Raw genomic sequence first — 144,179 nt, 5'->3', positions numbered from 1 at the left:
GGGTTTATTTGTCCAGAGACATGCTGAACTGACTGCAGCATGTCTCTGTAGAAGTAAACCAGAGGAAGAGGTCCTTGTTTCTAAGTTTAGTGGTGAATTTAGTAATACTGAGTGAAGTAGAAGAAGACACTCAGCTGTTTGACTCTGGTCGATGTTTAGACTTTGTTTAACTCGACCCCTGAGCATCCTGATGTGATGTTTTAGAAAGACACTAGGTATAACAAATTTTGTTAAATACCTTACGCGCAGAGGCGGATCTAGAGGGGTGGCAAAAAGGTCTTGCCCCCCCAGCTGACACCCCACTGATGTGATGTAATGTCTCATCTGCTCTAGAAGCTACTTGGGTGCTTACAGAGGCTCATTCTCAGTACTTTTTCGACAGGACACAACAACTTTATAGCTAAATAAGGGCCAGGTGCCAGCTCCTGTGGCCTTTCTTCCTTTCTTTATGTTGTTTACAAAAGTATAAACTTTGCTTGAATTAGAAACCCCCTACGTACATTGAGGACAATGCCACTATTTGTATATAATTTTGGGAGGCTCAGCATAAATGGAAAAGTTCCCCGCTTGTGCACCCCCGCTATAAACATTCAACATTATAAAATGTGTTGCCACTGCAGATATTATCGCTGACCCTGCTTGCCACCATATGATTTTTTCTAGATCCGCCCCTGCTTACGTGTTTTGACGTATTGGGAATTTTCCTTCTGACTCCTCAGAGGCATCTCCAGACGTGCATGATAACTCTCTTACCAGCTGTTCTTCCCAGCCGTGGCCACACTGACCGTTTTATCAATGCTTCTGTCAGTGTGACCAAATAACAAAATGTGTCTTTCTAAAAGAACATTTTAAACAATCGTGATACGTTTCAGATCGTGACAAAAGTATGTTGTCTCAGCCCTAGTAAATACACTCTCTCCCCTTCCATCATGTAACCCTCCTTTACTATCTCTACCGCAGCAGTAATCCATCAGCCTCCTCAGCTTATCAAAGTGAAACGATCACCATCAGCAAGGAGCAGTCTCCACTCCTTGGGCCCGCTCTATTTAAGTGATCTGTTGCCACTTTATTCCCCGTCAAGAGCCTTGAGGTCAGCTGACCAGGTCCTTAGAGGCGGCTAAAAACGAGAGGTGATAGAGCCTCGACTATGGAACAATCTTCCTTTGTCTGTCAGGTCTCAGTCTGTGGAACAGTTCAAGTCCAGACTGAAAACACACCTCCTCTCCCTGGCCTTCAATACGATTATTGTTTACTTGTATTTTATTTATATGTCATATGTTGCTACTGTGAAGCACTTTGGTTGCAGTTGTTTTAAATGTGCCATACAAATAAAGTTGAATTGAATTGAATGTCTGTGCACATATTACACCGACAAGTAACTTTTCTGCAACAAAAAGAAACAAGAAACACAACAAACAACTGAATCATTTAGTTTCTTTATTAAACAAAGAGTTTAGAAACATAAAACCTTAACTTTATATACACTTTTGATTTACAAACCATTTACAACAGTACATTGAAAAGAAAAGGCCACATGAAACATAGTCACCACCATTGACTGTGTGCATAATACAGTATATATATACATATACCTGGCATATGCCAACATCGAGAAAAATCAAGACTTGAGGTTTTGCAAACAGAGCTCGTGTGACTCTGCCGTGAAGTTATTACAGGTGAACAAACAGCGTAACAGGTGGACACACGCACAGACCCAAAACACAACACATGTAATCATTATTTCAGCTTTTTTTTAACATCCATTTAAAAGGTGCATGTTGAAAAAGATAGACACATCTTCAATGTACGGAAAATAAGCTTTTCACACTAACCCATGACCAGGAAAACATTCAGTCATTTTAGTTTGCCTGGAGGAGCTATTTTTCCCTCGACATAAGAGTAACCATGTAGCTATGACATGTTGAATACTTGACTTCTCTGTATTGCAATATTCAGATATCACTTGGGTCGGTTCATACTGAGTCACTCAACAGTGTCAAGGGTTTTTATTACACTCAAATCTCTTTCTCCATCAGCAGGAAGACATGCTTGTAGTACATTCAATATACATTTACATTACGCCATCTCTCTGTATGGGTGCAGTTACATGACTATAACTACATATTACTCATATTGTACTGTTTCTTATACTTTATTTTAAATAAAAGCTTTGATAAAGGCACTATGAACGTATAACATACATTATGAATGACCACATTTACAACAGCTGCTCTCACTCTAAATGTGCTGTATTATTGCTGGTAATGGAAAAGCATGCGTTGCTGGTTTTGACGTATATTATCTCTTATCTTATTTACACTCATCAATTTGAATAATTACTAAGCCTTGTAACAATGCTGGAAATCATGTAGAGTTTCTGTTTCTTCATGGAAATGTGTTTTACTGTGAACTTCACACCAAGTCCACACAAGATTAGAGCTGGGAACCGTTAAACAACACCACTGTGGTATCGGAAAAAAGTGTAGGCACTACTGGTATCTGAGAGGAAAAAAGGGCACTGAAAACAAGCTCCAACAAACTATATTTGTCTTTTGTTGCCTGTTGGGTCCAGGGACAGCACTAAACAAAGTTACTTGGTTGTTTCAGCTCAAATAAGTGAGACAAATTCAGAAGAAATTGTCCTTTATGAAATAAATTAACAATGTGGTTCTAGATGACAAATCTATGTATATCTAAGTAAAGGTATTGAAAAAGTGCTAAAGTACTGGCATGAAAACATGTAACGGTATCCAGCCCTGTATATGACTGGAGTTGCTGGGCCTCAGACTCACTTCATTTTGAAGTCACTGGTTTGTCAATGGGTTCTTTATGATAAAAGATGCTCTTTAAATGCCAGGGTTTTGGTGTGAAGCATTTTAGGGCCACCGCCTCAGAGCATCTTAGTAAGCATTGACGTCATCTCTTGTCCGATATAATTGTTTAGTCATGTTTAGACGTTTGCACAGCGCACATGCCGGAACAGCAGTATTTCTGCTCCATATAACTTTCAATCTGAACATCACCGTCACTCCTTAATCCAGAAACACAAAGCTTTGAATGATGCATCTACGTGTGTACTCACATGCACCAAGTTCCCAATCAGAAATGAATATTTTATCAAAACAAATGGAGGTCAAGCAAGAGGAAAGAATTGCATACTTTGCAGAGAGAGGAACCATTCCCACTATTGCTTTTTATAAACACATAAGACAATTAAACACCTTGCAGTTAAGAGTATTTCAAGTGGCAGTGAATCAGTAGCGCTGCACTCAGCTGTGTGAAATATTGTTATATAGACACAGCACAGAAACCATGTGAAGAAATATCGCTGTTGTAAGAGACTGGAATAATGTGATGTGATTAATGACTTTACTGAATACACAAGATGTAAAATGTATATGTACTCAACAATATGAAAATGAATGTGCATTTTTCACATGCTGCAAGTCGCATAACTTTCACATTTGAGCCGTCTGAAATCACCAAATTGCAATAAATCTGTTGTGTACAATATTTCTCTCATATAATTCAGTATTACTGATGAGAGTGTGTTTTTGGCTTTGAAATATTGAAACTGACGTGTAAGCAAAAACACAGTTTAGAGTTTTAGCTGATATTGTTTTCATTTAAAGCCACACTGCGTAGCATTTCACACAATAAACAGAAGAAAATACTATAATCTCTTCTCACTCTGACTCGAACCGTCGCAGCGTCTGAACTTCATTTGTCTCCATGGAGTTTTTACTGCTTTGCTTTAGAAAAATGAATGAATACATTAAAATGATTGGATGAAGTCCTCTCCTATGTGTTACTCTGATATCTCATTGCTATGGTGTTGTCTCTGAGCATCAGGAGCCTATTGTTTGTTTGTGTTTACTGCAGTTTATTGCCTGGAATGTCCCGCAATGTGGCTTTAAACATGAATAGAGCGTTTCCTCTTTGTGTCTCTGCCTGACAGTTGGAGGAGCAGACTGGAACATGCAAAGCTATGACTGTGATCGTGATGAAGCTTCATTAGAGCCTCACTTGGTGTTGATGATGCTGCGCACAATGAGGTAGATGTCATCACAGGAAATACAGCATTTTGATCCAAAACTAAACATGACAACACGAACAAGAATAAAATTAAGATTGTAAATGTGCCATGACGTTAATTCCATGGCTAATGCTTTTCTTCTGTCTTTTCTAACTTGTTTTTTCCTTCTGATCATGAAGACACACACATCTTTTCTGATATGTTTAAGACTTACAACAAAAGCCACTTAGCGCTCTTCGATAATACCGTTTTTTTTGTATGTGCAGAGACAATGACAGTATGGACGAAGAGTTCATTTGTAAAAACAGGTAAGTGTCAATGAATACATATGTTTGTAATGTTGGCTTTGCATAGCAGGGCGTGATATTAACTCTGTGCTCACTGGGCGAGGTTTTCACAACAGTGGTTCTAAACTGGTAGGTCGGGGCTCAAAAGTGGGACGTGGAGTCATTTTCAGTGGGTCACAAGCCTTTCCCACAATAGCCGTCGACTGAAAAGTATCGAATGCACCTGAGTCTGCCCAAATGCCTGTTATTGGAATTTTTTAATGTGGTTTCCGTTTTTCAGGCTAATGACTTCCCAAAAATAACGTATACAATATTTGACTTTATATATAACACATTCATTCTGTTTCGGGTTGCGGCTTGTTATTCTGTGGTGATGGTCGGTCCCGACAGCATAACAGTTAAGAACCGCTGTTTTACAATGACTAGTGAAAGACTTTATGTAGCTTATGGGTTGTGTTGAAATATGAGGACCAAAACCAAAGAAAACAATCCAAATTTTAGTTGTTTTGACTAGTTAAGATTTAGTTGGGCATTTGTCCTAGATTATTTCACTTGTTCTGAGATGTTTCTGACTCGTTTCGATACATTTCGTCCTTATTTCGGGTAATTTTCTTTGCCAATGGGGTAAGAAAATCGGTCTTATCTCATTGGCAATTTTACTTTCTTATTTCAAGCGAGATTTACCCTAGAACTGGTCTGAAATGTCCTCAAACGAGCAAAGTAAACTTGGTCCCATCAGGAAAAGTGTCTAAATGAGTGAAAACCGCTCAAAACAAGATACATTTCCTCAATTCAAGTCATTTAAGACAATGCTTGATATTCACTTTTTGCAGCGCAGCTCTTTTGGCTTCACAGACTTGTCCATTATTTGCCTCATTGAACGTTCTATCCTGATCTCTCTCCCCCTAAACCGATGAATAGTGAAGCCTGTACCAATATAATGGCATGGTATGACCCCACAAATTCGTATCTGTTGTAAAATCTCAAAGGGTTTGGATTTTTCACAATAAGCAAAGTTCCGATGACTAACGCTAACGGACATGGGAATAATCCATCGAACAAACTATATTATACTATATTATATAAGAAGATTCATTGTTGGACTGTTTGAATACGTTACAGGATCGAATGCCACTTCTCCTTTTGATTCACTTGAGGGAAAAGTTCACAAAATGGCGTCCTATCAGGCAGAGAACAGGCGTACCATATTTACAACTGTTTTTAAGTATACGTGTCTGAATTGGATGCCGAGGCTAAGAAAATGTACTACTGTTTGGCGAGTTGGATTGTGCTCTGGTCAAATCTATTTTAGTGCAATAAAAAGAACAACTACAGTGCCATTACAATAACAAATGACAACCGAAAAGTATCTGTTTGTGCAGCAGAACTCTAACAAGCATGCAGACACGTTTCGGTGCAGCCATGATCACAACACACGGGACAAATACAGAATTACTTCGACTGTCATTGCAGTGAAAGTGAACGATAAGGCTCCAAAAACAAGGATTCAAGTAAGTAAGTGTACCTCCAACTGATTTCATTGTGTCCAGATCAAGACGGGGTTGACAGATGAAATGTCAGCGAGGGAGGTGGTCGCTTTTGGTACAAGGTGATGCTGGAATGAGGGGATCGCTCACTGTACTCCTTCTGAAAAACAGAAGGGGAAACAAAACAGAAAAAAAAAAACACTTGGTTAATATTTTACATGAAGATCAGCCATTCCGTGTTTTTTTTCTTTTGAGTGAACAAAAAACAAACAAAAAAACAAACACTGACGGAGCGTAATAAGGTGCTGTGAGTGAGCTGTGATATGTGCCAGAGAGAGAAGCAGCGTAACCAGCTGTGTGCTCACTGTTATTTGTAAGATAATTCACTGATGCTGTATATAATTGGGCAAGCCTCGTTTCACCCCAGCCTAATCTGCTGCAAGGTATCAGCTGGACTCTTCGGGGTCTGCAGCACAGTTTGTTGCAGATAAAAATGGAAAAAGGGGCTTTATACGAAAGCAATTTGTTCACCGCTTTCGCATGTTTCCTCCCCATAGTCAGACCACTTTTCTTGCCATGTGAGAGTCACCTTTAATCGACATCATTTTAACTGAATTAAAGTTCAAAAAGTTCAAATGAATAAAAAGTCACTAGTCCTTAGAAGTCAGAAAAGTGTCATGAAACAGCAGCAAATACAGCTCAGGTTAGGGCTTTTGTAAAGAAAATGAGATGTCAAGACACCCAGTATCTGAGTCAACACGATCAGTAAAGTACTTCTATTGCTGCCTGCTGAACATGGATATGGGGATAAACAGCCATCGTCACTTATATACTACATTTACATTAAACTGTGGCCCAGAGGTGGACACAGGACAACAGTTCATGTCTTTCTAGCTCCATTGTTTGTAATTATGGAAGTTGATATTGTCAATCAGTCAAATACGCAGTTGCTATGGAAACAGCTCAGTAATCATTGCAGCTCGAGCCCATGGTGTGTGCACTGTTGTTGTAATGCTGCTGCTGTAGCAACCTGCAGCTGTTGTCACTGAGAGTTTAGAGTTGCACCGCTCAAGGTCTCATGACTGTAACCAATCAAGTGCAAGTGACATAAGTGCAAAAAAAAAAAAAAAAATCATTAATTAGGTACAGTGCTCTTTGACCTGGCTAGAATAACAATACCAAAACAGTACCTCACTAGACACAATATGTAAGCCAATGTAATAGGATGTCATCAGGTATAAAACATGTGCCACAGCAATGTGTGAATCACTACACACTATGTGACTGCTGTCTTCAAAACAAAAGATAGAGAGTAAGTTTAGTTTCCTTTTTTCAGATTCAGTTCACTGTGCATGAACATATGTTCAGGAGCCTGACTTAAGAGAAGAATGAAATATTGACCTCCAAAGAATCAGACGCATTTCAGAACAAGTTCACCTTCAGAATTTCAGCCTTTATGATTTGCTAATTAGTTTCGTATTGCACTGGCTTGCAACACCAATAATTCTTTGTGCAAAGGGTTTCTATAAAAACATATTGTTGAATTTTTTAGGCCCTAAAGCTGAGTGGAAAAAGCAGTTATGGGGGGTCACCAAGGGGTCAGACATGGAGTAACACTGTGGGCCACTCGAGGCCTCATGCAGGACACATTCCCTCAGTGATGACACATAGACTAACAATAGCTGTAAGAGAGCATCAACCAGCTGAGCGTGTTTACCTTCTCTGCATATATTCAGAGGACAACACGTTGGACAAGACTCACAGGCGACTGCTGAGGAAATTGACCATAACAGTCCACTGGGAACACTCATTCACTTTGCACAATGCCCCATGTGGCTGTCATGTCAACTGCTCAGATGAAAGATGATGACATGCAACCTCAGCAGACAATATGGATGTGTAGCAAGTTGTTTATCTTTGATGTTTGTTCAGACTTTTTTATGTCTTTAGAGGTGATTTGTTTTCAGGCATTGATCATCTTTAACTTATTATTATTTTATTTTATCTTAGTCCATATAGGCATATAGGCCCATGCAGTTTATAGATTATAGTCCATATCGGCTTAATCCATGCATGCATGTTGTTACATAATTTAAAAGATATGAAAGACACACATATTTATTTATATCTAAACAGGATTTATGTTCTCAGTCGTATCAGAGTTATAAATGTGTCTATTTAATAGGGTTTAAGACTCATAAATGTTTGACCATAAATTGTACATTAGCCTGTTATTAAAGAATACTAGTTGGCCATATTTGTTATGGATTTGTGATTAAAAGCGAATTCACAAATCCATGACAAATACGAAGGAGCATGAATTCAGATAATTACACTTGGAACATTTCGTGTGTTTGACAAATACAGGCGTGTATCCAATGACCTCTAAACACTGTCTGCCACCTGCTCAGAGCATTTAGTGCCATCTAGTGACAAAAGGATAAACTGCATCCGCAGTACAGTCAGTTGACAGCAGGCAGGAGATGTAAAAACAAATGTTTCATTCGGATAGGGACGATTTTTCTCATAATTTCGATGACTTATTATGCTTGTAGGATGACTTTTGAACAGAACGTAAAATGTCTATTTTGTCTCAGCTGAAATTGAAACGTACCTCTTGGTGTTCAGTCGGTGAGTGTTGAAGGTCGTCTGAAGTGCCAGATGTTGCTAAACCACTGCTGATTGATTCCGAAGAGACTCCAAGCAGTAGGCTAATCCAGAGGTTTTTCCTCGCGTCCAGAATGTCAACGAGAACTATTTATTCCCATCAGTTTCATAACAGTGTCATTATTATTATTCCACGGCCCAAACCCCAAAGCAAAGTGTTGGGGGGAAAGGGGGGTCTTCAAATCAGTTCAGGGTATTTGAGCTCTGTTTAAAATAAAATATAGCTGTAGGCTATGTAAGTGGTGACACATGGTTAAGGTGTTTGCTCTTGTTATGGGCACATTTGCCCATACATTTACACATGCTTGTCTGCAAAGACTTGTGGCCAGTGTGAATGTACCAAATGCAAGTGCGATTTTATAAAGACAACCTTTACCTAGAGCACTGCTGAACTGTCAGATCATTTTAGCTGTTTAATATGTCGATGTTTGATTGACGAGGTCAAATTGAAAATGCATTACTGTTTACTAATAAACTAAACATGCTGGTAAGAATAACATTGTTGGCTGAACCCCAGTGTCATTCGGGTCAGCGTGACTAATCAGAGATGACCATGAACGACAGCCTATAGACCTAATATCATTGGATCATAATAACTAAACCAGCCTCAGTATAAAGACAAATTGTGAATTCAAACAACATGGAGGCTTCCACATTCACAACATGGAGGTTTTCTAGTCTCTAGTTCTTCCTGCGCCCTTTCGCAGATAGACAATACAGAAAAGTCTGGAATGTTGCTATAGAAACTGCTTATAAAAAAGCTGCAGTGTATTTTACCAGCCTCACGATGGAGCTATTGTCACAGACATCATTAAATGAGCTGCTACATGAGGCAGAGGAGGCTTTCAGAGGCGCTAATAAAAACAACAATAAACAAATAAATGTGCCTAATTATACATTAGCACGTGTTGTCAAAGTGTTCCGCGGTGAGTGGCAAAATTGTTTCTTTTTTGAGTGGCACTATTGAATTAAGGAAGTTGTTATTACTTGATTTTGCCACTCACTTTGCCACTGTTTGGAATGATTACGGTTCTATTTCGAATCCAAAGAACGCACGTGCATAGCCTCTATTCCCAGAGTCTCTGTGCTGCAGTTCAACTGCACACTGCCCCACTGCTGAGGTCCAGCCAACCAGCATGGAAAATTCATTCAGCACTATTACAGTTACCATGTCTGTGCCATGACATTTGGCTTGAGTTGAGTCTGTGTGACTAGGTGCAAACTCTGAAATGCATAGCCTAAATCAGAATAAACAGAGATCTCTATGATAAAGTGCTGTAGTGAAACGAAACAGCCTATGCTATTCAGTGCTGTGTTGAATGGAAGACACTGCTGTGTCATTTGAATGGTTCTTTTCGAGGCCAGAATGCACAATGCTCAGTTTCAACTTAAACCAGAGCTGCTATGAGCAGGATTGCCATTCGGATATGCGCGCGCGCGCAGAAGCAACAACACATTGCGCACGAGTCAGACGTCTGTGAGTTTCCCCGTGTACGCTTTGTGAGGACTGCAATTAGTGTATTTGATGGAGTCCACCTCATCGCTGTCCAAGTAGTCGGACTTGGTCAAAGACGGTTTACTGTCGCTCTTTCTGAACTCCCCAAACGGTAGCTGTTGCTGACCACATGTGACGTGTGTGTATTGGAACTGCTCCTCGTGCTCTGTCTCACGGTGATAGAAATAGTTGAAGTTGGACACGATGACAGGCACCGGAAGTGCAATAGTGAGCACACCAGCGATGGCGCACAAAGACCCCACAATCTTACCCCCGATTGTTACCGGACACATATCACCATAGCCCACTGTTGTCATGGAAACTACAGCCCACCAGAATGCGTCCGGGATACTCGAGAAGCCTGAGTCCGGGTCATCTGTCTCTGCAAAGTACACGGCACTAGAGAAGAGGATGACTCCAATGAAAAGAAAAAAGATAAGAAGTCCCAGCTCCCTCATACTGGCCTGAAGTGTCTTTCCCAAAATCTGGAGTCCCTTGGAGTGTCTGGAAAGTTTGAAGATCCGGAAGACGCGAACAAGACGGATGACCCTGAGGATGGCCAGGGACATGGCCTGCTGCCCATTGCCCTGGTGCTCCGCGAGTTCGAGTCCCAGGGTGATGAAGTATGGCATGATGGCCACTATATCAATAGTGTTCATGATGTTCTTGAAGAATGCGGGTTTGCTGGGACAGGCCAGGAATCGGACCAGCAACTCAAATGAGAACCAGATGATACAAAGAGTCTCTACAATAAAGAATGGGTCTGTGAATGGATTGGGTTTTTTTGCGCGCGTCGTTCCATTCACCTGGAGATGTTCTTCAAGCGTTCTCGACTCTTCTCTGAACTCAGGCAACGTTTCCAAGCAGAATATGACAATGGAGATGAGGATGACCAAGACAGACACGATTGCAATACCCCTGGCTGGTCCAGAGCTTTCAGGGTACTCAAACAAAAGCCAGACTTGGCGCTGGAATTCATTGTCTGGCAGCGGACGCTCTTCTTCTTTAATAAAACCTTCATCGTCCTTAAAATTCTCAATCACGTCGTCTCCAAGCTCGTAGAATTTAATCTCCTCCATAAATATATCCACGGGTACGTTGACAGGTCTGCGTAGTCTACCGCCCGACTGGTAATAGTACAGAATTGCATCAAAGCTTGGCCGATTCCTGTCAAAGAAGTATTCGTTCCTAAGCGGGTCAAAAAAGCGCATCCTCTTGCGCGGGTCACCAAGCAGTGTGGACGGGAACTGGGCAAGTGTCTTAAGCTGCGTCTCGAAGCGCAGCCCGGAGATGTTGATGACCACGCGCTCACAGCACTCCTGGTTCTCTGTGCGCTCTGGGTCGTAGACATCCTGGGCAGACAGAGCAGCCAGTGCCACGGTCTCATCCAGGTTCTCTGCAGGCACCACTGTCATGTTTTACCCCGGGCGCGCACTTCGGTCCCCTCTGTCTTTGCTCTTCCTCGTGGATGTGTGCGTCACGTCTGCGGGTGAATTGGTTCGGCTGGCATGTTTACTGCCCCCTCCACACACACCTTTCTCAGTTTACCGCTCAGGCTTGGACTATGACTGGGCTGTCACATTCAGTGCATTTTAAGCAGGCTTTGCCCTCCCCAAGCTGACGTGTGTTCACGCTGTCTCACTGAGGACAATAAAACGCACATGCACGAACTAATGCACGGGTGATTCTCAATCTATTTGGTAAGAATAAAAATGTACACAAATTCAAGAGGGCGGTGTGTTAGGGGAGCATAATAGTGGCGCGTAAAACCTGTTGTCTCCATTGCGCACGAGTCATAGCAACAACATTTGTTGAAACTGTGGCACAGACTAAATAAAACAGCACACATTTTACGGTTAATCTGGAAACAAAAACATTATAGTAACTCCACCCAGTCTCTTTCTGCACAGGCACAAAAAAGATAAATAGACGGTGTCCAATGTCACGTTGCAGACATTTCAAGGAGAATCGGCGCTGACGTCTCCATAACGCAGCAGCTCTGACCGCAGCACGCAACATCTCCACAAGTTGGACACGCCGTGTTTTTGAAACACGGCTGCCTGCAGCTGGAGTGGATTTTACCCTGCTCCTGAAAAGCACCTAGAAAGTCTGTTTTAATGTGCGTTTGAAACGCGCAACTAGTGCAAAATCGGATGAATGGAAAGTAGGTTTCTGGGCATCACTTCAAGTCGACTTGCCTAAAATAGTTGGATTTCTCCCAAAGCAGAAGTTATTTTCCCATAAAATGACCGGAGGGAGCTTCAAGGCCAAAAGAGGGAAACAGACTAAAAAGGGGAAAGATTTCATTGAGGTTTAAAGAGGTCACATTTCCAACAGACAAAATTCAAAATAAGTACATTAAAATTACAATGGAACATTATAGTGTCTGGAAACTGCTTGTCCTGCAACCATGACGTAAAATTGGCCATTGTTTCATTCATAAAAAATGCATCCTTGTGACAACAACACATGTGCCACACAACAAAGTATCTCTGAAGACAAATGTCCCATGTTTTTAGGGTGCTGATAGTCTTTTGTAGAAGGCTTCATGAAGCATATTTGGCCCATTGGATCATATATGACTCATGCTAAACACTAAGGTCTTGAAAGCCTCAACTGCCTAACATCACCTAATGTCCTGTTTGCTCTGATGGCATTGTTCAAATGTCACATTGGCCTCTGGTGCATTCTTTGGCAACGCTCCACATGAGCCTGAATATTGTTTAATTTCTGAATTGTGAAAGAGTGTTACTTTAATTTTCAGTATATTGTATGTTGTTAATATGATTATCATTTGATGAGCACATAGGAGACACATGCACATCACCAGCAATCAGTTGCTTTGCATCTATTGCAATTTGTCCCACATTCAACACTCATTCATAATGTACACAGACAAGACGTGCAAATAGTCTTGCCAAATGAAGCACAGCAGAGCGGTTGGACGTTCAATTCCAGTCCGAGCTGGAAATGAACCTCCAACTTTTGTATTAGGGATGAACACTCAGCCACTGTCGCTCCAACAGCATTCCCGCTAGCACCAACCAGCCAGGACTAACTCTGCTTAGCTTCCGAGATCAGATGAAACTGACCCGTTCTCTAGGAAAAAATGAAACTGCAGTGAGTAGCCTAACAGGTATTTTGTAGGGGGAATATTTTTTGTTTTGGTTTTTGCAGTAATTTTTTTTTCACCTATTCAAAAATAAACATTAATAAACTTTTATGCAAATAAAAAAAAATTAACTGCACATGGCCAACCCTGTGTGACTAATTTAGTATTGGCCTGGGAGTGTGCAGAGAGGAGGAGGTAGTTCTTCCAAAGCAAACAACGATTGCCTGAAAAAGTGCGCTCTTATTTTTAGAGGGTGACTGTGTTTTGACGTAATGGGTCAGTGTAATGAGAATAGCACCATCCATCACTGGGCCAATGCTGTCCAAATACTCTGGGAACGCTGGACTAGAAAACATCTCATTCTGCAGAGCTCTCTCTCTCTCTCTGAAAACTTGTGCAGACACAAACAGGAATTCCCATACTCCGTTTATAAGGAAACCCAGGGGGATAAACAAATACATTTTAGTAATACATTTTTTATTTTTTTTATGACATTGCACTTTCCATTTCAAGGAAATCTAAAAGTGCTTTGAAGACAAATACTTACTTTGAATAGTAGTAATTAATTTGAATAGTGCACACATTTTGAGCTCAAGCATATGAACGTCTATCCACATAATTCTATTGTGTATTCTGTCATTGCATAAAATATTTAAATTGTATTTGTATTGCATTGTAACATGAGCAAAAAGGCATAATATTGGGAAATGTATTAGAAAATATAAATATATATCAAGGGTAAGAGCAGTCCTATGCTGGGACACTCAAGAGTTCTACTGAGTGATGTGGCACCGCCTGTCACTCACAGGTCAGTGTGGGGACAGAGGCAAATAGAGCCGTCACATCGTACAAAACCATAGTTTCATCAGTTTCAAGCTGGAGGTGTTTGATCTTCTCCACAAACTCCACATGGTGTTCTGTATTACCAACTAAAGGGGATAAGATAGTCTTGAGGTGTTTCGCCAGATTATAGGTGATGGAGTCTATGCTGTCTAATGGGTCTAAGGGACACTTCCTTGTGTATTTTTGGTATCCCATTAATTTATGGAATGGCCTCTCTCAGGGAAAGCTTGAAATAGAGGTTCTTGTCAATTACTTCTTCCTTTTCTAGCTTGTGAAGGTAATCTATGATTTTCTTCTTGTAACCCTTTTCAGTCGCTCATCAGTGTTAGCATCCCCGAGCAAGAGACTGACCTTGTCCTCGTAGTTAGCTGTGTTAAGGACCACTGTGCATCTGCTGGCAGGATGTGGATGCTCTCATCCTTTTTCAAAGTTGCCCCAGGTACCATAGGTTCGGGGATTGCCGCCGTGACAGGCACCAGAGACCTTACAGCCACAGAGGGGCAGACGTTCCCAACAGACCCTCATGACATGAGTGAGAGGGCGAGTGAGCGCTGCTGTGGGTTCGGTATCTTTGCCAGTCAAGTGCTCTTCGAGGATCCGTACGCCAAAAAGCTACGTCTGAAGACAAAAAAGGAGGTCCGAGGCACAACCGACTTATAAGTAAAAATCCTTTATTTTCGAGGGACACCAACGTGTTTCGACCGATTAGGTCTTCATCAGGGCAGACAGTGTGGACCCTCATGACATGTTTGGGCCTGCCAGGTCTGACTCCCCTGGACTCCCCCCGGATCCAACTCACCACCAGGTGGTGATCGGTTGACAGCTCAGCCCCTCTCTTCACCGAGTGTCCGAGACACAGCCAGGTGTCCGATGACACAAGTACAAAGTCAATCATTAACCTCTGGCCGAGGGTGTCTTGGAGCCATGTGCACTTATGGACACCCTTGTGCTCGAACATGGTGTTCGTTATGGACAAACTGTAACTAGCACAGAAGTCCAATAACAGAACACCACTCGGGTTGAGATCGGGGAGGCCGTTCTTCCCAATCACCCCGTCCAGGTCTCACTGTCGTTTGCCCATGTGGGCATTTAAGTCCCTCAGTAGATCGATGGAGTCCCCAGTCGGAGCACCATCTATAGTAGGCCGGCTCAGCCGGGGCATGCGAGCCCCAACTCCAGGCCTGGCTCCAGGTTGGGGCTCCGGTAGCACCATAACGGGCGACGTCACAGACCTTGATTGATAAATGTCCATAACAGTCTTCTGAACTGCTCTTCGTCTGCTATAAAACTGGTATTTTTCCTACTTGAAAATTGCAACTTACGACCTCAGAGCATTTCAGCTGAATAAACTCGTATGTAAACTAACAGTTAGCTAGTAAGATCAGAATGTTACATGAATGTTTCTCATGGACGTATTATTTAAGAAACCGTCACATCACTAATGCTGTGATTTTGTCAAAGTTTTATCATTAGCCGCACTCCTCCACTGGGGGCCGCCATTAATGTCTTCATCTCGCATCTGAACTCGGAGCTGTCTGGACGAGTTTAAAAGCCATAATTACCAGTTTGAGCGGCGTGCCAGGGCATTATTCAAGTGGAAGGTCCGAAATTTAGCAGCAGTTGCCTGGAACACATCATAAATATTCAAACAAGCTAAACAAAATCATAGGACTTTTATCATACACCTCATACAGGACGTTTTGCTCCAAAAACACAGATGAAATACTTGTGTGTGTCAGACACTGTGGGATGTGCCCTACATTTGTAGAGCATGTCGTGTGTTCATTATGAGCTCAGGGTGCTCATATCCCACTTCTATTACACACTAATTATATTCTGCATCTCATTTGAGAAAAGAGTTTGAAATGTCATGTTATTTTTTCAGACTACTAGAAACACACAAAACTCTGTGCTTTGTTCACGTGTGTGCACAAAAACAAAGCCCACACTTTTTACATGCTTTGTTGTCAATTACTTTTATAACTATGGTATTTAACAAAGGGGTAGTGTATTTTTATTTTATTTTTTTGCCTGAAAGTATATTAAAACGCAACGTGCTACGACCCCTGCAGTGGCGCTCATGGCCTCTAGGGGCAAGAGTTACTTAGTTCTGCTTTAAACAAGCCTCCTTGGTGCATACTGAGCTCTCTAACGCTGTTGTTGCATAAAAGTACCTCATCATGTAAAGAGGTTGGAGGCCCCTGGCTTCAATATGTATTTAATACAAGTGTAATGTATGTGCCCAGAAACAGAAGTGTAATTGGTCAAAACATATGATGCGATTAATTGCGATTAATTCATGATTAATGGACTGATAATTTTTTCGATTAATCGTGAGTTAAAGATTTAACTTTGACAGCCCTAAATACTTCATATGTTTACATTCTTCCTCACAGATAACCATTTCATACCCCTTTCCTGTCTTTTTAAGCTAGTGACTTGATCTTTTGTGGTGATGTGCATCGTGGCATTTAAAGTCTGTGGTGTTGAGCTTATCCGCTGCGCTGTTGTGACAGAGGGGAGTCTCAGTATAGGAGCTGGGCCCATCTGTGTGTATGCTAAGACACTGTGAGTGAACCATGTAATCTGGTGATGTGGGCACCAAGAGCCGACTCATCTTCAGCACGCCCCTGTCCTCTGCTTCTCTAGTCACTTTCGCTCAGCCAGTCACCTTGACGCATGCAACGCATCAGTGCAAAAGCAACAAACAAACAGATAAACGTTGACGTCCTGTGATACATCTCGTTCGTGACTCATTTCTTTTGCTGCCTGTGCTCGTCGAGGGGCAATAAATTGTACCGTTTTGTGCTGTTACCTTGATGGAGCCTTCGAGAAGCAAAAGGTTTGTCTTTTTGAATATCAATTGTGAAACCACAAACAAAATGGATCAACAACAAATTATCTATGGATATTCAATCAGTCTGAATTCTGCATTTCAAATTCAAATCAAGCCAGTCCTACTTTCTGTTCAAAAGTGTTTGGGACTCTGCTTGCAGGCAGCCAATCATTCCTCTGATAAGTTTTAAAGACCCAACCACAGATGCAAATTTGCAATGTCTCACTCAAAAGCAGAGAACTCTCAAATCTTCTTTCACCTGTATTTAAGTTTAGTGTTTCACTTGTTGGTTTTGCTGGAGATGGTGCTGTTTCTGAGTCTTCTGTGTGACGTGAATAGAAGCTGTGAACACATAACATTACAACTTGACTTTCCGGGCATTCTGTATTAGGTTTATATTTGGAAATCTCAAATGGAAGACAGAGTGATGTTGCTACATCTTCTATGGATATGGATTATATTAATATTGTGACAACAATAACTGAATTATACAATGGGAACCAGATGCTTACACATTATAAAGACACTTTTGCATTTTTTTTTTTCTCTTTTTTTTACGAAAACCAATAGTTTACATACATTTCATATATTTATTTCTTATATTTCTCACAATAGTTGGCAGGAGTTTTGGTTTATTCCTCCAAACAGAACTGGTGTAACTGAGACGCATTTGTAGCCACCTTGTGAACACATGCTTTTTCAGCTCTGCCCATACATTTTAACTGGATTGAGACCCAGACTTTTAATGACCACTTAAAAACACTGGCTTTGTCATCCTTGCCCACTTTGTGACCAGTTTGGCAGTTTACTTTGGGACCTGTCCATTTGGAAGACCCATCTGCGCCCAAGCTTTAACTTCCTGGCTGATCTTGAGATGTTGCTCCGATATTTCCACAAATAGATGTCGTCTATTTTGTGAAGTGCACCAGTCCCTCCCGCAGCAAAATAGCCCCACAGCATGATGCTGCCACCCCCGTATTTCACAGTTGGGATGGTGTTCTCAGGCTTTTTCTTCCAAACGGGACAAAGGTCACAATGAATGTCTCAAAAAATGTAAGTCTTTGAATACTCCAAACTGGCTTTTTGATGTTTCTTATGGAGTGAGGGCTTCTTCCTGGCAGAGTTCCCTCTCAGCTCAATCATGTCAGTACAGTATTTGTTGCAGCACAGTGGCGCAGTGGTTAGCGCTCGTGCTTCGAAGGTCCCGGGTTCGATTCCCACCTGGATGGGGCCTTTCTGTGTGGGGTTTGCATGTTCTCCCTGTGTCTGTGTAGGTTAGTGGTAAAAACATGTGCAATAGGTGAATCCTCCAGCCAGGTGTTTCTGACCACCAGCCTGGCTCCACATCATGGAGATGGGTCCCCGAGCGCCAGCCCATGCTGGCAGCTCACTGCTCCTACAGGTCGCCCAGCGACAATGAGGATGGGTCAAATGCAGGGACCTCATTTCTCTACAGAGATGAATACAGTATAACTTACTTATGACAAACTCTTACCAGTTTCAGCATCTTCATCAGGTCTTTAGCATTTGTTCTTGTTGATATTCACATTTCAGACCACAGCACGTTCATCTCTGGGACACAGATCCCAGCTTCTTTCTGATCTGTATGATGACCGGACATTTCCATCATTGTTTTAATTAATGTACCTGCACCTTCAAGTGTCTTGAAAATGCACCCAAGGATGAACCAGACTTGTGCTTCCAAGGTCATGACATCGTCATCTGGGCTTTCCCAAATTGTTTAAAGCTAGAGTAGCTTAGTGTATGTTAACTTGTGACTTTGTAAAAAGTAATCGGTGGAATTCTATCTCTCATTTTTCTGGCATTTAACAAATAGAAATAATCTAATAATAAATATCTAATTGACCTAAAAAAGTAAACGTTAATTCTGGACAGTCAGAAAAAAATACAAATGTGTCTTTTTATAAAGTGTGTGTAAACATCTGGTTCCCGCTGTATTTCACAGCCCTAGTTTGAATGATTTTTCCCTGAAAGTGCTGTGATTATTTTTGCACATTTGATGAACACTTGAGCTTAGATTAATTGCTCAGAAGAGAATGGTTGCAAGTGATTCTTATCAGAAATGTTCCACTTAGGGAAATTGGTTTGCAGTGATTTTATCTTAACTGACCGTCATTAATAAAAGACACTGTCAAGTGTCGGTCCAAAGTGTACACATATGGCTCCAACTGCTCCTGTCGGCCAACTGGACAGAGCAGAGCTAGAGCTGCACAGATGCGTGTGTGGTCAGCAAGACTGCGTCATACTGAAGACAGCTGGACAGCTCTGTGCCAACTCTCTGCTGCTATAAGCAGGACCACGATCAAGATTAATTTCAAACACTTAACACCACAGCAAAACAAAACAAAGAGTGTCACTGTACACGACACAACAACCGTTACTTCTCTGTATATCCCAGGTCAAGATTTTAAATGTTTACTTCAGTTTATAATTTTAGTTTTAGATCTTGTTTCGATCTTCAATCCAAAATCGATTGTTCATTTAATACAATATGTTTTTATAAAAATGTAGTTTTCATAGGTAACTCATAAAAAAACAAAAAAACAATACCTCCATTTTGTGTTTAACATGTTGATTTAGCATTATATTCAAGCAAAGAGACTAAAGCTGTGAACTGTGTAACCCATGGAAAAACCTGTGTGTTAATTTGCCTCTCACTCCTCTTTCCCTTTTCGGAAACACTTTATTTTACACTACCCTTGATACTTTGTGCCTGCCAAATGTAGTACAATGTAATGTGAAGTGAAACCATCTGTAATAACTTGTACCTATGGTTTACATACTCAATGGATTAATGTGTATTAGCACTTTGGTGGTACATAATGTAATAAGACACAAGACTCTAACCCTAACCTTAAGCCCTCACCCTAAGCGTCTTGACTTGGGTATTAGGTCCATTTTCTCTGAGGCTCCTTTTTTCAATCCAGTAGTTGATATTATTTGGACAGATGTGGCTGCTCTCCTGTTGACGTGGAGTGGTTGCAGCGCTGCAATTTGATGATACACATTTGCAGGGACTTATCTAAAGTTGTCCTTGTTGGGCACAAAATTGGCATGATTTTATCTGGTAGAGAGACAAGCGCTGCAGGACACCACAAAGTCAGTGCGAATGAAAGCACATATGAAGCCCTGTGGAAGCATTATATACATGGAGGTTACCCTGCACCCATAAACAGACAGCACTGGGCACATCAATGTGTTTCCCTGGCGTTGCTCCAGACACGTAGCTCTCTGCAGGAGGGTGTCTGGAAGCCGCGGGTCTATTGGTCTGCACCTGGATCGTCACCATCACCATCCTCTCCAAAGGGGACAAATCTAAAGCAAAATGAATTCAGCAGTCCACCTTCCCTCGGGGCAAGATAGGGAAACCTACCTTCAGTGTCAGGCGGCCGGTATCCATGGCAACCCAGAATTGTCCTCGCCTCTCAGCAGCGAGGCTCAGAGCGGAGATTGACCTGTCACATTTCATTTAATAGGCTATGGGACACATTCATGCCAAAATCGGAGACCAACAGGGCATTGATCAGCCTCTGAGACTTTAAATACAAAGACATGATATTGACCTGACTTTGGTGATAAGGTGATGAATGTGTGCATCAAAACTACACAGATTTTGGGGATTCCTAGCGCATTCCATAACAATAAACCCAATAGAGATTTGAAAAGTAAGATACTGGGATTGTCTGTCACATTTGGACACGGTGTATTGGGATTCCCTTTGCCAATAGATGTTGCCACTGTTCTGTGGTACCACGCTTCCCCACTCTTGGGTTTTGGAGCAACAACCTGGGATCATGGGTTCTTCCAGACTCTGAAGAGTTTCCCAAACCGAGTTACTGATGGTTCTGATTCTAACCAACAAATTCAAACTGACTTAAATCTAGCCGGTGTCCCCCACGTACACCTTCACTGTCGAGTCCAACATCAAACCACTGATTCCAATCCTCACCCCTAACCTTAGCTCTAACCCTAACACTGAGACGTAGTAACCTGTGATGGTCCTGAGCTACGCAGCTTGGGGACATACATATTGTATCTCTTGAGTCTGGAGGTTCCACCTTTCCCACAATGTTCCCAGAGAAGAATGGCCCTGGGATCAAACGTATTTGCCAGGGAACATAGAACCCCTTGGAAGGCTAGCAGCTCAGGTTTAGTCACTGTCTGAAGTCCTGTTTATTTGTCTGGGCTTCGTTTTTACAAAATCTTATCAGAAAAACTGATTTGGAAATATGACAAGTGAGCTGATGCGTCGATTTGTGTAAGTACGTCAACTTACATAGCGCTTTTCTACCTTCATCAGGCCCAAAGCGCTTTACAGGAAAGGAACCACTCACCCATTCACACTCTCATTTATACACCAGTGTACACAGACACTATCACAGATGAACCCAATGGGCAAACACCATCTGAGGAGCCGTCCACAGCAGGAGCAGTGCATTGGCTACAGCAACAGCGCACTGATACAGGGTGCCCGGAGGAGGTGTAGGAGAGACACACAACCTCCATCCAGAAGCTCATCACAAGCTCAGCCAAGTGTAGTTAGCGTCTGACTTTCAGCCCCACGCCTTTTAATGTTCGAAAAACACATAAAGAAACAGGAGACAGAGCCTTGAATGGATCACAGGTACAACAAAAATCGTAGTTTACTCTATAAAGGAGCCCAAGAGGGAATGCATTACACATAATCATAGAAATATGCCACATGATGCACCAGCAAAGAATGTTCATTGTCATTACCTGAAAATAACACATCAACGGAAAATGTTTAACAGTATTGTGTCCAAAATCTGTATACGTTTGGTAAGTGGTGACGTCACAGCTCTAGGCTCCTTCCAGGTTCTTCAATACCACAATCAATATTTCTGAAACTCAACGGGGAGATACAAAACATACTTATTTATTAGGCCCATTTGCCAAAAATGCTGTACCTACTGCTATAAAAGCAATATTTAACAAAATCACTGCATCCGGGTTAGTGGAGAGAAATGCTAACAGCGAAGCAGCTACACTAACCCTGGAAGTAGCGACTTTAGTAAATATTACTTTTTTAGCCATAAGTGCGGTATTTTTGGCTAATGAGTCTGAGAAATAAGTAGGTTCAGAAACTCTCCATTGAATTTCAGAAATATTTATTGTATTTTTTTGAGTTTTTAATTTTTTATTTTTTTTTGCGAGGACCCGGAAGCATAAGTCGTGACGTCACACTTAACAAACGTATTGGTTTATTATTATGGAATGTGCCAGGTGATAGCAGTGAAAACTCTATTTAAATGTGGGGCTTTTCCCATGATGCAACACTATAAAAAGCTGAAAAATGTAGTATAACGAAAATATGAATTTGAAACTCATGTCTAGATCATAGTGAGCTCCTCTGAGCAAATTTATCAGCAACATCTGACCATTCATTTGGGAACAGCAAATCAGAAGAACACATACTGCTCTGAGCTGCACATCAAGGGAAAGGAGGACATTATTATTCAGGTGATGACTCCTCAAGGTGACCTTCTAGGTATGCTAATGTAACAGATGACACATTTATTTTACAATAGAAAAAAAACTGTACTATTATATTACATCTAAAAATACCATGTTAGTATAATCGTATAATCCACCAAGAATGAAGCATGTTACATAGTACATACATAGTTTCAATTGTTACCTGAGGGTTTGCTGTTTTGTGCAGCCTCTCTACGAGTTTGTAGAATTACCCACAGAGAGATGACGCCAATCAAGCTCTTCAATGGAAGTAATTATCCTGAGATACCAGGATGATAAACGACGTGGAAAAGTATGTTCTGGAGAACAATAGCAGCACTATAAAATGTTAATCTTTCATATTGTTACTGACAAATTGAGTTTATTTTAATAATGTAAAAAAAACATAAAAACAATGAATGAGTTAAGTAAGGACCTCAATTTTGTAATGTCAGGTGAAGAACACTTTTTAACCATTTTCAACCTTTTCTGAGATTTCTTTTTGTCTGTCCAGAAATGTACTCACATGTCCAGAGTGACATTAATCACAAGAGGTCACCCACCGCTGGCTGCCGTTATTACCACTGTATTGTGTGCTCATCATCTACGGATCACATTAAGGGTCAGAAGTAAGTGGCCTCTGACCAGGTAGTTTCAGAATCAATGAACACTTAAGCAGCTGCACTCGGGGTGAAGTCAAGGGTGAGAGGTCTGTAATGAATTTGATGGAATCTTTATATTACTATCAGATTTTAAAAGATGAAAACAAATTGTAGGAGTAAGGGAAGGGGAAGGGAACGTAAAATGGTATATATGCCCAATTTGGCATTGTTGGCAGGATAAAACAAAATGCAGAGGTTTGAGTGAGTTCAAATAAAATGGACAGATCATCTTTTCAAAATACTGCTTTAAAATCTGGCACATTATTTGTTGATCAGTGAAATTCACAATTTATTTTCAAGCATAAAACTTCTCTATATATTTACATGTTCAAGAGGTAAACCTTTGCCCAGACAGTGATGAGGACCAGAGGAGGGATCACATGTGTCGCACTCAGTATAGAGCTGCTTCAAAAACTGCAGATTTTCCTGAACGCTACTGACGCAATGACTTTCTCACACACTTGCGATATTGCACACAGTGTTTATAAGGCTGTAACATAACAGCATTTGGGGGTAAAAAGTGAAGGGGGTTGAATACTTCAGCATCGCTCAACTTGGCCACAAAAATAGTCTTTTCATGCAAAGTGGAAATAGCAAAAATTAAATGTAAAAGAGGGCCATAACAGTGCAGGATGGAGATAAAGCCATGTCAACATATAAGGCTCATGCTGTTCATACCCCTACAGCTGATTCATGGGTGAGCCTGGGGTGTTCCTCCTCTGAAAATAGGACACCAAATCTGCTGGACATGACAAAAACATCACATGGTCATACTGTGCTGCTCCCGCATATTAAACACACAAGGTCTATCCAAAAACATTAAGTCTTTTGGAGTGACCACTTCAACGTTCTGTTTTTTATTTAGCATTTTCAAAGTTCATTTATTTCCATAGCAATTTTTAACTTTTGCAAAATATTATCATTTGACGTGAGCCTTTAGTGACATTTACCAGTGACAAGGAGAGCTGATGCACTCAATTGGCTCTGGAAATAGGAATACGAGAGACTTGGTGTTATTTCTTCCCTCCCTTTATGCACCAGCGGTTTCTGTTGCAGGTAATTAGGTCCTCGACAAGGACAAGTGCACCGGCAGCACTTCCTTCCACTCCCTGTCATGGCACACCTTGCTACATTATGGTAAAAGGCTCCACACATGAGCAGCAGTGTCTCCTTAGGGCAGCCTCACATAAAGGCCTCTGGTTGTCGTTTTTTTTTTTTTTTTTTTAATCTTTCACATACGTCACATCCTGCTCTTCCACCAGGTCAAGGGGAGGTATGTCAGCTGACAGTCACACAGCGGTTGAGCAGGAAGGTTCCCGGTTCAGTCCCCGCCCGGGCCGGATGGAGCATTTTTGTGTTTCGGAGTTTGCATGTTCTCCCCGTAGGTGTCCTCTCGGTGCTCTGGTTTCCCCTACCACTATAACATGTACAATAGACTGGAATGAATGAGAGTGTGTATGGCATGAATGAATAATGGCTACAGTATTAGAGGATTTGTTACTACGGTCTCATTTTGATCAACAAAGAGGATAGATTATTTCTCAGTCCACCAACTATTTCCACATAGTTTTCCCTTTTCTGAAGACATTTACATCTGACCTAACTATCAAAGGTGCAGTTTGTGGCATTAACTCTTTGCCTGACAGCCCTTTTCTTAGAATCAACCCCATGGACTCCCAAGAAATAAAGATCTAAGTCTTTAATTTCATTTTTGTTGAAATATTTCATTGGTTTATCAGTTTCTTTTAAATTGGAACATAAACAACTGTACTTTTCAATAGCAAACCGTCCTTTTCTGACAAAAAGTGGAGAAAAACACACTCAGACAGTTCTCTTATATACATTTCATAACGTTTTGAAGTTTATTCATTAGTTTATTTGGTCAGGACGATGCATGTTAAGGGTCTCATGCACTCTCAAACACACTCTCATTGGCCTATGGTACATGTTTTTAATGTTTTTAGTGGTATGGGAAACCGGAGTACCAGGACCTTTGCAGACATGGGGGGAATAGGCAAACTCCACCTGCACACAGAAAGACTTCCTAGCTTTGAAGCATGAGCGCTAACAGCTACATCACCGTGCCACCGGTTGCAACCTCCCACTTCATAAATTTAACTGTGAAATGCATTTAACAACTGTAAACATATCTGAAAATGTTTTTTATTGCTGCATAAATCTGCATATTTCTCATTTTATTTTTTATTTTACATTGTGATTTCAGGCATTTCTCTGCCCAATTTTGCTGACTTTTCGTTGGTTTCATTTTCCCATGTGTAATGGGGCACACAGATAGGCATAATGTTAATAGACCCTCACTCCTCCCTGTTTGCCATAATAGCTACGTTCGAGGGGGAAATCATGGCGGATTTACAGACTCCTCCTACCCAGCTCTGACGGAGCATGTTCCTAAAAACGGCATAAGGGCAGGATCTTCACTGTAGACTTGGCCCTCGCGGGGCACGTAGTTCGATCGTAACCGCGCCCACACTGTTAGCTCTAATGCTAACGGCCTGTCAATCAAGTCTGGCCCTCATTAGTATACGAGATTTCTACATTTTTTCTTGCGAAAACCAGCCTAACCCAGCGTTATCAAAGGAGCAATATCTCGCTGTAGAAAGTTTTTAAAAATTAGAAACCAGGCTTTACAATTGTTTAAAATGTGTGGAAAGTGCAATGCTAACTAATAGAAAACTAGCTTGTTTTGCCACCCAGATATGGAGGTACTGCTGCAATGGCAGACAATGTCGGCCCCTGGCGTCATGGTCTTTAAGCAGTGCAACCAGCGGCCATTGGGCGCACATCGCTGACAGTCGTCTTCTGGTTCTTAGTGCTCCACCTCCTCATCTCAAAAGCCATTTCAAGGTATGTTATTAAAAAGTCTAAGTCTACCGTCATGGCAGGCAGTGGTTGGCGTTTTTATGATGGTCATTTTCGTCAGTGGCAGCCAAAGAGTTGAGATGGAGAGAGAGCCTCTGTGGTTCTCTCTGAGGTGCTGATACATACCTTTTGTGATACCTCTTTGTGCAGCTCATTGTGCTCTTCATTGCAGAAGTGAAATGCACTACATTGCTCCAGCTCAGGATTGTACCCCTTTATCATATTTATACAGATGATCTTTACCTGTAAAAAGCAGAAATACTGTTTCAGCAACACATCATCAGTAAAAATAAGCTGTCTCACCACAGTCTGCGTCTGCCTTTTCAGACGCTCGTCACTGTCTGTTAAGTACAAGGAGAGAAAGAAGACGCTCTTCTCTTTTGGACACATCATCAGCGTGCAATGGGCAGCGTGATGGGGACAGGTGCAGCATATAGTCAATCCACTAAGTTTAGAGTCCAGAGCCACCCCACTTTGTGCCAAAGCATTCCGGACGTGCCTCTCGATGTGGGGAAAACAATGCTCAATCAGATGACACACGCTAAAAAGTATCCAGCTGTTACAAAGCCGATGGCCCCGTCAGACTGAGACACGCAGCACCACCACCCACAAACAAGAAATAAAGAAAAATACACATACTGCCCTTGATACAGGGAGAACAAGAACTTTGGGATGTACGTCATTCTCTGTTTACATTATAATAGGCTGAAAAATTGACCCTGATCATTATGCTGCCTTTATGTGGTGTCAAAATGATGGTAAATACTCAATAGTCAGGGGGAGAACTCAAAAAACGTGCTTAAAAACGGACCTACAGGTATTTCTTTCAGATTTTTGGCAACTTACCTACTTTTACTAATTCAAGGGCGCTGATTTCAAAAATCGATGTTGCCAAGGCCAATTCTAGTTTACCTTATATGGTCAAATCGGTCACCAAAGATGACCTGAATGAACGATTGGCCATATATGGTAAACTAGTTAGTTTTGTGTTTTGAAATATATAATAATAATAATATATTTCTACTAGGATAATGAGGAGGATTGTTTTGCATTTAGTCAATCTGAATGAGTATGTCGATAACGTTACTGTGTCTGCTAGATACGGACGTCTTGATACTCCTTTTGGTGTATAGCACAAGAATCACCACAATGTGGTTGTGGGCTGGTACTGCCTTAGCCTAAGTTCATCCCCTTGGAAGATGTTTTGACGCATCTTCCCCAAACATCTCTGGTTATTCCAAGAAGATGGCGTGGAAAGTGTTCATTAAAAGCTATGACTTGCTTGAGTCTGTTGAGGAAGAAGTGCTTGAGGCCTCCAAAATCATTTCTGGTGATCATTTCATCTGCCGATTGTATGACACGACAGAGGAATCCCTGGACGTTGTTCACGAGGAGCTCTTTGGTAAAGTTAGCAGCCCCGAACGACTTCCCCCAATGAGTGACGTATTTAAACACCAACTGTTTAGGTCACATTACCAGGCCATGGTGTGGCGCCAGGCGCACTTCACCGTTCACTGGTTTACCAAAACCAGAGGAGGATTGAAAGAGCGGCAGTTGATCCTGAACCTAAAGCATGTTTAGAGATGGTGTCTTGTCAATGCACTACCGGAGGCACAACCCTTGGCTGCAAATGTAGAAAATCAATGATGGTACGCACGGGGCTGTGAGGATGTAAGAAAACCGGCGACGAGAACAGTTGTATCAATGTGAAATAAGAAGGCATCACTATGAACAGAAGTGTCAAGAAATGATGGAATCTGAAACATCAGATCAACTATAGGACATATCTTTGCATCTCCCATATACTTGTCTTCACCTAATTTAAATCACAATATGCTGTTCATGAATGTTCACAAACCTAACAGCAGCACTAGAGACATGATTTATTTACAGAGTAAATATGAATGATAATAATGATAATAACTAAACAGTGGGAGCAGAATGGCATGGAATTTTGTATGAAAAAGGAAATGTGAGTGTAACATTGGCCTTTTATTAAACTAACTACTTACCATATATGGGAAATGACACCGTCTTTGATGACCAACTTAACCATGTTAAAGCAACAACTGGGCTTGGGACCATTGATTTTTTAAATCAACACCCTGGAATTAGTAAAAGCAAAGATATGAACAAAATGCCTGTAGGTGTCACATTTTTCCCCCTGACTATCAAGTAGAAAATTGCACATGTACCACTCCGTCAGTCTGTCTGTTTGCACTCTCATACACGCTGATGTGTAAAAGAAACCAAGGCGGCCTTTTCGTGCCCTGAGTCGACCTGTGGAGACGCACAGAAGGAGCGCAAATACCAGTGCAAATACCCACACAGTTAAACTAGCCAATGCCTCACAGAAACACGAGCAACACCTGATTATATAGCAGAAGAAACCAATTCCATCATAAATCAGGGCTTTAGTATACAGTCTATACAGTCATTCCAGAAATAGCTCGGAGCTGCCACCTTAACATGGTGGAGAGGTTCGAGCGCCTGAATATTGCTGGGAGCTCTGTTGTCGGGGGCTTCCTGCGCCTGGTAGGGTCTCCCATGACAAACAGGTCCTATAGTTGACGAGTCAGACAAAGTGCGGGTCAGAAGCCCCTTATGAGAGACCAACAGGCCGGTATGTAATGGCCGGCTAACTCTTCTTTTGCAGCAATAACTGCTTTGCTGTAGTTGCAGATTAGACGCTCACTACGATCAGGATAAATCTTAACCATGTTAAAGCACTGAACTACAAAACTGCTGTAGTTCAGTGAGATTCAGGCGGTGTACTTACTTTTTCCACGCTCTCCTGTGAATGTTTACTAATAATGTCATAGCCAATGAAAATATGATCAAATGTAAATGTTTGGGTTGTACTAGTTTAAGTAGACACTGTTTAATCATTCCTGTGATTTTGATGAAGATCAGACCACATTTACAGTAGTGACCAATTTAGGCAGAAATGTGAGAAATTCCAAATGGTGTACTTACTTTTTCTTTTGACTCTAAATTTGATAAATAGTGGATTTTATGAATTTCTATATCTCCATCCATCCATCCATTTTCGTCCGCTTTATCCGGGGCCGGGTCGCGGGGGCAGCAGTCTCAGCAGAGATGCCCAGACTCCCGATCCACGCACACCTCCCCTAGCTGTTCTGGGGGGACCCCGAGGCGACACCAGGCCAGCTCGGAGACATAGTCCCATCCTGGGCCTTCCATGAGGCTTACTTCCAATAGGACATGCCTGGCGACCAGGAGGCATCCGGAACAGATGCCCTAGCCACCTCAGCTGGCTCCTTTCGACGTGAAGGAGCAGCAACTCTACTTCGAGCTCCTCCCGGGTAACTGAGCTCCTCACCCGATCTCAAAGGGTGCGCAAAGCCACCCTGCGAAGGAAACTAATTTCAGCCGCTTGTATTCACGATCTTGTCCTTTCGGTCATTACCCAAATCTCATGACCATAGGTGAGGGTGGGAACGTAGATCGATCGGTAAATCGAGAGCTTTGCCCCCGACTCAGCTCCCTCTTCACCACGACAGACCGAAACAGCGACCGCATCACTGCTGACACCACGCCGATCCGTCTATCGATCTCCCGCTCCATCCGTCCCTCCCTCGTGAACAAGACCCCGAGATATCTCTGCACCCGACCCCTACGGATCCCTCTGTGGGTGGTGGGTCCACAGGAGGGCGGGCCCATGTCGTCCCTTCGGGCTGTGCCCGGCCGGGCCACGTGGGCAGAGGCCCGACCACCAGGTGCTCGCATTCGAGCCCCAACCCCAGGCCTGGCTCCAGGGTGGGGCCCCTGTTGCGCCATACCAGGCGACGTCATGGTCCTTGCTGTTGTACTGTTCATAGAAATGATAGCTATTTTCTCTTTTGTATAATTCATATGTGACTTCCATTTCACCCTTTTGGGACTGTAATATTAATAATTCCCCTTGACATACTTTCTTGTTTTAAGAAATTACAAGAGATATCACGGTGTGCTTTGGCTTCTATTTGCAAATCTGCACTTTCTTAACTTTTTTATCCGACATTACAAGATTGAATTTAATGCTTGAATAAACAATAACCTGCGGTTAAATGCAACATTTTGTTTTTATCTCATGATTGTTTCAGGGATTGCATGTTTTTAGCGCCGTCTCGTGTCATCTCAGGGCGACGGTCCTAGTGCCCTATAAATGATTGTTTTCATTATGTTGTTAAAAGTACATGTTGATTATGTGCAATGACAAGATTACTTCTTTATTTAATCTCTTCTAAATTTCAGGATCCTTATCGAGAATCGTTGTCACTAAGTCTGTTGATCAACCCGATCAATAGACTTAGTGATAAGGATTCTCGATAAGGATCCTATGGTTTTTAGTGCAAAGGAAGCTCCAATGACACGCCGACACCAGGATACAAGTGCGGATGTCAGATTAATCATTATAGTTTGCCAGACACAGCTGTCACTGTTCATACAAATATTATCTAACCGTTTTCTTTTACTGAGTTACCCAATGTAAATGTATCCGTTAACAATATTAACATAGTCATATTAGGGAGTACAGTGTCAGAGGGAACAAAAACGAGTTCCTGATTTTTGAGACAAGAAAGAGATCTGGAAATAGTTTTAATAAATGCAGGACAAAAGCAATAAAATAGATGGACACATAATGTTAATAATATTTCTGTCTTTCAGTGACACTGTTTAAACAAAGTCAATACAACAATACAGTCACACTTGAAAATGAACTAGATCTTCCTCTTATATAATACTGTATAACATTAAGATCGATCGATTCAAGCTAAATAGATATTAATAAATAATAATAAATAATGTTTCCTTTCAAGGAGAAAATGTCAGGTAAAGGGCCTTTCAGGAGTTTGGAGAACAAGTTTCACTGTTATTCCTGGTCACAGGATTGATCTTGCGTCCCACTCATTGTAACCATATTGTGACAACAGTCTTTAGCATCAGATGTGATGTGTCAAGACGGCACTAAACGCTAAAGCGCTCTGACGGGGAAACGCTTGCTGAGCGACACGCGCTCACAAGCGGAGGGGATGAGCAGGTGCCAGTGGCTCGTGTCGGGAGGCAGAGAACTTGGCACATGCAGCGCTTTTGTGGGTCACAGTTATTTTTATCCCATAGAGCCTAAAAGTTCCACACTGATGACAACTGACACACGCCACAAAGAGCTTTTAAGGAACACACATCGATTCAGGCGTAAATCACATTGTCAGCTGATTGCTCAAGTGTCATATACTCTTGTGAACTTTTAACCCAAAGGACACAGGACTTTTCAGGACAGCAAAGTCCGGCAGCTTTTATCATTTAATCTCACACTAATATTAAAGCAAACTCATGATAAAAAGTTCATTATTGTTTGGTCTAGGTACTGCAGAAAAAAGAACTGAGAGTGTCAACTATTTAAATTTGAGCATAAGCTTTCACCATGTGATCACTTAAATGTTATTACTATGATGTTATTGTAGGTGAACTAAACTTCTAGTGTTTTCACTAGTGGGTGTTTTCATCAAGCGTCTATATTTAGTGTTACAGTGTTGATATGTCCCTTATGTAATTACTGTAATCAGCATTTGCTAAGTTTGGCCTTTTTTAATTGCTAGGTGGAGGTCTGGAGTAAATAAAGCTGAGCCACAAGGAAACCAACACAACACGCTGATTGAGAGCTGAGTGCAGGTTTATGAGTAAATCCACATTCTTTAGGGGAACAGTTTTGTGTCTGTTTTGTCAATTTATTTATTTTTAGTCAATTAAATCAATTTGCACCAAGGGTCTTGGAGAAAACATTGGAGGATTCTCTTCTGTGACGCTGTTCAGTCTGCCCCATGGCAGCTGTGGCTGCTCACAGAGCCACAAGCTTGGTATGTATGAAACTTTGCTCTAATGTGACAACATTTTGACATCTGATAAAGCACATTATGCAACATGGGGTCCTTTAAAAATAGCTCTTCACATCTATCTTGGAAAGTAAACTATATTTTACTGTGATTATCCCTTTTCTTATAGATGGCCCCTTGTGTATTTGGAGGTAGAGACACAGAGGGCTGTACTGTACTGTGTGAGCTGACAGGTGCACTGTGTACATTGGACTTCTGCCTGAGACGTGCTGCCAACTGCATCCACAGCCTCCCTTTGGCAACCGCACCACACCTCCTTCAGACCAGTGGAAAAAACAGGGCACAGTGGACACAAACACCCATCCACCGAGGAGGAAGAAATGCCCACTGTTCGACTGTAAACAAAATGCACTCAGACACAGCCTGAAGGTTTGTGCCGCAGTATTCAGCCCTAAATGTTTGAAAACAAACTGAGCACCTGAAGAGTGCGTTTGACATTAACCGGGTCATAATTCGGTCACAATTCGATAATTCAGCTTTGCTGGTGTAAAAATAGAAAATGTCTTTCAGCCCCCACACTCAAGGATTTACAGTTTTTGTTGCCAATCTGTGGCAAGAGCCTCTCGGACAACCACCAATCACTCACAAGCAACACTGGCACAGGCATGGTGGAGTGTCTTGCCCAAAGGCATAACGGCAGTACGACCTGGAACTGGATTTGAATTGTCAACATTTCTGTTTTAAGACAACTTTCTTAACCACTCGAGCCACTGCAGGGCCCAGTTCCTCAAGTTATGCATGTTTCCAATCCCTGTTTGCAATCCAAATGTTACAAGCAAAAAAAAAACACTTCATAGCAGTGTGTGTTCACCAGGGGCTTGTGGCATGCAGGTAAAAGGGAAAAGTGCAATTATGTGAGAATGTTTAGTTTTATCAAGAATATTGCGTGAGATACTATTATACTGCATGTTGTGGTAAATACTCATGATACTCAGTTATTATTTTTACAAAATACTTGATGTATTATCATGCAGTATTTTAACCATCATACTGTACTTTGTGTATTGGGATTCACCTCCAGCGTGTCTGAGCTGTTTAGCTGTATAATGTTGTGGAGAGGAGCCATCTGTCCCGGGCGGGGGGACAAGGATGACCAGGGGCAGGAGGAGGCAGCTCAGTGAGGGGCCTGGCTCAGTCCATAGACCTCTGCGTCTGCACAAGGACCTGAGCCCTTCATCGCAGTAGACCTGGTCCCATCGTCTGCTGGAGGTCACTTCGAGGTGTTCATCATCACTGGGCTTTTGTCGGCAGGGTTCATTTTAATTCCACTCCTGTTATTGTCTCCTTTAAAAGCTTGAGGTTATTCAGCGTGTTCATTAAATTCGCTCTAATCACTTGAACAGTCGTTTTCAGCCTTGGTTTGACTAAGACTGATCGCCTCCATGGATTTTCCATCAAGCAGATTTTTTTTTTTTCTAATTTCTATAGACCTTAGACTTTGTATATATTCTATTAAGAAATGAGAAGCAGCCCTCAATGCCTTGTCTCAGCCTAGAGGTCATCAAGCATTCAATATATTCATCATCATGTAATTTGTGTCAAAGTTTGAGATAAATTAGTACATCAAAGATTAACATATTAGGTTACAGTGGGTTACAAATATAGTTCTCCTAAGGTCATTTAGTTTAATCTTCAGTATATTAAGTAAGTGTCTCATAAGAGCAGCAAAAGCACTATTGTTTAGTTCAAGTTCCTGCACCCATAAAGAAAAGCAGGTCTGATGGTGTGAAATTGGGTGTCAGTGATCCATTAGCGGGGCAGCGAGGGGAGAATTCCCTGGTCACTTTGATAAATGACATGCCGTTGACCTATAGGACCTGGTGTGTCTGCAGTCCTTCACAGAGGAACATGCGTCGCCCCTCCTCACCGGAATGTCCCATCCATTACTACAGGGGCCCGTCAATCAACAGCATATTGTGTAAAATGATTGGAGCAGTTTGTTATTGAGACTCTACTGACATTATTGATGTTTAAGTGTCATGGGTCAATATCTTTACACTGGGTTCACATGATCAGTGTTAACCTAGAAATTACGTGAAGAGACAATAATTCAAATGTTTTTCCAGACATAGATATTTTGTGTGTGTAGAAATGAAGACAATAAAGACAATATCATCAGACTACTGTTTTTATTTATGTAATATGGACATAGCATAATGTTATTCTAAATTTTGTGTCCAACCGTGTCCTATATGTATTAAAAATCTGCAAGCATAAGGGTGTACCACTCTGTGAGCGGAGAGTACAGCCCCTGCAGCTCGCGGATACTGGCTGCACAGTCCAGCTTTGATGTCCCTCTTGGAAACACAGCTTATTAGTAAAGAGTGCCAGGGAGAACGCAAGGGCAGGAAGGAGCGTTCTCAGAGTCAGCAAAAAAATGTGCTTCTGGAATCCATGCAATTGTTTTTATCGCTAGTTTATCAAAGCTGTTTAACGCACTTTTTTTTATCTATTTATGTGGTGAGATCATTCAAGGATGCATTTGGGCCATTAACGGGCAGAGGTCCAAATTCTTAACCCACTCAAAAATCATTTTCTTCACAGCCCACGTATATATGTAGCATCCACATTCAACTCCTTTCTAATAAAAGGTCTTTTGAAGGAATAGTTTTCTTTTTTGTAAAGAATTTTGCTTTTGTCATTTGTACTGTCTTACAAGAGACTGATGACAGATATGTTACTTTAGTGCAGACGAATGATAACTGAACAATATCATTTTAAAGGGCCTCTATTACGCAAAATCAACTTTTTGAATCTTGCTACAATGTTCATCAAAAACATCCCCAAAGGCGACCCAGGCGGCCGCCTAGGGTGCCATCAGCTGGAGGGGGCGCCGAAATGCGCTTTCATTTTTGAACCCCATTTATAACATCGCCGTTTTTTGGACATAACTTTGGAACAGAAGATGCAGTCATGCGGTCTTTTGTGTTGAAAACTGCAGATTTCAGTCTTTCAAACGAGCCCTCTCTGGTCCTTCTACGCCTATGTGAAGCCGTGTAACATCGCGATTAAAATTCATTCATTTATTCGGTTGTGTGTGTAGCCAACATCAACTCCTTAAGCTCAGTGTGAAGTACGATATATTTATGTAAACTTCTCTTTTAACAAGTCTAATTTTGGTTGTACTGATAGCAACCGTACCATTGATTTTTTCCCAATTACAATTGTTTACTCAACCCCGTGAACTGCTACCTTAACTTGGTGGGGTTGTTTGAGTGCCCGAATGATCCGAGGAGCTATGTTGTCTGGGGCAGGTCCGAGGTGACGGGTCCGACGAAGAGCAGTTCAGAAGACTCTTATGGACGTACAACATACAAGGACCGAGACGTCGCCCGGCATGGCGCAGCCGGGGCCCCACCCTGGAGCCAGACCTGGGGTTGGGGCCCGAACGCGAGCGTCTGGTGGCCGGGCCTCTGCCCACGGGGCCCGGCCGGGCACAGCCCGAAGGGACGACGTGGGCCCAGCCTCCTGTGGTGAACGAGAGGGTCACGTCCCTACGCCTTCAGGTTGGGGACAGGTCTCTCACCGTTGTCTCGGCCTACGGGCCCAACATCGGTGCAGAGTACCCGGCCTTCTTGGAGTCCCTGGGAGGGGCACTAGATGGTGCTCCGACTGGGGACTCCATTGTTCTACTGGGGGACTTCAACGCCCATGTGGGTGACGACAGTGAGACCTGGATGGGAGTGATTGGGAGGAACGGCCTCCCCGATCTGAACCCGAGTGGTGTTCTGTTATTGGACTTCTGTGCTAGTCGCAGTTTGTCCATAACGAACACCATGTTCGAGCACAAGGGTGTCCATAAGTGCACATGGCATCTGATCTCCGGCTGTCAACCGATCACCACCTGGTGGTGAGCTGGATCCGCTGGCAGGGGAGGAAGCCGGTCAGACCTGGCAGGCCCAAGCGTGTTGTGAGGGTCTGTTGGGAATGCCTGGCGGATCCCTCTGTCGGTGGGGTCTTCAACTCCCACCTCCGGAAGAGCTTCACCCAGATTCCGAGGGAGGCTGGGGAAATGGAGTCCGAGTGGACCCTGTTCTCCTCCTCCATTGTCGATGCGGCTGCTCGTAGTTGTGGCCGTAAGGTCTCTGGTGCCTGTCGCGGCGGCAATACCCGAACCCGGTGGCGCCCGGAAGTAAGGGATGCCGTCAAGCTGAAGAAGGAGTCCTACCTGGCCTTGTTGGCTTGTGGGACTCCGGAGGCAGCTGAGAGGTACCGGCAGGCTAAGCGTGCTGCAGCTTGTGCGGTCATAGAGGCAAAAACTCGGGTCTGGGAGGAGTTCGGAGAAGCCATGGAGGAGGACTATCGGTCGGCCTCGAGGAGATTCTGGCAAACCATCCGGCGCCTCAGGAGGGGGAAGCAGTGCTTCACCAGCACGGTTTACAGTGCGGGTGGGGGGCTGCTGACCTCGACTGGGGATGTTGTCGGGCGGTGGAAGGAGGACTTCGAGGATCTCCTCAATCTTACCGTCACGTCTTCCAATGAGGAAGCAGAGGCTGGGGACTCGGGGGTGGGCTCACCCATCACCCAGGCTGAAGTCACCGAGGTGGTGAGAAAGCTCCTCGGTGGCAAGGCTCCGGGTGTGGATGAGATTCGTCCTGAGTACCTTAAGTCTCTGGATGTTGTAGGACTGTCTTGGCTGACACGTCTCTGCAACATCGCGTGGCGGTCGGGGACAGTGCCCCTGGATTGGCAGACCGGGGTGGTGGTGGGTGTGTTCCAATTACAGAGGGATCACCCTCCTTAGCCTCCCCGGTAAGGTCTACTCCGGGGTGCTGGAGAGGAGGATCCGGCCGATGGTCGAACCTTGGATCCAGGAGGAACAATGCAGTTTTCGTCCTGGTCGTGGCACACTGGACCAGCTCTATACCCTCCGTCGGGTGCTTGAGGGTTCATGGGAGTTCGCCCAACCAGTCCACATGTGTTTTGTGGATCTGGAGAAGGCGTTCGACCGCGTCCCTCGTGGTGCCCTGTGGGGGGTGCTCCGGGAGTATGGGGTCCGGGGCCCTCTGCTAAGGGCTGTCCGTTCCCTGTATGACCGCAGCAGGAGCTTGGTTCGCATTGCCGGCAGTAAGTCAGACCTGTTCCCGGTGCGTGTTGGTCTCCGCCAGGGCTGTCCTTTGTCACCGGTTCTGTTCATTACTTTTATGGACAGAATTTCTAGGCGCAGCCAGGGGCCGGAGGGTGTCCGGTTTGGGAGCCTCAGGATCTCATCTCTGCTGTTTGCAGATGATGTTGTTCTGATGGCTTCAACAAACCGGGACCTTCAGCGCGCTCTGGGGCGGTTTGCAGCCGAGTGTGTAGCGGCCGGGATGAGGATCAGCACCTCCAAATCTGAGGCCATGGTTCTCCACCGGAAAAAGGTGGCTTCCCCTCTTCAGGTCGGTGGGGAGTCCTTACCTCAAGTGGAGGAGTTCAAGTATCTCGGGGTCTTGTTCATGAGTGAGGGACGGATGGAGCGTGAGATCGACAGACGGATCGGTGCGGTGTCAGCAGTGATGCGGTCGCTGTATCGGTCTGTCGTGGTGAAGAGGGAGCTGAGTCGGGGGGCAAAGCTCTTGATTTACCGATCGATCTACGTTCCCACCCTCACCTATGGTCTTGAGATTTGGGTAATGACCGAAAGGACAAGATCGCGAATACAAGCGGCCGAAATGAGTTTCCTTCGCAGGGTGGCTGGGCGCACCCTCCGAGATCGGGTGAGGAGCTCAGTTACCCGGGAGGAGCTCGGAGTAGAGTCGCTGCTCCTTCACGTCGAAAGGAGCCAGCTGAGGTGGCTCGGGCATCTGTTCCTGATGCCTCCTGGTCGCCTCCCGCGGGAAGTGTTCCAGGCATGTCCTAGTGGGACAAGGCCTCGTGGAAGGTCCAGGACACGCTGGTGGGACTATGTTTCCGAGCTGGCCTGGTGTCGCCTCGGGGTCCCCCCAGAACAGCTGGAGGAGGTGTGTGTGGATCGGGAAGTCTGGGCATCTCTGCTGAGACTGCTGCCCCCGCGACCCGGCCCTGGATAAAGCGGAAGAAAATGGATGGATGGATGGACAATTGTTTACATTTTTTGTTTTGATTCACAAGAAAGCAGAGTGATAGTTTCTCTTTGGGTTGCCAGATCCTATGGCTAAAACCAGCATGGGACCAAGTGAGACCAGTGAGAAAATACTAAAATGTTGCCAAAAACCCTTTCATTTATCTAAACTAAACGTATACTCATAATTGATCTATCATCAGAGTTGGATTAATGGATTAATTACTTTGGAATCGCCCGTCACCTTTGCTCCTCTGGATGCATCACCTGTTCACAGCAGCGCCTCTGACCAACAAGATATCGACACAAGATGCAGATAATCCTCAAAATAAAAAGATGAGCCACAGCCACTCACTCTCATGGGCAGGTTGAATCACTGGGATTTGGCGCAGGTCAAACACCAAGCAATTCAAATGGTTGATTGTCGACGGAGCGCAGGCTGCAGGGAGGTGATAAGCAGTGATGGAAGCCGTCTCGTTTTTTTCTTTTACAATTACTGCATCGAACAAAGCTTGTCCTGGCTTACAGTAAGTCTGCACTCGGCTGGAGGAACTCAAAATGAGTGCTTCCATGAAACATAGCTACCTTTGATCCTGGCGGAGATGTCCTCTAATCATGACATTACAGCAACAACAACAACATGTAAAACCATGTGTAGACGCAAAATAATAACAGTAGAAATAATACTCTGTGAAACCTTTCTCTTACTTATTTCCATCCAGCCAACAAAAGAACAATAAGTCTCATGCGGACACAGTACGACAGATCAGAAAGGCATTCATCATGAGCAAAACACCAGTGTCTGTGTGCACTGGTGTATGAATGAGAGTGTGAATGGGTGACTGGTTCCTTGATGTAAAGTGCTTTGAGTGCCTAAAGCAGGTAGAAAGGCGTTATATAAATGTGACCATTTACCATTTCTATTTGACTGCCCTTTAAGCACAAATAACATAACATTCAGGCATTCTGGGCCACTTTGTCTTGAAACAAAGACGTTGACCTTTTTAAGTGCCATAGCAGAGACTTTTTTCAATACAACAAAATCAGGTTAAAGGACACTTAGTACTGGCAAGTGAACCCATCAACGTGGCTGGACGGCTAATGCCACCTCTGACGTTCAGTAACATTAACATTCGGACAGTGTCATAGATCCCACACATCACGCAGCAGCAGGAAAGCCTTTTAATACTTTTTTCCAGCAGAGTCAGCTGGTGTACCCACACACCAGGACAATCGCAGCTTTCAAAACGGAGTAACACAACTGAGCGTCTTTCCCACTTGGGGGTGTCCCTTAAAGCATCATCGTTCCATTTTGCAGCCGTTATCTATCCCATAAAGACGAGAGGTCATTTCTCAAATCTCATAAAAGTACCGGGAGACTTAGCGGATATTAGTTTGTCTTTCCTCATGTCAAGGTCAACCAGTTGTATCCCCGAGCCATTTTTCTCTGTTGAGGGTGAAAAAAGAAATCTAAAAAAGCGATAAAACACACTCACATGTCCACCAGTGTGAGGGTTTGTAGGTGTAGATCACCTTGGACATGAGATGGCAAAGACAGAAAGATTAAATGCAGTTTCACCTTGTCTGACGATAGCTGTGGGTGTGAAAGACAAATCTCGTGTTTCAATGCATATGGCATTAAAACTATACCAAAGTGACTCTATTAATGGTTTGATTCAACAACAAACTGCCCATTGACTTAACTGACCTGCAGTGACCAGATTAAGAGCATTTAAGGTGTAGTGTTTCCATTGATCCTTGTTAGTGATGCAGACTGCTGGCTCTTCCTCACGGCACACATTAAATATTTACGTGTAGACATGCAGTGGCATAGGCTAATAGATAGTCTCCCAGTGTTTATCTCCAAACAAAATCAGTCATTAGTTCAGGCAAAGATGTCTAAGGCCAGTTCACAAAACTTCCTGTAATCAATGTTGAAGTAAAAATGGTTAAAACAAACACCATCATGTCGTCCCTGTCCATAAACATGACATATATGGGCATACGGCCATTATAATTGATTTTGATTTATCTTTAGCTCTTTATTTGCATGTGTGATGTTGTTTGCCGTGATTTATTTCCATTCATTATTTAGAAGTTGTTCATGTTTCCATTTTGTTTTGCTTTAGTTCTAAGAAACCAGAATCAGCTCCACACTTTGGTTTCCAGATCCGATGACTTAAACCAGTTTTTGAAAGAACAAATATCTTTCACAAACCCAGCACTTGTCTCTAATCAAGTTTTAATTTCTTGTGCGTCTTCTCCATCAACCAAACATATGCACAATAATCCTCCAGCCAGGTGATGCTGGCTCCACATCTGGAGATGGGTCCCCTTCGAAGGATGGGTCACATGCAGACGACAAATTCCACTGTACACTTGTAAAATGACAAATAAATAACGTGTTAACCTTAACCTTTCAAATGAAGAATGGCATGTTCAAATGTACATTTATCAATTCATTCTCAATTTTAAAACACGTATTCATCCCATTGGTTGCAGCGTCGGCTAATAGGCCTGCAGGAAACCTGGTGCATGGCAATGCAGAGATGGGAGACAGAGACACAGGGACTCTGTGCCCGGCCAGAATGTCATCAGGACCTTGAGATTACAACAGAAAATCAATTAGAGCCGTAATGCGGAGCGGCGGGAGCTAAATTGGCTGCGAGCGCGGAGGGGCCGGCAGCTTGACTCTCTTTCACTGATTACCCCTGGCAGAGGTCAGCGGCGCTCTCCAAACATTTAATAATCTAGCAAACGACAACAACACGCGAATCACTGCTGATTACTGCTCTGTGCTATTGCTATCACTATTTTAGACCGAGCCACAACATACAACAACGTCGGACAGCAACAGTATATAGGCCTAAGTCCTCCTAACTCATATAGGATAGAGCACCTGAATGCAATGCCGCTCTTGGCAATGCAAGGCAAGTTTATATGTAGAGCGCAGTGAGCGCTCGTGCCTCAGCAAGAAGGTCCCGGGTTCGAATCCCACCTGGACGGGCCTTTCTGGATGGACTTGGCATGTTCTCCCCGTGTGTGCGTTTCCTCCGGGCACTCAGGTTTCCCCTACCAATAAAAACATGTACAATAGGCCTGTATGAATGATGTGTGAATGAATGATGGTGGTCAGAGAGATCGTTGGCGCAGATATCCATATATATTGTACAACGTGACATAAACAAAAAGTAAAATACTATCACCGGGCTCACCTAGTAGACCATGACTGAAGCTTCAAAAGGAGAGAAAAACATTATTTTCATTGCGGTTTTACACACTCTCTAACGTCACATCCTGTGACAAGTATCTAAACAAAGTTCTCTTCTTATGCGAAATAAAATACAAAATTACTCTTAAACGTAATAGTTGTGGTACTATTGCTGTGGGAATGTTTGTGTTTTTATAAACACAAAGGTTCCAAAACAAAGCTTGTAAACTCAAATAAACACGTGGTGTGTGTGTGTTCCGAATGGCGTATCAGACGGTCGTTCTGCCAATCCAGGACCAAATGCAGGACAGTTTTGGAGTGATAGACACACTGTAATGGGCACCACTAGAGCAATACAAAGTCATTCACATACACAATAAACAAAAGAGGCCCCTGGATGGCTCCCTGGGGAACCCCAAAGTCAATGTTGTAGAATTTACCCCATTTATGCTTCATACACATATTGCTTTTTCCATTAACATACCACTGGAGTGCTGCACTCCTGACACCATAGATTTGAAAGTCAATGGCATCTAATGCCCTTGAAAGGTTGAGAAAACAATACCGATTTCTCCCCTTTAAGAGAATCATTTATATTCTCAGCAAGATCTAAAAAAACTGCGCTGTTTGTTTGTTTTTGCTAACGCCATATTGTGAAGTATGTTATGTTTATCTAACATACTTGAGTAAACTATTCTTGATTAAACCACTCTTTCTTGTACTTTTGACATGGTTGACAGTATTGATATAATAATGTCATTTTTGTCCCCAGCCTTACATACTAGTGTTACTTTTACCACCTTAGTCTGTTTAGGAACAACATACAGTAAAAATAGATTAATTACATGGCAAATGGCTCAGCTATTTCATTCACAGAGGCTTTCAGAATGTTCTTACTACAAATGACATAAGCACCAGCTGTGTCTGAACACTTTGTTAATGATATTCCTTACTTCCATTTTACTGGGATAATTATTCTTTAAAAACATGTTTATAATTGGCACCCTCTGGTGGACAAAGTTGTCGAGACAAATATTTTCCAAAATGTATAGATCTTTCTCATCAAGGCTATTTGAGGAGTCTGCACAGTGGTGTCTGGGAGAGGTGATAATTTACTATTCCAGCCCAATATCCAAGACTTCCTCTGATCCCAGAGGCAGTTTTGAATGGGTTGGTGAGTTTTGTTTACTGGCTCTTGTTCATTTGGGGAACACAGTTCTATTAATGCTATTTGGATTTGCTCTGTATTGGTTACAAATGTTATCCTCTCTCATTGATATACTCTAGAATATTACGATGATAGACTAACTCTTTTTCATCAATTAAATTATTAAATGCACGTTGCATGCATTTGTAATAAGAACCTTTAATTTTCTCTCCGCACATAGGCTACTTTCTTGATAGAAAAAAATAAAAACCCAATAATGACATGAAATGTCTGAATAACCTGATTTACAGCCAGTGTTTTGTATATTGGTCACTATATTTTCGATGGTTGACTTACTACTTTCTGTAGCACGTGTAAATTGGTCAAAAGTTGCATAGGAAGATGAGGAGACTTATCCTTAGTCTATATTAAAGTCACCCACAATAAACCATTTTTTTTTTTTCATCTGGTTAAAACAGAATAAGAGATTGTAAAAATGGTCCAGAACAGATCATTTCGCTCATTTACAATATAATGAGAGTTTAGCTCTGGTTTATTTGAGGGCTGTAGTTGAAGGCAGCAGCAGTGAGTGCTTACACAGTCTGCTGCAAGAACGACATCTACTGGCGGCGGAGGTTCAGCACATGCCTGAAAACAACTCGGTTGAAAAGACAAAGAGATATTTGGTTTTATTTGATACGCTCTGTAGAGGAATGCATCCATCATACAAGGGTCGCCTTATCTGTAGCCAATATAAGGCTACAGACTAATGTGAATAGATTGAAGATGGATCCATAATTTCCCAGACCCATGAGCTGATGTAAAACGTCGTTGTTTATCAGTCTGCAGTGCTCCTGCTGTGCAGCTTTACTCTAAGTGAATGTGGTTTTCCCTGTCGGACCCACACTGACTCCCACATATTCCCCTAATGTGGCTATTTATAGTTGATTAGAAACAGGCAGTAATCAACATAAACCCCATATCCCACAGTCATAACTGTCTAAGCAGCTTCAATAAATGATGAAAACACAAGAAAAGAATACACCACCAGAACATTACTGAAATGAATGTGGTTTCTAAGGCTCTGCAGTGCTATCAGTCTGTATCATGGTGTGACAGGCCATTATATCCCTGTCCGGAGTTTGGCCCAGGCCAGTTCATTCCCCCTCAGGTCACATTTATCCATGTGAACTCAGAAGTGCTACATTACTTTAATTTTTCAACATTTTAGATAATTATTATATCTCCATCACTCCATTCCAAAATGTCACATTGCTTTGTGGTGCACAACATAATTAAACAACAAAAATCCACCATCTTAACAACCCTTTAATAGCCCTAATCATTCAAGACCTCGGTCTTACTTAGCCAGACACTTGGAGTTGCTAAACTGTTGAATATCCTTCATTTGTGACCAGTTCATCAGAACAGGTTCATCCAAATTTCTTTTGAAATTAAGTTATTGATCATGATATTATATAAATGATATTATATGAGCGTGACAATGTGTAATTGGCTTGTCAGATATGGGCCTATTCTGGCCTGGAAGGGTCCGGTCAAAGCCACCCTGGGCAATGTAGAATGACGAGTGGAGAAATACTGTGACCAATAGCCTTTATTTGTGGCTGTAAAATAAGGCAACATGAACAAGCTGCTAGACTGTCTGACTGACGAGCGCGGAATCACCTGCGCGGTAATACAAGTGCTGCCGTAAAGCAGGTGTTGTAAAGAGACGCAAAATGTAACAGTACTTTCGTACATCATTATATGACATCTCCCCATTTTTCAAATTACTCCCCCTCTATGCCAAAAGGACTATGGCAAAAACATTTAACAATACTATCACATTTCCTATTTTAATATCTAGAAAATCTTAGCAGTAATTGAAATTAGTAGGATCAATCAAAAATCTTATGAAACATATACCAACATACTGAAATCTTTTAGTTGTAAGTATGATCCATAACCGTATTCAAAACTTCTCAAAATAGTCAATTTCAAAATCAAACTTCAAATTAATTCAATCTTTCTTTTCTAATTCACCCTGTCCCCCCCAAAGGCCATAATGTGCACAGAGTGCAACAAAGAGACTACAGGTCCAGTCTCTTAACGGGTTTGCACACACGTCCGGACTTAGTACGGACAGTCACTGGCGAGTCAGCAGGTGTGTGCGCGTTGGTGATAACTTGAGTAGGAAGGGAGGGTGCTGTCTCCGAAGCGGGAGAGCCTGTAGATGGAGGAGGCTCCACCACGGTACTCTCAGTAGGTGGAGGTTGGTCAGCAGAAGCAAGTTGAGGAAGATTATCCATGCGCAGATGACGGCGGTTGCGGCGAAGGATTGCTCCCTGTGGCGTCTGCAGAAGGTAGGACCTTGGGGTAACACTCTCCTTGGAAACAACTGCAGGTGTCACCCAGGTCTTTTCTTGATCCAGCTTAGCAATGACGGTATCTCCTGGATGTAGAGGAGGAAGAGATCTGGCTCCGTGACGACGGTTGAAGTAGAAAGCTTGCTTGGCTTTCTCTGTGGCGTCCTTTCGCATCACAGTCTGTTTGTTGGGCCACTTCGGCTGAAGATTTGTCTCCAGAGTGGGAAGAGTCGTGCGGATCTTTCTCCCCATGAGGAGCTCAGCAGGACTGACTCCAGTAGTGGCACAAGGCGTTGACCTGTAGCACATCAGCGCGATGAGCGGATCCTCCTGCTTAAGGATTTTCTTTGCGGTTTGCACTGCCCTCTCAGCATGGCCATTCCCTTGAGGATGGTGAGGACTGGACGTGATGTGTTTGAAGTCCATCTCAATTGCAAACTCCCGGAACTCTGCACAGGAAAACTGAGGTCCGTTGTCACTCACCACCTCGTCAGGAATGCCAAATCGGGCAAACGTCACCTTCAGTCTCTGAATTACTTGAAAGCTTGTGGTGGACGGTAGCTGAAGTATTTCCAGGTAACGTGAGTAGTAGTCCGACACTACAAGATAGTTATTTTTGTTGTACTCACAAAGATCCAGTCCAATTCTTTTCCAGGGACGGTCCGGCAAAGGTGTAGAGATAAGTGGCTCCTTCTGCTGAGTGCGTCTCAGCTCCTGACAGGTTTTGCATTGCATTACAGTGTCTTTGAGCGCGGCAGAGAGGCCCGGCCACCAAACAGATGAGTTTGCTCTATCTCTGCATTTTGTGAGTCCTTGGTGTCCGGCGTGTATTTTCTTTAGAATCTCCGCCCTTTCTGACTTTGGGATGACGATTCTGCACCCGCGTACGACTAGACCATTAGTCTCTGACAGTTCATTTTTTACTTTCATGTAGACTCGGACGTCCTGTGGCACTTTGTCTTTGTATTCCGGCCAGCCATTTCTTATGAATCTAATGACAGCCTGCAGTTCAGTGTCAGTAGCGGTTGCTATTTTAATACTGTCCATTCGACTCGGAGATGCTGGGATGCCCTGCACCACAGTGGCTATGTAACACTCGACTTCACTGTGCGTGTCTGTTAGCTCGCTGGTTTGTGAACGTGGACTACGTGACAAGGCATCTGCGACAACAAGAGTTTTACCTGGCACATAGACAGCCTCTGGTTTGTACCTCATGAGCCGCATGAGAAGACGTTGACATCTCAGGCGTACATTGTCCAAGCTTCGGTTATTCACAAGGGGTACTAGTGGTCTGTGGTCAGTCTCTAGCGTGAACTGATCCATGCCACACAGATACTTGTCAAACTTTTCGCAAGCCCACACACTGGCCAAACACTCTTTCTCGATCTGGGCGTAACGTGTTTCGGCCTCAGACAGGCGTCGGGAGCAGTAGGCGACTGGTTTCCACTTTACTCCGTGAAGTTGAAGTAGTACTGCGCCTAGCCCGTAGCTGCTTGCATCGGCGGACACAGTCGTTGGCTTTGTGACGTCGTAAAAGGCGAGAACTGGCGCTGTTGTTAGCATACTTTTGATGTTCTCAAAAGCCGACTGCTGAGAAGGACCCCAGGTCCAGACGTTTTTAGTCTTGAGAAGCTCATACAGCGGTTGGCCAACTGTGGCAAGGGCAGGAATGTATTTGCCTAGGTAATTGACCATGCCAAGCACTCGTTTCAGTTCTTGTACGTTCTGCGGTGGAGGCAGTTGACTGATTGCCTCAATTTTCTCGGGATCTGGCCTTACCCCAGAGTGGTCGATCAGGTGACCAAGGAAGCGCAGTTGGCTCTGTCTCAAGGAGCACTTTTCTTTGTTGAGCTTGAGGCCAGCTGACTCGATGCGACACAACACTTTGTCCAGACGAGTGTCGTGTTCTTCCATGGTGGTCCCGTACACCAAGATGTCATCCATGAACACCTCTACGCCCTCTAAGCCTTCCAGAGTTTCCAGCATTTTGCGTTGGAAGATTTCAGGCGCACTCGTAATGCCAAAGGGTAATCTTTTGAAGCAATACCTGCCAAACGGTGTTATGAACGTTGTTAGCTTGCAACTGTCCGGATGCAGGGTGATCTGCCAGAATCCGCTGGCAGCGTCGAGTGATGAGAACACCTTGGCACCGCTCAGCTTGGAGGTTATCTCGTCGGAGGTTGGTAGGATGTAGCGTTCTCGTTTAACAGACTTGTTTAGCTTTGTCAAGTCCACACAGATCCTGGCCCTGCTTGTGTGCTTCTTCAGGACCGGGACCATGGGAGCGCACCATTCAGTTGGTTGTGTCACACGTTCAATAACACCATTCTGCTCCATTCTAATCAGTTCGTCTTTCACTTTTTGTAGCATGGGGAAAGGGACGCGGCGTGCAGTGTGCACAGCATAAGGCACTGCATCTTCTCTTAGCTGAATTTTAACTGGTTCAGTCTTTAGAGTGCCATGCTCCCCATAAGGCTGCAGCTCATTGGCATTGGTTGAGATCTCATCAACTCTTCTCACGAGGTTCATCTCAACTGACAGGGTACGGCTCAGGAGATTGTTGACTTTGTGTCCGCGCACCACATACATTTTGGACATGTAGTCTTTGCCTTTGTAGCCTACAGTCACAGTGAAGTAGCCGAGACACAACAGTTCTCCTCCTGGGCTGTCCAGAGGCAAATCAGACGGCTGTAGCACCCTTTCCTGGGTGAGAGTGCGGAATGTGTCTTCATTCATAACGTTGACATCAGCCCCCGTGTCAATCTTGAACTTGATCGGGACAGAGTCAACTTGGAGAATCACAGTCCATGCTTCACTTCTGCCTTTTGCAGTGCACACTGAGCCTAGGAAGTAGGAGGCCTGCTCACATTTCTCTGTTTCTGTGATTTCATTAACTGACCTGCTGCTACGACACACTCTGGCCCAGTGACCCATCTTGTGACAGTTATGACACGTAGCTTTTGAAGCTGGGCACTTTTCATCTCCCTTATGCTGCGATCTGCCACATCTCCCGCACTTTTTCTCAGCCTCTCCCCATTTTCTGCTTTCATTTGACTTGCCTGGTTTGCGTTGTGATTTCCAGTTTGTGTTTTTATTCTTGTACCGCACCTCTTGCACCGTTGCTGCGTCTCCTTGCAGTGTTACTTGTGCCGCGACCTCCTCAGATTGCCTCACGGTCTGGATTGTGAGCGCCAACGTGAGATCCGACATCAACTGCAGTTTGCGTGAGAGCTCTTTATCCTGGATCCCGACCACGATCCGGTCGCGTATGTGCTCGTCTCTGGCCGCCCCGAAGTCACAATGCTCGGACAGTTCGTAGAGCGCACGGATAAAACTCTCCGCCTTCTCCCCCGGCCGCTGAACGCGCTGGTGAAAACATGCTCTCTCATGGATCACGTTCCTCCGCGGGAAAAAGTAGTCATCGAACTTAGCCAAAACAGTCTTTATGTCATCCTTGTCTTTGTCCTCAGCAAACGCGAATGACTTGAAAATGTTCTCGGCCTCGGCGCCCATGGCATAGATGAGACAGCTCACCTGCACTGTACCGTCGTCTTTATCCAATTTTGTGGCGATTCTGTACCGCTCAAACCGCTGTTTCCAGTCCGGCCATTCTGTCGGCTTGTCAAAGGAAAAGTTCGCGGGTGGATTAAACTTAGCCATGGCGCTGATGTTCGTTAAATGTCCTTATTTCGTCCGGTCCGGGTTACTTCTGACACCATGTAGAATGACGAGTGGAGAAATACTGTGACCAATAGCCTTTATTTGTGGCTGTAAAATAAGGCAACATGAACAAGCTGCTAGATTGTCTGACTGACGAGCGCGGAATCACCTGCGCGGTAATACAAGTGCTGCCGTAAAGCAGGTGTTGTAAAGAGACGCAAAATGTAACAGTACTTTCGTACATCATTATATGACAGGCAAGGCAAGGCAAGGCAAGTTTATTTGTAGAGCACAATTCATACACAAGGCAATTCAAAGTGCTTCACAGTTGTGGGTAGTTAGCCCAGGACAGCACATCCCCTGGAGTGGATTACAATACTTTATGTTGTAATACCAGCATAACCACTATGGAGGTATTTTTTATCCTGCACTCCTGTAACTGTTTTTTTCTTCCAGTAACAGCACTTTGTAACATTTTGTGTTAATGCACTTTTTAGTCTTAACACTTAACATAAATGTCAAATGGCATTTGGTTTATAAACTTTGGACACATGACTGTTTTCTTTACACATTTTGAGCTAAACATATTACTTATCATAATTACTTACTGTATCGCAATACTGTATGTTTTGGATCAGCCCCTGAGTATCGTGATACATATCGGATCGTGACAAAAGTGGATCGCTCCATAACTGCACCATGGTTAAATGTAGCAGGCCTACAATTGTACTTGAAAAGCCTCATTTCCACAACTTTTCTATTTAGTGTCTAAAATGTTGAAATCTAAGAAATAATAACACAGTCAAAGCCATTTAATATATTGTCTATACTGTGTAAAAACATTGATTAGCACTAAGCAAAATAGGCCACCAGTTTCCAATGTACACTAACCAAATGTGCATAAAAGGTTCACGGCTCTCATGATGCTGATTACATATTTGTATCCACATTATGCTGATGGAAGCATTCTGTCAAGCATGTCGGTGCCTGTGTGAGCATGCTCCTTCTCACAGCAGTAAATCCTTTTGAATTATAATGACAGGAACCAAGAAGTATTTGCCTCTGTTATCGTCCCCTTAAAGCCTTATAGTTTTATCTAAGAATTAGGTAAAACAGATTCGTCTCCTTTCTGACACTTTGTATAAGTGTTTTTACTTGTTTTTTGTTTCGACACTTCTTCCTCCTCCATTGGTTTGTTTGCTGTCTATTTGAAGCCTCCTCCACGTCCACAAATCAAAAGCCTCTATTCTTTCTGTCTGCCATTTTGTAGTCCAGCTCTCACTTCCATAGGCCGCTGGAAAGACAACTGTTTGGATTGAACTGTATTTTTCAAACAATTTGATCCCTGCCAAGTCAGTATCCCCCTGCAGTGAGAGCAGTGCAGTGGTTTGAGGAGATGCATACGCACGTAGGTCAACTCACAGAGGGTGAAAATAGAACCCTGTTTCAGTGTATTGCAGCAGAACAGAGTAATGCTTGTAATAAAAGAAAGACGTAAACATGTGATGTTCAAAGTTGGACCTTTAATTTTACCTATTTTTAGCCATTGAGTGTAGATGGCTTGGGCTGCAAGATTTCAGCGAAAAAATCACAATCGCTCGATTAGATTTGTGATTTTGATATTTTATTCAAAATTCCAGATCAAAAGGGGAACCGATTTTTGTTGCGTTATAACACTTTCATAACAATTCAGTCAGTCAGTATCATCGGTTTGTGATACTGAACAAATTCAAATTGTAATTTTGATTTGATTATGAATAAATGTGCCATTACTGAAATACAAAGGTTTTCTGTAAACCACCACAGCAAGTAGAACATTCACCTGGACATTAGTTTATGCTTTACTCGTGTATATTGTTAAGGCTTTGTCTTTTATGGATATTTTCATCATCCAATAATGATAATAATAGTAATTTATTTTATTAATTGCACATTTTTGTGAATCATGAATCTGAATCTTATGAACGGTTGATTCTATTGTTTTATCTAATATCATGGATACTTTTACGACATGTGTCCTGTAGAGGTGTCAGAATCCACAGCCTGTAATTCAGTGCTGAGGGGACATCACAGTTTGAAAAGGGGTGACAATACGTTTGAGTGTGTAAATATTTTAAATGGGGCTGTAATGCACCCGTTTGCACCTCTGAAACAGGGCCTGCTGTGATTATCATTATTCGCTCCTATATTTGGGTCATACAGTCCCAGTCCTCAGTTCATTTGCATAATCTCAGAATACCATATCAAACCCTGGTTTCATTTTTGCAACACTCCATGCTTCTGCCTCTGCGCTCTCGTAAAGCACCACTGTTGTGCAAGACCAGATCTTCATTCATGGCGTGAAAAATCCTTTCTTTTCTGTCCTGCGTACCAGCAGTGTGAGCAAAGTCAACTGAATATGTTCAGACAAAACATTTCCATGAGTTGGACAAAGCAAAGTGAGTGAGATATTAACTTAAACCACAAGGCAAGCATTCATTTGTAATGCTCCTCTCAGCAAACACAATACAGCCTCATTCATAAAAAGCTATACTGTTTGTGCATGTTGATATTAAAAAGGATTTGTCAAAGTAATTTTACCTTTAAGCACGAGTTTTGTGTCTCTGCAGCCTCTGCTTGCAGTAACGTATGAAGTTGAAAATATGGGCCACACGCACGAAGAGGAATATCTGAATAATAAGTCATCTCCAGCAGCGCTTTACAGCTGCCTCCAGCTTTTCAAAGTATTTACTATGCAGACGACCATGAAGGTCGTTGTGCTTCCTCGGGGGCAAAAAACAAGTGTGTAAAAAAACTGGTCATAGATTATTGTAATCAAAGAAAATAAAAGGGTCCTGAATTTGAGGAAAGGTCCTCAATTAAAGAACCCTGTAGGAACCAATAAAGTAAAAACAATTTACTGGCCGATTATGTAATAATTATTACGTTGTTGGCTGGTTATTGCACATGTATGAATGTGACGCGTGTGAGTGAGTGCTTGGTAGTGGTCGGAGAGGCCAATGGGACAGCTTACCCAGCTGTGGCTACAATAATAGTGTGTAGTAAGGGAAAGATTATTATTATGTTTTATTTATTTATTCATCATTATCATATTATTTTTGTACCAAGCTGTGTTTTAGTCGGCGGTGGAAGAAGTCTTTCTCCCAAAACTTTGTTGTGCTGTTTTTCCCTGTTAAATTAGACCTAAAGCTGTAATTTAACCTGAAATTGTTAATTTGGTGTTCCTCATACTGTGTGTTGTGCGGCATCAAGTAAAAAAAGTGATGAAAAGTGCGGCAAAATCTGTGTCCTGACCCCAGCAAAACCAAGCACTGGGCCACCCCAGAAAATAAAGTCTGGCCACGCCACTGACCATGAGCTCAGATGTTTTCACACAGCCTGGCAGCTTTGCTTAAAAACTGTCCAGAAAGCCAGATTTAAACATTAGAGCAGTTAGAGCATTTAGAGAAAATTTACCAAGCAGCGCCATGACATGATATGACCATGAACAGCTCTACATAAATCCAAGAGATTCTTCTTCTTCTTCTTCTTCTTCTTCTTCTTCTTCTTCTTCTTCTTCTTCTTCTTCTTCTTATTATTATTATTATTATTATTATTATTATTATTATTATTATTATTATTATTATTGTCATTATTATCATTATTATCATTATTATCATCATTATTATTATTATTATTATTATTATTATTATTATTATTATTATTATTATTATTATTATTATTGGCTACATCTACCTCATAGCGCTCTGCTTTATGTCCAGCAGGGGACAGCCTTTCGACCCTTTCTGGACAGAATAAACACTGAACAACGTGTATTTTGGAGGGGAAACCTACTTGTCTAATGCACACTGACAAACCTGCTTTTTCAACTCTTTTACCAGGGTTTATCTGTAGAGTTGTTCCTTTATCCTCACCGTATGCGAATTTCAGGAACGTTTAATTTCAACCAAAAGTTACTAATTTTGAGTAATTCGAGTACTCCAACTGAAGTAACATGTTTTTTGTTTTGCTTTTTATTGCAAAGAAATTAAACTTGAGGGACACGGTGTGTGTACTGGGCATGCGCAGTACAGCGCTGGCGCTTAAAGTTGTTGAGGAAGTGAGTTTTCACCTGAAGACCTGAGAGCTGCCTCCCTTCGCTTCTGTGAGTGCTGTTAATGCAGGTTACAGTCTCTTATGACAGATATATGTCCGTGTTACCGTCTGGATTAATGAAGCGCCTCTTGTGTGGGTACTTGGTAGTTTTCAACCCTCGTTTCGCTTCGAGCAAGTGTAACCTTGAACAAGTGTAACTAGTAAAGTTACCACCACGATAATCATCATCCTCTTTCTCTGAGGACAGTCATTATAACAACAGGCCTGTCTATATACGTATTTGGAAGTGGTCTGTGTGTCTGTTGAGTTCTTGGGAACAATCTTATTCAACGTTGTTATAATTACACTTAAATGTAATGTAAAAGTAATGTAAATGTAATGTAAAAGTCATGTAAAAGTAATGTAAATGTGATGTGACCCAGACACAGAAATGACCTCAGTACCAGACCTGGAGAAGCTGGCAGAGATAGGTGAGTTTTTGTTGTATATTTTTACTCTGATTCTAAATCTGATGTGTGGAAGTTTTTTGCAGTTATTTTGGGGTAAAAAAGATAAGAATTAAATGCCTGGTGCTGTAATAAGGCTTTTAGCACATCCTCGTTTCTCCCCTGTTATCAGAAACTGTGTGTTTACAGAAACTCTCCACAGCACAGCAGAATAAACATCTACAGGACAAGCCAGTCTGGATCAGAGTTTCCTTCCCACTGCACTCGGCATCAAAGCCGGAGCAGATAAGGGAGAAGTCTCTGGGGTTTGTCCCAGACACAAAAAGAAGTTTGGACGAGTTTGATCAACTCAAGACATCACTTGATAGACTATTAAACAATAAACCATCTAAAAGAGCTCAGTGCAGCACTCAAGGCGACCAGAATCAAAACAATGTAACAACACAATAAGAAACGCCATCATTAAGAAAATACTAAAAAACTATAAAGCAAAGTGAAATGAAAGTGTTACCAAGTCTGTCTGAATAATGTAAAAAGGCCCAGTCAGTTATGAAGCACATCTCACCATAAATATTGTACCTTAACAAACATTGTAGCTTATATGTTTTGTTTAGATTATATTATTTATTATATTATTATTTGTAGAGCACAGTTCATACACAAGGCAATTGAAAGTGCTTCACAGTTGCATAAAATTCCAAGAAAACAGATTAAATCAATAAAACATCAACATAAAATGAATCAATTACAGTAAAAGGCAAGAGTGCAGATATGAACTATTCTTGAGAGGCAGTCGTGTAATGTAATCAGTAATCAGCAAATACTGTTTGCTGTGTCCCATGGAGATAATAATATTATGCATTAGCTTTTCCAGATGCTCAAAGATGTGTTACTATTTTCTCATTTAATTTTTCATTTACTCTGTATTCCGCAAGTGAGCCTAGTGTAGCTACCACAGCTGCTCATCAATCCTTTCGACTACAACACCGCCTCCCTCACACACAGAGCACCAAATTCTGGGCCCTGGGTACAAACTATCCCTCATATTTTATGTTCTTTAACCACATAACAGTGGTTTAGTGGTTTGACAGTGCAGTTAATTTATTTTCTATTATAATTTTAAGTTTGTTTGTTTTTTGTGTACTCAATATTTGACTTAAAATTTAATCTGATTTGGTTTCAGTTACAGAAATTGAATAACCTTTAATCCCGGTTGTAATATAGATGTTTAAATTGGTGGTGGAATATTCTTTTCATTGAAGTCAATTTCAATTGAATTTGCTAGCTTTAGAGCATAATGATTATTAACATACCACATTATACAGGAGGGTTGCACCAGGGGCATAGGATCTTTGTGCTGGGAATATTTGTGACTTTGAAATAGGCATGATACTATTGTCTCTGTGGCCCACAGGCATGAACAAAAAAGTCAAGGGCTTCAGCCTGATTTAGTCTCCAACCATATGTGAAGCCCAGAGACTAGATGTAACTGCAGTCTCTATATTAAGCTTGTGTATGACGGCACTTCGGAACCGAGGTAAAACTTTGAGATTTATGGGCAGGTGTGGTGAACAGGTCTGGGCTAATTCTACACGTTAGGAAGGAACATGGGGGATGAAAATACTTAGTTTTTACATTTTTAAACTCCAAATAGTCCCTTTAAGTGTATTGTCAGTAAATTCTTGTTTTTAAAAGTTACGCTGGAATAGGCCAAATGGCACGAGGCCATTTCACTAAAACGACGTTGACTCGTCTCCAAAGCTGCGTATTTATGCGACTCTCCAGTTGCGCGCGGCTAATAAGCATAATTAATTTGGTGAAAATAGAAAAAGAAAAGAAATAGACTAAAAAGAAATAGGCACGCGCATCCAAAGGCAGTGAAACCTGCGTGCTGGATCCAAAATAAGAATACAGTGTTCTAAAGTAAGGGCCGGCACAGCAGTGAGCGTGGCTTTTGGCCTGGTGGCAGTCAATTACAATACATATAAGGAAAGAAACTTTAGAGGTTAAAACGAGGAGAGAATGAGCTCTGTTTCTGTCTCTTTCTGTAACTGCATCATCCACTTCTCAGCAGAGGCAGGGACTCGCCTCACCTCATGTTTCACTGTCATTCATGACAAAAAAAAAGTTGTGTGTAAGGTCCGCTAGTGTTAAATAAAAAGCACTTAAGAGCGAGGCAAGACTTTACCGACATGGCATTGCAGAGCTCATTAACGTCACTGTTGAATTGAAGCGTACGGTCCTGACGCCGGTGTGTGGGCTGAACCATTTGGGACGTCAGGGCCCTGAGATTCATCCATCATTATTGTTTGTGCAAAATTCTGTCTCGCAACCATTGTATTTCAGCCCGGTTGTGTTCAATTCATATAACATCAACTATGAGGAAATTTAGAAAGTCCAATACAGAATGCTTTTTACAGCACTTTTGATGGTCCCCTGCTCTGGGCCCTAGATACTCAGTACCCTTAATTGAAGAAAATATTGTTTAAGGGGGGGTATTATGGACTTTTTCAAGCTTTACATCATGTTATTATGTCATTCCCTCATTAAAAACATGCCTGAAGTGTTGCCTTGGCACATTCATGTATTTTTGAGTAATCCGTAAGAACTCTGATGGCAGCCATTTTAGGGATAGGTTTGCCTGAGTCCTCCTAGGAACGCCCCCACCTCCTGGAGACGCCTCAGACCTTTCGTGACCAGCCGAGTAACCAACCACTGCTCCTCAGCAGAACCCCCTCCCCACTGATGCCACAGACAGCGTGTGGAGGGGGCGTGTCGGAAAGAGTCAGAGGTTCTTAAAGAGACAGAGGCCTATTTCAAGACATTCGCTACAGCCATTTTGAAAGAGCAATTTTATACAAGGCAGTTATTTTAATGTACTGCATTTACAGACCAACCGTCATCATTGTAGTGTGCTATAGACTGGTGCTATGTGATTGAAAAAAACATAATACCCCCTCTTTAATGGAGCTGAGTTTTTGTCTGAAATCGTCCCTTTTTCAAGATTGGGCCGGAGCTGAAGGAACTTTAAAAAAAACTTGACAATTTGAATGGTCACAATTGGCACATCCAAAAGACTGCAGTTATTCAGTGCTTTTCAGTGAAATCAACTAACTGTGTCTCCAGACTTCTACATAGATGTCCTGACATGTTAAAAGGGCACAGAGTGAACTGAATCAGAATACCGCTCAGAAAAATGTAGCTAATGGCTTTTTATCATCAAGGGTTCATAAACTGACTCGACTTCTAATTTACAGTGATTTCCGAAATCGACCTTAGTCCAAATCAAATAAGAATTTTGAGAAAAGAGCAAGACTGGGTAAAGCCAACAGGCGAGAAGACGTCAATTTCACTGTGTGGTTCATATTTGTGACACTTTTACAGAGCTTCAACGGGAGGAGGATGTGGATCCAGTGACTGCCCCAGATGGCCCTCCCTGCAGCAGTCCTGACCCCTCTCACCCTTTTTACGACATCGCCCGACATGGCATCATTCAGGTCTCGGGTCAGTAGCTCGTAGCATTCAATAAGCTCTCCATTACTTCCTATCAGTATATAAGTTTGAATTTAATCACTGTTAGGGCCAGGTAACTTACACCTCTCATGTGTTTTTATGTTGAATGAGAATTGATCTTGTTGAAAATAATCTGCAAACATTTAGGTAAATGTGGTAAATATTATTTTGCTAATATTTTGGGTTGGTTGCTCTGGTGCATGTCATTTAGGTGCACCACTGAAGAAAAGCTCACAAAGGATCCTAAAAACAGAGTTCACTGCCCATACTTCAGATGTACATTCAACTGTGAAGTTATTTCAATTCACCCTCTTCAACCATACATTTAACATTATAAACAATATTTGACAATGAAGTCAATTGATAAAGAGGGTAGAGACCGAGGATCCAACTGGCTGCAACAAAAATAAGAAATAAGAATCAACCAGTGGCTCAGTGGTAGAGTCGTCTCATGACTGGAAGGCTGGTCTTTCACATCCCGGCTCCTGCTGGTGTAGGTCAACAGTTGGAAAAACGTTATTTTTCTCAGTGTTCCATAGTCTGTTTGAATAGGAGCTATTTTAATTATCGGACACTGGGACCAGAGAGCCCCTGGGAGTGCTCCATAGCAGCTTAGTTCCATAGCACATTAGAGCTAATGAATTTTTCCCTTTTCCAGGAGATGACAAGTACGGCCGAAAGTTAATCGTCTTCAGTAGTGTTTGTCTGCCTCCATCTCACCAGCTGGACCACCTCCGTCTTCTGCAGTACTTCAAACATTTACGTCAAATATTTCCTCTTAAAAGACAGATAACGAAAGTTGTGTTTTTTTCCGTTGCAGATACCTCAAGTTCACTCTGGATCAGTATGTCGAGATGGACTATATCCTGGTGTATTTTCACTATGGTCTGAGAAGCACCAACAAGCCGTCTCTGAAATGGTTAAGAGAAACTTACAATGAGTTTGATAGGAAGTAAGTTTTGTTTTGTTCAAATACTTTTATACATTTACTGAGTAACTATTTTGAGAAAATGCAACTCTATCCTCAAATGGAATCAAGACTGCATGGTCACAACTCCCCTTGCTACTCGATTTACCTGAATCTGCTGAATATGTGGGCCTTTTTTGCAAATTTATTAAAAATAATTAAATAAAAATAAATATTGCATGCATAAGTATTCACGCTTTTTATTCAGTGCTTTGTTGAAGCACCTTTGGCAGCGATTACAGCCTCAAGTTTTTTCATTACAGCTCAAGCTCAGTTAGATTAGCTGGAGAGCACTTGTGAACCGCAGTTTTCAGATCTTTCCACAGATTCTCGATTGGATTCAGGTCTGGACTTTGACTTGGCCTTTCTAACACATTGATATTTTGTGGTTATGATATTTACGGTCGCCCCAGTTTCAAGTCTTTTTCTCCACGTGACTCCTGCATGTTTTCGTCCAAGATTGCCCTGTATTTGGCCCCATCCATCTTCCCATCAACTCGAACCATCTTCCTTGTCCCTGCTGAAGCACTCCCACCACGTTTGACAGTGGGGATGGTGTTTTTTTAGGATGATGTGCAGTGTTACTTTGACGCCAAACATAGCGTTTTAGGCCAAAAAGTCCCATTTTGGAATCTGACCAAAGCACCTTCTTCCACATGTTTACTGTGTCCCCTATGTGGCTTCAGGCAAATAGAAAACGGGACTTATTTTAAAAATGGCTTATTCTAGCCACTCTTCCATAAAGGCCAGATTTGTGCAGTATATGACTAATAGTAGTTCTGTGTTTAGTTTCCCCTTACCTGAGCTGTAGCTCTCTGCAGTTCATCCAGGGTCATCATAGGCTTCAACCTAACCCAGCTTTATTCTTGTCAATAACTTTATCCCGGACCAGTTTGGTGGCTTCTTGGACTTCATGCTGTCTGCTCCCCGACAGACCTCTGAGACCATCACAGAGCAGCTGTATATGAACTGAGAGTAGATTACACACAGGTAGAGTCTATTTCGTCATTGTCGTGTGATCATTCAGAAATCATCAGGTAACTTCTCAAGGCACTAAAAGGAGAGGGGTATAGATTCTTTTGCGCATCCAATTTTATTTATAAAAAAAAGGTTCAAACTCATGAATACATTTATATAAAATAAAATACATTTCACTTCACGATTGTGTGTCACTTAGTGTGCCTAAATATAATTATGTTTGTGGACCATAGCGTGGCAAAATATCAAAAAGTTAAAGGGGTATGGATGCTTTTTCAAACCACTGGATGTATGTGTGTGTGTACTGTATATGTATATATATATATATATTAATAAATGTATTCATTTATTTATTTTTTCAGGTACAAGAAGAACTTGAAGGCTCTGTATGTCGTCCATCCGACAAACTTCATCAGAATAGTTTGGAATATTTTCAAACCTCTGATCAGGTAAACAAATCCTAATCACCTGTTGTAGCTTTTACTAATTTATATTTATTACATGACCTTTCGCCAGTCACAAGTTTGGAAAGAAGCTTACATATGTCAATTACTTGGATGAGTTGAGGGATCATCTGAACTACGAGCAGCTTGTTGTTCCTCCTGCTGTGATCAAGTAAGTGACATTAGAAAGGGCGTTTTGCATCTTCAAGACTTGACTACCTTTTGACACATCTGTTGTGTGCGTTGACAGACATGATGAGAAGTTACGTGCAGCTCAGAAAGCCGGATCTTCCCCCACAGTGAAAAACCCCCCACCGAGACCCCCACTGCCGACACAGCAGTTTGGAGTCAGTCTACAGTAGTAAGTCCATCTAATATAAGCACCTCTGTCTCATTATGAACACAGTTAATAGTTATTTGACAGTATCAGAGAGAGGAATGGCGGGGCCATAATCCCACTTGTGATGACCCAGACTGTCACATACTTGAAAGAGAAAGGTGACTGACTCTCAACGTTAATGCCATAGCAAATACACTGCAGTAATGTTGAATCTGGGGTGTTTTTATTAAGGTTTAAGGACAGAGGGGATCTTCAGACGCTCGGCTCGTGTTCAGCTAATAAAGGATATACAGAAACTCTATAATCTGGGTAAAAATGAAGCTCTTTCCTAAAATAATCCTAAAGGTGTACACCTGATATTGTGTTGTTGTTGCTGTTGTTGTTGTTGTGTCAGGTGTACAGTACTTATTAATATGTTTTGTGTCAGGTAAGCCTGTAAACTTTGAGCAATACAGTGACATCCATGTACCTGCGGTCATCCTAAAGACATTTCTTCGAGAGCTGCCCGAACCTTTGCTCACTTTCAGAGTCTACAGTCAAATGCAGGACATCATGAGTGAGTTTTATATTGAATTAATAACACAAAATATATGGAAAACGTGTGTGCTGTAGTTCAGTGGTAAAGGAACAGCCCACCCTTTTTGCATACTGAGTTATGTTCTTACCTGAGCTTAGGCGAGTTGATGCGTACCTGTCTGGTCTTTACGCGTGTGCTCAATCACGCAAATAGACCAAAGATGTTGTTAGCATTTAGCCTCTCCCAGCATATTCCTATAGCTCCAAACTGGGGTGACATCCACGCCGTAAAGTCAGAAAATCGACATGGTTATTTTGTGTAGCTAGACTTGGATCAACTTCGTAACATTCATTGTGTCTACTTGTGTTCTAGTATCACTTTTTAGGTTCGTTTTGTCAGACACTAAGGTTAGAGATGTTAAAGATCTTTTACCTTTACATGTTCTTTACATGTTTCAGTCGCCATCTGCAGATGGGTCGTGTAACTACTCATGTAACTGTATTTAAATAGGGAAAACTTCACCCCAGTTTGGAGCTATACCATTGCTGAGAGAGGCTAAATGCTAACAACGTCTTACGTCTATTGCTTGACTAAACGCACACACAAAGACCAGACAGGTAGGCATCAACTCGTCTAAGCGAAGGTAAGAACATATGTTAGTATGTAAAAACGGTGACCTGTTCCTTCAAGGCCTGCTGACAGCACCAGTTAAACCGGGCATTTTGCTGGTCTTGCACTGTGGTCTCGTGTTTAGAATGCCTTAAACTTTGATAACAGCCCGCATTCACTGTGGCATTGTTTCAATAAGCTTCTGCAATGTCAAGAGATCCAGTGTTACATAATTTTTTCGCCACAATCTTGTTTTGATGATGGGAGAGTGAGACCACTGCGCAAGTCCTCTCCAGCACATCCCAAAGATTCATAATGAGGTTAAGATCTGGACTCTGTGGCGGAAATCCAGTGAATTAACGTCATGCTTTGTCTTATAGATGTGGAGAGCAGCCTCCGTGTGACCAGGTGTAAACAGATCATCGAGGGTCTTCCTGACCATGATTTTATTGTGGCCAAATACCTACTGTGTTTTCTCCACATGGTACATCTGTCATTATTCTGTGTTCACAGCAGGATTGCACGTGAAAAACTTATGTTTAACTGTCAACCTGGCTCTCACAGGTGTCCCAGGAGAGCATCAGTAACAAAATGAGTGCATCTAACCTGGCCTGTGTGTTTGGAGTGAACCTGGTCTGGCCTCAGCTTGACTCTGTCTCTCTGACAGCTCTCATGCCCATCAACATCTGCACAGAGATCCTCATCCAACACTTCCACACAGTATTCGGCTCACGCTGCTGCACCGCTGAAGTCCTGCCCTGAACACCCAGGGACTGTCTCTCTAACTACTGTGTTTGGTCAATCTCTGCACCTGATGTGAGCAATGAATAGCATGTATTATAAAACACTACATTTTATAACGTAAAAGAAAACAAAAAATGTGAACAAAATGGAAGAAAAAGAACCCACTTCCAACCTCTGCACTAAAAACTTCCAACCTCTGCACTAATAATACTGAGATATGTTCTTGCCTTAGCTTAGACGAGTTGATGCATAACTGTCTGGTCTTTGCGCGTGCGCTCAGTCACGCAAAAACACAGAACATGTACACGTCCGCGCTGTATTGTGTCAATACGCCTTACATTATAGTGCACTTTTTATCCGCTTAGAAAATCAACATGTTTAATTTTGTGTAACTAGACTTAAACTTCACCCCCATTAGAGGAGAGGAGAAGAGGCTAAATACGACAACATCTTTGTTCTTTTTGCGTGACTGAGCGCACGCACAAGACCAGACAGGTACGCATCAACTCGTCTAAGCTCAGGTAAGAACATATCTCAGTATGGAAATCGGTGACCTGTAACTTTAAGATAAAAAAAAGAAAAAAAGACTAAAACAATAAGTGATATAAAATCAATTTTAGTCCGGGGTCAAGTCTAATTGAGTCAAAATTCTCAAAAAAAAAGTGTCCGTTCAATTTCACTTTGTTTACTTCTAACTGAATGAAATCGTATGTTTTTGGTGTGCAGTAAGATGTGTAAGAACTATTAACACTAATGTAAACACTGGATCAAACATTTTCCTCTCATTTGTTTTTTGTGTTGATTTGTTTTATCTGTTTTAAACGTGATGTGATTAGAGCCACACCACTTTCCAGACACTAAGTTATGGGTTGGGGTTAATTCCTTGAACTGTATTAGGAGGTGGGAAGCACAGTTACATTTAACCAAGTCACTTTTTTATAGAAATTGTACTGTATCAAAGAAAAAGATCTGAATTTTCACATAAGTTTTCCCTGATTATGCGACTTTAAACTTCACACTTTTGCTTAATAGTCAAGTCAAGTAGTATTATTACCAAATACTTGCACAAGGTTCACTGCATTGTCGTAAAAATAAGGTGTAATACCCTCATTGTACACGGAGATCTAATGCATAGAAAGAAAACAGAATTGTTCTTTAAATCTGTTTATTATTGATTATTTTTTTAAGAACTTGGTACAAAACGTGATACTACTCTTTACCATTTATCAACTTCCATTTATCAACTTTCAATGCATCATAAAGAAGGGGGGGGGAGGAACTACATTGGCATAAGACAAACACTTCTCTATACACACTATCCACTGGACCCTTAATGACAAATAAAATAATCTACTTTAACAGCCAAAAGACACTTTAATTTCACCCAAGCCTCTTTGTGTTGTCTTCTTATGGCAAAGTAATACATCACACATTGCAAGCTAGACATCAGAGTGTAGAATTGGCAAATCCATGTATAAAAAAAAGAAAGAAAAGAAAATCCCCAATGTTCCCGCTTTGTATTTTTATATATTTTTTTCCCTCCTTGATAAAAGAATATAAAATGCTCTGCTTCTTTTCGCCGTATTTGTTCAAATGTTGTGTATTAAAATATACCTGCGTAAGCGCTGCACAGTTTCTCCCGGAGAGATTTGATCAAAACAAATGAAGGGGAGGGTGGGGGGGGGTTCGATATGGGCCGACACTGATATGATCCGTCTCGTTCTCGCACCTGGATCCTCAGGCGGGACGGTTGATATGCATCACGTGGTACATTCTGACACAAAAGAACAATGATCATGATACTGTTTATTTAAAGGCAAGTCGGGTGCTGAGTTAATGCGTACGTCTATCCGGCAGATATATAGAGCCCTACTGTTTTGTATACAAATAAAAGTGTGCTTCGGTACAGCTGTGTCATAGAGATCGCAGAGTCACTAACAGTACAAGTACGTCGATTTTAACGTCAAGGCCAAAAAAAAAAACATGTAAAAGATGACGCCTTGTTACACGATAAAACCATGAGATAAGGCTTTTTTTGTTTGTTTCCAATTCCATTCTAGAGGGGCATTGATTCGTTTTCTTGAATCCACTGTAATTACAATTGACTTTGTGCGCAACTTCATATCGTAACAACGCTGCCCAAGAAGTGACTTCCTGTTTCGATCCAGCACGCCAGAATAAAAGCACGCAGCTCGTCTCATTGATTAGTTAAAGTGGCTAGATGCAAGTTGGCCATTTTATACTCACTGCTGCCACCTCAGGTCATACATGAAACTGCACCTTTTATATTAAGCTAATGCATGACGGCAATTCGGACCCGAATTAACAACTTTTTGAGTGACAGAGCAGGATTTTAGAGGCAGTTGTGGTGAACAGATCTGAGCTCATTCTTCACATTAGGACATTGCTGGAACATGTAGGGGGAGGAAAATACATAATTTTAACATTTTTAAACTGTATAGTCCCTGTATAGTACAAGAATAAAATTAAATACACACATTGTAAGTGTTTTGTCTGTTAATAGTTAAGCAGAAAGAAAGCTGAACTAATGAATAAGATGCCGCTTTTATTTTGGTGTACAGGATCGAAGCAGGAAGTCACTGTTATGATTTGAAGTTGCCCACAGAGTCAATTATTTTATCTTCTAGACTGCATACTAAATGTACTTCTCGTCAACCTTTGCCCGGAGTTTCAGCAAGTAACATTTTGCAGTATAAAGTTTGAAAGCTGCCAATTTTACACAATTTGATCACATGCCTTTTGTTCAAATACGCATCACCGTAGAAAACGCACACAATGTCAAACAAAATCCTGCTCATTTCTTTTGATCATTTTTAGCCGTTAAAAAAAGTCTAAAATCTATGTAACAAAAAGGTGGACAGGGAGTTATAATATATTGCTTTTTGTATATGTTTCTTTCTCTCGGACTCCTTGTCCCATATTAAAGCCATGCGTGCAGGGCGTAGCAAAGCTGCACATCAAACAACCACCATCTCCTAACTCTTGATCATATAAAAGAGATGGAGTGAACAGAAATGCATAACATCTTAATGATTTCCCTCCCGTGAAGGCATTTTCTTTCACTTAACGTTGTCTGTATGTTTGTGCATTTGTCTGATGCATCTGATCAAAAAGTAAAAAAACAAAACGCTGCTGGACAAAGGAAGACTGGCAAGAACTGGACGTGTGTGAGTCGTGGGACTCCAGGTCGAAGTGTGGAGACACTTGGCCACGTGCGTCCGTCGAGGCCGAATGGTCTCAGTTTGACGGGTATGATCAGAAAATAATCTGAATAAGACAAACCCTTGCGTTAAGGGTTTGCACTTGAGGCAGTGTTTCTCTGTAACAAGCTTGTCACTGGTAATGCTCGTAAAAACAAGTAAAAAAGGTGTCAAATAGAAAAGGCAGGGAAAGAAAAAAGCACTCTATATATTATTGTTACATGAGTCCAGTAAGAACAAAGGTTTTTGGCATATACTGGTTTAAGGTAGAAGGACTGAATATGCATGTCACATCACGTAGATGTGTTCGTAATGAGTGTAGAAAGATCCCTGCTGGTAACTGCTCATTTCTCTGCACAGACAGGAATTTGGCATATAGAGAAATCATATATTTAAATCAACATCCATGTAAAGTCTACCTTTAAATGAACAAATGAAAACAAATGTAGGGTGTAGTTGGTCAAATATTTCATTTGGTCTTAAATTTGATGATGAACTGAACTCACAAAGTATGCTCTATTCTTCCTTTGTTGGAACCTCCGATGATTGCGTTACTTGCAAAGAGACAGGGACTTGTGTTTTTTTTTTTTCATGTATCTAAAGTTTAAAAATAAATCACAAAAACACAAACCTGATGATAAAATAAAACACTAAATACTCCAGAACTTGTACCGACAGGCAAGCCAGGAAATCCTAAACTCTCCACTAGAAAAGCTAAATTATGTATTCTTCTCTTAAATACTTTTATTTAACTATATTTAATACTGAAAAAGCTATTTCTCTGTTTTGTTTGAAGGCTCGTATGCATTTATAAACAATTAATTCCTGAATTTGTATGGCAAAAAACTTGGTTCACAGGAGAATGAGAACAAACTTGGATATCGCACAGTACAGTCCTTCACTGCTCCTTTGTTTCTGGCACTAACACTAACTCTACTGTTCTCTCTGGCTATTTAATCGTGACAGTAAATAGACCTGTGTTTTAAACAAGGGACATATATTTAGGCCACGCAGAAAGCCTTTCTAGATCTCTGCTGCAGCATTCAATTCCATCTTCTTGTATTAAATACAATAAGGCCAACAACATTAATAAATAGAAAATAACTTAAAAAATAAATCTCATAAGCACTGTAGGTGACGGTTTTAAAAAATACTTCAAATCCAGACCCTTCCCAGTTTTTTCTTCTTTTCAGAAAAACGTATGTGTGGATTTCACGAGGACAAAAGCCCCTCGCAGTGGGCTAGTTGTTGTCCTGGCTCTGTGCGTGGCTCTTCTGACTGGGCGTGGCCAAAGGGCTGATGCTGGTGGGTTTCATCCATGCTTGGGACAGCAGGGAGGCGCTGATGGTGGTTGTGGTCGTCATGGTGACCTGGATGACCTGTTCGCGCTGGATGACTCTGATGAGGGACTTGATGCGGTCGAGAGACGCCTGAGTGTCCCTCTGCCGCTCCAGCAGTCGCTCCCTCGTGTCCATGCATTGCTGAAACAACATATTTCAGTGGTTTGCCAGTTTTTATAGAACCTGATAAAAGCGAGTCATTTTTGACCGTGGTCTTACTTTGAACGTCTGGTTGAGCTTCTTGTCCTCCTCATCCAGATGAGCACACTCGTTCTTCAGCTCATTGTTTCTCCTCAGCAGTCGTCTCTTCTCCTCTTGCCTCACTGAGAGAGCAAATACAGGTCAGTGTAAGCATTGCTGCCCCATGTGAGTCTGCAACATCATTAGGAGACACAACTGACCCGTCTTGTGTGTGATGTAAGACTGGACAAAGTTTTGTGGCCATGACAGGTTTTCTTTGTTCAGTACCTGAAGAACAGACACAAAAATCATATAAATTATCCATATGTTTACAAAGAAAATAAATCTTCTGCAGCTCCAAACACAGTATTAAAGTTTTTAATAACCCACTTCTATCAACTAGTACAATATACATATACTTATACCATGGTCTGGGTGAATACTCAATTCTGATTGGCTCACTGGCGTGCGTTAAAACTGAATAACGCAGTTATTATGGTGCGTTCCAGGCAACTGATAACTGGTATCTTTCCCACTTGAAAATTACGACTTATGACCTCAGCGCGTTCCAGGTGAATAAAGACGTATGTTACAAAACTGCTAATGCTACAACAGTTAGCTCTACAATGCTAACGTTATATGAATGTTTCTCCAAACCAGATATACTTAAAAACATGTGACATAACGTTATGTTGAAGGCAGTGACGTGAACGTCACCAAAAGTAACGTTCACTTCACTGATGCAGAGGTTTTGTTAGTTTTATCATTAGCTGCTCCTCCACTGGGGGCTGCCATTACTGTCTTCATCTCGTACACAAACTTGTAGCAGTTTTGAGGTCTCCGAGTTTACAAGTTGTAATTACCAGCTCGAGCATTTTTCCAAGTGGGAAGTGGATGTGCGAGAAACTACAAAAAACTCTTTAATACCACAATCAATATTTCTGAAACACAACAGAGAGTTACTGAACATACTTATCTATCAGGCCCATTAGCTAAAAATGCTGTACCTGCTATAAAAGTATTATTGACCAAAATCGGTACTTCCGGTTTAGTGGAGAAAAATGCTAATGGTGCAGCAGCTACGCTAACCCCGGAATTACCGACTTTAGTAAATAATATTTTTTTAGCAGTAGGTGTGACATTTTTGGCTTATGAGTCTGAGAAATAAGTAGGTTCAGTAACTCTCTGTTGAGTTTCAGAAATATTGATTTTTTTTATGTTTCTTCTCTCGCATATTTGCCAGTTTGCTCGGACCCGGAAGTGGAAGTCGTGACGTCACACTTAACAAACGTATATACATATGCATATACTTATGGTGCGTTCCAGGCAACTGGTAACTAGTATTTTTTCCACTTGAAAGTTACCAGTTACAACTTCAGAGCGTTGCAGGTGATTGAAGTTGTATGTAAACAAAACGGCTAATGCTACAACTGTTAGCTCATACGATGCTAACGTTATGTGAAAGCTTCTCCAGACCAGATATAGTTCAAAACATGTGACCTAGTGTTATGTTGAAGGCTGTGACCAAAAGTATCGTTCACTTCACTGATGCATTAGTCCTTCAACAGTTAAATCATGTTCTATGTCACTCCACTGCAGCTGTTTCCATAGTAACGACAAACATTTCAGTTGGAAATGTTTCAGGTAAAACAGCTTAAAACATAAAATAACTCAAAAAGCAAACAATGAACAGTTTCAGTTTGTGTGACCATGGTATAAGTGGATTAAACAACTCAGAGCCGTGCATTATACAGTTTCAATGCTCTACGTGGAGGCAAGAACCCCCCTCGTTGTTTAATCCTTACATATACATACAACCTCAAAGAAAAAACCTTCAATACCTTCTTTTGGCACTTGGGACAGTACCAGGGTCCTCTGGGTGGCGTTTTGAGCGGAGGATGGAGGCAGTTTGGGTGAAAGACTCGAGGGCAGTTATGACAGGGCTGCATCTCACCGTCCTCTTTACAGACAGCACAGTGTTCATCGTGCTCCAAGTCATCCTGCAAGACAAAAGAAGAAAACACATCAAATATAAGATCAGGTTTTACATTTGATGCACAGTCAGAGTGATATTGTCTCTTTTTACTTTATAGGAAACACTGATTCTGACATAAAAAGTTAGATGTGTCATCAGTCCTGCGGGATCAGTGATGTCACGTACCTTCCAGAAGAAGTCCTCAGAGTCTAGCGTGCGGATGGAAGCAAAGCATAGGTTAGTCACACAGTCGTGAAAAAGTGAGGCCATGCAGCAGGTGCACCCAAAGCATTAATGGATCAGAGTTTGCACTGGTCCTGAGCGTTTTAGTTTGACAATGCAGTGCACGTTTCAGCACAGTAAAAACATAGTAATAAGATGGAAAAATAGTCTGAACCGGGAATAATGAATTCTGCAGCCCTGTTTCAATAGTACTACCAAGAAAATGCTAGGTTCTGATGAATTACCATGGAATACATTTGTTGTGTGCCCCGTTTCATGTGATTACCATAATTGCCATGCTATTACTGTGCTGTGAAGTGAACTTAAAACAAGTAAGAGACAGAAGGACAAGGGGTATGTCTGTGTTTTACCTCGTGCTGTCAGGTAGAGGGAGCTGTTCAGGTAATGTGAAGCCAGGCGTTTTCGCTGCAAGTACAATAAGTTCAGTGTCAGATTACAGCAGTGGTTTGGTTTTCAATAGTGTGTTGAGATTTTCTAACCTCTGGTTCAAGCAAGCCACTGTACGTAGGGTTTGCTGTGCTTCGTCTCTTCCTCTCTTGCCTCTTTAACTGGATTTCTGCAAAACAAAATCAATGTGATGATGGGCACAGACATGTTATATTATAAATAAAAATATAGATATATAGTAAAATTACCTTCCAGGTGATCTGGGGTAACAAGGCCAAGGGCTACCATGAAGGCAATTTTCTGAAACACAAGATTCTGTGTAAATGTCACCAAAGCCATAACTGATCAAATTAACACTGTTAAAACTTACCTCAGGATCCTCATCTTTCTTAGAGGAGGGCACCTGGCACTGGGGGGAAGGGAGACCTTCCTGTGGGCTGTCAACATGGGCTCCTGGAGACCCTTCACAGCTATTGGGCACCTGTGACTGGATTATGATGACCTGGTAAGAAAAAACCCTCAGTTCAGTGTTGTGTTAAATATTAACAAATGACAATTCACGTGATTTTGTTTCCAAATACACCAATATGCTGACACTAACTGCAGGGAATACCTTGTTTTCAGAGCTGAAAATCAGTGGTTGCACTTTCACAGAATCATTGACCGCTGATACTCCATTGGTGGCAGCTGGTGATGCAGCAATAATGGCATATGCCTCGCCGGGACCTGCTGAAGCATGCTGAACAGTACTACTGGACTCCAGTGCCCTGGTGAGGCCGTGGATGTTAGGCCGAGGGGGCGAGGCGCCCCCTTGCCTCTCTGGCTGCTGGACTGGGCTCAGTGTGCTGTTGGCGGTGGGGAGCGTGGGGCCCTGACTCTTGGGACTGACCACTGCTGTTGCCCTCAGCAGGCTGAGCGGCTGCAGCTCCTGACAGGGACTACTGTGAGGAAGGCTGTCTGGGATCTGGGTCTTCGGTCTGACCTGTGGGAGCAACAGGCAGAGAAGGATTAACACAAATTACAACTACATAAACAGCCACAAAAATGAGCAAGATGACAATTATGTCAGCATTGTAGTGCAATTGAATAATATGTCAAAAATCTAACATAATTTGCTTTGTCATGTTTCGTATAACAATACACAAGCAAAGTGTCCCTTTATATGTGCTGCCACCTAGTGGATGACACATCTGTATTAACACAGTGCATATGTAAAAGCTTTAGTACTTTGTATCTAAAACAATTCTTAACAAAAAGGACATAAACAGCCTCTGAAAGATTTACCTGAGGTAACACTGCAGAGACTTGTCCTGAAAGCCGATGCAAAGAGCTGACTTGAGGCACCTTAATTGGAACAGTGAGAGTCCCCAGCATCTGTACACAAACAGAAGCAACGCAAGTTATTTACAAGAATGAATGCAACACCCACTCATAATGGCATTTGTTGTATTGTATAGAAATATATATAATTGTATAGAAATAAACAGGGTCCCACTCATATAAATCTAAATTTGCCACAAAATATAGTATTTCTTGTTAGTCACAAGCTGTGAAAGACTAACAAGGGCCACATTGCATGATTCGTTATTTTTATTATTTGTGTTTATTTAAAAAGGACAGTACATTCAACATGTAACACAATATAACATTTACAGCCAAGACTAATGTGAGTCCTGAGAAGTGCTTTTAAATGTGGATGTTGTTAATGGAGCTGTGAAGAGGATGAACTGAACTTGTGATACTCTGACTCTGATGGATGTGACAGTGGGCGGGGCTTAATGCTGGGGAAGTTTAGATCATTGTTACAGCACATCCGGATTCAGGTCTTTCCAGAGATGTTCAATCAGGTTTAAGTCTGGGCTCTGTCTGGGCCACTCAAGGACATTGACAAACTTATCCTGAAGCCACTCCGTTATCTCATCAGACCAGAGAATCTTGTCATGGTCTGAGAGTTGTACCTTTTGGCAAACTCCAAGCGGGCAGTCCTTTTACTGAGGAAAGGCTTCTGTCTGACCACTCTACCATAAGGGCCTGATTGAGAGATGGTTGTCCTTCTGTAGGTTCTCCCATTTCCTCAGAATAACGCTGGAGCTCTGTCAGTGACCATTGGACTCTTGGTCACCTCTGACCAAGGCCCGTTCCCCTGATTGCTCAGTTTGGGTGGGTGTCGAGCTCTGGAGGAGTCCTGGTGGTTCTGAACTTCTTCTATGTATAAATAATCGAGGCCACTGTGCTCTTCGGGACCTTCAATGCAGCAAAAACCTGTCTGTACCTTTCCCAGATCTGTGCCTTCATACAAACCTGTCTCAGAGTCAAAAGACAGTTCCAGGCATAGTTTCTGCTCTGACATGCCCTGTCAGCTGTGGGATCTTATACAGAGGTTTGTGTCTTTCCAAATCAAGTGCAATACATTTAATCAGTGGAAACAAGATGCGCCTGAGCGTCATAGCAAAGAGTGTGAATACTTATGTGCATGTGATATTTCAGTTCTTTTTTTTTTTAATACATGTTAAACATAAAAAAAAAGAAGAATTTGATCTATTTTGGAATAAGGATGTAACAAAACAAAATGTGGAGTGAAGGGGCGTGAATACTTTCCGGATGCACTGTGTGTTGTTATTGTTTATCAAATGTGCACAATTAATTCATTTTTGTAACCAGGGACTGCAGATGTAAAATGTAAAGGTTTGGTATAATCTGGTGCAGTGCACCTCTAAGAACTTAATGTGTGGGGACAATGTACAGGGGAACATTGTCCCTTAAATGAAGATGAAAGTAAAGCAACAAACTAATAAGATCTCAGTATAATGAATGGTATATGGACACTTATTCTCAAACTGTGGTGCGTGTACCATTGATGGTGCATACGCTTTTTCAGGGGTTTCTCAGGATCTTCTGCCGTGTTAGACTTTATTCATGTAAATTTGGAATAATTTACTGTATACTTTAGTTGTGTTTTTAAGTGTTTTTCAGGTTAAAACATAGTTTACACCAAGATTAAACATAATTGTATCCAATTTAGGTCTTTTTTAGAGTCACTGTAGACTCTTTAGTTCTGATATGATCTTAATTTAGGCCTGTACTTGAAATTACAGTATTTTATAAGAGGTCATTGGTGTGAAATGTTTGCGAACCACTGTTTAATACACAGTGCAATAGTTAAGCAGGTTGGGAAACTTTCTACCCCTCCTGAACGTGGTGGAGGGGTTTGAGCACCTGAATGATCCTGGGAGCTCTGTTGTCGGGGGCTTCGTGCCCCTGGTAGGGTCTCCCATGGCAAACAGGTCCTAGGTGACGGGTCAGACAAAGAGCGATTCAGAAGCCGCTTATGAGAGACCTCCCATGGACCCACCACCTGCAGGAGGAGCCATAGGGGCTGGTGCAATGTGATTTGGGCAGCTCCAACAGCTGCCCCCACGACCCGGAAACGGACAAGTGGAAGAAGATGGATGGATGGGAAACTTTCTACGTATGTCACACTTCAGTTAAATTAAAAAGTGTGGATAATTAACAACGCCTCAAATGAATATGTAAAGTATTTTTTTTTCAACTTAAAAACATAATGCAGTATGCTTTAAACTTGTGTTTTCTACATACATTGCTAGCATGTGTGAAAGAGGCTTGGTGATGAGGTTATACCTGTGACCCAAAAAGAAATGTGTACACACACGTCACTTCCTGTCTCTGATACCAAGAAAAGGGAGAAAAAAATAAACTTTCCATCTTCTCCACACCCTCCCCCTGTTCTTGTTCTGTGAAATCCCTTCCTTGCTTTGTGTTGTGCTGCAGAACAGGCTGCACCGTGAGGAGGGGGAGGAGGCAGCCAAGGCCTGTTCCTATGGCAACTGCAGAGATGAAAATTCTTGCAGTGCAAGGCTTTCATTTCCGTAATTGTTGCCTCTTTTCTCCACAGCTAAGCACCTTCGTGAGGGGGGCTGCACCCCTTTCTTTGAGCACAACCTTGGAACAGACATTTCTTGTTTTTGAAATCATTTTCTTATGTGGAAGCTGAATGAAGCGTGGCGAACACAGATGACAGCTCTGCAGTGAACACTGGCAGTCCTCTGCAATCCTCTGGCCCATAAGTCTGTAAAGCAGCAGATAAATCACTGGCTTGGTCTGTCACTTTGTCATCGAGAGGGGCCTTAAACTGACCTGAGCCACACAAGTCAAAGAAAACAAATGTAACTTTTTGTATCAGCAAAGATGTGACTCAAAGGATGGCGGAGTCAAGTTTAATGTAGGTCAGACACAGGAGACATTTTTAGAGCCTTTTTAGATGGTACTACATTGGGACTAAAGCATAAGTGTTCCTTTCTAAAACCGCCTTTGACTATACTGTACAGAAAATACAAATACTTTAAATTGTTAATCTTTAAGATTAGGTTGCCATGAATCATTATTTCTCACTAATGTATATAAGAAGTATACACAAACATCAGTCAGGACATGAGGTCCTGTTTGCAGGCAGCAGAGGGCGCTGTTTTGGGCCTTCACTGCTCCTCAATGATCTCATTTGATCCTCATTTTTCTGTGGGATATGTAGGAAACTTGCTCTGTCTTTGTAAATGTTGTCCCACTGGTGTAGGTTGAATGTTACCTAATATCTCTTAGGTGGCCACACTTTGTGCAAGACAGGATCAATGCATTCAAATGCATGTAATGATTTAGGAAACACATTAATGAATGTTATGATTAATTGGCTTTAACTTCATTTGTCAAAGCGTTGTCTAGGAAAAGCAGACTTCTGAACCTGGACATCTGGCGGCAATGAAATCCCACACTTTGAACGGTCTGATTTAATAATACTTTTAAACTCCAATACCCAACAATAGCACACTCCAAATGCCTTTAACCATGTTCTTGGTCAGGCCTTGTTGAAAATATAACAACTCACTAAGACAGGACACTATTGGTTTGAGCAAAACATCTATTTTCCAAACCAATTTATTTAACTATTTCCTCAAATGTATTAAAATAATGTTATGTATTTACTTTGCTGTGCTTTTTTTTAATCTAAATTCTGAATCAATAGATGAAACGTTGCAAGAGATTATGGAAAGAGATGGAAAGCCCTCCTGAGCTCAATAGCACTCCTGCAGTGCAGCGTCCCATGACATCTCATCATTCACCGTCAAATTAGTGTTCAGATGGTTTGAGGGACATCCCTCCAACTGCTCCTCACACTGTCGCATCGCTGTTCCTTCTCTGATTGACCCAATCAAATGATTGAGGATGGAGGTTTAAGAAGCATGGTGCAACTCTCTCTGCACCATCACCTCTGTGTGACCCACTCACCTCCAGCACCAAGGCATTTAGAAAACAGATCTATGCTTAAGTAAAAATCATAATTCTAATGTGTTTATACTGTGTTAAACTTGTCTTCACTTGGATTATCAGCAGGGGTTTTGAGATACCAGCCTTGGAGACAGGTGATGGACAGACAGTGGGGCTAATGGACAGTGTTATCATAAACTGAAGTCTCAGGCTCAGAGCCTGGCCCACCTCACCGAGAGCGGCACAATTACTGCAGGAGTGTGAGCTGCCAGGCTGAGCCGCTCCAGTGCTGTGCTGAATACAGAGTAAGAAGTAGCTATGGCCTGAATCCTAACAGAATCAGCTCAAAATGTTCTTCAAACAGTGAGGAATGTCTGTTAACTCTTCAATGGAGAAACAGCTGCTCGCATCATTTTGGTGACATGAACGTCCTTCACATTGTACTGTTACATGAGCAAATAAAACGCTTTGTTTCTGTGAGTCTTTCAGGTTGAAATGAAATAAGACAAGTGTTTCTGAGACTTTCTACACCATATACCTCTCGAGAATCATCTACAATATCTGGACTTCCAAGTACCACTACGACTAAACTAACACTAAATACAGACTAAACGGGTCTTAACTAAACAGGCCAAAACTTGGGACTAAAGCATGTAGTAAATCAAATCTAAGCCTGAAAAGTATTAATCCTATCCTCCCGCACTAAGGTCCGAGGGCCAGCTCCAGCTCGTGGTACCTGAGATGAGACTTAAAACCAGGGGGGACGCAGGACCTTCTCTGTAGTCAATCACAGACTCTGAAACGCTCTGCCACAGTGGAGCAATTAAAGTCTCATCTTAAGGCCCACTTTTATTTAGATTCAGGGTCCAGAGATAGTTCTCGATGCTTGAATCAGCCGAACTCGGAGGAAATACTGTATTTTGTCATAATGAGTTGATTTCTTTGGGGGGAATAGAGTGCTCTGCCACAGTGGGGGTTACCTGTGATGGAGGCAGCTCTGTGGCTCTCCTGCTGCTCAGCGGGTGGACACTTGCAGACACCACTCGGCTACTGGTTTTAAGGTTGATGGGGGAGTTTTGCAAAGGGTCGGAGCTTGGCACCTTTTGTCCATTTATGTGTGCAGTCACCATAGAGACAGGGGCTTTGGCGGGCACCACCGAAATGGCAATGCCTTGGCCCGGAGTCTTGATGAGGGACAGTGGTTTGGTCGTCCCGACAGGACAAGTGCGGACAGCCAGCTTCTGTGAAAAGGCAAACAGGGAGAGACAGCACAGTTAAAAAGACAGCACCACAATAATAGGGACCAAAGGGATATTTCAGGATTGTTGACATAGGGCCTCATTTCCTAGTTATCCAGAGTGTTGTTGATTTCTAGAGATATATATATAGATTTGTTTTAATTCATGCAGTTCTTATATTTGAACAGTTTAGTGGTTCTAGGCTTATGCTAGGCTAGCACATGTCTATGGTAACTAGTAGCCTGCAGTCTGACCCAAGCTCAGTGCACCTGAGGCAAATCACTTATAACACCAGACTACCCATATGAATGTCTGTGTTGACTGTGTGTTGACTGTGTTTAAATATTACCATTTTGCATTTATTTTTTCTGCTAGGTTACCGGATCTACAGTAGTTTGTTTACCTGTGGCCAGCATTACTACATGTGGAAATCACAAAGGAGCTGATTTTGAAGAGGTTTTTAATGCAGGCTACCAGTTACCATAGACATGCACTCGCCTAGAACAAGGCTAGCGCCACTAAACTCTTCAAATAAAGAACTGCATGAGTTAAAAAAAAATAATAATAATAATAATAATCCAGAAATCAACAACATTCTGGATAACTAAGGAATGAGGCCCTATGTCAAAAATCTTGAAATATCCCTTTAAGCAAGTCGAAAGACGCGCATATATCAAGTAACACAGTGATACAGGACGAGGGACTGGAAAAATAACTGTAAACCATCTGGCCTCATTGTGCAGCGTGAGGTTCATCAGACACAGAGAGACAAAGTTTGTGATTGTATCTAGCAGTAAAGATACTGCAACCAAACAGTTAAGATTAAGAACATGTATGACTTATCTCTGGATATTGCAGGAAACTGGAGATGGAGAGTTGTTTCTAGAGTTCAAAGAACTCACCAATGACTGAGCTTCAAGTGTACTGCTTTGTGCACCACAGACTGAAGATGCAGCTCAAACTGCTTTCTTCAACAGCACATTTTCAAATGGGGATGATAAAAAAAAGGGACACTACAAATACTGATCAATTTAACTCAGTAAAACAGTTGTTATTCATTTACTGTGCAACTGTGCTGTTACAGTGGTATAAATTCATTAAAACACCTTATACAGCAGGGATGTGGTTTACGGAGGGAATATCACCTACAGCAAAAAACTTTTGACTTGTAAACATTAGCGTATTAATGCTATAATCGCCTTTTCAACTGTTATCATATATTTTCCATACCAAAAAGGTAAACTCTCTCTATAACGGGTTCGTAACTACTAATTGAGCAGAACAGTCTGCCAGTGTGCAATGTTTACATCTTCAAAAAGCCCCAGTTACTCAGCGCTACTGAGAGTTAATTTCACCAGGAAAACACAGTTGCTTCAAGTTGACAGAGGTTTTAGGCTGTTTTAAATGTGAACAGGAGGGACTGGCAGGGGATCACTTTCAGTTCAAGGGCTCAAAGCTCGGACTTGGCAGTCGACAGACCAACACAAACTACTCATTCCCCTCCCCCACCTGCCTCCTCCTCTTAGGCCTGGAAAAGAAAAAACACGCCTTCCAAAGCACAGATGAGTATGTTTCACTTCCCCTCTGCTTCACCCCGCAGAACTGAACACAAGAGCCACTCTAAATATTTTATACCAGACCCCACTGCCCTGTGCCGCTCATCTCCACATATGGTTTCTGCACAGGCGTTGTGGGCGTGGGGATGGATGACAGAGAAGAGGGATTTCTTATGCTCCGCCAACAGCAGGCACTTTATGATTTAGGGCCAAGCAACGCAGCTCACAGTTTGGAAGCTTTTGTGGAGGCCATAATTAGACAGAGACTGCATTTCGGTGAAGATGCTTTGAGTAAAAACAACCAGCCTAAACAATACCATTTCACTATTTGGCTTTTTTCTTTTTTTACTACAGGCAATCTTAAGTCAAAGTTCAGCAACTGTAAAGTGAAAACGCCTTTAATGTTGTAAGGTTTTGTTGTTGGTTAAGACTCAATAATGGAGGCTTTTAGGAAGGTCTTATGATGACTAGACTGTCAAATTGACTGAGCTGTGCAAACTCCACAAATGTTGCATTATTCAGAGGTGAATAAAAAGGGTACATTAAATAGCTAGATATATGTTTCAATACATATTACGAGATTCATTTTAATCCTATTTCAGACCTGCTGCCCATTTCACTGCAGTTATAATTTACTTCCAATCCACAGGGATCTTGGGGGACCCCTGTTATAATCAATGCGATCAATGTTCTCCACATCTGGCTGAAAAGCGTTGCCCAGGGGCCAGCACAGTCCATTCAGTCTCAAAGGTCATGCATTTGAAGTCTTCTCAGCAGAGGAGCACCGTGCAGCCTCTCCTGCAGAGCTCACAGAAAAGTGAATGAGAGAGACGTCAGCGGGTGTCGCTCAGACATGTTGTATTGTCGGAGATGGATAAGGGACACTGCTCTTCTCATGCATTAAACATGTGGCACATGAATAACGCAGGCTGCTCAAGACCCTGTTTCTTTGCATCTAACCCAAAAGTGATAACCACAGGTACGTCATGTGAAAACAAAAATCTAAGATGCAAAAATGTATTACACAGTTATTACAGTTGTTATAAGCCACACACACACCAGAGGAGCAGATGCACAGGGTTGGGCTTTGTCTGAGACTTCTCTCAACAAGATGTTTTGCACTTGCATCACACAGAGAGTTTCCAACTGAGGAGGCCCCATCAGCAAGGGTGTTAAAGTTACAGCACACTGGAGATCACATTGGCAGCTAATGGCACAACCTGGCTCCAACACATAACGGACTTGATGGAGCCCTTACATAATGCACAACAAGCGCTAAAACAAACACCAAACACAGAGAGTAAGTGTCTCTAATTGTAAGACATGTCCAGTTTAGAGGTGTGTTTTTTTTGTTCTTGAAACAAACATCCCCCGTGAAGCGCGAGGCTTTTATCTGCAATCATCTTGAGTGAGGCTGCTCCTGAGAGCTGTCTCACACGCTGACAATGTAGAGGTGGCATTTCATGAATTGATCAGCCTGACAACTCAAGCGCTGGCAAAGATATCCATGCTGCTTGTTTACACAGGACAAAAGGCACTTTGCCTCATGTGCAAACCCTCAAAGTGAGAGCAATAAAAGGGACAAAATGGCGATGATGCTAAAAGACGTGATTTAACAAGCTGCTTAGTGAGTATGTTAGGAGAAGGTCAATCACCCTTTCAGCACAATGAAGGGTTTGTGTAGGTTCTCAGTCATCCAGGAATGATTTACTCAAGACAAATTGTCACCGAAAACAAATTTAACTTGGTCGACAAAGCAAGTACATTGGCAAGGATGTGACACAAAGGACAGTGGAATCAAGGTTAAGTGCAGGTCAGACTTCAGGACAAAGTCTATTCTGGTCACTGAAACTGTTAACAAGGTTTCCAGCTATTTCGACAACACGAGTGCTTAGAAGTTTCTGAAGACAGAGACAAAAGCTCCTCAAATCAATAAATCCAGTTCAGTCGACATTATGTGAAAACCTCTACAACAATGTTTGCCTCTAAACGTAGATATGTTTGGAAAATATAACCCTTAAAGACTTCCCCACATGGTTCCGATACTGTGTGTAGTGATACAGAGCAGCAGGACATTGGCTCATGTGTCAGAGAAAGCAAACCATCTGCTCCACACGTAAGTAAAAGTTAGATAGCCTGGTTGGTAAGCTGCTACACATGTACGGCAGACACCCCTCAGGTTTCCCCTTCACTGTCCTCTCTTATAAAACATACACTCCAAAATCTTTTAAAAACAAATGCAGAAACGCAGCTTAGTGAGTTTACATGGTAAGAAAAAGAGGTCTGTCCTTCGACTTTGAGGTTTAATTGGGAGACTCTCTGGACGTGGTTAAGGTCAATCCACGGTGTCCTGCGCGAGGACAGGATTATGCACACTCATTATGTGCTTCAGTTTGATAATGTATCTTTGTGATAAGAGGCTGCTGAAAAGCACATTAGTAGCTGTTCAGATTCCCATCAGCACAGCTGCCAGACGTTCTCTTTGTTTACACTCCATTTACTAACACGCCCTTCAGCCTCTGAGGTGCACAGACAGGCGGCTCAGTTTGTCCCTTTTTGCTCGAAGGAAGAATCTCTCACCTCCTTTACTTCAGAAAGCAGCCCATAAAAGCTTTTATGCATGCACCCAATGGTCTGCACTTGAATCAAAGTGTTGGAACTAGCATGTATCTTTGCTTAGTTTTTCTTCTTTCTCTCTCACTTTCTTTCTCTTTACCTATTGTTGAAAACTGATTTACCATCAAACCTAGTTTCATAATATGTTGTTAATCCTAAACATTTCCAGCGTAGACACAGGGGTGTATTTGTGAGCAGTGGTGCTCCTTTGGCAGGGGATAAGCTTATCAACATGGACACACTGAGAGGTTGGCAGAGGGGCATCAGGGATCAGGCTCCCTCTGGTTCACATGTGCAGGTGGAGCCATAGCCAAAAGAGATAACACTACATTCATCCAGCTTTACACCTTTTATACTGTTCATAAAGTCCATGGACCATGTTTAAACAACAGTAAAGAAGAGCAGGTTTGTCAGTCAGGTCTAAACGTAACACAATCAAGGTTTGTCATGTAAACATTTACATAATTATGAAAAATAAAACATCAGCACCATACACACTAGATATAATACATCTTGTGTATTATATTATTATATAATACACATGTTTGATATTTTAATTTCCTCGAAATTGCCAACCTTTGTTGTTGGCATTTTCTCTATACCCTTCATGAGGTCGTCACCTGAAATGGTTTAACAGTGTATGAAGTGAAAATAGTTTCTGGTGACGACATCGAGAAGCTCACTGAGAAATGTCAAAAGTGAACAAAGCAGTAATCAAAGCAAAATAATCTATTTAAACTTGTTTTGCTTAAAGGTAATTTCATATAAATGAATGCCTTCAGTGATAATCTACAATGTAAATGGTCTTGAAATAATATGAAAAACCAATACATAAAAAGAGCGTTTCCAGACTTTCGACGGGTGCAGTACTTATTAAACATGGCCAGGTAAATCCACCTTCCTGAAGCTGAAGGGTATCCAGTCTGACACAGCATTAGTGTATTTGCACTATTTGATTTTCGTTCAGTTATTCTGTGCCGAGCTTCAAGGAACTGAAAATGATTAGGCAGACGCTGTGTGGCAGAAAGTGGATGCTTCAGTGACTGAGATGGACATAGCGCTTTGTAAAAAACAATCGAAGGAGAGTTGGTACAAATGGCTGTTTTTCTGTTTGTGGAGAGAGGGGAATAACAAAGAACTCACAGCATCAGCTTCAAAATCTGCTCTGAGCATTTAATTCCAGTAAATAAACAAATCAGAAGACTGAAGAAGATCGTTGACAAAGTATGAGTCAGAATAGAAATGAGCGCCCTAAGCTTCTGACTCTATTATAGTGACATGTAATGTTTTAGGCTTTTCTCAAGTGACTGATAAATACAGGTGATGTTAAGGTTAAGGTGCTTTTCCAGAATCAGAATAGATTCCATTGCCACATTCACAAACCAAGAAATTTTCTTCGGTGCAAACATGCAATATGAAACATGAAGTTTGTGGTTGAGATTATAGTAAACTATAAAAAACTATAAGGGTATGCATAAAAATAGATGAATCAAGATCAGTAGATTTATCATATACATAATATGTATATGATAAATCTAACATAAAACATTTTGTTTTATATTATAAAACAAAATGTGTTCTCTGCATTTGATTTCCTCAAAATCTAGATGTTGAGTCAGGCTAATGGTCAGAATCACTAGCCGGAGGATTGACCTTTTGCGTATGTTTTCGGGTTTTTGATTTGTTAAATTATTTCGCTTTGATTTATAGAAGCGCTCAAATGCCAACTCTCACTAAAATTAATGGCAGAGTGTGCTAAAAATGTCTTACAGAAATGTTAAGTAATTTAAAAAATATGTAATCTAGGGAACAGTATTTTTCATTCTTAATTTTTTTGTCGTCACCATTCAAATATACAAAACTGTGTTGACTGCGAACATGGAAGTAAGAGATTAAATCAGCACATTATATTTCTCTGACTTTCCTGATTTGGGAACGAGAGGAGTCAGGTGCAGCTGGGATATCGTACTTTTAAGCCTCACAGCTATGCATAGCATCAAACCATCAAAGCTTATCTTCATGACTGCTTCAGTGAGCCGGGTCGAGTGAGACTTTTCTGTGTAGAGTTTGCCAGTTCTTCAAGGTACTGCAAAATTTCCAGCAAGAAGATCCTGACCAAGATTCAACATCTGGAAATGCCGCTCTCCTGATTCCACCTGCACTTGAGACTGTGCTTGATGGAGGGGGTTGACTTACCTCTGCAGGGTCATACCACCAAAAATATCGTTATGACTAGCTCTAGTTTAAAGTAACTAAGTAACTCATGCCCCTAGAGGCCATAAGCGCCACTGCAGGTGTCGTAGCGTGTTGCGTTTTTTTCTCATTAATTGTCCGTGACAGTAAATACTACGCTGATAGAAAAGACAAAGGGAGAGAGGGATATTGTACATCCAATTACGCAATGGAGATACTTTTTTTCATTCAAACTTGGCTGTAAATACTTTTTAAGTGGCGCTAGCCTGCAGTTAGCTTTGTCTTTTAGCCTGTTAGCTTCTTCTTCGTGATTCCGTTAGTGTGTATTGACACCCCTACACTTTCCCCACATTTCGTTATGTAACAGCCTCATTCCAATACTGATTCTTTGTTTTTTTTTCCTCCTCATCAATCTAAACACAATATCCCATAATGACAAAGTGGAAAAAAACGTTTTGAGAATGTTTTGCAAATTTATTAAAAAATAAAAAATCTGTAGCTGAATAGTACGTCTTTCTGCTGCACATATTACATGATTCGAACGCCAGTCCAGTCATGAAGCCCCCACAATACGAGACACAACTCTGCCTACGACTCTAGAAGACTCGACGCGATCAAAATCAGGCAAAACAATCGAGTAGTGTGTGCTGACCTGAAGACGGACTTTCTGGTTGAAGAAGGGAGGAATTTGATTGTTTCCTTTCACATTTCACTTTCCTCCCTTTGCAAACTTACAGGCGAATCACTTTAAAGTGCAGAAGTACTAGAAATCTGAGATGAGAACAGCAGCCTTTGCTTTCATCCCTAGTCTCGCCAACCAGACTCCGCTTCATTACAGAAGAGGGTCTGGCAACACTCCATTGCGCGCTTTCAAAGGAAGTGACGCAGCGATATGGAGCCTACCGACCAATCAGAGCAGCTCCATGAACGGGCGTCACGTTGTTGCGCCTTTGTTTTGTAGTTTTTCAACACAAGCAACCACTTCACGTAATGCTCCGGTATGCTTGTATTCTTAAGTTTTTCTGACATAAACGACAGAAGTCATTTACTGAACTCCGTGTGGCAGGAGCGCCATTGTTAATGTCCGAATGATACAACTTTCTTGTCTCTGTTTCTGTCGTCACATCCGCTATGTTCTCATTGGCTGCTATGCGCTTCGGTTGTCCCACATTAGTCCCGCCTCAAGCAGTAGCTTTTCTACGACAGGGTCGCCAGACTAGTCTCCTGTTTATTAATTAATAAACATCGGAGATTAGTCTGGATGCCAGGCTATTTCAGCCCAGCTCTGGGCACTTGTAAGGTAAATCAATTGACAGAGACTCAATGGACGTGCGTGAAGATGAGAGACAAAATGTCCTCAACTAAAACAACCCAGTCCGGTTAATTACTATGAAAACTTTCACTATGGCGGAAAACGTACAGCGCCTCATCTATCCATTTAGGCTTCCTGAAGCGATCGGTCCTGAGTCAAAGAGTGGTTCGCAAGTTTGTGCATCTCAAAGCAGCGGTGGATTCTAGACATGTTGCTATAGAGACTGACATCGGCCCACTCGGCAGGATAACCACTATGTAAATGAAAACTCTAATAAAAGAGTAGAAGAAGAGCGGCTCATGTGGGAATCCTCCAGGGGGTTTGTTAAACGCACACATCTAGCCTTGGTAATAAAAAGCCAGTCTGTGCAGCAGCTATATTACTTTTAAATGTGCGCACAGGTTTCATTATCAAGCCTCTATAGTCTCGTCCTGTCACTTTCCCATCAGCCTCGGTAAAACTAAAAGACATGCCCCAGAGAGGATGCAGCCAGCAGGAGGGTTCACACACAGGCTTTGATTTGACTCATGTTACATTTAGGAGCTTTACAGATGCACTATTGATGTCAAACAAATCACAATCACAAGGCAAGATAAATGCCCAAATCACTCACTTTGTTCACGAAACTTTGAACACTGGTCTTGTGTCTACAGCCTTGCTTAATAAGGACACACAGACCTCGCAGACAATATTAATCAATTCAGGACTTGGCACAGTGAGGACCAGAGGGGTCCGGCAGCATCTAGCTGGCAAGTGGGGGACTTCAGTGCCTAAGAAAACAAGCGCTTAACATGCTGGATTAGCTGGGATTAAGGACATCTGTTGAGCTAAATGATATGATTCGGTTGGTTTTATCTTTTTTTGGGGCTTTCCAGCAAAGTAACAAGTGAGAGCGCAATGAGGAGTCACCCGCCCAAATGTCACTAGGAGAAATACTACAGCCAGAGGGGATTTGGTTGCCGCAGAAAATAGCTGTTTGCTGGACTTGTCAAAGCAACGGTGGTCCATTTCAAATGTTCACCCGTGTTGCACACATAATCTGTGACTCGTATCCAAACAAATATATCAGGGAAGTTGATTTGTTTCTATAACAGCGGCCACAGTTGCCAGTGTTCCTCATGGAGTTGGAAAACGTGCAGCTGAGTCTAGTGATTAAAGCTGCTGCACAAACGGCATACCACTATTGTACTGTCCTCAGGGTAGTGAGTTCGAGTCCCGGCTCTAGCCATTTGTTTAATGTCACTCCCTGCTTTTCACCCCCTTCCAATACATCCAATACAAGCAGTATAATTACTTAAAACAATAAGCATCTCTATCCCATTGTTCTTGAAGAATCATAGGCCAAACTATGAACAATGATAGTTTAACTTGTTAGTGCTACATTGTAAGCATGTTTTTTGTTTTAAGTGTTAGTTATAGAAATCAAATGAAACTTACAGCCTGCAGTGTGACTGAAATGTAAAGGTTTTTGCCCAAAGTGAACAAAATAACTCCAAAACTGTGGTCCGTGGATCAGGACTCAAAAGTAAGAGACAGCTGGCTTTCACACACAGCTCCAAACAGTGCCTGATTGGGCGAAAGGGAAGGTCCAGGGCGAAGGGGGTGGCAGCTACAGAGGGGGGGGGAGGCCAGCAGATGGACCCCTGCAGACAATGGAAGCAGACAGATGCAGCCACAAAGAGCAGCTAACACACACAGTACAGCGACGCACACTCGAGCGCACACCAATCTAACAACAATCATCAAAGTGTGAGGATTATCTGACGGAGCAGTGCATCCTCTTTGGACCAGTGGAACTACAGTCAAACAGAAAATGTTCCAAACTTTCCTGGGGAAAAGATTTGGGTCTGCTCTCAAAACTTACTCAAGAACTGCGTAATTAATATATGGCATTGGCACACTTTGACACTTTGGTAGCTGTTATAAGATTTATCTAATCTTATCTTATGGACCCTGTTAAAAAGGAGCTGGCTGGGACAGTGTGAGCTAGGGCTGTCACGATAAATACTCTACCAACTTATACAATAAAAACAGATAAACAATACATTTTTGTCTGTTCATTTATTAGCATTTCCCCATTTTTTCATTGTAAAACTTAGATTTTTCACTGAAGCAAATTGAGTTTCAATATATGTCATGTTTATTGCAGCTTTTAGAATAAAGGTTTACTGTCAGAGTTGACAGCATGGAGTATCGTCAGAGTCACTGCTATCGTTTATCGCGATACTTTCCTGCCTCAATATATCGAACTTCAAATTTGTTATCGCGACAGGCCTGCCATGGTACACATTCGCCTCATGATTTTTTTTCTTTCATCACAAACACTGAAAGAATTAAAATGTTCATGTGGTCGAAACTCCATCCTTACTTTCCGAACACATTTGTAGAATCCCAGTTCTTCAAGGGGACGTGTCTGCAGGCACATTTCACAACTTGCAGGGTCACTTTTCAGGGTCACTTTCCCAGAAATGCCACAAAAACCAAGCCTGCAAGATCATGAAATTGATACGTATGCAATAATTAGATGCACGGTGTTTGTCAGCTTAATTTCAATCCATTTCCAATCACAGAAAAAAACCTTGCAGGTTTATAGGGGTTAGTCAGTCTTTGTTGAACATAGGCTGGATTGTGACACAAACCAACATGAATGAATAACTTTATTACAAAAACAACTCCTTATATATGTATATGTATATTACCAAAGCCCCAGTGAAAGATATGCCATTACTTTTACAAATGCCATAACTAAAACTGTCACTGCAGGACGCAAGGTAATAATAGTCAGAGTACTTCCTGTCGCCCACTGGGACTGACGAAGGGACAAAAGAAGGTTTTCTGTACCCCACCCCCGCCTCCATGGGCGAGAGAGGCCCGGGGCAGCGAGGAGGTACATCTCTGCACATTGACAGGAAGGCGCGCAGGAGCCAGTGCAGCACACAGGGGTTTAATGATGTAATAGGGGGCTGGGGGCTGACGTTGCCATGGAAATGACACTCAATTAATAATAGTCACCATCCCTGAGACAAAGACGAGCGCGCAGTGGGTATTAAATGGGGGCTTTGGAGTGATTTGTAAAAAAAAAAAAATAGTAATGTGCCAGGTGATAATATTTACTTCTGTCACAAAGGGACCAGTTGTTTGAGTTTCAGCAAACTTTTAAAAATGTTGGAAGAAACTAAATGCATTTCAAGAGCACCAAAATAAAGGTTTGATATAGAGCTCAACAGTCGAGAAATAAACTACCACATACTTGTAAATAAGGCAAAATGCTTTGTGTTTTGTGTGCATGAGTTTCCACATCGCTGTTCTTTGTTCTTTTAATTCCTTTTATTTTTTATTTTTCATGAAGTCTGTGGAGATTTTTAATGGGATTACATTCCGGCATCAGGGCCGAGCCTGGATTGTTGAGCTCCATTTAAGCTTCTTAATATACTGCACTTCTGGACACTGCAAAACCAATGGTTGCTAATACGTAGAAGAAGGAACGCAGGTACTTTGGGCTTTCATTTCTGAGAATGCAAAACATTACTTTTCCAGAGTGAAAAGTAATGTCCAAGAGTGAAGGAGTTTCAAAGCCTAAAAACAACAGCTGCCATGCCAAGACAAAAGTAGATGTATTGTGACAATAATAAAGATTCTCAATACCAAATTTGACATCACAAAAAAATTCTACTTTCTAAAGTTGACATTTGGTAAATTGATGTAATGCTGATACAGATAACGTCTGTCTGTGTTTTACCGTCTCCTTTGTATTATCCCAGATGTACACACCACAAAGGGGTTTCTTTTTACTTTAAATATGTACTTTAATAGCATTTTTTTAAAAGATTAAAATAGAGACCACAATGGATTAGGGGATTAATGGAAAACGACGTCTGTGGTGCGAGTCGACATAATTTTAGATGAGTCGACCAGTCATGTGTTAATCTCTGTCTCCCTCTCTTTCTCTATATGCAGTTGTGTGCTGATGCTTGTGGCCTGCAAGTTTTCTATTCTGCGCTTTACTGTTAATGTCAGTGAACTTTAATACAAGTTTGTTTTTTTTAAACGGCTGTGTGTCATCATACGACTAGTCGACTGAGAGATTAGTGACGGTTAAAACAATGAAACTGAAACAATCAGGAAAGTCAGGTGACGCCGTCTGGACTGGCCCCAATAGAGAAAATCCACAGTTACCATGGAGATCCACCATGTTTGCAGCAGTTAGCATACATTTTCCACAGACTAACATTAGCTAAAGACAGTATAAAAATTGGAAAAAAAAGCCGTGGAACAACTCCTAAGTTACTGCTGGTAAATAAACCTAACTCATTATGGTGTCCCAAGTGTTTTATGTGAACAATAACTGCAGTATTTTAACTTTTAAAGTCTCCATTAGTTCATAATTGCTGCCAATCCCATGATGCTTAGCGATATGACACATTCCCAAACTCTATAGAGGAGCAGCAGCTCATCACAACATGGACTCAGTACAGTTAAGAGAAGAGTCGAAGAAGATGCCGGGCTGTTAAAGGTTGTGCACAGTGACTGTAAATGTGTCTCACTGCACAGATAAGCAAACTCACTCTGATATGCCGGGAGCACAAAGTCAAACATAAAACATAAACACATTTCCAAACATTGCTGTCAGCTCACGAAGGAGGTGTGGCTCTTCCATCCACACCTCAGCTTCTCTCTCTCTCGAGCACATTCCTCCTCCCTGGCTCGCATAGTGTGACGGCTTTCGATATCTGTGTATTTGGCTTGGACCAACGGGCAAATATTGACACACCGGATCTCAATGAAAGATGTTCCATTTCTGTGGCTCCACATGTCGCTCTCTGAGGAGGTTTCATCAGTGGCGGCAATGGGAGGTTGTGTATCTCGGCAGGGGCTTTGGAAGGACGATGGGGCAAATTCAGACACAGCGTGGGGATTCAAATAGCCTCTTGGGGCTTTCCATCATACGAGCAATTTATTTTATTTATTTTCCTGTCCCAGATAAGGGTGACCACCTGTCCCTATGTCGGCTGGACTGCACAGCCATTTAGGTCTTTGTCCCTCGTTCCGACATCCAGCCTATTCAAGATAATGTTCCAGTTTTTCAATGGTGCCAAGGCATTTGTTTAAAAAAACGTGGGTTGACATAAAAGACTGGTTAGACTTTGACGATATTTAAAAAATCTCTACCACAATGAAACATTACTGGACAACTGAGAGCCCACACAAACTCAAAACTGTGTCTGACGAGGAATGAAGTGAGAAATTAAATTGCATTTCCTTTTATCATGTTCCCCCATCCAACAGATTGACAAATAGATGACTATAAATCCCAGTTTTCTATTTGCATTGTCATATCTTCCAAATACTTTACTAATTGTGTAAAGTCCTGCATCATTAGAGAAATCATGAAGCAGTCTTTTTTTTCTCAATGTGTTGTTTATCTTTGCATCTCCATTATTCACTTCATTCAACCAATTACAGCCGTCCTAACAAGTGACCAGCAGCACCCCATTAAGACCCTCCCTCCCCTTCTGCACCATTACAGCTCATCCGCAATCACTTTCAAATTAGATCTACAAGTCAATACCAGAAGTCAATATTTAATTTGCTCATTGCTGTTGGTAATTTGCAGCGAGACGTCGACACGCGGTGATTCCTGCTGAGCTGCGTTGTCATACCCTTCACGAGAAGCAACAAGGGCAACGAGAGCCTAAATACTAGTTACCAAGAAATAAATATAGACAAACATGTATGCCTGGGTCTCAAGAGCAATTGAAATGTCAAAACAAAACATTATGTATTTTGTAAAACTGGTTTTAGACTGCTTTACAACAAATTACACTAGTTTACATTAAAATGGCAAAACATGGACAGTGAACAGTGGTATAGCTATAGAAATCACAGAAACCTAGTTGGCTATCTGAGCCTGCTGCTTCAAATGTGCACTTCTGTTAGCCAACGGCTTCCTGCACCTGCTTGAATTGAGCATAATATCCCTATATACAAATGCATGGAGAGGCCAGGCCCTACATTAAAGTATGGCGAGTAAATGCCATTTCATGGCATTTATAAGATGTGTAATGGTTAGCCGCCACGCTAATCACTCCATTTAGAGTCCCGGGCCACGCAGCTACACACTCCCCCCGCTGCACTGCTCACACAAGCTCCTGTCAATAAACTAACCTCCGACTGGATTCACACAGCGATGAGGATGAGCAGTGTGCTGCTTGTGTGAGTGGCTGTTTAAAGCGCCGCACAGTTTGAGAAAAGCCTTTGAAGTGACGTGACACTGCACGCTCCAGTGTGTTGACACGGTGCATGGACACGCGTCAGATGATGCGTTCTGGTGTAACACTGGTCTTAAAGAGTCATTTGCATATGTTTGGGGAAAAATATTTGGATTCATTTTTTTAAAGATGATGACATAGGTACAGGTAAAGATCCATAGCAGCTTGACTCACTCATTTCCCATTGACATATGGTGCGGTCCAGGCAACTGGTAACTGGTAAATTTCCCACTTCCCACTTGGAAAAATGCCTTGGAAGGCCGCTCGAACTGGTAATTACAACTTGTAAACGGCCTCCAGTGGACGAGCAGCTAATGTTAAAACTGTAAAAAAACCACGGCATCATGACGTGAACGTTACTTTTGGTCAGAGCTTTGAACATTACGTTATGTCACATGTTTTTAATTATATCTGGTTTAGAGAAACTTTCATATAACGTTAGCATCGTATGAGCTAACTGTTGTAGCATTAGCCGTTTTGTTACATACGACTTTATTTACCTGGAACGCTCTGAGGTCGTAAGTCCTAATTTTCAAGTGGGAAAAAAAACATTCACCAGATACCTGGGCATCAATGCACCAATAGATCTCTGGAATCCCATATATAAGGTCATGTTTTGTGGGAAAGGTCGTTTTGTGGGAAAACAAAAATGAGAATTCTCTAATTATTCAAAAACTACTTTAAAGGGACTATACGGAGTTTAAAATGTTAAAATTAATTATCTTCCTCCTCCTACATGTTCCAGCCATGTCCTAATGTGTAGAATGATCCCAGACCTGTTCACCACAACTGCCTCTAAAATCCTGCACTGTCACTCAAAAAGGTGCTAATTCGGGTCCGAAGTGCCGTCATGCATGAGCTTAATATAGAAGCTGCAGATACGCATAAGACCTGAGGTGGCAGTAGTGAGTATAAAATGACCAACTTGTTATTTAGCCCCTTTAACAAATGCTGAATTATGAACATAGTTTTCCACTCAATAAAGATACAAAGACATCGAGAGGAGCAAAGTGGTTCAACAGCCCATAAATACATAAATAACGGAGAATGCTAACATGTGCTACATGCTAATGCTACCTACGACTGCCGTTCTTTTGCTTCTACTGAACAATCTGCTGTGGAAAAACTTTTTTTGCTTTTGCTGTGAAAAACATCAATATGGACCCGATTTACACTTGACTTTATTTGTGTGTGATAAATAATAATAATAATTCATATTTCACCATAAAACAGCTAAAAAGAGTGAAAAATTTAGATTCTCAAAAGATACTTCCTTCCCCCTCAGCGAGGCCACGCCCCCTTCTATGACGCGATGCCGTCTGTATCGGTTTAAAATTGTTTGTTGTCTATTTCACTTCTTGTCAGTGTCCAATAAGGAAGTGAAACTATAAACATCACAAAAATTGTGAAACTAATTAAAGCTGGCCACAATTTTTTCCAAACATTGTGTGTAACGTGTCATATGGACTTTAACAGCAAATAGAAAGAAATTATTTAGGCTATTTACATAAAATATTTCAGTATAAGATTACTATAAATTATATAAATGACAATGTTGACCATTTTGAATTATATTTAAAAATATTATAAAGGACTAAAAGGGTGATTGTTCGTTGGTCAAATTCATCATATTTTATTAAGTGCACAGTAAGTCAGTTGTCAATATTATTGTATTGATTTAACTATACATACAGATATTAGTCATTATTGATTGAAACATGAAAAACTTACTGTACGGAAGGTTCAAGCAATAAAAGATTGCTTTGCTTTCAGTACAATATATGCTATGAATGGACTTACCGCTGCAGTTCCCCAATACATTTTTACAATAAACATTACACTTTTCTTTGCATTTTACATCGGTTTTAACCAAAGAGGCTATGGGGAAATAAGAAAAGACTTGAAATCGGCATTGTTTTTAAACATTTTGTATCATCTATGCAGTAGGCGGAGCAGACAGGCACCCTTTCGCTGTGAGCGCCTCAGAGTCCACACAACTCTGATAAAACACAGAACTAAATGAGGCTCAGCGGAAAAGAACAGATAACGCTCAGTTTATTTTATTCATTGAGCTTCTGCTCCCGTTTCAACTCTTCTCCAAATTGGTTCAGCAACAGAAGCCCCTCACACGAATTCCACCGCAGCACACGGGCAAAAGACGCAATCTTAATGCACACACAGCATTTAGCTGCAAAAGTAGAGAATATCACCAAATAAGGATCCAGTATAGAAATAAGACTGCAGTTCTGTTTTGCAAAATGTACCGGTTTCCTCCACCACTGAAAACATGTACAATAGGCCAGGATGAATGAGAGTGTGGTTAAGAGTGCGTATGGGGGACGACGGGTGGAAATTAGCCCAAGGCTACAATCCAGTGTGGCATGTTCATTAACATGCACTGTCCCTACCGATTACACCAATAAACTAAACTAAACTAAACAAAAGCCATGTAATGCCATTCAGAAAGCCAAGAGATGGACAGGGCACGTCTATACATGCATGAAAAGTGTGACTATACAATTTAAAGAAATAAATATAATAAATATTGTTTGCTTGACATTCTTACCTGTCCGTTCTGGAGTTCAGTGAAGCTTTTGCATATCGTCTGATTCTGTGAACAAAGCAAAGCTTACTTTAGAGTTGAACATGAACATAAATATGAAATAATGTTAGCTGTGCAAACTTTGAACTCTTTGTGTGCTGCAGTATCTAACCCTCCAGCAGTAAACCTCAGGAGGAGCCTGTCACGGAGCGGCTGCTGCACGTCAGCGGAAGAAGATCTGTGCCTACATCTGTAATCTATTGGATTCAGCCAGAATTATCAAGGGAGACCAACAACTCTAATTTATAGGGATTTCCTCACAGCAAAGCAAGTGGTTAAGAAACAAAGCTCTGTGTGTAACTTGATCGAATTCAAAATGTAGGTGCTCTCATCCACCATGCAGTGGCTTTGCAGACAAGGGAAAAGTGAAAGTACTGATAGTTTCCTCCTGATGAGTGCATTGAACCTTAGATTGTGTCACAAATCATACAATACATTGCATCAAGTCTTTAACTGCTAATAACAGTCATATGCTGTGAAAGCAGAGTGAATTAACATGTTGAACACAAGTGGTACACTTTGAAAGTAACCAAGTAGTGGCAGTAGTACAGGTTATACCATTCATTTACAATTTAGAAATAATCTTTAGAATTTGATCTAAATGGTCATTTGCATAACATATTAAGTCCCAAACTGACTCAAATGCACACAGCCAAATCTCCAGGACAAAATGGTCCCAGTTGCTGCTTAATGCTACAAAATAAAAACAAACTGCATTTCCTTCATATTTACAGCCAGAGCATCTGCTCCAAATGTACACAAACACAGCCAGCTTCTGCTTGCTTGTTAGCAGTTGGACGACGAAGCTTTTTGGGGAAAGCATTAGTGCTGTTTGGCTTACACTGACAGGCTACATCTTTCAGAGCTGCAACTGTGGACCCTCACAGGAGCCAGGGCCACCTCCTACTTCCTCTCTACTACACTTCTGTCCGATTCATTTCTTTTAGTCCACATAAATGTTCAGCTGTTCAATGCGCAATTTAAGACTTACATTTAAAGCAATAATGTATTTATAAGGATGTTGCTTACTTACACTTTGAGTTGCACACTGTGGTATAAAAATTGAAATGTGTACAAAAACTATGGCATTGTTAAAGTAACACTGAATGTAGGGTCAAAATAAAACTCTCCACAATAGGTATGATTTGCCATGAACTGTTCCCTCCGTTGTGATTATTTCTATTGTCAGTCTTGACAGCAATTTATCCATGAACATGTTCAATTAAACCTCGCAGGAGTGGGGTCAGAGGGTCCCAGGACTGAGGCCAGATTGTTAGTCTCGTCTTTGGAGAGGCCGCAGCTGATGCAGGAGGAGAAACATGCACAGGCACACAGCGATGAATTACAGGAAGTGTGAAGCCTCACAGCTCCAGCAACACCAGGTTACTGTCAAATCACAAGCACCACTTGGGACACTGCCAACTGATCTAATGTGTATCTAGAAAGTCAAGGTATACGTTTTTATCCATGTATCGAAATGTGTCCTCTATATTAGAGCCAACTTTCAATATTTTTCTTCAAACAAAAAGTGCAAATTGTGACACACTGATGTGGCTCTAACGCCTCATTTACGCCTCATTTACACTGAGTACGTTATGTCTCTGGCCCGTTTTACGCAAGTCTGCCTAGCTATAGAAATGTAATCAAAGTTATCTGGTCCGTCATGTCGTCGGCTCTGTGGCAGGAATACGCAGCGATTCATCAATGGCCTTTTTCAACAGCGCAGTACTTTGTTTTATCATCATGCATGAACCACCAGATTCATTTGACTTAATTTTTATTGTTATGGCAGACGTACGTAAAACGGGACATCATTTCTGAACCATTTTTCTTGCCTGGTTTATTTTTGACTGACTGCTTATACAACATCCTCTTATAATGCACCATCAAGTGCTATATATGTTTGTTTTCAGGACAGTTATTTTCATTCTATTTATGCTGCAGTGGAGTCTAGGACTGTAATAAACACGAAAGAGCCAGGAAAACAAGACTCAGATTAAGCAGAAAGTACTTTTTCTGTAAAATAAATGGAATAAAAGTAATGAAAACGAAAATATGAAGGAGAGAAGGTGTCAGAGAGCAGCAGCCGCGGTTGTTTCCTTTGCCATCGCTGCTCCTCATGCTCTGTCCAAAAACCAACCACATCTGCCGATCTGACTGAGGCTCAAAACAAACTTGAATTCAGTCCTTCCAATGTCGCACCTGTCACACAGCCATTCAATGAGCGGCAATTTCTTTGCAACTGTTCCTTAACTCTGCAACTTCCCTGCAACTAAAGTGATAGTTTCTGACAAATATATCCCTTTCATTAGTCATATTTGCGCATATGAGCGGTGTCTCGTGCCTCTGCAGGGTTCAGACTGAAGCGGGGGCTGCCTCTCTGTCCCCGGCCGCCTCACACTCATCTCGGGTCTGACATTATGGGGACTTCTGCCCTGTGTCAGTCTCATTTCTCTGCTACTGCCCTGATAGACACATGCACAGCTCTATTTCTCTCAGAGGGGAGAGAGCCCCAGTGTGTACAGAGCTGCAGTTACATACTTACTTCGGCAACAAAGGGCAAAAGAATATGATTGGATGACATGCATTTGGGTATTTAAAAGTAGGTTGGTTGTTTTCCTCCATTCACTCAGAATCTGTAACGGCTCAAGCCATACATTCAGGTGGTAAGAATGAGTTGGAGACGTGTTGACGCAGTTTCCCTCAGGGGACGTGGCTTCACCGCATCTCCATGCACGGCTGCTCTGAGCCTGGAGGCAGGTTGACCCTCTCCGTGCTATCACGCAACAAACTGCCTTTTCATTAGCATCAGGTGAATGGGACCGTGGCAGCACGCTCTGTGTGGTCACAACAGTTTATTACAGCACTGAGTATAAATCACACAGAGGCAGTGGCTCTGGAAACTGTCAGACAGCAAGAACAGGATTTATGTGACTTTACAGGCAGGTTTTAGGTTTGGGGGTGAATATTGGCTATACAAAAACCCACGGCTCTATATGTCCAAGAGGCTATAATGATGCATCAAAAAGCGATCACTACTCCACAGACTGTTACAGTAAATGATAAATGATACAGAAAATGTGTATGGCTTGTGCTCAAACGTGTCCTCAGCAATGTCCACACTCTCCTCACAAGTGTCGCTTTGATTATGTCCACGCAGCCTTCCACACACTTTGGATTTCATGACACCTAACCCTACACAGGAGAGCCACCAGGTCCTTTAAAATACATAACAGAGATTAGACACAAGTTAAAACAAATAATTACATATCTCAGGTTTGACATGTTGTAATCTTGTAAAAGTAAAAGTGACCTTGGAATATAGTAACTCATCTTTTTCCTATGTCATCAGTGTTCCAGAAATTACATTTCTTAATTATCAATTTAGTGAAAACTTTACTGCCGCAAAACTATGATTAGCACAATCACAAGAATTGTTCCAATAAACTATGTAATGGTTAAAAAACCTGAAAAACTTTCAATGCACTCTCATGGCTTCTGTTGAAAATAGACTGCCACACAATCTCTTGGTGTTCAGGTCAAAGATCAAGCGCCTATAGGGAAGATTTTTATCTGTCCAGTGATAAAAAATGGGACACGTCTGATGGTTTGCTTAAGAAGCAGCTGTTCGCATGGGCTGACGGGCACAAGCCAAGTCTGCAAACTGCACAGAAATCAAACTGACACAAACAGTCTCGTTCAGTGTAGTTATCATTTACCCACAATTGTAAATGTATTCAAATGAAATCCACATTATTGCCTTTACTTATCGAATGCCACAGTCGTAAACAAAGATGCAGACAAAGACTAAAAAGCAATTAAAAATAAATAGGGCTTGGCCACAAGTACCAAAGAGAAAGGAAGATAAAAACGGGGTAGAATAGCAGCTATTTGAAGTCACAGCCATTCGTCACAACACAGGATAAAAACAAGCAGCTTGAGCAGGCGTCCGGGTCCCTGCCTCGGGCATCATCACACTAAACGGATAAATTAACCCAATTATTTGGCTTTGGAAGTGGCTCTACAGTTACTGATGTCACAGTATGTGCACATTGTCTTTTGCAAGTGAACGCTGATTTATGCTCAGTTGTGTTTGCTGCACATTACTCGTTGGCCAGCTGAGTCCATGCCTGGAAAGCCCGGAGGATTACTGCGCAGCTTTTCTTAAGTTATGAATGAGCTAAGTTTACGTCAATGAAGTGTGGAGTTCTCAAAGAAAACAAGAGGTACCAATGAAAAATAGATACAAATGCATAAGGTCATACTGCCTTTGCTCTGCCCAATCCCGTCAGACTATGGAAGCTAAGCAGGGAAGAGCTTGGTCGGTACTTGGATGGGAGACCGTTTGGGAACACAAGGAAGCCTAGCGAATGTAGTGAGTGAGTGAGTGGTTGGTGGTGGCCGGAGGGGCCAATGGCGCAGACTGGTTGTCCCACTTCCCTCAGTCTACCCCAGGGCAGCTGTGGCTAAAATAGTAGCTTACCATCACCAAGTATGGAGTGAATGAATGATGCAATGTAAAGTGTCTTTGAGTGTCCAGAAAAGTGCTCTATAAAACCGATGCATTATTATTAGTATTGCATGAATGCAGACATGCTGATAGAAGAGGAGATAAACGTTATTAATCAACTATGAAAAATTAGGCTGAATGCAATAGTGCCTTTTTAGAAAAACTGCAATCTTCTGTAGTTACAGTAGACATGTTATTAAAGGCCCTATACATGATCTTTTTCTTTTTGTAACATTCTTCAAAAGTATGTTGTAAAAGTAGGGTAGTAGTAGTAGTCCAAAGACATATCTTGCTATATACTATACTATATACTATATACTACTATACTACTACTATACTACTACAAAACTAACTATAGACCCATTGCAATTGCCAATATACTGTAGTTGTGGAGCATATTTTTAACAGACGGGATACATTTATCAATTTGGCTGTATAGCAAATCATGGCACAACTGTGTTTGCAGCGGCATAATATGGAGATGGCGGTTTGCTGTTCCTCTCCAAATAATGGCCTTATGGCCTTGGTTCATGGGTCATTGTACTTTGCTAACTGTGGTAACAAGTGCCTGTTGGTGAGGCTGCATCATTGCTACTCTCTCACACATGGCCTTGCCATGTTTACACTGCATTACTGCTGGTTGTACGAGCATTTTTGTTTCGTTTTGGTGTCTTGATGACTGGCTGTTTAGTGGCTCTCTCATGTTCAGGTTTGTTTCACTGCCACCTGTTTGTTTTTCAGCTTCAGCTTATAGCTGATCTGGTACAGTAATGTTGGCATTCCTGCTGGAATTCAACGTAGTCAGACTTTGTTATGCATTTACTGGTTGTCCCTCGTTATATCAAGTGGACAGGCACTTTGATCAAGCTAACTTTATTTTCCCTGGTTTTGCAAGCTATCACAGGCATACCACAGGCACTGTTGTCATCACCAGTGTGACTCGCCACAGTTGATGGGAGCAGTGTAACACTATGTTGTACATCAGCGCAACTGCTTTATTATTGCACCACATTGATATGTTGGTGCTTCAAGCTGGTCCTGGCGCTCCTGGCTCAACATCTGGGGATGGGTCCCCGAGTGCAGCTCTAAGGCCACCCACTGCGGTCGCTCACTGCTCCTTACGGTTTGCCCCAGGAGTATTGAAGGATGGGTCAATTGCAGAGCACAAATTTCCCTGGGGGATCAATAACGTATACCTTACCCTTTACCTTGACCTGGTCATCTGGCCTTCATGACGAAGTGTTTTTCTTTACTACAGTTGCATGTGGCGTTGTGTTTTTGTTAGCACCCCTCTCATTTATTAGGAATGTTTTTTTGAAACATGTACCGTTCCAGAAGGAGAGTTTCCCACTTCTTGGGCACTTCTCCATATGGGTTAGTCCTTTCCTGTGCACTTCTGAGGACAGAACTTCTTTGGAGTCCATCCGCACTGCTTGTTTGCCTGTATCCGCCTGTGTATTCACCTGGTTTGCACTTTGTCTGCAAACCGGGTGAATACATCTGTGGGTGAATTATAAAACGTCCAGCAGTGGCGCACGATGTTGCTTTAAGAATGTTATTTAAAAAAGCCCAGCTAGACTTGTGCCAGTGAACTACTGTATATGTGTCTAGTGGAGTAAATACATCGCGTGCTGTCTTGAAAACCTGATGTTTATACTTATTTGTCACCTGAATGATTCTGAAAACATTGTAATCCTTCCCTTGACCAATTTTGCGTGTAGTGCTGTATGGTACACCTCGCAGCTGTGGAAATTGGGTATGACCAGCATACAGTTTTTTATTGTTTGTTTTTATCTGTCTTCTGTTCTGGACTATGTGTCAGCTATAAAGTTTATATCTATCAATCTATCATTGGCCTTTAAAAATCTTTGCTGCTGATGCTTCAGCCTTTCAAGGTTGATTCCAGCCATTGCATTAGACAGTCATCCATCAAGTGAATTATGATTGTTAAGTCACATTTTCTTTGCCAAATTAGCAGGCAACTTCATCCTTTGAACGAGACGGGATTAGGCACACACTTTTGGACTGTCCTCTGGAGGCCTGCAAGTCCTTGTCTCTTCTGGAGCTCTTGATCTCATCCCTAAGAATGTAATACGTAATCCAAAATTCACAAAGCATCTCGACCCTTTGTTGAAAAAAAACAACAGTAATAAATATATACAGCTCATCTGCCTCTAAATCAAAGTTCAAGCCAGGAAATCCCCTTTATCATCGTATTACTATCAGCCACTTCCACGACAATAAACTGATATGTTGCTTTATGTGCAAATGTGTTTAGGTTGTGCATCATGAGCCTGGTTCTCCATGCTTCTGTTCCCTCTGGTGAGTTTATTTACAGACTCGCACACATTTGAAAAGCATGCCAGGGCTATTAATAGCAATGTCCTGATCTCTAGTTAGAGCAGAGAGCACATACGAACCATGCCATCTTCTGGCAGCAGCCGGCACAAATATGGACTCATTAAAGATGCTGAAACAAATCATTGCTGACCTCAAACCCACTATGTTTATGTTTACTTATCACAATATTGCCTTTTAATGCTTCTGAAACTTTATTGTTATTTTTTTTAAGTTATTATAACACATCTTGGTCACTATCTAATACACAGTTATTAGAAAATGCTATATCGATCTGTAACAGCTTATTCAAGTTCATTCTACCTGGTTTGTGTATGGACTCAGAGCGGGCAGCTGTGTGTTGCACTGTAGTAATGAGGTTTTGCGTTGGAGAGAAAAGCACTGCAAGAGATTGGAATTTAAAAAAGAAAAAAACACTTCCTGTTTACGTAAAGCCATGGGAGGAGCCCGGGTCCAATTATTAAAGCTGTACTACCTGCACTACTCCATTATCAAACCGTGAAAGTCGTATAGTAGTCGAATGAAATTAGCTGCTGCCTAAATGCGTTTCTAGCTCTCACAAACTGCGTTTCCATCAAACAAAATGCGAATCTTTTGAAAATGCGCTAAAGCAAAGCGTATAACAGATGCGAATTTTACGTGTTTCCATCAAGCTGTTCTAGCGAATAACGGCACTGTTGTAACTATGGCAAACCAGAGCCAAAGATGGAGACCGGGCCACAATCTCATCCTCTGTCCACACAAACCTGTCCTTCTTATGCTGGGTTTACACATAACGGCGACAAGTCACGAATGCCACGAATCCACATTCGTGACCGAGGATCACGAATGTGGCTGATTTGGGGGTAGAGGTTTCACGCGCCGCCGCGAACTGTTGCGACCTGTTACTGCGTGTTACGATTAGCCTAATGGCACGAATTATTGCGTACGGTCACGAATATGCGTCCCGCACTGTTACGTGCTGCTGCGTGTTATTGGGAATTGTCGCGTTCTGTCAAAAATCTGTCAAGAATTGGGCGAATGTGGACAAGATCGCCTGCCGCGCACACCGGGTTGGAGGCGGAGCAGGGACGTCTCGCTCCGCCGTGCGCCCCTGACTCGTTGGGCTCAATAGCTGCACGACTTGGGCTGACTTTACTCCACAGAATAAACATAAAAACACTACACTCACTGTGCACTCGATCTTCTGGGGATCCGTCGGAGAACTTGCTGCTCTTAAACCTCTTTATCCATGATTCTCACTCGTCTGGTCAGTCTCAGCTCCATTTGGAAAAACTTCATAATCCACAAAAACAGGCCTGTCTCCACCTGCCCCGCGCCCATCACCGCTTGCTTTACGTGTCTAAGGTTGTAAATAAGCCTTAACTTCTCCATGGTGTAGCTGCTGCAACCACGCGCTGTTGTTTTGGTCAGTGGAGGCAGCGTGGGAGATGCATTCAGGGACGCACTTCTTACTGTCCCTTTTTTCCCCACAAACGCGGGGAAAATCGTGACAAATATATAACAGTGGGGTTCTCCAGCGGGGGGGGGGGGGGGGGGGGGCAGTAGGGGTGGCAGAAACTGGCTCCCAAACATCAGGAGGAACGACCGCAGGAGGAGGAAAAGCACCTGAGGAGCGGCGGCGGCAGGTGCTGTCCCGGGCCTGGAGCGCGGACTGGCCGAGTTTGTGTGACTTTCCTTTTGCTGCTGCAGGTCCGAAAAAGTACTTTTCAGCGTAGCGTGTGTTTCCATCAATTTTGTGCGTGAAAACAGTGATTCTGCTCAACGAATGCTGTACGAATGCTGTACGAATGCCCTCACGCTGAATTACGAAGCGCCACGACTCATCACGAAAGGACACGCTCCGCTGCGAACTCCACGAACAGAGGGTGAATCGTGTCATGTCACGAACTGATGCGTTTTGTTAAGAATCCCATTAAGGCGCGTTAAACCCAGCATAAGCAGCCATGTTACCATGGAAACGACGCTAGCACCAGCGTCTGTTTATTCGCTTCATGACATTTATTCGACAAACTGCGTTTCCATCTCGCAAAATACGCATCAACAGTTATGCGCACAAATCAAAAACCACCTCAAGCGAGCGGATAAACTTTTTATGCGAATTAAGAGTTTAAATGCGAAATTTGGTGTTTCCATCACTCGTAAATTATGCGCAACTTCAAAATGCGCATTTTAGTCCAGTGATGGAAACGCAGTTACAGACACTCCCACTCATCCCGATTATTCACTTGACTTAACTAGAAGCATGTCTCAGCTGAAGTTCATAGTGAGAGAGCGTTAATTTAGCCTCTGACTTCCTGCTTTGCACTGGAGGAAAATGTGCTATATTTACACACAAAACACTGCGCGGGTCTGTTTATCTTTCACACATTTCATTAACAATGTAGATCTATAGTGCAAAAAGAAGTTTACTACAAGAACATGGTTTCATTACCACATCTAGAATGGAAAACCCCTGTACAACTGAGAGCTTTCACAAACTAATACTGTGATGATGAGGATGATGAGGATGATGATGAGGATGAGAAGGATGATGAGGAGGAGGAGGAGGATGAGGAGGATGAGGAGGTTGATGAGGATGAGGAGGAGGAGGAGGATGAGGATGATGAGGAGGTTGATGAGGATGAGGATGATGATGAGGAGGATGAGGAGGATGAGGAGGATGAGGAGGTTGATGAGGATGATGAGGATGAGGATAATGATGATGATGATGATGATGATGATGATGATGATGATGATGATGATGATGATGATGATGATGAGGAGGATGAGGATGATGATATATATCATATATCGATATTCAACTAAAAAAACCTTTCGGTCCATATCACCCAGCCCTAATCCTAATGTTGGATTATAGTCCGGGCAACCTTTCTGAATCCGTTAGCCTGCTCACTGCATGTTTTTGGAGCCGTTTGCATTAGCCATCAAACATTGCAAATGATGCACCCCATTTAGGTGAGGTCAAAGCCTAGCTAAAAATCCTTAATAAATGTATAGTCCTATTGAGATTCAACTAGAAACACATTAGCGTCCCCTGAGCTAAATACTGAATCAGAGTTTCTGCTTTGTGTGCGCCGGATATACATCCAGCAGCCACTAAACTTCATCTTATAAATATGCTAATGATAAAGACATTACAGAAATTATATAAATGCCTTGGAAATGGGACATGGGCGACATTGGCACAGATGGTACAGCGGGTCGTCTCATGATCGGAAGGTCGGGGGTTCGAATCCTGGCTCCTGCAGCTGCCCACTGTGTGTCCTTGGGCATAACACCTCCAATGTCTGCGTACCCTGGTGTATGAATGAGTGTGAATGGGTGACTGGTTCCTTGATGTAAAGCGCTTTGGGTATATGTTGAGACCATTTACCAATAACCATGAAAACGGACATTGCCATATTTTTGGTAATGTGCTTCCCTGTTAATTTGTATATACGGGGATGGAACGTTCAATCTAAAATGGACCCGGGATCCGACGGCTAATAAAATGGGGTCATTAGGCTCAGATAGCTAAAGGCATCTCTATGATTTCTTTGGAATGACGTTGTATCTGTAGAACTGGAGCTCATGATACCTAAAATGGCATTTCTCACCTGAGCTCTATGAATAGAGCAAGCAGTCATTTTTTGCCCCTTTCCCGGCAAAACTGAGTCACAGATCAGTGTTAGCCCGCAGAAAGAACAGAAGAAAAAACAGCAGCTGATATTTTTAGGGAAGTGATTCAGTGTGACACACGCACTCCTCTCCTTCTTCTTGACTTTACGTCCTGACAGTGAGCCTAAGCTGCAATGAGCTAACTGTAAAAACCCAATAGGATTTGAGTCAGGATGAAAAGGCTCAGGCGCCACTGGATGGTGTGTTTTCATTTTGTGAAATAGTACAACCAAGTTTTACACTTCTCAACATGAAAAACTGCCACATACAGTGGCGAGAATGGAATTTCTCACATTTCTGCCTAAATTGGTCTCTGAATGTGGTCTGATCTTCATCAAAATTACAGGAATGATTTAACAGTGTCTACTTAAACTAGTGCAACCCAAACATTTACATTTCATCATATTTTTATTGGCATATGTATGTATGTATGTATGTATGTATGTATGTATGTATGTATGTATGTATGTATGTATGTATGTATGTATGTATGTATGTATGTATGTATGTATGTATGTATGTATGTATGTATGTATGTATGTATGTATGTATGTATGTATGTATGTATGTATGTATGTATGTATGTATGTATGTATGTATGTATGTATGTATGTATGTATGTATGTATGTATGTATGTATGTATGTATGTATGTATGTATGTATGTATGTATGTATGTATGTATGTATGTATGTATGTATGTATGTATGTATGTATGTATGTATGTATATGTAAACATTCACAGGAGAGGGTGGAATAAGTAAGTACACCGCCTGAATCTCCCTGAACTACAACAGTTTTGTAAAGAATAATGGTCCAAGATTCATCCTGATCGTTGTGAGCGTCTAATCTGCAACTACAGATCAGGTTTTTCTGCAAAATATCTTCATAAACTTGTGAATTCATTTTTCCATTCCAGACTTCACAGTGAGCATAGGGCTTTGATATTAATGTGATGTTCCATTTTCCTCTGCACATGACATTGTGTGTTCCTCCCCAACTATTCAACTTTGGTTTGCGAAAGAGCTCTTGGTTGCTCCACAGCACTACTGGACAAATATTCAGTGCTTCTCCATCAGAAGGCGTGACGGTGGGGTTGAGGAGATCCTTGAAGTCAGCAGCTCCCCACCCGGATCGTAAACGTGTTGGTGTCATATCAAAGAGTGTGTTTTTCACTTTGTCATTATGGGGTATTGTGTGTAGATTGATGAGGAAAGATTTTTGCTCCCCCCATTTTGGAACAAAGCTGTAACATAACAAAATATGGTCGGTTACTGTTACTGACGAGGTGAGTTCACGTGTGAACAGGAAACATCACTGCTATACTATTATGAGAGCCCTGAGGACAGCCCTGAGGCGCTCGGGCCTAATAATTGTCAGGAAAACTGTTTATGGTCATAAATCTGTCCAGCCATTTCTGAAATTACAGTTTCTTTTACTGCCTTCATTAAAGGGATTTCAAAAAGATTCTAATCCTTGTGAACCAGAAGGGCATTATCAGTTTTGAAGCTGCAGCAGCAGTTCCCAGAGGCGAAGGTAGACATGGGAGAGTGAGATGAATTTTGGAAGGATAGCAGGATTGCACTCCAAGGCATACCCCTGACAGCTCATCACAGATTAGCACAGCCATAATCCGCAAACCACCAACATCCTCCATCTTCAACTGTTTGGACAGAATACTGCAACATACTCCCACAACAGAACACAAAAGTTGCTAAACACAAACAAACAAAACAAGCTGTACCTTCTTACAATCACAATTCACAAGGAGTCAGTCACATAACAATATTTACAATCTTTCACACTGGTACATGCAGTGAGAGACGCTCTAAAAATAGAAGACATTTTACAATTGAACAAGTCAACAACCATAGGGCACCTCGTTTTAACTACAGAAACCATGGAAACCCGAACAAGACTCTATAAAGCTGCAGGAAATTAAAAAATAATAAGATTAGGAGAATGTACTGATAGAAATGTAGCATCAATGGGCCTGGACAATATGGAAAGAAGAAAAAAATCACTATTGGTAAATGGTCTCAACTTATATAGCACTTTTCCACCTACATTAGGCACTCAAAGCGCTTTACAGCAAGGATCCACTCACCCATTCATGCTCTCATTCATACACCAATGCAATGTGGGTGAAGTGTCTTGCCCAAGGACACAACGACAATGTGCCGTTTCAGGTGGGATTTGAACCCCCGACCTTCCGATCATGACACGACCCACTCTACCATCTGCGCCACTGTCGCCCCATTATTTTATTATTTTTTGCTATTATTTTTCTCATTTTGATCACCCCTCACCTGCCCCTACACCAGGAAAACACATCTGCAAAGGAGCCCCAATAAAGTGGAACTATTAGAAAAATGTCTGAAGCAGAGCCCTCACAGGGTCACGACTTGTGGACTTTCATGCGGTAACTACAACTACTGTGTACATAAATAAAAACTAGTAAACAGCACATTCACAACTCCAGCTAATCCTCTCCATGCTGCTTCCATATGGTCCAAATACTGTGATAGTTTTCCTGTTTGAACGTGAAACTTATTGTCCGAGTGGAGGAATATTCAGGCTCCTCGCATGTCTCATTCACCAGAGCCTCTTCTCTAACAGGTGCCTGATTTCCGATCTGGTTGGTGTGTAACTCCCTGGGCTTGATCTGAGAGGTGCTACTGCAGATTTTGAATGTTTTTGGAAGAGGGACGGTTCAGTAAGTTTGTTGTATTATCCAGCTTTGTTAAAATGATCCATTGGCAGTTGTTACAGAGGCTTTCCCTTTGTAAACAAGTGGGCGCTTCCTGCCTTCCTTCCTATCATTGAGATCGACCTTTATTAAAATAATCAAAATTCAATTAATTCATGGCTCCAAAGGAATTGTGACTGCATCCAATCTATGTAACAGATTACCACTAATTGTGTCTAAAAGGAGTGTTAGAGAAGGGTGACGTAATAGTTTAGTCATGAATGTACCTTTACATGTAGCCACTGATGTCTCCTGTATGAATAAAGTCATAGCAGTCGTTTTGCCTATATGTGTGCCTCTTATTGTTTGTAGTATGTGACTGTGTGTTAATATAGCTTTATTATCATGTGAAAGAGCATTGGCACAGTTGATTGTCATGCAGGCGATGCTATGACCCAGTGACCTTCTGCGCTCAAGGAGGAGGATGCTTTTCTCACCGTTATTGCCTTAGTCCATCCTCCAAACAGGAAGAGCCTGTCCCATCCACTCCCCAAGTCCTTCCCCTGACTCTCTTTGATGCTTTAATGAGAAAAATATAAATAAAACAACTGTGGTTTGGGGTGCAACTATCATTTAATGACTACTTTAGCCATGCTGTGTTACCATGGCAACCCCACATTATATTGCTATTTTACTCACAGGAATGGAGTTGGCCACATGGAGAAAAGCTGCGTCTTCTGCAACAAAGCAGTGCCCTTGTGTAAGTCACGGAGATGTCCGGTCCTCTTCAGGACATGGGCACATGGACAGTGGTGCTGGAAAATCTCCAGTACTGTGAATTGGTCTGACTATTGGTTTCATTTAGACAAAGGAAGCTCAGACATTCAGGTGGTTATGGATCTGTATCATTATTTATCAATGATATTACAATTTATCACCAATAGTTGTAATGCACTGAAGATCAAAACAGTAACCACTCAGCATAGGACTAGTGAAATACTGAAAGAAACTGAAAGATTTTGATACCACGGCTAAAAAAGAAATCCCCTTTCAACAAACTATATTTGCGTTATTAAACTTTTGTCTCTTTTTCCATCTGCACTTTATTATCTACATTGCAGAACACTCGACACAATATTAGTCTAATTCATTCTCTAAATGAAATGCCGTCCTGCATTTAGGCTATGTTCACGTTCTAGAATTTGCTCATAATCTCAGATGGAGAGCAGGGTCCAATGTAAGCAGTCGTTTTGCCTATATGTGTGCCTCTTATTGTTTGTAGTATGTGACTGTGTGTTAATATAGCTTTATTATCATGTGAAAGAGCATTGGCACAGTTGATTGTCATGCAGCTCTAAGGGAGTGAAACAGTTTTGGAAAGAAATCTCCTAAAAGAAAATCAAAAAATGTTGACGTGGATCAGTACGATCTGAAAGTACTTTCTACAAGCCAACATCATGCAAATGTTTTTGCAATCTTCTCACCACTTTCTCCTTTATGAGAAAGTATTTGGACCTTAGTTTTGCGCTGACAAAGAAAACACTGAACTTTGAATTGTCCCAGAAATGACAATAGGCCTCCATTTAGTGCCAGCTTCCTGACACGGCCGAAAATGGCTTCAAATATATTCATGAGTCAAGTACGAATGCTTAACATGTAATTCACATGCGTTTAGTTTCAGAACTTTATTCAGGGTTTTAGTAAAAGAGCGATTTAGCTTGAGTAAAAGTTCTGGGCGTAGCATCAGGCATCAGCAGCTGCTCTTTGCTACGGAGGAAAACACAGAACGTATCGATACCTGCTCAAATTAATATCTAGATTTGATACTACTTTGAGTATCAATTTAGTATCAAGGAATTCATATTTTTGACACCCCTATACAGAGAAAGTAATTCCTGTAGTAATACGCGTTAACTGAAAAATTTGGCATGACTTTTCATTGTCTTCATTTGCCCAACCAGAGGGCAGAATGTTGGCACGGGGCTGATTCAGCAGCTCTGCAGCCGGAGACAGGCCCACGCTCCCGTCTGACAATAGGCCTGTGTTGGTGGTGGTATTAATAAACTGTAATTGTATGTGTAATTAATTATACCAGTTCTCTTCTACTGCTCCTCTCACACATAGGTAATTTGCCCCGCACAACAAGTACACTGGAGCATGAGGCAGTTGTTAGTATAGAATGGTCTAAATAGGGAATACGAGATATTTTGAACTTGCCAGAGCTCCCTCTAATCAATTATTTCCTGCAGGGGGAGGGGTGGCGGGATGGGTAAATGTCCTGAAAACACAACAGGAGATCCTGCCTGTTACTGTCAATCTTTGCATATGTTCTGGGCGAATGAACCTTGAAGTTTCACTACCCAATTATCTGTGCTTCATTCGAACACACAACAACACGCCACACAACACATTTATGCAAATACTTGTGGCTAAATACGCAAACTTCCTTCATGCAAGAAGGCAAAAACAGTGGTCAAGGCTGATTAACTATTTACTAAAAGATTGAGACAGGTTTCAGGCGCTCAATCATTTCCTATCAGTCCAAAATTGATGCAGTTCAAGTAGACTCCCCTGTGTAATAATGTGGTGTCACGGCAACGGTCGGAAGTAAGTACCAAAAAAGCAGCGAACAGCGCTGTGACTGTGTATTCAGGTCAGGTCTAGCTGCTGACAGTGCACCGTGACACTGTGGGCTGTTAAGCTGCAGGCCCAATGCTCCAATAGGAAATGCATATCAAGTAAAGGTCAGTGTCATCACCTTTGACTGGGAATGCGATTTTGAGTCTTCTTTGACCTGTTCAATGAGGAGCACAGGCGGATAGGTGAGGTTAACACCTCAGACTCAGTTCGACTGGGGACCAAAACTGCAACATTGTTTCAGCTTTTGCGGTTTCATTCACACCTCTTTTTTGTCAATCAAACCAACATCTAAATGCAGAAATCCTTTGCATGCCTATGGGGGCGCTGTATCAAAACCTTCTGCAGGAAAAACAGTGAACACGCTTCTCTGATTGGTCGATCAAACTCAACTTCCTTTTCCTTCTCTTGTTTACAAAATGCAGCGGTATCAGATTGTGGCCGTGTCGGTTTTTCTTTTCGCACTTTTTAATACAGCAGTGACAGTAACTAAGCTCAGAACGCATAGATCGTTTTACAAATGAAATGGGAGCATAAATGAGCTTATACTCATCATGAGCAGCATCCATCCATCCATTTTCTTCCGCTTTATCCGGGGCCGGGTCGCGGGGGCAGCAGTCTCAGCAGAGATGTCCAAACTTCGCGATCCACGCACACCTCCTCCAGCTGTTCATTTTGGCCGCTTGTATTCGCGATCTTGTCCTTTCGGTCATTACCGAAATCTCATGACCATAGGTGAGAGTGGGAACGTAGATCGATCGGTAAATCGAGCGCTTTGCCCCCCGACTCAGCTCCCTCTTCACCACAACAGTCTGAAACAGCGACCGCATCACTGCTGACGCCGCACCGATCCGTCTGTCGATCTCACGCTCCATCCGTCCCTCACTCGTGAACAAAACCCCGAGATACTTGAACTCCTCCACTTGAGGCAAGGACTCCCCACTGACCTGTAGAGGGGAAACCATCTTTTTCCGGTGGAGAACCATGGCCTCAGATTTGGAGGTGCTGATCCTCATCCCGGCCGCTACACACTCGGCTGCAAACCGCCCCAGAGCGTGCTGAAGGTCCTGGTTCGTTGAAGCCAACAGAACAACATCATCCTCAAACAGCAGAGATGAGATCCTGAGATCATGAGCAGCAGACCAGGAAAAACCAGGACGAAACCCGGACTAAACCTTGACTAAACCGGAACTAAACCAGGACTGTCTGAGGAAAACAGACGCAGGGCAAGGTACTAGAAAGATTCTGGCTTCTGTCTTGATGTTTTTGTTCCGCTCTCTGGCTCAGTCGCGTTCACAAATAATATGATCCGATTCAGAGTTCGCCTGTTACCGGACTGAGCAAACTATCTGAGCAAACGGACCAGGATTCGGATCAAGCACCCTTAAACCTACTCTACACTAGGATCTGTTATGCATCTGCCTCTGTGTCAATGAATTAGCACTATCCTTCTCCTTACAAAGACATTATTCATCTTGACAATCAGCAGGGCGCGCGACACGAGGACCGTAGCATTGGGCGGCGGCAGAGGACAAGCCGTGAATACGAACTATATTCATGGCTTCACAGCAACTGTCACACTCACTTTCCTGTAAGAGAGCTGTTTAGATTCTGATGCCAGAACATGTCGGCCTAAAGACGCCCTTTGAAGATGGTGTTCAAAGTAAGACATTAGGTGCAGAAAGAGCTACAGTTTTCAAACACTTTTGGATGCCTAAGATTTGGTATTTAAAGTTTGATATATATTCTGAAAGGACTTTGCTCATCAAAGACTGAGGGCAGGTGTGTAAGAGATGAGGGAGCGGCTCATTGTACATTGATCAGGGAAATCCGGCACACTGCCAAAATTTGCAAATATATTGGACATTAAGTCAACATTTTGGTGGTACGGCCTTCATCAGGCTGGATTTTGCCTGATTTTGTTGGACTGCCTGAGAACCTGGGTTAGCATCCTCACAAGAAACCTCACTTGATTGGTTTTATTCATATCTTTTAAACAGAAACGACCTGGAGAACTGGTCGGTCATCATGGACTCTGCTTGAAAACTAGTAGGGCTGTGTGCTGGGCCACGGGCAGCACAGAGCGGGACAAGAAGAGACTGAACAAGCTGGTCAGGAGGGCCAGCTCTGTCCTGGGCTGCCCTTTGGACTCTGTGGAGGAGGTGAGGGACAGGAGGGTTTTAGCCAAGCTCACCTCCATCATGGACAACACCTCCCACTCACTGACTGTAGAGGGGCTTAGCAGCTCCTTCAGTGGCAGACAGAAAAACCCTTAGTGCAAGAAGGAGCGCTACCGTAGGTCCTTCATCCCCACTGCTGACTGAAAAACCCTACTGTAAAAGTACCTCATGTGCAAAAACTACATGCAATGACCTATGTATCAGAGACACTTAATCAATCACCTATGACTGTAAACTCTGCACTGCCAATGTTGACTCTTTTATATTTATATATTTATATATTTCATATTCTGTTGTAATTTTCTTTATGTAAATATATATTTGCATCATCACGTGCCCTTCCATTGCTATGTTGATGACACACAAATAAACCTCCCGCTGAGACCAACCGGCTCTAGATGCCTGTAGCGGTTGTGTCACAGTGTTTCAATGAAGTGAACAGTTGGATGGCACAGAACTTTATTCCACTAAACTGCTCTAAATCTGAAGTGTTATTAATCAACCCACCACTTTCCCCTGACATTACCTCTGCAGCTGGAAACCTTGGTGTAACTTTTGACTCGCATGACACATTTTAAAACATCTTCTCAAAAATCATTCAATCCTGTTTCTGTCTTCCCCACACAATCAGCAAAATGTGGGGGGTTTGGCTTTTTTTCATTAATACGTTTAAATGCACGACTTGAAACTCGAGTTACTTAAATTATAAAGACTAATATTTTTCGGTATTTTCTGTAAGTAATATGTTGTATTCCTTAGTTACTAAAAAACATGTTTTTGTAACACGTTACTTTTGTAATACATTATCACCAACACTGGTTTCAGAATCGATTTTACGTCTTGCTCCAAGTTACATATCAGAATTTTTAACCCCCTACGAGCACCCATGAAGCCTCAGGTCCTTAGGCAGAAAATTCACTTTTATTGATTGGCCTTTTTATGATTGTTTTCATTTTGATTTTATTTATGTGATCTCATTATTATCTTGATGTATTTCGCTCTGACCATCACTAATAATTATTAATCCATTAATGGCTGGAATGGCTGAATGGATTAAAACACTCACACGTTTTGCTGCAGTCTTTACCTGACTGTCTGAACAGGAAAAACTCCGAAAACCTCTTGCAGCACAAGCTTCTATAATGTTGCGATTCTGCATTACTTTCTGTTTGAAACGTCACCCTATGAAACAACAACAATAAATGCCAAAATATGAGACATATGGGCGGCTGAAAATTCCATCTTTTCCAGGACTTTCTTAACACAATCAACCAGCATTTTCCAACCCATCATTGCATTATTTCCACAGATAATCCAGGTTCCTGCCTGCCATGACTCCCTCCAGAAAGTTGCATTCACCTGAAGACCCAAGAGCACCACAGAATAAGACAATTAACGACTCTGTTTTGTCAAAAAAAACAACTTCTATGCGTCTTGTTTTTAGATCCATACTTGTGCAGACAGCCGCTTTCTGTCTTGCTGTCCTTGAGGCGTTGCATGAACACAACCTATTACTGAAGGCAAACAGTAATTTCAGGGACTGTAAGGAAAGTGCTGATGTAGCTGCAGGCCGCCGGAGCAAAAAGACCACAATGGATTAATCCACGGTGACTGCAGTTCCCTTTAAGGCTCTCCTCATCTCGTATCCAACAGCAACACGATGAAGCCATAGAACTAATAAATAAGTTTTTTACTAGATCAATCCGTGAAGCTCAAAGACACCAATAAGGAAGTCATCATCACACACTTTTGAGTTTTATTTCCTCAACAACAATTTCATTTCAATGTTATTTAGCCTTTTTTTTCACATGGTCCACAGCACAACACTCCTGATGTGATAAAAAGGCGTCAATTAAAGGGTTGAAAATGTTTTATAAAAGTAATTATGTGATAAAAGAGTGACTGACCTTTACTATTAATTACGGTTCTCAAAATAAAGAAAGTAAAATAAAAGCTTATGCACACTTTTTAAAGCAAAGAGCCAAAACGCTAAAAATACACAAGTCACAGAATTAAACAACATCGATAAAACACAAATGACATAAAAAACAACAGCAGTCGAGTCGCTGGCTGTGTGTTTAAAAGCCAACCTGAATAAATGTGTTTGTAGCAGGTATGTGTGTATGTCTGTGGAAGTTTAAAATATGACCGAAAAACTCCCGGAGAGGAGCGGATCGTGTCCAGAGCCAGATTTATGAACAATAACAACAATCAGGAGAGCACGAATTCAGAGAGGCGACATGCTGCATTCAGAGCACTTCCCATGTCTCTCTCAAGTCCGAGATTCACACCGAATGATATAGTTGTTACAGCCCTTGTACAGGTAGTCAAAACAGATGTGCTTGTCCTTGGGTCTCATAACAAATTGTACATAGTTTAGTGTCTGGGATCAAATTAACCATAGCATTCTTAAACAAGGTTATAAACAGAATACCTGACATTTTATCTCCTCAGTATGCAGTATGTACGACATGTATGTAGGACATGTATCATACAATGTGTTCTTTTTGTGTTTGTATTCTAAAATGTTGTAATTCCATGTCTTAAAAAAAGTCTTGAATTGTACATTGTAAGTGTGTGGGAACCCTCCATCAATTGGACTAGACTGTAGGTTAAAAGCATTTGTTGATACTTTCTTTTTGGCAGAATAATGGTGATGAAACTTTTGCTCATCCTGCTTGTCAGCCTCACGCCTGCTCAGTCCATGACCATGAAATGACCTCCAGGTATCTGCTGCTAGAAGAAATGTTCAAATGGGCACACAAATATGTTTACAGGACTTTGTACATTCTCCCTCATTTCAAGTTGATTCAGGGACTGTGTAAATGTTTTATCAACTTACTTCTACTTTAGAGCAAATTGTTACTTCGGTCTTCTATGAAAGTAGTCCTGTTATTGTGTCTTGTCTTCCTTCAATAATGTTTGACATTACGGTTTACATGTTGAGTAACATCACAGTCTGAATTGGTTGAAAGAAATCAGTACTTGAGTAGTGATTAAAAACATCGCCGTGCAGTGCTGACTGGGCTTTCTAGCTCTGTCTTTCCTGGACTCCCCTCCCCCCTCCAACCAAAAACAGCATCAAAGCAATCAAAATGGTAATGTTAGGCATGAATGGGGCCCATCCCCCCTCCCTCTTCTCCTCCGGTATGAAACTCTGCAGACTTTTTTCCTCTCCATGATACAGGGGGAGAGGCCACCCCTTTCTCTCAAAATGGAAGCTTCCATTAAAAAACTAAATGACACAGGCAGGCCAAAAACTACAACATAAATAACCCTTTACAGGGGACTGAGAGCAAATCTAACAAAGTCGCAGATCCCCTTATATACAGGCCCTATAAAATTAATCATAATAATAAAAACTAACGGTACGTTTATTTATAGTTTGTGGCTACAGTAGAGAGACCATTGTATTTAGAACTCAATGAAAAATACACAAATGCAGCCTGATTGAAGCGTATCCGGCTCTGACGAAAATAAGCCCCAGCGAAGCTCCAAGTTGTGCTGCGAGATGGGAGCATAGATGGGAGCGGACAGCCGGGAGGGCGCGAGGAGCTGACCGAGGTCCTGAACGGAGCCGCCTCTGCTTCAGCCAGAACAGCTCCACATACGAACTTCTGTGGCTTCAAAGTTAATGTAGGACGCGGTTTGCTGCCTATTTTATAGTTTGAAAAAATGTGAAGGCGTGAATATGGGCGAATCACAATCACAGGTTGAAATCACGTGACCTCGAAGAAATAACGCTACTAAGTATAAACACACCCGGGGCTGAACAATGTAAAACACTAATGCGTGAATTATAAGCGTCACTGAAACCGAATGATCGAGCATGACCTGTGAAGTCTTGTTGGGACAGTGATTTGAGCCGTTCCCTTTATTATCCCAACGTTGCTCCCCAGAAACATGTCGAGCAACTCAAAATGGACGCTAAAATGTTCAACATTACACAACTTTGAAAGCCTTTGAGGGGCAGCCGACGACACGGTGCACGGTGGTGTAAAAGAGCAACACGTCAACATTCAAGGGAGCACTTTTTCAGTGTTGGGTAAAATTACAAATAAAGAGTTCATTAGGCAACGTGAACAAAGCCCGATAAAGGCTGCTGAAGCTGAATAGTTCAGAGGCTTTAATGCATCAATATTCAGAAGCACAAACCGAGTCATGAAGCGAATGTAACTCTACAGAAGACTTCACAGCGTGTCCGTGACGGTAATTAAGCCATTGACGCAAAGTAAATTCAGTGTTTGGGAAAAGAAACACGTAGCGATGCTGAGCCCAGCGAGGACAGATTTGTGCTGATAAAGTTTCTCGCACACTCCCGATGTTTGAAGCACTGGATTGACATAACAATCACAATTGATAAAGGATGACTTCGCTTGTGCAACTACAAGGCTACTCTGCGTGAGCATGTGGACGTTACAAACGCAGACCAAGTTAGTGAGTGAAAAGACGAACAAAGCTCGAAATACACCATAACCAGCGGCTCATAAATATTCAGGTCGCGTCCCGATCGCCACACAGCACCGCCGCATTATTATTCACAATTATTGTTGCTCGAGAAAAGAACATGGACAATTGGACAAAGTACAGTGAAAAGTACACTTGATGGGACTTGGAGGGGTCGTCGTATCACCGACAGACATTTTACGCTAAGCATAGCAGAGTTATTCAGTCGGAGCCTTTTATCCTTCCTGATATCCCCAACTGCTCTCACTTGCTCACAACACCAATAAGGACAGAATAACACGATGTTTCACTTACCTGATGACATTGGATTTCTACTTTCAACGCCTCTTGTAGGCCCTGTAGTTCCATGTTCCGAACAGAAAAGCACTTTTCTCCCACTTTTGTTGCGATCGTGACAAAGTTTAAGTGAAATTAAGATGTTTAAAACGACAATAACAATTGAAAGAAGAACTACTCGGGCTCCAAAGCAAGTTCTCGCTTCTTTTACAAGCTAGGACGAATCACCCACTTTCCGCCCGCCTCAAAAAGTGATCCAAACACAGCGAAAAGATCCTGAGTCCCGGGCGTACTTTCCCTAAATTACATCCAGATGTAACAGGGTCCAAAAGAGAGGCTAGTTGGCCTCTTGATTTAAAAATTCAAGTTGAAGAACGGGAACTATATTTTGTTTAAGTCCGCGGCTTGATTTCACTTTGCCTGGAGAAAAGTAGCGCTTCGGCTGTCAATGGTAATTCTTAAGTTCCCGGATGGAGCTGAGAGCACAGTGCGCATGCGCACTAAGATGACCATAACTTAGAAAGTAGCCCAAATAAAACTAACACACTCGATATTTCATTATTTTATCTATACTTAAAGACCCTATACCCATTTTCATCTGTTTATGGAATAAAAAGTGGTGTGTTTTTTTTTTTGCATTTTCGCAGCAAGACCTTTGTAATGTGTATCTAATAAAGCGTGTCAATCATGAACTAACAGCTACTTTCTTAATGTATTACCGTGACAGTAATTTCTCCCTGAAAGTTGTGAAACGTGCTTCTAATCTCATCCTTGGGAAGAATGGGGATGATATGCTTTGGGAAAGAGTTTAGACCACATCTAATATTTTTATGTAATGCTCTCCCTCTTTCATTGTTTGTAAACACCCCCCAAAAAATCAGGTATTGTTGGGCATAAACCATAGACCAGGGGTCAACATTATGCCCGCAGGCACAGGTGCCCTTTGGAGCATCCCCAGTAGTAATGTAGACATTTTAAAATATATATAGTGAATTTTCTTACATCTGATTAAAAAAACAGTTTTGTTTTAAACATTTTTGTGACCCTGTATTTGTTTAAAAGCATGAATTTGTGGCATGATGTTGTTTATAGCCAATAATTGAGCAGTGTAGCTTTTTCTTGGCAATATACATTTTAACAAGCCATTGAAAACTGTTGCTGTAGCCCTTGACTCTAAACAGGGTGGGGCCCTCTGGCACAGACTGTGGAAGATATGTGGCATAGGACCTTTAGTTTAGTTTATTTGTTTATTTGAACAGTTAACACTCTACTCAAAAGGAGTGGGTCGAAGCAAGAGCTTATAAGTGCCCACCCCCAAAATCCATAGAATAAAATAATACAAAGGAACATAGTGCAAAAGGAACATAGAATTGTTTGAATTGTTTGAACCATGAATGCCTGTTATATGTTTTACGAACAAAACTGCAAATACTATTATACATTGATTATCGCCCAGACAACTACAAAAATATAAAACATGCTGTCGCAGCATTATGTACTTCTGTCCATCATCCATACAGTTCAATTAAGATTCACACCAACCATGTACAGCCTCTACTCTGACAATGGTCAAATCAAAGCTGAAAACTATCTGGCCGTGCATATGACAACTTAAAGCATACTCTTCGCTTTTAGTTCAGTTCCAAAAGGATTTATAATGAATGATCATTGATGTCTTATGGATTTTATTTGCTTTCTTGTCATTTTATGTTTGTAATGCATTCCTTTTCTGTAATTTTACTCCACAAATTAACTTAACAGGTCTAGACGTTTCAAGATCAAGTTGAAATACACTGCTGTAATATCACCTGCTCTACTAGTCTAGCGCTGAAAGCAAAACAATTGTTGACCATTCAATATTTATGAATAAGTGAGTAGGAAGGAAGAAAATAAATAAATTGGTATAAAGGCATCGTAAAGCCCCAACTGCACCTCCCCCTTTTGGACATAGAGCCCCCCCCCCTCACCCCCACCCCCTCCCGCCCACTGCTATTGCTCGAGTCATCACTGTTGAACTGTCACACAAAAGACACAAGGGCAAACCGAGGAGTGTGGACCGATAGAGTTGGATCTGTGACGATGAGTGACAGAAGCAAAAGCCAATCAACAGAAGAGATTGGCCCACGAGGGAGGGGCTTTACAGGAATGTGTGATCTGAGAGTTGATATGAGAGAAGAACAGATGCCTAGGGCTGTGTTTTTGAAAACAATTACCATAACAGGTAACTAAAGGCTACTTCGACCTCACGTCTTAGGACTATAATGTATACGACACTATAATGCATTTTATTGTTGACCCTGTAAACAAAGTAGCACCATGGACAGAGGCAACAGTTCAAAATGGCTCAAGGAAAAAGTCAAGCCATATGATTTTTTTGTACTTTTTTATACATAATCAACCTCTCTCTACTTGATGCTCGATCTTATATTACACGCTCACAGATTGAAGCCCATACGCCAAGAAAAGTTACAGATGAGGAACAGCTTGCACCGCTGACACAAAGTAGTCTTCCCGCTTACCCACCCCCTCTTTTCTCTGCTCTTTACACTGCCTGCCTTCTCAAACCCTCCCCCACAACAACCAGGTCTGCTGCTACATCAGCTGCTACTTTTCATTTCACGGCTCAACGGTGAAACTCCTGAAGTCTTCTCTGTGGTGGCTTTTGGGTCCAAGCTGCTCTGAGATTTTAAGCTGTCCTATATAAACACATAGTGGCAGGTTGATGTTACTTTTTTTTCTTTTTTTAATGGCTGCAGCCTTCGGCAAGCTGAACATTTTTGGGTCAGTTTCCAAATTACTCCAGCATTTTGCAAATATGCAAAATTGCAAAAAATAAATAATAACAATAAGACCAAAAAACGATAGGACAGTGCCCCCAGGATTCGAATGCATGATGGGGAGAGTGGAGTAAGTTCAAGCACCCATTATATTTTGAAAATAAAAGCTTTTTTATTTTCATGTAGATTGGCTAAACTGGCCAAAAAACTACCCCAGTTTGTATGAAAAAAGCATTTTTCACTGTTCATTGTACATTTTTAGCATGATAACAAATACGATTGTTACAAAAAAAAATCACATTGGACTATTTTTTTCTCAGATGTTGCCAAGTTATTTTGTTGATGAAAGTATGAAAGCAGATAAATAGCTTAGGCAGTTTTCCTCATAAATAAAACAACCATCTTGTTTTGTTTTGTTTTATTCAAAGTGTTTGACAGAATTGCATAATCTGCAGGTGTGTATGAATATATATATATATATATATATATATATATATATATATATATATATATATATATATATATATATATATATATATATATTTGGATTGACTTTAAGTTCTGATAGCTTGTGTGAGTGAGTTCCCGAGGGCGAGGGCAGACTTGGCCCCCAAAGTCAGGTACTTAGAGGAGGTAATGGGCAGGAGGAGGTTGGCGTATGCAGAGCCGATGTCACAGTCATGTCATAAGGATGCAATTATTATATCATAAAATTGATGTCAAAGTGATGTCACTTTGATGTGAATGATGATGTTGTATGTGATATCATTATTATATCACTATTATGTAAGAGACTTAAAGAGCGTATGAAACATGTGAGGCCCTAAATCACAAATACGCCTCTGCCTTATGTGAGAAAGAACTCAAAAGAATGTAAGTTAGGACTCACTCTAATGCATTTCTAGATATAAAGATATGACCTAGTTTTTTGATTATAGATATCAAACAGTCGGTTGACAAACCACACAGTTTTCTGTTTGCCAACTCGTCAGGGGTTTCCTGCTGCCAATAAGACCCACAGCCTGCTTCCTACTTTCCAGCACCTGTTTCTGTTTGGCCGGGTCGACTGGAATCTTAGAACAGCCTGGAGAACAGCCATCCAAATCAAACTCCTTTTCCAAAGCTTTGATCTTCTATGGCCTAAAGCTGAAATGGGTTAAATTAAACAAAATAACTGGTTACCATCACAATAATAAACTGATAACATGTCTCTTTTCTTCTAATAATTATAGCATAGCTTATCTTTAACTTTCTTTCTTTTCTTTTCTTTTCTTTTCTTTTCTTTTCTTTTCTTTTCTTTTCTTTTCTTTTCTTTTCTTTTCTTTTCTTTTCTTTTCTTTTCTTTTCTTTTCTTTTCTTTTCTTTTCTTTTCTTTTCTTTTCTTTTCTTTTTCCTTTCCTTTCCTTTCTTTTCTTTTCTTTTCTCTTTCTTTCTTTCTTTCTTTCTTTTGCATCAGTAAAATAAGTTTGAACATAGAAAGGTGTCGTGCATAAAATTTAGGCAAATATTTTTCTCTATAAGTGACAAGTTCAACGTTCGAACATTCAAACAGTAAATGAAACTCATCACCAGAAACTAAATTTATTAAAATTATTTACTAAAATTATTTCTAGTTCTTATATTACAAATAGCATGTCTGTGGGAGACATTCTCACCCAAAAGATACTTTTCTAGTTTAAACATGGTCTTAAATTCCACATAAACATCACAGGACGACCTAGTTCCACATTCCCCTCTCCATTTCTTTTAGGGCTCTTTTTGGTGATTTCCTGAGCTGTCCAAATATGGGACAGACCACAGTCGCCTAAGATCTGTTTCCGTTGCAGTAACCATGGTGACGTATATTCACCTTTTCTAAACAAGTCAAACAACAGGTTGTACATTTTGCGGCTGAGCTTGGTTTCCCCACAATCCGATCATTCTCTTCTTAATCATTATCGACAAAGGGCATCGGCCCCCGTACACCATGTTACTGAAGTGCTCATTTTTACTTTTAAGCTGTATTTTAGAAACTGAAGATGAAGTTTCTCAAATAATTCAGACTCCAAAACTCCATACTTCACATGTATACAACATTAAGGGGCGGACCAACTTATCAAAGAGCTCCAACGCAACATCAATTCACAAATCAAATTTCCTACACTCTTGTAGCTTGTTTTTGTAGCTCTGCAATTGCATTCTTAAAAGAGCCATTTTAATCAAAGAGAACACCTAAATATTTAAAACATGAAACAATCTCCAATCTTTCCCCATTACATGAAAATGTAATTGTAATGTTATTATTATTATATATTTTTTTTAAATATTCACACATATAATTCAATTGAACATTTTTAGGCTATCACAGCTAGAGTGCCTCGGAACCCTTTCTCTGTTTTTTTTATAAAGAGATAGTGTTGGACTTCCACAAATGCAGTCCGGGACAGTGAGAAAGTGGACTCATTGAAATACCTGGGTATAACCCTGAACAACAAACTGGACTGGAGACACAACACAGATGCACTGTATCAACCTCCTGAGGAGCCTGAGGTATTTTGGTTAATGGGCCATTCTTGAAGGCAACAACTTGGAGGTGACATTGTTTTTCCGTATGGCAGCAGTGACAAAGTAATGTCAGTTTGTGGGTTGAAATTCCACGTTCAGAATGTGCCCACGGCTATATTTCATAAACATGATCATAAACATACAGTAAAACTAGGGCTGTCAAAATTAAAGCTTTAACTCATGATTAATAATAACAATTAAAAAAAAAATAGTGCATTAATGATGAATTGATTGCAAATGAATTGCATCATATATGTTTTTACCAAATACACTCCTGTTTCCGAGCACACACATGACCTGAAAGACAAATATATTGTAAGCCAGGGGTCTCCAACCTGTTTACATGATGAGGTACTTTTATGCGACAGAGAGCTACTTATGCATCAAAGAGGCTTGTCTAATTATGCTATTTCAACGATAATTACTTTAATTTTGTCCTTATACTCTACTTTATGTACCTAAAGGTTTTTAGATTCTGTTCAAAATGTTCAGCACCCAAAGAAAATGTATCTAAAATGTGACTTAAGAAGCCCATGGAAATGTAGAAAAGGGCTGGAGAGCTAGTGGTTAAAGATCCCCTTTTATAAGCTGTTGTAAAACTGTGAATATTTGGTTAATGAAATATGAGCAAATGCTTTAAATTTTAGTGTTTTATGTCGGCCAAGTTTTAATAATGAACATAATTTTTAGAAAAAAAATCAACCGTGATTAATCGTACTAGATTTTTTAAAATTCTATTATTTACCACATCTTTGAGATAAAAACGAAAAGTCTGCACAGTTTGGTATTCCCTGCCGCACGGTGTGGTATGCAGGGACAACAGCAACAGTGAGGGAAAAGAAGACGCGAAACAAGGTCATCAAGCAGTCCCTCTATGTCCTGGGCTGTCACCTGGACACGTTGCGGGAGGTGGGAGACGAGAGGATTATGTCTCCAGTGTCATTGGAGGCCTGGGTTCAAATCCCACCACTGCCAACTCAGTCCTGTTTGAAGAACAAACTACAGGATGGTTTCGCTAACAGTCTGCAAGTAAAATCCTGTGACAATTCTTTGCTTTCCACATGACTCAGAACCAGAAACGTCAGAGCCGCACTGAAAGATGCAAGGGTCTGTCAGGAGCCCAAAAACTCACTAACCTTTTATACGCACACAGTAATAACAAACAGGTCACAGGAGAGGATGCTTGTGTTTAGTAGCCATTCAAATGCGTTTGTGTCCACTCATTCATATTCTCTGAAAAATAGCCATAGCTGTTGAGTGGGTGCTTCGAAACCCAAACTGATCATCATGTATCAAAGAATGCCTTTCAAGAAAATAATCAAATTTCTTACCAAAAAGCTTCTCCAAAATTATAGAAAATTGAGAAAGCAAAGATCTAGGCCTATAATTTATGAGACTATGCCTATCACCAGATTTATAATAATCTTAGGCACTTTCATTTTATCTGGAAAGAAACCTGTATTAAAAGACAAATTGATAATATATTTTAATGGACTGATCGTGCAACATATAGTTTCTTTGATAATATGCATATCTAAGCCATCGCTATCGCATGAATGTTTACTTTTCAATTTAGAAACAGTGGAAATAATTTCACTCTCACTAACTCACAACAATTAGGGATTGTATTACCCTGCTTTCACCTGTCCAGCTTTTATTTTCGTTGTGTAGTCGGCCAACATTGACAAAAAATCAAGTAAATTCATCTGCCATTTTTTCACCACTTATCTCGACATACTGCTCTATTCTAAATACGCTAAATTGAATGCAGTTACCCAAAAAAAACAGTATTCTAAATATGTGTATTCACTTATTACCATGTTACTACTCAGCACTGGCTATGACCTCAAAAGCATTTGAACACAATGCACTTGTAATTTCCAGTTCACAACTGGAAAGGATCATAACCACTGGTGAAAATCGATCCTTGCCTACATGAAGGCAGCATAATGTGTGTTTGCTACATGTTTGCTGCGAACCAACCATAGATCTAAATAATAGAGATCGGCGAGTGGCCTGTGAAACATGGCTGCTCAATCTCCTCCAACGATGCCTGTTCCTCAAAAGGGCAAAAAAGCGGGAAGCCCCCGATTCGCCATCTTTGCAGCTGTTAGCATACATTTCCATTGACTAACATAAGCTAAAATAAGTATAAAAAGTGGAGAAAATAGCCATCTAACACGCTGTGGGGTTCAAGTGTTTTAATGTGAACAATAACTCCAGTATTTCAACTTTTAAAATCTCCATTTACAATTGCTGCTAATTCCATAATGCTTAGCGACATGACATCACATTCCCGAACTCTATACGAGCCTCCACAGCAAGAGTGGGCGATATATCGTTTACACGGCATTATCCACATTGTTGTTTGGACAATATGCAAAACTGGAATATTGAGTTGACGCAAGTGTAAAACAAAATAAATAATACACACAGAAACCGTTTAAAGAATTTTATTTAGCAATTTTAACACTGCAACACTGCACACAAGTGCAAAAATATTGTCTGAATATCGATATCGAGATTTATGAAAGAAAATATCAAGATTAATTTTTGTCAATGTCAACCACCCTTACTCCACAATGCTCCAGAGCCTGTCAGTCATAGATTTAGGCTTCCGCTTTTTATTCTTTATATAGGCTACAAAAAACAGCATGGTTAAAAATATGATACCTACTCCAGCGCTGTCACATGGGTCATAGCAAATTTTAGAAGAAAAAAACAAACACTTTGAAGCCAGGCTTTTAAGCAGTTTAAACGAGGCCAAAAGCTAGCCTACATAAGAACCCAGTTTACCAAGTATGTTTTGAAGTCGCCTCTGGCCACCAGGGTGTGGTATTACAGCAATGTCAGCTCCCCGCCATGAGGACGAAAGGGCTTTCCTCGCCAGCGAACTCTTCAGATGGACTACAACCATTGATCTATGACTACAACTCCCAGATAATTGTTACGCGCATGCTCAGAGAGCGTCCCGCGCCGCCGCGCGAATCACATGCGGATATGCCGCTGTGTAAAATGGCGATGTGAGAGCTGCCTGCGGATAGTCCAAGTTTCAGGGTTTTACCACAAAGTGTTGAGTCTTTCTTTGTGTGAATTAATTCCACTTATTGGTACAATTAATGAAAAGGTACGTATTCGCATGCTAAATCTATATTAAAACAACACGAAGCGTCGCGACCACCATAGACTTTAGCTTTAGCATTTAGCTGCAATTTCAGCTAGCGTAACGTGAATGCTCGAATGTTCTTCACGTGTAGCGCATATAAAATCAGAATTCGTTATAAAACTTAAACATTTGAGCGATTAAGGTACTATTCCATTGGTTTAATTTATGAATTTAATACCGTGATGGGTACTGATGAAAAATAAACCTTGTTGAACAATGTACAATGGCTGTTTTAACGGTTACTTTGTTGTCCTACGTTATTACATAAACGTTATAACCTACACTTTGCGCCTTGACCAGAACTAATTCAGCTGATAAACTACTACATTCATTCTGTCAGATGACGTTGCCGTCGTATGTTGCAATCCTCCAGCCTCCTCGTGCATGCTGTTGAATTAAAATAAGGCAATGAAAATTGTTGTGCTTTGTCTGATAATCTTTTTATTTTTTTATCCCAAGAAAATGGCCAAGAGGATTGCAGACAAAGAACTAACGGACAGAAACTGGGATCAGGAAGAAGAGGGTGAGGAGGTCAGTATTTTGAAAAAGTAGTTGTTTTTATAATAAAGGCTACTTAGTCCTTCAACATAATAAATGTGTCAATTTGGCTTTTCAGGCTGGGACCTTTTCGATTGCAAGTGATGATGTTTTAAAGAATCGTCCTATTAAAAAGGCTAAACGCAGAACTGTTGGGTCAGAGGTGAGTTCTTGACCTTATATGTTAAATTCCAAACAACACCTGTTAATTAAACTTTGAGAAATTTGCATCTTTTGTTATCCTGAACATTTCTAATTCTAACTGTTTTCTAAATTTTGTTTTTTTTGTCTAGGCTGATGGCGGATCTTTCACAGGTTTTAAGGGATTCTCTCTGACACCAACAGCAAATGCTGGACCAACTTCAACATCTTTTTCAGGTTTTGGAAATGTCAGCAGTATAAAAAGTTTTAGTGGTTTGACCAATGGCAGTAGCATGACTTCTTTTGGAAATGTGACTGCTCCTCCTGCATCCACCACCACTGGTGAGTAATACAGCAGAATGTCATATGAAATAATATCAGTTAGATCTTTCATGAACATTTTGAGGTGATTTTGTCGCCTTTTCCCCCCAAAATATACAATCTATTTTAAGATGAATATATCCCTGTGCTCGTATTTTCTCTGATCTTTTGCATCGTCACACTTTCTAAAGCTAAACAGATGAAGTGGCTTCAACCAGCTGTTGCAATGACCGCTTTCTTTCTGTGTTCAGCTTTCAATGGCTCCGCCTCGTCCAGTGTCAGTGCTGACCTCACTACAAAACAAACCAATGGCTCTACTCCGAGCCCTGCCCAAAGCGCAGGGTCCAGCAGCAGCAGCAGCAGCAGCAGCAGTAGCAGTAGTAACAAGGAGTACCGTCTGCAGCTCACTGCACTTAACTGCTCTGTTCGGGATTGGATCACCAAGCATGTCAACAACAATCCTTTATGTGATCTGAACCCAATCTTCAGGGATTATGAACGACACCTGGCTAGCATCGAGAAGAAGTACGGATCAGGGGCATCGGATGTCAGCTCAGAAGAAAAGTTGTTGGCTCCAGCTCCTTCAGCTACTTCCTTCAGCTCTAGCAGCAGCAGTCCAACATCGGCTCTCTTCTCATTTGGCAAAGGGCCTGAAGTTTCCCAAAATAAAACAAATACGACCATGTCGGTTCCTACCGGTGTTACGTTTAACTTTGGCCAGAAGGTGGACAGCACAGCATTGAGCTCATTGAGCTCTAAGACAGCCGCTCCAAGTTTCTCTTTTTCCACAGACACCCCTCCAGCTCAGAGCTCTCTCTTTGGAGCAGCAAGCCCCCAACTAGCTTTGTCCTTTGCTGCACCAAAAACAGAGAACACACCACAAGCAGGTGATATGTTTGTAGTAGAATAGAATTGAATGTAATAGAAATATAACTGACACTGAGCATGACAAAGATTAATGTTTAATTTAGCAAATGAGTAACAAATAATGAATGGATTAAGAAGATACACCTTTTGTTTCATAGATGAAAAAGAAGAAGAGACGGAAGAGCCGCCTAAACCTGAAATAAACGAAGTAAAAGAGGAAGATGCTTTCTACTCCAAAAAGTATGTCACAATGCAAATAGATTAACATATTGTGTGCTGTGTAATTGTTTGCGGAAATGTGTGTCTGATCAAATTGGTGTGTATGTTTTTTATTTGTAGGTGTAAAATGTTCTACAAGAAGGACTCTGAGTTTAAGGAAAAAGGAGTGGGAACTTTGCACTTAAAGCCAACTGGAGAGGACAAAACTCAGCTGATAATTCGGGCTGACACCAATCTAGGTAAAAAGTTGTTGAGTTGTTGACTTGTTTTGTTATGGCTATAAATTTGGAAATCTTTGTTTTTAGTAAAGTTTTATGTGAATGAAGAAGTTGTAAGCGTAGGAATAGCTCCACCCTGTGGTAAAACCTGTACATACTAGGGATGTCCCGATCACGTGGTTACAGACTGATCGGAATCGGACAACACCTCCCGATCAGGACTCGGATATTTATGCGTGTCCATTCTCGTTACTTTTGATCAGATTTCGAGCTACCGCGAACCACTTTCTGTCCTCTCCCCCTGGCCCAGCGCCTCTGTCACTCACTCCACCTGCTGCGTCAAACCGCTCGCTCAATCCGTGTCCCCCCCTTCGTCTGAGAAATCCCCAAATCCACACAAGTGCCAGCGCAGGAGAACAATAACAACATCTCTGATAACCCGTGCAGAGTTTACTGTAGGCTAAGTGAGGAGAGAGGAGTGAGAACGGACGGGAAGACAGGACGGGGAGAGAGCGGTAAGAAGTAGCAAACAGCTGTTTTTATCGCTATTACCTTTACCGCCGTTACATGCAATTTCTCCATCTGTGAGATCAATAAAGTACCATCTTATCTTATCTTATCTCTTACCCTGCTACATGTGATTAAACCATGCCTACTCAGACCCGCGCTGAGCAGAGAAACCCTCCTCGCATTTCTGCGGAGATGTTTAAAATTCCGTGATGGCCCGCTGCGCTCATACGTGCGCAAACGCTGAAAGACGAGGAGAAACTTCGTCTCTATAACCGGATAACCACTGCCTCCTCTCTTAACCACTGCCTCCTCTCTTCGCTTATCCCCGCGCTACATCCAGGAGGTGAATTGAAGCACTTGTTGTCACTCCTGGTTGTCTTAAGCCTTTAGTAAAATACACGCACTCTGTGCACGCCCACAGTAGGTGACCCGCGCTCAAGCCACGGTGAACGGCGCGTGCACAGCTCGGTGGACGGTGCACTGCGCGCGCGGACTGTCGCGCTGTCTCGGTTTTCAGGCTGGGAAATGTGGTCACCTTATATCTACTTATTAAAGAGACTGTAATCAAGTTAACATGGCACATTTAGCTGTTGGCCAAATATATTGTGTTATTTAACTGTTTGGCCACATTACTGCTGTGTTTTTTTTCTGTGCTGCCAGACAGTTTTTTACATTGCAGTGCATAAGAAATGTGTTGCCCAAGTTTTGTTTTCATTGCCAATCAACAAACACATTTAATAACGAATGGGATTTTAGATCACCCTCTCTGTGTAAAACTATATTACACTGTAAAGACTAATAGTCTTGCTTACTTGAGAAAAAACACTTAGTAGAGTTACTCTCTATATCCAAAACCATGAATGAAAACAAGTGGAATAATATAGTGTTTTTTTCTTAATTTTTAAAATAATGTATTGGATATCGGATTGGGACTGTATCGGGCAATTCTCAAAATCAAATGACTCGGACTCTGGGGCAAAAAAACCTGATCGGTACATCCCTAGTACATACCATATATTTTATATTTATACATTTTGTCAAACAATTTGCAGTTTTTTTGGGGGGTAAAACAAATGAACATGTGAATCCGATTATGCATTTGATGTCACACCACGGCAACAATATGGCAGTTAGCGTTCCATCACGGCGGTAACTGCAAATTGAGTGGGATGTCCACTGTATTTCTGTTAAGTTATAATGAGCATACTGTGAGTAACCTACAACCTTGGCGCATACCCTCAATTATCCTTTTTTTTTTTTTCGCCATGTAAAATGTTAAAACATGTTTTAAGGCATAAGATGTATTGTGTGTCTCACTTCTTTCAACTTCTTTTGACAGGAAACATCCTTCTGAACATTATTCTGCAGTCATCCATACCATGCTCCAGGGTTGGCAAGAATAATGTCATGCTTGTGTGTGTTCCCAATCCGTGCATTGATGACAAAAACCCCAACACTCCCATACCACTTCTCATACGTGTTAAGACCGAGGAAGATGCCAATGAGCTGCTGAAAATTGTGGAAGATAAAAAAGGCTAATTTGTTTTTTTGCACATCTCGACATGCTCAGATTCTCCTTGTGGTTTATCACCTCCCATCTTATTGACCTAACCACAGTTGTTGGTAACACATTTGAACTGAACTCATCCTCAGTAATCTGATGGTTATACTGTGAAGGATTGTTTTGTTATAAATTCTCAAGTGTGCGGTGGCTCTTCTACTCAAGGCTACATTCCTGTTGTCGTTGTTGCTGCTGTTTTATTTGATTTTTTTCTCTTTTTTTCCCTTTTTTGTTTTGTTTTGGAGAGTGCCTCTGTGTTTTAATTGGGCTCTTTTAAAGACAGAGGAACAAGGACAATGAGGTGAGAGTTGTGTATTTCCATACAAATTAGTGCGCAAAGAGCGGATTTTCAATTGGAGAAACTAAAGCTCCAAGTAACAGCATATACAATTTGGTTTTACAAATTAAATGCTTAGTGACAAAGTTTTATAATAAAAGTTTGCCGAATTTTGGTATATTCTTGGAAGTGTGAAATGGTTGATTTTTTTTTTTGAGTTTTTTTCTTTTCTTTGGGAGCTATTTATTGCAACAGGTTTTGTCAGACTGGACCCTGTGTGAATGTTTTCCCTAAGAGCTTGTCAGAATGAGAGCGCAATTGTTTTTTTTGTCCTTTTGTTAACACAATCTGTTTATTCAAGTGTCCTTTGTGTTGCCTTCAGTATGGCCTTATGAGGCGTAATGTCATTGTTAAAGAACACTGTAAAGACATTTAATGGGGAATAAACTAAGTAAATGGTGTTTAAGAGTGTATGTAGTCGTAGGTTTCTCTTGTGTCTGTCTACAAACAACTACAGCAGTCAAATCATCCCTGTTTAAAGAAACCATTCCACAATTCATTAGTTGTTGCTCCCCAACTTTGACACAACCTTTTGACCCTTTGTATAATTAAATGTGTTGTAAAATTTTGTTAAACCTTTTAACTATGGAATTGAGACTGGTGCGTCTTTATAGAGTTCGGGAATGTCCACAGTTACCATGGAGATCCGCCATCTTTGCAGCTGTTAGCATACATTTCCATAGACTAACATTAGCTAAAAACAGTATAAAAAGTGGAGAAAAAAACCAGTGGAACGACTCTTTAGCTGCTGAGTTACTGCTGGTAAATACATCTAACACACTGTGGTCTCCAAGTGTTTTAATGAGAACAATAACTCCAGTTAAAATACTGGAGTTATTGTTCACATTAAAACACTTGGACGTCACAGTGAGTTAGATGTATTTACCAGCAGTAACTCAGCAGCTGACGGAGCTGTTCCACGGCTATTTTCTCCACTTTATAAACTGTTTTTAGCTAATGTTAGTCAATGGAAATGTATGCTAACAGCTGCAAAGATGGCCGATCTCCATGGTAACTGTAGACTTTCCCGAACTCTATTGGCATTGATAGGTTAGGATCGCGAAAGGGTGCAGAATGAATACAATATAAAAGACGTGAGAGAAAAATAAACACTGGATTTCACTGCAGAAATCCGTATCACAAGTCGCAACACAGACAAAATGGTTATCAAATGGGGAAAAGAAGTTTAGCAAAATGTACAAAAATGTAAACACAACCATGGATCTGTGAGAGCAACTCAGATTTGGAGGTTTTGGATTGACATGCAGCAGTTCACTTCCTGCCCTCGACCCGGAAGTTAAAGGGATGGACACGCCGCACCGTGGTTTCTATCGTGAGTTCACGAGCGAGCTGCGAGAGTAGGGATCTACCCAAGAGTTTACGTAGTTACAACAAAATCAAAGTACTTGATGCATTAATGTTTGCATAAGGTAAGAAGAAGAAACAACAAGGTCCGTTTTTACTTTACCAATGTAGAATGTGTTTGACATTGTGTGATTTCTCTCTAAGCAGTGCTGTGAATGAGGCAACGTTAGGCAAACAGCAGTAATTGACATGCTACTCATGGTCCATCCACGCGGACTAGATACGCTTTCCTTATCCGTTGCTTATTCATAGTTTGTGTTGTACTAATCACCATATAAACGACTCTGCGCTGTAGAATATATTTATGGTTCATTTAGAAAGCAAATATTAGCCTAACTTAGCGTAGCTTGTACACAGTTAGGGCTTACTAGCGCTGAGTTGTCAACTTTTTAACAGTGGTCGTCGGTAAGTTTCTTTCCCCATCGTTACGATCAACTGATAACTGATAGCACGGTATTTCTTATGTTAATAGCAAATTCAGTGTGTTTTGCTACTTACCACATATTAGCTGTCACAATTGGCGATGTGTTGCATCACTCGGGTATAAGATGTCTGTCAAGTGCTGATTCAAACCAATGGTACTGTTGTGTCATGACATTTGTTGCCTACATTGTGTAATTCAGTACTCTCATCCATATGTCTGGACTGATGTTTTGGTCTACAGTTTTTATTTTAATATGATATGGAAGAACCTACAATGTTAAGTAAACATTGTAAAGTGCATTAAGGACATCACAGAAGTGACAGGTTTATTGGTAAATGCTGTATTATTTCTATTTTTGCATTGTTAATTTCAAGATATGTTGTTTTCTGTTCACACAGATGAAAGAGTTCTGCCCGTCACCTGAAGACTGGATTGAATCTGAAACAGACCTCAGCTAACACACTAATGGCCTGCCAGTCTGTCACTGCAGTCATGGACGAGCAGGCCCTTTTGGGGCTTAATCCCAACGCTGACAATCGCTATAGACAAAGGGTACGCATGTTTTGTGTTTTTACACTTTGATTGTGAAGTTGGTTTTGTCTTCTCCTTTGCAGTGTCCACTTTTCTTAGTCATGAAAGTAACTTGCGTACATTACTTTACTTTTGTATAACTTGGGCCTAAAGTACATGACAGATTAGACTGCCCTACAACTTCATTCAAGATTCATGTTAAAATTTTCCTAAATGTGGCAAAAAAAAGACCTTTTTATTTCGGAAAAAAAATTACTTCCACATTGCCCATAGGGCAACGGGTGTGATGTAGAAGAAAACTGCAAATTATTAACATTGGCTGAAAGCCATTGTTGTCAATGGGATCATTTGTCCAAAGAAACTGTAGACTGTGTCTCTCCCACAAAACGTATAACGAATCACAACGATATCTCCATGAACCTGGGACAAATTGTGACAGACTAAGGACCAACGATAAGAAATGTTGAGCATCGACATTTAAAAAGGTCCTGGTGCTTATAAGCTAAAGCTAACTAGCCACCAGCTTCTCACAGATTCATTCAGGATTTGTTTGTTCACCTCACACCACTTTTGTATTGTGCTTTGCATTAACGGAAGAGTGATTAGCTCATGATGGAGATGTAAAATGACAGTCGCTGTTGATAAACCTGGCCTGACACGGGCTGCCGCTATAACACCTCTCTTCCTCACCTGCCGCCATGCGCGGTAACTTAATGCCCATGCATTTCATATTGACAATACACACTAAACAACCGCACCTTCCGCGGTTGACCGCGGTTGCGATTTCATTCTCCAGGTTCTTGGCTTCAAAATGGTATGCCTATATTCACTTAGATTAGTTGATGAAAGTTGTGTTTAAAGTGATGAGAGCCAAAACTGGCGTCGGTTCAGCATCTTTTTATTATCAGTAGGTGTCAGTAGTGAATCTTGCGCTACCTTCTCATCTGGCCTCCCTCCTCACCCACACCCCTCACTCTCCTTCACACGCTGCCTTGATGATGGATTCAATGAGAAATGAAAATCTCATTACTCTTATATGCAACAGATATTTGTCAGTTGAATAAATAAGATATGTAGCGAAGTAAACATTTTGATTTATTTGCTAAGCTGCATCTTTCATGATAGACTGTGTTTTTTGGCATTTAGAACATAATACACTTCCATTTAGAACTAAATTTGCAGTGCAGGTATTTTATTTCCCACAACTCTCGAACACGTCACATTCTTCAGGGAACCACCTGGCAAATACAAGCGCACAGTCGGGTTGTAAGTTTGAGACTTCATTACCATAGTCTACATCAGTGGTTCTCAACCTTTTGGAGCCGGGACCCCCAGTATAACAGGTAAAGGGATTTGTGATCCCCCGCCCGGGTCACACCTTGAGAAAATTAGCCTACAAAATTCTTTAAAACCAAAGAAAAAAAAAGAAATGGCTGAAATAAAATGCATCAAATTACAAACAAATAATGGCACTCTGGTAAAATAGCAAACACATGCTACAGTAAAACATTAGATTATATGCTAATGCAAATTTGTATATTTTATCTAAATGATCTGGCGACCCCCTAAATTTGTCTCACGACCCCCTTGGGGGTCCCGACCCCCAGGTTGAGAACCACTGGTCTACATAATACTGTGTCTTTTGTCTTTTTCTATAGGCTATGGCATATTTTGAGCAGCTGAAAGAGTCTCAAGATGCTTGGGAAGTTTGTGCAGAGGCCCTTGCAAAAGGCATTTATCAGTGAGTTGAAGCAGTGCAAGGTTTTTGCAAAATTGTAATAGTATTTTAGGGTATGTTTAACATGATTTGGTTTTGTTTTTCAGGGATGACCATGTGAAGTTCTTCTGTTTTCAAGTTTTAGAACATCAAATTAAGTTCAGGTTAGTTTTGGCAAATACAGCTCGATCAAAAGTTTAGGACCAGTTGGAAAAATGGCAAAATTCTTTTTTTCATTAAGGTTCAAAGAAAAACTTCCATTAAAGTGTTTTGTTATTGAAAACAAAATAGACGATGATGATCAATAGTTTAGGACCACATGCCTTTTAAAAAGCCAAATCTGTGCAAAAATGTGGATTCAGTATCATTTTCCGTCATGACATCCTGATGGCGACAAAAAGAAAAAATTTCTCGTTTTGAACGTGGTCTGGTCATTAAACTGCATAAGCAGTGTCTCTTGTAGCATGGCATCGCCACACAGTAAGCCATTTTTAAATGTCTTAAATTCTAAATGAATTTTAAGAAAAGTAAATTTTGAATTCTCAGACCCTGAGAGTCGTGTAATGTCTCGCGTTCAGCTCAGCGTCTCCTCGACCTCCCCTGTTCATCCCCCGAGAGTGCACGATGTCGGCCCATTTATGCGCATTGCTCCGTCCCTCTGCAGTGGCTCGCGGCTTTGTACAAAGGCAGTGACCGGTGTGGGCTTGTAACGATCTGTATTTTACTACGCGCTGAACCCGCGGAAAAGTTGCTACGTAGACTGTTCAAAGTTTGCGTTTTACTCTCAGACACTGGAAGTGTCGCTGAAGGCTGAAAAGTGGATGCGCCTCGCCGACAGCGCTGGCTGAGCCACGCGCTGTCCTCTTCATTCAAAACATTGTCCATAAACTAGTCCTTCTCCACGAAGTAGCGTGTGTGCAGGGGCGTTCAGGTGTTAACTCGACAGCGCAAGAGTGTGAGGGGTTGAGAGCAGAATGGGCTTTATTCATTTAAGTTTTGATTTTGGCTTCACTCTCACAGCCTCATAAACTACAACCTGTGAATTACAGGAAAAATCCTGTTGGCCTATTTCTTGTCAAATTGAAAGGTCTTAATAATTTTTTTCACCGCATGTAATTGGCCATCCCCGCACCTGCTGAAAAAAGAAAAACAGTATACTGTACCCACTAAAAAATTGAAGACTACACTGGTTTGCTCAATTTTCTTTTCTGTCCCTCCCATTTCGTCTTGTTGTATACTGAAGTTCTACATCGTACCCTGCAAAACCAACCATGCAAATTGTGAAGTTTTGGCATCTTTCAACTGGTCTTAAACTTTTGATCGGGACTATAAATTGCAAAAGTAGTAACTTTTTGGCTGCTGCTGCTTCTTCTTTTACTACCTCTTCTACTTCATAATCTGGAAATGAAATGGATGCTTCCGAGGCCACTGTCATCTATTTATTAACAGCCCATGCAATCTACATAAAATTAGCTTAGTTATAAAATCCTCTTTCATGTCATTTTAATCATATACAGTAATGTTGGCTGTTTGAGAATGGTTTAGCATTGTTTCTGAGCTTTGAATGGTAGTTCTAGTAGTCAGGTGTGTTTCCAACTTTTTAAATTGTGTAATAATCATTAATAGGATTTAAAAAGTACTGTAATTTCCAGACTATAAGCCACTACTATTTTTCCCACGCTTTGAACCTGGCGCATAATTTATAGATTTTTGTGGTCATGCTAAATATTGTGTTATCAATAACAACGCAGCTACGTTTAATACTAGTGGGTCTAAAAAAACACTCGTCATTTCTGATGAAAGAACTCTGACGTGAGAAAGACACAATAATGGCTCCAAATCCCCAAAAAGTTGTGGAGATGATGGCGACTCTCACATGTTTCCTTTCGGACATACCGCACTCATCTGCAGAATAACTGTGACAGGTGCAAACCCTATCACTGTCTTCCTTTACCTGTGTCTGCAGTGTTTACTGCACACCGGAACGGGGGCAGCGGGACGCCCTCCCGTGTGGCTTCAGGTGCAAAATAAATGATTAATTCTCTCAGCTCTGAAATATTTCAAAATGAACAGTTAAATTCATTAAAAGTTTACATGCCCTTGGCCATTTGTCAGAGTATAACACAAAAAGGTTCTTTTCACTCGTAGTTAGTGGTTGTGCAAAGCCATTTATGGTCAAACAACTGAGTTTGACCCTAATCAAAAGTTACCCTGGTAATCTTGGCCTAATAATATGTACACAAGTTGACACAAATGGTTACTAAAGGTAAGCATCCTCACCTGTGACCCGTTTGTAATTATTGTATCCTGTGCATCCAGTGCTGCACTGGCGTTTTTGGTTTCTGAGTCATGAGGAAAGAAAAAGAATGGTCAGAGAACCTGCAAGAAATGGTAGTTGAATTGTCTAAAATGGGAAAGGGTTGTAAAAAAGATTTTCAAGTTACTGAGAGTTACTTTTAATCAGCAGTGTTCAAGTAGAAATGTAGGATTCTGTTGAAAACAAACCATGGTCAGGTTGACCAACAAAAATTTTAGGAACGACTGACTGGAAAACTGTTCGTGATGTAAAGGAAAATCCCACAACTTAAGCTGAAATACAAAGCAATAGAAGAAAAAAAGTTGTGTAGCTGTTTCAAGATACACAATAAGGAGGAACTTGATGAAAAATGGGCTGCATGGCCAAGTCGCCAGAAGAAAGCCATTACTGCAAATGCCACCAAATATCCGCTTACAATATGCCAAACAGACAAGCCTCAACATTTCTGAAACAATTTCATTTGGAATGATGAAACCAAAATGTGACTTTTTGGCCATAACCATAAACGTTATATTTGGAGGAGTCACAAGGCCTGTGATGAACGGTGCAGCATTCCTACAGTGAAATATGGAGGTGGATCACTGATGTTCTGGGGATGTGTGAGCTACAGGGAACTTGGTCAAAATTTATTTCAGGATGAATAATGCATTTTATTAAAGAATACTGGAGGAAAAGTGTCGCTCATCAGCCTGGAAGCTGCACATGGGACGCACTTGGACATTCAAACATGACAGCGATCCAAAGCCACAAGGCCATGTCGACCTCTCATTGGCTACAGCAGAATAACGTGAAGGTTCTGGAGTGGCCATCTCAGTCTCCCGACCTCAATGTCATTGAGCAACTCTGGGGAGATCTGAAACGTGCATGTTGGGCAAGACAGCCCAGGAATTTACAGGAACTTGAGGCTTTTTTCCAAAAAGAATGATCAGCTTTAACAGTAACTTTATTCGCACGTTCAGCAAGAAGGCCATAATTGATCAAATTAATTCACTGATGTCTATAAATGTGTATGTGACATCTGACATTGGTACATATTAAATAATGTTTGAGGCTTGCGTATTTGGGCGTAGATACCATAGGTTTCGATTTTCTGCGATGGGGCTTGTGTGCTTAAGAAAAGGTTTGCATGTTTAGTCGGCACATGGTGTAATTTGGTTGATACAAACCTCTTGATCCATTTCAACTCCAGGTGGCACGGCAACAAATAGCATGCAGAGATTTTATTGGAATATGAGATTCAGAATGTTGCAGGTCAATAACTTTTCATAATCATCAGCATCATGTTGGACTGACTTGTGTATTGTTTGTCCAGACATGCTGGTCTGAGTGCTCCACAACAGCAGCTGATCAGAGAGTCTCTGATGAAGTGGCTCCAGTGTCAGGTACAGTACACTGCAGAATTTGGTTACAGCTTTTAATGAGCTGTATCATGCCATTTTACACCTTCCAAAATCAACTACAAGCCTACATACTGTATGTCAAGTCTTCAATGTGACATCACCCACAATAATAAGCTACTTACAGGACAAAACTGAGAGTTCCATTGACCTACACGGCAAAAAGGCCTGGTGCAACATAAAGTGATCGGAAAATGATTTTCATAGCTGGAATGTGACAGCCTGTCGGCATTTGATTTGAGTATGTATCGCACAGTTTGTAAAAAAAAATTGCCACGGGCCGCTGTCAGCCAGAGGGACATGGTATACGCCAGATGTTTCTCTCATTCAGTCCCAAAGATTTACTGCTTTCTCACGCTCTCCTTTTTCTAATTCACCAAAGAATGCAAACTTGTGCACTAGGGCTGGGCCACTTCATATTATGCACGGTTATACCAGTATAATTTTTGGACACCGGTGTAAATTTTCATACCACTGTAGAAGATGTAATTTGCATGTGCACGACAGCTTATTTTAACTGGAGTCAGGGCCAGGGGCAGACAGAGATCACAGCAAATACTACACTCCTCGTCACAAAACATTAACGGATAAAATATGAAATTGTATTTTTTTTTTTTACATTAATTCAATATTGAAAATTTATAATGTTGAGACAAATTCAGAATTGCAACAGACATTAAACTGTTTAGATGTGTCATGTGTCTCTGTAGCAGCTCCTGTCACTGCAGTGACAACAGAACTAAAGCCAGACTGAACTGTTTTACTTTAAGCTAAGGAGACCCTCATCAGCCATTCACACTTCAGTCAATTACATTTGTAAAACATGGAGAAAGGAAGTTTTTCCCCCTCATAGTTACTTCTCGAGTTCTCATTCGAGCCTGTAGTCTGCGTAGAAGCGCCAGTGAGGCTTTAGAGTAGAGTACGAGAGAGGGAAGAAATGGCATAAACAAAGGATCCTGTCGAGCACTCTCTCCACGTCTGAGTGAATGCGGGATATGGCTCCAATTTGTGTGATGCAGGGTTTCAGTTGAAAAGGCTGTGTAGTGTCTCACAATGTGACACATCTTGTCACGCTAGATCTGTCTGAACCCGGCCCTGACCTGAGCTGAGGCTGATTGATTGACAGAATCAGCAGAGCCTAGAGCTTTTCTGTTAAATACATGTCCCACCTGTGGCATTCACCTGGCTGGCACCAATAGCACCGCTCCGTCCTCTAAAGTCTCTCTCCTCATCTCGTCCCTTGTTGTTCTTAAGTTAAACATTGCCGTGCAGCCTCACACACTATTATTAAAATATTTTTTGACACTTATCATGCATGCCAAAGGCACATTCCCGCATAACTTGAGACGTCCAAGGCAATAGTGACTTTTGACATTTTGGGGTGGCCTTTCATTTTCCCCAGTATGTGAATACTGCTCATCCTGTTTTAGCATCTGAATATGCCACACCCGTGTATGGCTAAGATTGATGGAACTATCAAGCACAAAGTATGCCCACTTATGGTGGCAGTCTACCTATATCATCACTATTTGACATCTGATATTTTTGTTCAGCATATGTTTGAGAATTTATCAAGCTTGTTATCGCCCTGACCTTCAGATGATTATTATGCAATTGGGATAGTCATAAATGTATTATTGTTATTATATACAATTATTTGTTTTAAATGTACAATGTTAAGTAGTTCTGTTTCTCTCTACAGCTGCTCAACCCTCAACCTGAGAAATCCTTCATTCGAAACAAGGCTGCTCAAGTGCTGGCCCTCACATTTGTTATGGAGTACGTTACTCTATGGCCCAAATTTTTCTTCGATATCCTGTCACTTATTGGTTCAAATCCACACGGTGTTGACATTTACCTGCGTACACTCGTCGCTATTGATGCAGAGGTGGTTGACCGCGACATCATGCACTCAGCAGAGGCAAGTCTGGCATTAATAAGTTAAATATCTTGTTTATTACTTTTTGTGTGTGTGTGTTTTTTTTAATGATTTATGTTAATCGGCATTTCCACCCTTTCTCCTTTTCTGTCTCATGTTTTACCACAAAAAAGTGACAGAATAGGACTAACACCATAGCATCTAGTTCTAGGTGCATTATGGAACTTTTCTATGGGGGAAAAAATTATTTGTGCAACCTGTATGTGGTAGTTGGCATGCCGCCTTTACTTTATAAAGGCTTTATAAGACTCCAAGATCAATGGAATATATGTGTCACCATAGGGAGGTCTGTCAGCAGTGAAAACCTTCTAGAAACTTCAAAAATAATTGATCCTGGAGCATCATAGAGGCTTCTGCAATGGAAAGTAAACCATCTATGCACAGTGGAAGGGAAAGTATGTGAACCCTTTGGAATTTCATAGATCTCTGCCTGGTCATAAAATGTGGTCTGATTTATTAAAAGCAACAGAATGAGTTAACTGTTTGTTATGGCCAGTAAAAAATATGTAATTTTGTGGTATTAGTTCAAGCAAACATTCACAGGACAGGGAGGAAAAAGTAATGGATTCATGTCTGGTGTGACTGGTTTTCTTGAGGTCTTGCCACAGCATCTCAATCGGGTTTAGATCAGGACTTTGGGCCATTTCAGAACATGTATTTTATTCTTCTGAAGCCGTTCTGAAGTTGATTTGCTTTTGTGCTTTGGGTCACTGTCTTGTTGCAGCTCCATCCTCTGAGCTTCAACTGTTGGATGGATGGCCTCAAGCTTTTCTGCAAAATATTTTGATAAGCTTGTCAATTAATTTTTCCATTGATGAGAGCACGTTGTCCAGGCCCTGAGGCAACAAAGCAGCCCCGCGCATGATGCTCCTACACCAGACTTCACAGTGGGAATAGGGTGTTGTTGATGTTGGTGTGCTGTTCCATTTTTCCTCCATATATGACGTTCCGCCCAAACAATTCAACTTTGGGTTCATCAGTCCACAGAATATTTTTGTGCTGCTTAATGTTTTGAATATTGTAGATGTGTCAACAGAGATATCGGCCTGTGCCAGTGATTTCTGTAACTCTTTAGCTGACACTCCAGGGTTATTTTTCTACCTTGAGTATTCTGAGCTTTGCATGTAAAGATATGAGAACATGCAATTGTTTGGGTGGTATTAGGTCAAGCAGACACAGTTTATTCATTCTTGTGATTTCAATAAAGATCAGGCCACATTTGATGATTTAGGCTGAAATGTAAGAAATTCCAAAGGGTGCACTTGCGTTTTCCTCTATTGTATGGATCACTGAAAGATCAAATACGCATATGCATTATTTTTTCACTTAAAGTTCCATAATGCACATTAATGCTTTATGTTTGCACATTTTTAAAGGATGTTTTTTCATCTGCTTTTTGTAATGTTGTAGGAGACCCGCAGAAATACTCTAATCAAAGATACGATGCGTGAGCAGTGCATCCCCAGTTTGGTGGAGTCCTGGTTCCAGATCTTGCAGACCTACCAGCAGTCACACCCAGAGCTCACGTGTCAGTGTCTGGAGGTGGTGGGGGCCTACGTGTCCTGGATTGACCTTAACCTCATCGCCAATGACAGGTTAGATTTATGCAGTTAATTTAACCATGACCATGCGGTGACAGTGGCTAGTGTTAATGGCTCATTTACAGCTTTAGACACGTAAAAGAGGCGGCAGGTGGAAGACAGTGTTGTGGATTATGCAAAAGTTGAGTTTTGCCTCATGGATGCTAATGATTGACCAGGCGAGTGAGAATCATTGGATAAAGAAGGTTCAGAGCAGCAAGTTCTACGACTGATCCCCAGAAGATCGAGTACACCGATCTGGGTGAACCCCGGCCCGCAATTTAATTACGTCCTACTGCTCATTTTCCATAAAAGTATCAATTTTTTGGCATTTCCTGCAACGCATTTGCGCCCCTGCTAGTAGCGGTGAGTTGGCGCTGTGACCATTATCACCTGCTAGAGTGGGCTCAACATGGCTCTGCGTCTGTCAAACGGAGTACGAGGCTAAACTAAAAGAAACAAGAGGCGTATTGTTGGACAGAATCATGGATGTCACAAAACAGAATCCCAAGGACCACGTGCATCGTGTTTTTAAAAGGACTGTACGGAGTTTATAAACTGTATAGAATGAGCTCAGACCTGTTCGCCACAACAGCCTCTAAAATCCTGCACGGTCACTCAAAAAGGTGTTAATTCGGGTCCGACGTGCTGTCATGCACAAGCTTAATATAGAACCTGCAGTTACGCATAAGACCTAAGGTGGCAGTAGTGAGTAAAAAAATGTCCAACTTGCATCCAGTCCTGCATTTCCCAGTTTATTGAATCCTGAATGTGTTAAACGTGGGGCATTCTCTTATAGTGAGAGGGAGGCTGTTCCAGATGTTACAGCCGCTGACTGAAAGAACAGCCTGGCCAAAGGTGGTCCGTCTGAAGGGGCACTTCAGTCTCCTCTAACCATAGTGGCTCTGCAAGAAGAGGATTTCAGTTTTATGAATTCCCTTAATAGCGGTGCTGCAAGAAAATGCAAAGAAGCATCTGAAATATACCTCTAAAAAATAAATACAACCCCTAAATAAATGATTGTAATTGTCATTAATCGCATTTAAGAAAGACCATAATTAACTATTGAAAAAATGTAATCGAGTCCCATTACTAATATTTACATAATATTATGTAAAAAATGTAACATTGGTTAATATATGGGATCAACACGGGTGTAATTTATTTTGTCATTATTTGTAGGTTCGTGAATTTGCTGCTGAGTCAGATGTCCATGGAGGAGCTCAGAGAGGAGGCTTGTGACTGCTTGTTTGAAATAGTAAATAAAGGAATGGATCCTGTGGACAAAACCAAACTGGTGGAGTCTCTGTGCCAAGTATTACAAACTTCAGGATTCTTCAATGTAGAACAGGTAAATCATGGAATAATGATATATGCTCTTTATTGTTTTGGATAAAGAATATTTTTACAACAATATCTAGCGCTTTTTCAAAAGCAAAAGAAAAAGTTTTTCCTTGTATCAGTTAAAATTAACATATTTTTTTTCTCACCTTAGGAGGAGGATGTAGACTTCCTTGCCAAGTTTTCTCGGTTGGTAAATGGCATGGGACAAAGTTTGGTTCAGAGTTGGACCAAGTTGGCTAAAGCTGGAAATGTGAAAGAGGCAGCTGACACTCTCCAGGCCTTGGAGGTCAAAGTGCCACTCCTGCTGCAACTGTTGGTGCATGAGGACGACGACATATCAGCTAATATAGTGGGGTTCTGCTACGACTACCTGCACGTTCTTAAACAGGTCAGCCCACCGCGTTGAGACACATAAATTATGATTGCCAAAGTGAACCCGTTTGTTTTTTGTTTTTTGACTCCCCACTTTTCATGTATTGCTTTTGCAGCTTTCCCTGCTGACCGATCAGCAAAAGGCAAATATTGAGGTAGGTTTTATTATATTCAATTGATATTTTTATTTTTAAGAGGGAAATGTAATACAATAGATGTGTTTACAGGCAATAATGCTTGCAGTTATAAAAAAATTGACCTATGATGACGAGTACAACTTTGAAAATGAAGGTGAAGATGAAGCGATGTTTGTAGAATATCGGAAACAGTTGAAGATGCTTTTGGACCGTTTGGCTCAGGTTTGTCCTGAGCTGCTGCTCGAGGCTGTGCGGCGGGTCTTCAATAACACCATACAGTAAGACATTTCCTTTTTACAGACTTATGTAATTAAAATTCCAAACATGAAAGCGTGTATGTTATTTTGATAGAAATTGGCAGACGGCACCTTTCATGGAGATTGAAGTAGCTATAAGGCTATTGTACATGCTTGGAGAAGCTCTGCCTGCATCTCATGGTGCACATTTCTCTGGAGACGCAGCAAAGACAAATGCACTACAAGATATGATGAGAACAGTAAGTTTCAACCCATTGCTCAAACAGGGATACAACTGTATGACTTAAATGTGTTTTATGTGCCATCGTAGCTGGTGTCCTGTGGCGTGAGTAGTTACCAGCATAGCTCAGTGGCTCTGGAGTTCTTCGAGACTGTAGTTCGGTATGATAAATTTTTCATTGTGGAGCCGCAGCACATTCCCAATGTATTGGTGAGTAAAACTTTATGCTCCATGAACCATTTTGTTTTGCTGTTTTTAAATGTATTTTTGTTTTTGTATAGATGGCATTTCTGGACCAAAGAGGACTAAGACACAACAGCCCAAAAGTCCGTAGCAGAGTGGCCTACCTCTTTTCCAGATTCATCAAAACTCTGCAGTGAGTCTCTGTGTAAACTGTATAGTGAGCAGTTTCAAATGTAATGCAACGTAATCTTACAATGCTGTATACCTATTTCAAATACAGTAAGCACATGAATACCTTCATTGAAGACATTTTGACCAGAATCCAAGACCTGCTTGCGCTTGCACCTCCCGTATGTTTCAATGCTTTTGTATTATTAATGCTGTTGTAAAACCTACATGTAAACTGCAGAAGAATTTGAAGATGTTTCTTTCTGCATTATTCAGGAAAATGGCTTCCCAGCATTTTTGACAAGTGATGATCAGCTGTTTATGTTCGAGACTGCTGGCATTCTGATTGTCAATAGTGAAAGTCCAGTGGAGAGGAAACAAGCAATGATGAGGAGCCTCCTGACACCCCTGATGGAGGCCTTTGGTTTGCTTCTTGCCAAACTGCTCCAGGAGACGGAAGAGGAGAGGCTAGCTTGTGTTGCAGACTGTCTGAGCCATGCTGTTAGCTTTGCTAGGTATGTGTTGATATACGATCAGTCATTTAAGCTGTCCCATGTCACTAATGAGCATGTTGTTTGTGTTAGTCGGACCAGCAAAGCTTTCAGTAACAAGCAGACTGTAAAGCAGTGTGGCTGTACCGAGGTCTACAGAGATTGTCTCAATACATTTCTGCCTGCTCTGAGCTGCCCTGTTCAAAGAGGAGTTCTGCGCAGCTCTGTGCGCTCTTTCCTCCATCGAATGATCATCTGCCTTGAGGAGGAAGTGCTGCCATTTATTCCAGCTGCTTCTGAGCACATGCTCAAAGACTGTGAGGCCAAGGACCTGCAAGAGTTTATCCCACTTATCAGCCAAATCACTGCAAAGTTTAAGGTAAAACTACATGCTTTGTGTCCTACAATCTGTATTGGTATCTCTCAGCACACTCTCATCTAATTACTGACCCTTGTTTCTGTCATCATGGTAGCAACAGGTGTCCCCGTTCCTACAACAGATCTTCATGCCACTAGTACTTGCCATTTTTGAGGTGTTGGCTCGGCCAGCAGAAGAAAATGACCAAGCAGCTGCTTTGGAGAAGCAAATGCTGAGGAGAAGCTACTTCAGCTTCATTCAGACAGTAACTGGGAGTGGCATGAACGAGGTGATGGCCAATCAGGGTGAGTTGCATTGACACAAAGTATACATGGATGCATTCTGAAAACAAACTTGATTCCAAACATGGTAATAAACTACTGCTACTTGTTTTGTTTTGTTTTCTGGTAGGAGCAGAAAACATTGAGCAAGTTGTATTTACTATAATCCAAGGAGCTGTCGACTTCCCTGATCCAATTGCTCAAAAAACCTGCTTCATTATTCTGTCCAAATTAGTGGAGCTCTGGGGTACAATATAATGAAGTAATTTAATTGTTGTTGCATTTTCAATTAGTCATTATATGGTTAATATTTCTAGGAGGGAAAGATGGCATGGTGGGTTTCCCTGACTTCATCTATAGACACATAGTTCCTGCATGTTTCATGGCTCCTCTTAAACCAACCTTTGACCTCTCGGATGCACAGACTGTGTTGGTAAGTATCTGCTTGAAATATTGTTACAAGTGCGTGTCCCCGTGCTTTAAAATCAACGCATGTTTTGCAGACGCTGGCTGAGTGTGCCTTTACCTTAAAAATGATTCATCTCAAACGAGTAAGAGCGAAAAATGATTATTAATATGAATATAATTTATATTACAAAGTCAATTCTCTATTTCAGGGACCAGAGTTTATTCAATTCCTTCAACAGGAGTATCTGCCTTCCCTTCAGGTGTCTCAAGAAATATCACAGGTGCGTCCGAAGTCATCTGTACTGTGGTATAAATGTTTTTGGGTCTTGCTTTAGGTTTTTATTCATTCATATTTTATCCTTTCACTAGGAGTTGTGTCATGTGTTGCAAGAGCCAGATATCAAAGTTTTGAAAACCTACCTTAAGGTCAGCGACTAAAACTTTTTGTTAAACTAATTACGACAAGAATTGAAATTGATTCTAAATGTATTTATTCCCATTTTGTTTTCAACAGGCATTTTTTCATCGAGCCAGGCTGTAGAATAGCAAGGGTCATTGTGACCAATGGGACACTTCATATGAAGTGGTATTTCTTGCCACTTGACTCTTCGGGAGCTGCACTTAAGAGTAAATGCGTCACAAAGTCCAGTCTGTTGGGATGACAGACAAACAAAGGGAGAGGGCCCTCCGCTGAGACGAGCTGTCCACGGTTCAGATGTCTAAGAGGAGCTCCGCTGTGGGCAAAAGCTTTTTGTGAAGTTTGTTTCAAAGATACTAAAAAGTAAACGCGAGAGAGCAATTCTCCTAATATTTTTTAACATTGTGAGTTTTCTTTGGGGAAAAATAAGATTGATTAAGTTTGAAGTGAAACAAGTGCTTAAAGCTCAAATGAACTATGAACTCCGTATGTGGCAGTTTAAATGTTTACTAAGATAGTTAGTTATAATTATCAGCCATTCACAGTAGTTTGGTCACAAAGCTCATGTGATTAGTCTACCTTTCTCAAATACTATGTTTGCTCCAAAGAATGGACATTTGGACTGGATTTGTTTAAACATAACATATTTGAGAAAGAGCAATTTGTAAATAAGAGTAAGATTTTTAGAAAGTGTAAATACAGTTCCCGGGTTTATTTTTTTTTTATTCATTTGTGCCAGAAAATGGAAAATGTTTCCAAATTGATTTAAGACATAAGATTTTGTCAATTTACAATAAATTGAAAAAATATTGATTGTGCTATAAAAACATTGTCAATCTTAGCCTTTGATCACTGGAAAGCTATAAATGTATTTAGCCACTTGACACTCCAGAATCAAATGGGCGTCCTACATCAGACAAACCTCATAAGACACTTCACCTTGTACAGAAGCAGATCACTTTTCCCACAAGTAATATTTGTGATAATTGAAGATACTTGATCAATTCATTCAGCTCTGCATGTTATACTGTGAAGGAACACTCTGCATTGTAAACAATGTGACTTTGGTAACTGCTCAAAGTAACTCCTGATGTTATAGACCTTTTATAAACTATTTTCTTGTTCATTTTCTTTGC

At 41.4% G+C, this 144,179-nt stretch overlaps 5 protein-coding genes across 7 annotated transcripts; 3 read left to right on the top strand and 2 right to left on the bottom strand.

Moving 5' to 3' along the window:
* Positions 1-8,971: 8,971 nt before the first annotated feature.
* On the bottom strand, positions 8,972-12,138 carry LOC306959423 (shaker-related potassium channel tsha2). The gene has a single exon (XM_079551534.1). The coding sequence runs from the start codon at positions 11,385-11,387 to the stop codon at positions 9,945-9,947; it is 1,443 nt and encodes a 480-aa protein (XP_079407660.1). The 5' UTR covers positions 11,388-12,138; the 3' UTR covers positions 8,972-9,944.
* Positions 12,139-52,174: 40,036 nt separating this feature from the next.
* LOC306959424 (rho GTPase-activating protein 8-like) lies at positions 52,175-60,894 on the top strand. The gene is made up of 13 exons (XM_079551535.1): positions 52,175-52,245; positions 52,619-52,666; positions 56,027-56,146; positions 56,814-56,901; positions 56,976-57,107; positions 58,463-58,549; positions 58,617-58,715; positions 58,794-58,904; positions 58,968-59,041; positions 59,115-59,192; positions 59,311-59,439; positions 60,390-60,493; positions 60,574-60,894. The coding sequence occupies exons 2-13, from the start codon at positions 52,627-52,629 to the stop codon at positions 60,769-60,771; spliced, it is 1,260 nt and encodes a 419-aa protein (XP_079407661.1). The 5' UTR covers positions 52,175-52,245; positions 52,619-52,626; the 3' UTR covers positions 60,772-60,894.
* A 2,667-nt stretch (positions 60,895-63,561) lies between these two features.
* On the bottom strand, positions 63,562-114,280 carry phf21b (PHD finger protein 21B). 2 transcript variants are annotated; one of them, XM_079551527.1, is made up of 14 exons: positions 113,957-114,279; positions 91,127-91,171; positions 74,357-74,617; positions 69,384-69,473; positions 68,713-69,081; positions 68,470-68,601; positions 68,348-68,399; positions 68,192-68,268; positions 68,063-68,117; positions 67,656-67,678; positions 67,336-67,494; positions 65,716-65,782; positions 65,534-65,637; positions 63,562-65,455 (listed from the first exon to the last, which is right to left on the bottom strand). In XM_079551527.1, the coding sequence occupies exons 1-14, from the start codon at positions 114,008-114,010 to the stop codon at positions 65,216-65,218; spliced, it is 1,728 nt and encodes a 575-aa protein (XP_079407653.1). In that variant the 5' UTR covers positions 114,011-114,279; the 3' UTR covers positions 63,562-65,215. The 2 variants fall into 2 exon arrangements, with proteins under 2 accessions (XP_079407653.1, XP_079407654.1); XM_079551528.1 differs by lacking the exon at positions 91,127-91,171 and having other exon boundaries at positions 113,957-114,280.
* Positions 114,281-122,245: 7,965 nt separating this feature from the next.
* Positions 122,246-127,536, top strand: nup50 (nucleoporin 50). Its single transcript, XM_079552040.1, has 8 exons — positions 122,246-122,386; positions 122,885-122,956; positions 123,042-123,125; positions 123,256-123,445; positions 123,676-124,311; positions 124,450-124,531; positions 124,631-124,749; positions 126,578-127,536. Exons 1-8 carry the CDS (start codon positions 122,252-122,254, stop codon positions 126,775-126,777), a joined length of 1,518 nt encoding a protein of 505 aa, XP_079408166.1. The 5' UTR covers positions 122,246-122,251; the 3' UTR covers positions 126,778-127,536.
* Positions 127,537-128,421: 885 nt separating this feature from the next.
* Positions 128,422-143,934, top strand: xpot (exportin, tRNA (nuclear export receptor for tRNAs)). 2 transcript variants are annotated; one of them, XM_079551520.1, is made up of 24 exons: positions 128,422-128,566; positions 129,324-129,477; positions 131,115-131,197; positions 131,281-131,337; positions 134,803-134,872; positions 136,590-136,808; positions 138,237-138,421; positions 139,589-139,757; positions 139,902-140,138; positions 140,239-140,277; positions 140,350-140,537; positions 140,611-140,755; positions 140,827-140,946; positions 141,018-141,112; positions 141,200-141,269; positions 141,364-141,602; positions 141,672-141,957; positions 142,052-142,241; positions 142,348-142,464; positions 142,535-142,650; positions 142,721-142,768; positions 142,835-142,906; positions 142,995-143,051; positions 143,140-143,934. In XM_079551520.1, exons 2-24 carry the CDS (start codon positions 129,391-129,393, stop codon positions 143,164-143,166), a joined length of 2,916 nt encoding a protein of 971 aa, XP_079407646.1. In that variant the 5' UTR covers positions 128,422-128,566; positions 129,324-129,390; the 3' UTR covers positions 143,167-143,934. The 2 variants fall into 2 exon arrangements, with proteins under 2 accessions (XP_079407646.1, XP_079407647.1); XM_079551521.1 differs by having other exon boundaries at positions 128,443-128,587.
* Positions 143,935-144,179: the final 245 nt, after the last annotated feature.

This window comes from Gobius niger (genome assembly GCF_951799975.1).
Source record: "Gobius niger genome assembly, chromosome: 2".
Lineage (NCBI taxonomy): Eukaryota > Metazoa > Chordata > Actinopteri > Gobiiformes > Gobiidae > Gobius > Gobius niger.
This window is presented reverse-complemented; position numbering and strand designations above follow the sequence as displayed.

Excerpts from the sequence above, each read along its gene's own strand:
- nup50 (XM_079552040.1), top strand. The coding sequence starts at position 122,252 with ATGCGGATATGCCGCTGTGTAAAATGGCGATGTGAGAGCTGCCTGCGG. Across the intron at positions 123,126-123,255 it reads GCAGAACTGTTGGGTCAGAG|GCTGATGGCGGATCTTTCAC; the intron begins GTGAGTTCTTGA and ends TTTTTTGTCTAG. Across the intron at positions 124,312-124,449 it reads AGAGAACACACCACAAGCAG|ATGAAAAAGAAGAAGAGACG; the intron begins GTGATATGTTTG and ends TTTGTTTCATAG.
- LOC306959423 (XM_079551534.1), bottom strand. The coding sequence starts at position 11,387 with ATGACAGTGGTGCCTGCAGAGAACCTGGATGAGACCGTGGCACTGGCT.
- phf21b (XM_079551527.1), bottom strand. The coding sequence starts at position 114,010 with ATGGAACTACAGGGCCTACAAGAGGCGTTGAAAGTAGAAATCCAATGT. Across the intron at positions 68,400-68,469 it reads AGAAAGATGAGGATCCTGAG|AAAATTGCCTTCATGGTAGC; the intron begins GTAAGTTTTAAC and ends CTTGTGTTTCAG. Across the intron at positions 67,495-67,655 it reads CTGAGGACTTCTTCTGGAAG|GATGACTTGGAGCACGATGA; the intron begins GTACGTGACATC and ends TTTGTCTTGCAG.
- xpot (XM_079551520.1), top strand. The coding sequence starts at position 129,391 with ATGGCCTGCCAGTCTGTCACTGCAGTCATGGACGAGCAGGCCCTTTTG. Across the intron at positions 131,198-131,280 it reads CTTGCAAAAGGCATTTATCA|GGATGACCATGTGAAGTTCT; the intron begins GTGAGTTGAAGC and ends TTTGTTTTTCAG. Across the intron at positions 141,958-142,051 it reads AAATCACTGCAAAGTTTAAG|CAACAGGTGTCCCCGTTCCT; the intron begins GTAAAACTACAT and ends TCATCATGGTAG.
- LOC306959424 (XM_079551535.1), top strand. The coding sequence starts at position 52,627 with ATGACCTCAGTACCAGACCTGGAGAAGCTGGCAGAGATAG. Across the intron at positions 58,716-58,793 it reads GTTCCTCCTGCTGTGATCAA|ACATGATGAGAAGTTACGTG; the intron begins GTAAGTGACATT and ends GTGCGTTGACAG. Across the intron at positions 59,193-59,310 it reads ACAGAAACTCTATAATCTGG|GTAAGCCTGTAAACTTTGAG; the intron begins GTAAAAATGAAG and ends GTTTTGTGTCAG.